Genomic DNA, 144,179 nt, shown 5'->3' with positions numbered 1-144,179 from the left:
GTCCAAAAAATCTATTATCTGATGAAAAACGACCTGTCGAACGTTCCCAAAATGGTCAATATGGATGAAATTTTAACATTTAATATTTTGACTCTAAATGACTGTTGGATGTGAATTATGACTTCTTCAACTAAAATAGGTGTGTTTAAAGTCATTTCTGTGCCTGAAATTGGTCAAAATGTAAGCTTTTGAGTCAGAAAAACTCTGTAAAAATGGCAATTTTGGTCACTGTGAGGGTTTAAAAAGTGGTTATTCAACATAAGGCACGATCCAAATTACATTTTGAATAATTTTTTGAACAGTCCAAAAAATCAATTTTCTGATGAAAAACGATGACTCCGGACCTGTCAAACTTTCCCAAAATAGTCAATATGGATGACATTTTAACGTTTAATTTTGTGACTGTAAATGACTGTTGGATGTGTATTATGACTTTTTCAACTAAAATAAGAGTGTTTAAAGTCATTTCTGTGCCTGAAATTGGTCAAAATTAGAGCTTTTGAGTAAGCAAAACTCTGTAAAAATGGCAATTTTGTTCAGCATAAGGCACGATCCAATTGGCATTTTTAATAATTTTTGGTACAGTCCAAAAAATCTATTTTCTGATGGAAAACGATGACTCCGGACCTGTCGAACGTTCCCAAAATGGTCAATATGGATGACATTTTACCATTTAATTTTTTTACTCTAAATGACTGTTGCATGTGTATTATGACTTTTTCAACTAAAATAAGAGTGTTTAAAGTCATTTCTGTGCCTGAAATTGGTCAAAATTGAAGCTTTTGAGTAAGCAAAACTCTATAAAAATGGCAATTTTGGTCACTGTGAGGGTTTAAAAAGTGGTTATTCAACATGAGGCACGATCCAATTGACATTTTGAATCATTTTTGGTTCATTCCAAAATATCAATTTTCTGATGAAAAACGATGACTCCGGTCCTGTCGAACGTTCCCAAAATGGTCAATATGGATGAAATTTTAACATTTCATTTTTTACTCTAAATGACTGTTGGGTGTGAATTATGACTTCTTCAACTAAAATAAGTGTGTTTAAAGTCATTTCTGTGCCTGAAATTGGTCAAAATTGAAGGTTTTGAGTCAGCAAAACTCTATAAAAATGGCAATTTTGGTCACTGTGAGGGTTTAAAAAGTGGTTATTCAACACGAGGCACGATCCAATTGACATTTTGAATCATTTTTGGTACAGTCCAAAAAATCAATTTTCTGATGAAAAACGATGACTCCGGACCTTTCGAACGTTCCCAAAATAGTCAATATGGATGAAATTTTAACATTTAAGTTTTTTGACTGTAAATGACTGTTGGATGTGAATTATGACTTCTTCAACTAAAATAAGTGTGTTTAAAGTCATTTCTGTGTCTGAAATTGGTCAAAATTGAAGCTTTTGAGTCAGAAAAACTCTATAAAAATGGCAATTTTGGTCACTGTGAGGGTTTAAAAAGTGGTTATTCAACATGAGGCACGATCTAATTGACATTTTGAATAATTTTTTGAACTGTCCAAAAAATCAATTTTCTGATGAAAAACGATGACTCCGGACATGTCGAACATTCCCAAAATGGTCAATATGGATGACATTTTACAATTTAATTTTTTTACTCTAAATGACTGTTGGTTGTGAATTATGACTTCTTCAACTAAAATAAGTGTGTTTAAAGTCATATCTGTGTCTGAAATTGGTCAAAATTGAAGCTTTTGAGTCAGCAAAACTCTGTAAAATTGGCAATTTTTGTCACTGTGAGGGTTTAAAAAGTGGTTATTCAACATGAGGCACGATCCAATTGACATTTTGAATAATTTTTGGTACTGTCCAAAAAATCAATTTTCTGATGGAAAACGATGACTCCTGACCTGTCGAACATTCCCAAAATGGTCAATATGGATGAAATTTTAACATTTCATTTTTTGACTCTAAATGACAGTTGGATGTGAATTATGACTCCTTCAACTAAAATAAGTGTGTTTAAAGTTATTTCTGTGCCTGAAATTGGTCAAAATTGAAGGTTTTGAGTGAGCAAAACTCTGTAAAAATGTCAATTTTGGTCACTGTGAGGGTTTAAAAAGTGGTTATTCAACATGAGGCACGATCCAATTGACATTTTGAATCATTTTTGGTACAGTCCAAAAAATCAATTTTCTGATGGAAAACGATGACTCCGGATCTGTCGAACGTTCCCAAAATGGTCAATATGGATGAAATTTTAACATTTAATCTTTTGACTCTAAATGACTGTTGGATGTGAATTATGACTTCTAAAACTAAACTAAGTGTGTTTAAAGTCATTTCTGTGCCTGAAATTGGTCAAAATTGAAGCTTTTGAGTTAGCAAAACTCTGTAAAAATGGCTATTTTTGTCACTGTGAGTGTTTAAAAAGTGGTTATTAAACATGAGGCACAATCCAATTGACATTTTGAATCCTTTTTGGTACAGTCCAAAAAATCAATTTTCTGATGAAAAACGATGACTCCGGACCTTTCGAACGTTCCCAAAATGGTCAATATGGATGACATTTTAACATTTAAGTTTTTTGACTGTAAATGACTGTTGGATGTGAATTATGACTTCTTCAACTAAAATAAGTGTGTTTAAAGTCATTTCTGTGTCTGAAATTGGTCAAAATTGAAGCTTTTGAGTCAGCAAAACTCTGTAAAAATGTCAATTTTGGTCACTGTGAGGGTTTAAAAAGTGGTTATTCAGCATGAGGCACGATCCAATTGGCATTTTTAATAATTTTTGGTACAGTCCAAAAAATCAATTTTCTGATCAAAAACGATGACTCCGGATCTGTCGAACGTTCCCAAAATGGTCAATATTGATGAAATTTTAACATTAATCTTTTGACTCTAAATGACTGTTGGATGTGTATTATGACTTTTTCAACTAAAATAAGAGTGTTTAAAGTCATTTCTGTGCCTGAAATTGGTCAAAATTGAAGCTTTTGAGTAAGCAAAACCCTGTAAAAATGGCAATTTTTGTCACTGTGAGGGTTTAAAAAGTGGTTATTAAACATGAGGCACAATCCAATTGACATTTTGAATCCTTTTTGGTACAGTCCAAAAAATCAATTTTCTGATGAAAAACGATGACTCCGGACCTTTCGAACGTTCCCAAAATGGTCAATATGGATGAAATTTTAACATTTAAGTTTTTTGACTGTAAATGACTGTTGGATGTGAATTATGACTTCTTCAACTAAAATAAGTGTGTTTAAAGTCATTTCTGTGTCTGAAATTGGTCAAAATTGAAGCTTTTGAGTCAGCAAAACTCTATAAAAATGGCAATTTTGGTCACTGTGAGGGGTTAAAAAGTGGTTATTCAGCATAAGGCACGATCCAATTGTCATTTTTTATAATTTTTTGTACAGTCCAAAAAATCTATTTTCTGATGGAAAACGATGACTCCGGACCTGTCGAACGATCCCAAAATGGTCAATATGGATGACATTTTACCATTTAATTTTTTTACTCTAAATGACTGTTGGATGTGAATAATGATTTCTTCAACTAAAGTAGGTGTGTTTAAAGTCATTTCTGTGTCTGAAATTGGTCAAAATTCAAGCTTTTGAGTCAGCAAAACTCTGTAAAAATGGCAATTTTGGTCACTGTGAGGGTTTAAAAAGTGGTTATTCAACATGAGGCACGATCCAATTGACATTTTGAATCATTTTTGGTACAGTCCAAAATATCAATTTTCTGATGAAAAATGATGACTCCGGACCTGTCGAACGTTCCCAAAATGGTCAATATGAATGAAATTTTAACATTTCATTTTTTACTCTAAATGACTGTTGGGTGTGAATTATGACTTCTTCAACTAAAATAAGTGTGTTTAAAGTTTCTGTGCCTGAAATTGGTCAAAATTGAAGGTTTGGAGTCAGAAAAACTCTATAAAAATGGCAATTTTGGTCACTGTGAGGGTTTAAAAAGTGGTTATTCAACATATGACACGATCCAATTGACATTTTGAATCATTTTTGGTACAGTCCAAAAAATCAATTTTCTGATGAAAAACGATGACTCCGGACCTTTCGAACGTTCCCAAAATAGTCAATATGGATGAAATTTTAACATTTAAGTTTTTTGACTGTAAATGACTGTTGGATGTGAATTATGACTTCTTCAACTAAAATAAGTGTGTTTAAAGTCATTTCTGTGCCTGAAATTGGTCAAAATTGAAGCTTTTGAGTCAGCAAAACTCTGTAAAAATGGCAATTTTGGTCACTGTGAGGGTTTAAAAAGTGGTTATTCAACATGAGGTATGATCTAATTGACATTTTGAATCATTTTTGGTACAGTCCAAAAAATCAATTTTCTTATGAAAAACGATGACTAAGGACCTGTTGAACGTTCCCAAAATGGTCAATATGGATGAAATTTTAACGTTTAATTTTGTGACTGTAAATGACTGTTGGATGTGTATTATGACTTTTTCAACTAAAATAAGAGTGTTTAAAGTCATTTCTGTGCCTGAAATTGGTCAAAATTGAAGCTTTTGAGTAAGCAAAACTCTATAAAAATGGCAATTTTGGTCACTGTGAGGGTTTAAAAAGTGGTTATTCAGCATGAGGCACGATCCAATTGGCATTTTTAATAATTTTCGGTACAGTCCAAAAAATCAATTTTCTGATGGAAAACGATGACTCCGGACCTGTCGAACGTTCCCAAAATGGTCAATATTGATGAAATTTTAACATTTAATCTTTTGACTCTAAATGACTGTTGGATGTGTATTATGACTTTTTCAACTAAAATAAGAGTGTTTAAAGTCATTTCTGTGCCTGAAATTGGTCAAAATTAAAGCTTTTGAGTAAGCAAAACTCTGTAAAAATGGCAATTTTTGTCACTGTGAGGGTTTAAAAAGTGGTTATTCAGCATAAGGCACGATCCAATTGGCATTTTTAATAATTTTTGGTACAGTCCAAAAAATCTATTTTCTGATGGAAAACGATGACTCCGGACCTGTCGAACGTTCCCAAAATGGTCAATATGGATGACATTTTACCATTTAATTTTTTTACTCTAAATGACTGTTGGATGTGAATAATGATTTCTTCAACTAAAATAGGTGTGTTTAAAGTCATTTCTGTGTCTGAAATTGGTCAAAATTCAAGCTTTTGAGTCAGCAAAACTCTGTAAAAATGGCAATTTTTGTCACTGTGAGGGTTTAAAAAGTGGTTATTCAACATGAGGCACGATCCAATTGACATTTTGAATAATTTTTGGTACAGTCCAAAAAATCAATCTTCTGATGAAAAACGATGACTCCGGTCCTGTCGAACGTTCCCAAAATGGTCAATATGGATGAGATTTTAACATTTCATTTTTTGACTCTAAATGACTGTTGGATGTGAATTATGACTTCTTCAACTAAAATAAGTGTGTTTAAAGTCATTTCTGTGCCTGAAATTGGTCGAAATTGAAGGTTTTGAGTCAGCAAAACTCTGTAAAAATGGCAATTTTTGTCACTGTGAGGGTTTAAAAAGTGGTTATTCAACATGAGGCACGATCCAATTGACATTTTGAATCATTTTTGGTACAGTCCAAAAAATCAATTTTCTGATGAAAAACGATGACTCCGGACCTTTCGAACGTTCCCAAAATAGTCAATATGGATGAAATTTTACCATTTAAGTTTTTTGACTGTAAATGACTGTTGGATGTGAATTATGACTTCTTCAACTAAAATAAGTGTGTTTAAAGTCATTTCTGTGTCTGAAATTGGTCAAAATTGCAGCTTTTGAGTCAGAAAAACTCTATAAAAATGGCAATTTTGGTCACTGTGAGGGGTTAAAAAGTGGTTATTCAGCATAAGGCACGATCCAATTGTCTTTTTTAATAATTTTTGGTACAGTCCAAAAAATCTATTTTCTGATGGAAAACGATGACTCCGGACCTGTCGAACGTTCCCAAAATGGTCAATATGGATAACATTTTACCATTAAAATTTTTTTACTCTAAATGACTGTTGGATGTGAATTATGATTTCTTCAACTAAAATAGGTGTGTTTAAAGTCATTTCTGTGTCTGAAATTCGTCAAAATTGAAGCTTTTGAGTCAGCAAAACTCTGTAAAAATGGCAATTTTGGTCACTGTGAGGGTATACAAATTGGTTATTCAACATGAGGCACGATCCAATTGACATTTTGAATCATTTTTGGTACAGTCCAAAAAATCAATTTTCTGATGAAAAACGATGACTCCGGACCTGTCGAACGTTCCCAAAATGGTCAATATGGATGAAATGTTAACGTTAAATTTTTTGACTGTAAATGACTGTTGGATGTATATTATGACTTTTTCAACTAAAATAAGTGTGTTTAAAGTCATTTCTGTGCCTGAAATTGGTCAAAATTGAAGCTTTTGAGTAAGCAAAACTCTGTAAAAATGGTAATTTTTGTCACTGTGAGGGTTTAAAAAGTGGATATTCAACATGAGGCACGATCCAATTGACATTTTGAATCATTTTTGGTACAGTCCAAAAAATCAATTTTCTGATGAAAAACGATGACTCCGGACCTGTCGAACGTTCCCAAAATGGTCAATATGGATGAAATTTTAACATTTAATCTTTTGACTCTAAATGACTGTTGGATGTGAATTATGACTTCTAAAACTAAAATAAGTGTGTTTAAAGTCATTTCTGTGCCTGAAATTGGTCAAAATTGAAGCTTTTGAGTCAGCAAAACTCTGTAAAAATGGCAATTTTGGTCACTGTAAGGGTTTAAAAAGTGGTTATTCAACATGAGGTACGATCTAATTGACATTTTGCATAATTTTTGGTACAGTCCAAAAAATCAATTTTCTTATGAAAAACGATGACTAAGGACCTGTTGAACGTTCCCAAAATGGTCAATATGGATGAAATTCTAACGTTTAATTTTGTGACTGTAAATGACTGTTGGATGTGTATTATGACTTTTTCAACTAAAATAAGAGTGTTTAAAGTCATTTCTGTGCCTGAAATTGGTCAAAATTGAAGCTTTTGAGTAAGCAAAACTCTGTAAAAATGGCAATTTTTGTCACTTTGAGGGTTTAAAAAGTGGTTATTAAACATTAGGCACAATCCAATTGACATTTTGAATAATTTCTGGTACAGTCCAAAAAATCAATTTTCTGATGAAAAACTATGACTCCGGACTGTCGAACATTCCCAAAATGGTCAATATGGTTGAAATTTTAGCATTGCATTTTTTGACTGTAAATGACTGTTGGATGTGTATTATGACTTTTTCAACTAAAAAAAAAGTGTGTTTAAAGTCATTTCTGTGCCTGAAATTGGTAAAAATTGAAGCTTTTGAGTAAGCAAAACTCTATAAAAATGGCACTTTTGGTCACTGTGAGGGTTTAAAAAGTGGTTATTCAGCATAAGGCACAATCCAATTGGCATTTTTAATAATTTTTGGTACAGTCCAAAAAATCAATTTTCTGATGGAAAACGATGACTCCGGACCTGTCGAACGTTCCCAAAATGGTCAATATGATGACATTTTACCATTTAATTTTTTTTTACTCTAAATGACCGTTCGATGTGAATTATGACTTCTTCAACTAAAATACGTGTGTTTAAAGTCATTTCTGTGTCTGAAATTGGTCAAAATTGAAGCTTTTGAGTCAGCAAAACTCTGTAAAAATTGGCAATTTTCGTCACTGTGAGGGTTTAAAAAGTGGTTATTCAACATGAGGCACGATCCAATTGACATTTTGAATAATTTTTGGTACAGTCCAAAAAATCAATTTTCTTATGAAAAACGATGACTAAGGACCTGTTGAACGTTCCCAAAATGGTCAATATGGATGAAATTTTAACGTTTAATTTTGTGACTGTAAATGACTGTTGGATGTGTATTATGACTTTTTCAACTAAAATAAGAGTGTTTAAAGTCATTTCTGTGCCTGAAATTGGTCAAAATTGAAACTTTTGAGTAAGCAAAACTCTGTAAAAATGGCAATTTTTGTCACTGTGAGGGTTTAAAAAGTGGTTATTAAACATGAGGCACAATCCAATTGACATTTTGAATAATTTCTGGTACTGTCCAAAAAATCAATTTTCTGATGAAAAACGATGACTCCGGACCTGTCGAACGTTCCCAAAATGGTCAATATGGTTGAAATTCTAGCATTGCATTTTTTGACTGTAAATGACTGTTGGATGTGTATTATGACCTTTTCAACTAAAAAAAAGTGTGTTTAAAGTCATTTCTGTGCCTGAAATTGGTAAAAATTGAAGCTTTTGAGTAAGCAAAACTCTATAAAAATGGCAATTTTGGTCACTGTGAGGGTTTAAAAAGTGGTTATTCAGCATTAGGCACAATCCAATTGCCATTTTTAATAATTTTTGGTACAGTCCAAAAAATCAATTTTCTGATGGAAAACGATGACTCCGGACCTGTCGAACGTTCACCAAAATGGTCAATATGGATGACATTTAAATTTTTTTACTCTAAATGACTGTTGGATGTGAATTATGACTTCTTCAACTAAAATAAGTGTGTTTAAAGTCATTTCTGTGTCTGAAATTGGTCAAAATTGAAGCTTTTGAGTCAGCAAAACTCTGTAAAAATGGCAATTTTGGTCACTGTGAGGGTTTAAAAAGTTGTTATTCAACATGAGGCACGATCCAATTGACATTTTGAATCATTTTTGGTACAGTCCAAAAAACTCAATTTTCTGATGAAAAACGATGACTCCGGACCTTTCGAACGTTCCCAAAATGGTCAATATGGATGAAATTTTAACATTTAATTTTTTTGACTGTAAATGCCTGTTGGATGTGAATTATGACTTCTTCAACTAAAATAAGTGTGTTTAAAGTCATTTCTGTGCCTGAAATTGGTCAAAATTGAAGCTTTTGAGTCAGCAAAACTCTGTAAAAATGGCAATTTTGGTCACTGTGAGGGTTTAAAAAGTGGTTATTCAACATGAGGCACGATCCAAGAGACATTTTGAATCATTTTTGGTACAGTCCAAAAAATCAATTTTCTGAAGAAAAACGATGACTCCGGACCTGTCGAACGTTCCCAAAATGGTCAATATGGATGAAATTTTGACATTTCATTTTTTGACTCTAAATGACTGTTGGATGTGAATTATGACTTCTTCAACTAAAATAAGTGTGTTTAAAGTCATTTCTGTGCCTGAAATTGGTCAAAATTGAAGGTTTTGAGTCAGCAAAACTCTGTAAAAATGGCAATTTTGGTCACTGTGAGGGTTTAAAAAGTGGTTATTCAACATGAGGCACGATCCAATTGACATTTTGAAGAATTTCTGGTAAGGTCCAAAAAATCAATTTTCTGATGAAAAACGATAACTCCGGACCTGTCGAACGTTCCCAAAATGGTCAATATGGATGAAATTTTAACATTTAATATTTTGACTCTAAATGACTGTTGGATGTGAATTATGACTTCTTCAACTTAAAATAAGTGTGTTTAAAGTCATTTCTGTGCCTGAAATTGGTCAAAATTGAAGCTTTTGAGTCAGCAAAACTCTGTAAAAATGGCAATTTTGGTCACTGTGAGGGTTTAAAAAGTGGTTATTCAGCATGAGGCACGATCCAATTGACATTTTGAATCATTTTTGGTACAGTCCAAAAAATCTATTATCTGATGAAAAACGACCTGTCGAACGTTCCCAAAATGGTCAATATGGATGAAATTTTAACATTTAATATTTTGACTCTAAATGACTGTTGGATGTGAATTATGACTTCTTCAACTAAAATAGGTGTGTTTAAAGTCATTTCTGTGCCTGAAATTGGTCAAAATGTAAGCTTTTGAGTCAGAAAAACTCTGTAAAAATGGCAATTTTGGTCACTGTGAGGGTTTAAAAAGTGGTTATTCAACATAAGGCACGATCCAAATTACATTTTGAATAATTTTTTGAACAGTCCAAAAAATCAATTTTCTGATGAAAAACGATGACTCCGGACCTGTCAAACTTTCCCAAAATAGTCAATATGGATGACATTTTAACGTTTAATTTTGTGACTGTAAATGACTGTTGGATGTGTATTATGACTTTTTCAACTAAAATAAGAGTGTTTAAAGTCATTTCTGTGCCTGAAATTGGTCAAAATTAGAGCTTTTGAGTAAGCAAAACTCTGTAAAAATGGCAATTTTGTTCAGCATAAGGCACGATCCAATTGGCATTTTTAATAATTTTTGGTACAGTCCAAAAAATCTATTTTCTGATGGAAAACGATGACTCCGGACCTGTCGAACGTTCCCAAAATGGTCAATATGGATGACATTTTACCATTTAATTTTTTTACTCTAAATGACTGTTGCATGTGTATTATGACTTTTTCAACTAAAATAAGAGTGTTTAAAGTCATTTCTGTGCCTGAAATTGGTCAAAATTGAAGCTTTTGAGTAAGCAAAACTCTATAAAAATGGCAATTTTGGTCACTGTGAGGGTTTAAAAAGTGGTTATTCAACATGAGGCACGATCCAATTGACATTTTGAATCATTTTTGGTTCATTCCAAAATATCAATTTTCTGATGAAAAACGATGACTCCGGTCCTGTCGAACGTTCCCAAAATGGTCAATATGGATGAAATTTTAACATTTCATTTTTTACTCTAAATGACTGTTGGGTGTGAATTATGACTTCTTCAACTAAAATAAGTGTGTTTAAAGTCATTTCTGTGCCTGAAATTGGTCAAAATTGAAGGTTTTGAGTCAGCAAAACTCTGTAAAAATGGCAATTTTGGTCACTGTGAGGGTTTAAAAAGTGGTTATTCAACATGAGGCACGATCCAATTGACATTTTGAAGAATTTCTGGTAAGGTCCAAAAAATCAATTTTCTGATGAAAAACGATAACTCCGGACCTGTCGAACGTTCCCAAAATGGTCAATATGGATGAAATTTTAACATTTAATATTTTGACTCTAAATGACTGTTGGATGTGAATTATGACTTCTTCAACTTAAAATAAGTGTGTTTAAAGTCATTTCTGTGCCTGAAATTGGTCAAAATTGAAGCTTTTGAGTCAGCAAAACTCTGTAAAAATGGCAATTTTGGTCACTGTGAGGGTTTAAAAAGTGGTTATTCAGCATGAGGCACGATCCAATTGACATTTTGAATCATTTTTGGTACAGTCCAAAAAATCTATTATCTGATGAAAAACGACCTGTCGAACGTTCCCAAAATGGTCAATATGGATGAAATTTTAACATTTAATCTTTTGACTCTAAATGACTGTTGGATGTGAATTATGACTTCTAAAACTAAAATAAGTGTGTTTAAAGTCATTTCTGTGCCTGAAATTGGTCAAAATTGAAGCTTTTGAGTCAGCAAAACTCTGTAAAAATGGCAATTTTGGTCACTGTAAGGGTTTAAAAAGTGGTTATTCAACATGAGGTACGATCTAATTGACATTTTGAATAATTTTTGGTACAGTCCAAAAAATCAATTTTCTTATGAAAAACGATGACTAAGGACCTGTTGAACGTTCCCAAAATGGTCAATATGGATGAAATTCTAACGTTTAATTTTGTGACTGTAAATGACTGTTGGATGTGTATTATGACTTTTTCAACTAAAATAAGAGTGTTTAAAGTCATTTCTGTGCCTGAAATTGGTCAAAATTGAAGCTTTTGAGTAAGCAAAACTCTGTAAAAATGGCAATTTTTGTCACTTTGAGGGTTTAAAAAGTGGTTATTAAACATGAGGCACAATCCAATTGACATTTTGAATAATTTCTGGTACAGTCCAAAAAATCAATTTTCTGATGAAAAACTATGACTCCGGACTGTCGAACATTCCCAAAATGGTCAATATGGTTGAAATTTTAGCATTGCATTTTTTGACTGTAAATGACTGTTGGATGTGTATTATGACTTTTTCAACTAAAAAAAAAGTGTGTTTAAAGTCATTTCTGTGCCTGAAATTGGTAAAAATTGAAGCTTTTGAGTAAGCAAAACTCTATAAAAATGGCAATTTTGGTCACTGTGAGGGTTTAAAAAGTGGTTATTCAGCATAAGGCACAATCCAATTGGCATTTTTAATAATTTTTGGTACAGTCCAAAAAATCAATTTTCTGATGGAAAACGATGACTCCGGACCTGTCGAACGTTCCCAAAATGGTCAATATGGATGACATTTTACCATTTAAATTTTTTTTACTCTAAATGACCGTTCGATGTGAATTATGACTTCTTCAACTAAAATACGTGTGTTTAAAGTCATTTCTGTGTCTGAAATTGGTCAAAATTGAAGCTTTTGAGTCAGCAAAACTCTGTAAAAATTGGCAATTTTCGTCACTGTGAGGGTTTAAAAAGTGGTTATTCAACATGAGGCACGATCCAATTGACATTTTGAATAATTTTTGGTACAGTCCAAAAAATCAATTTTCTTATGAAAAACGATGACTAAGGACCTGTTGAACGTTCCCAAAATGGTCAATATGGATGAAATTTTAACGTTTAATTTTGTGACTGTAAATGACTGTTGGATGTGTATTATGACTTTTTCAACTAAAATAAGAGTGTTTAAAGTCATTTCTGTGCCTGAAATTGGTCAAAATTGAAACTTTTGAGTAAGCAAAACTCTGTAAAAATGGCAATTTTTGTCACTGTGAGGGTTTAAAAAGTGGTTATTAAACATGAGGCACAATCCAATTGACATTTTGAATAATTTCTGGTACTGTCCAAAAAATCAATTTTCTGATGAAAAACGATGACTCCGGACCTGTCGAACGTTCCCAAAATGGTCAATATGGTTGAAATTCTAGCATTGCATTTTTTGACTGTAAATGACTGTTGGATGTGTATTATGACCTTTTCAACTAAAAAAAAAGTGTGTTTAAAGTCATTTCTGTGCCTGAAATTGGTAAAAATTGAAGCTTTTGAGTAAGCAAAACTCTATAAAAATGGCAATTTTGGTCACTGTGAGGGTTTAAAAAGTGGTTATTCAGCATTAGGCACAATCCAATTGGCATTTTTAATAATTTTTGGTACAGTCCAAAAAATCAATTTTCTGATGGAAAACGATGACTCCGGACCTGTCGAACGTTCACCAAAATGGTCAATATGGATGACATTTTACCATTTAAATTTTTTTACTCTAAATGACTGTTGGATGTGAATTATGACTTCTTCAACTAAAATAAGTGTGTTTAAAGTCATTTCTGTGTCTGAAATTGGTCAAAATTGAAGCTTTTGAGTCAGCAAAACTCTGTAAAAATGGCAATTTTGGTCACTGTGAGGGTTTAAAAAGTTGTTATTCAACATGAGGCACGATCCAATTGACATTTTGAATCATTTTTGGTACAGTCCAAAAAACTCAATTTTCTGATGAAAAACGATGACTCCGGACCTTTCGAACGTTCTCAAAATGGTCAATATGGATGAAATTTTAACATTTAATTTTTTTGACTGTAAATGCCTGTTGGATGTGAATTATGACTTCTTCAACTAAAATAAGTGTGTTTAAAGTCATTTCTGTGCCTGAAATTGGTCAAAATTGAAGCTTTTGAGTCAGCAAAACTCTGTAAAAATGGCAATTTTGGTCACTGTGAGGGTTTAAAAAGTGGTTATTCAAAATGAGGCACGATCCAAGAGACATTTTGAATCATTTTTGGTACAGTCCAAAAAATCAATTTTCTGAAGAAAAACGATGACTCCGGACCTGTCGAACGTTCCCAAAATGGTCAATATGGATGAAATTTTGACATTTCATTTTTTGACTCTAAATGACTGTTGGATGTGAATTATGACTTCTTCAACTAAAATAAGTGTGTTTAAAGTCATTTCTGTGCCTGAAATTGGTCAAAATTGAAGGTTTTGAGTCAGCAAAACTCTGTAAAAATGGCAATTTTGGTCACTGTGAGGGTTTAAAAAGTGGTTATTCAACATGAGGCACGATCCAATTGACATTTTGAAGAATTTCTGGTAAGGTCCAAAAAATCAATTTTCTGATGAAAAACGATAACTCCGGACCTGTCGAACGTTCCCAAAATGGTCAATATGGATGAAATTTTAACATTTAATATTTTGACTCTAAATGACTGTTGGATGTGAATTATGACTTCTTCAACTTAAAATAAGTGTGTTTAAAGTCATTTCTGTGCCTGAAATTGGTCAAAATTGAAGCTTTTGAGTCAGCAAAACTCTGTAAAAATGGCAATTTTGGTCACTGTGAGGGTTTAAAAAGTGGTTATTCAGCATGAGGCACGATCCAATTGACATTTTGAATCATTTTTGGTACAGTCCAAAAAATCTATTATCTGATGAAAAACGACCTGTCGAACGTTCCCAAAATGGTCAATATGGATGAAATTTTAACATTTAATATTTTGACTCTAAATGACTGTTGGATGTGAATTATGACTTCTTCAACTAAAATAGGTGTGTTTAAAGTCATTTCTGTGCCTGAAATTGGTCAAAATGTAAGCTTTTGAGTCAGAAAAACTCTGTAAAAATGGCAATTTTGGTCACTGTGAGGGTTTAAAAAGTGGTTATTCAACATAAGGCACGATCCAAATTACATTTTGAATAATTTTTTGAACAGTCCAAAAAATCAATTTTCTGATGAAAAACGATGACTCCGGACCTGTCAAACTTTCCCAAAATAGTCAATATGGATGACATTTTAACGTTTAATTTTGTGACTGTAAATGACTGTTGGATGTGTATTATGACTTTTTCAACTAAAATAAGAGTGTTTAAAGTCATTTCTGTGCCTGAAATTGGTCAAAATTAAAGCTTTTGAGTAAGCAAAACTCTGTAAAAATGGCAATTTTGTTCAGCATAAGGCACGATCCAATTGGCATTTTTAATAATTTTTGGTACAGTCCAAAAAATCTATTTTCTGATGGAAAACGATGACTCCGGACCTGTCGAACGTTCCCAAAATGGTCAATATGGATGACATTTTACCATTTAATTTTTTTACTCTAAATGACTGTTGGATGTGTATTATGACTTTTTCAACTAAAATAAGAGTGTTTAAAGTCATTTCTGTGCCTGAAATTGGTCAAAATTGAAGCTTTTGAGTAAGCAAAACTCTATAAAAATGGCAATTTTGGTCACTGTGAGGGTTTAAAAAGTGGTTATTCAACATGAGGCACGATCCAATTGACATTTTGAATCATTTTTGGTTCATTCCAAAATATCAATTTTCTGATGAAAAACGATGACTCCGGACCTTTCGAACGTTCCCAAAATGGTCAATATGGATGAAATTTTAACATTTCATTTTTTACTCTAAATGACTGTTGGGTGTGAATTATGACTTCTTCAACTAAAATAAGTGTGTTTAAAGTCATTTCTGTGTCTGAAATTGGTCAAAATTGAAGCTTTTGAGTCAGAAAAACTCTATAAAAATGGCAATTTTGGTCACTGTGAGGGTTTAAAAAGTGGTTATTCAACATGAGGCACGATCTAATTGACATTTTGAATAATTTTTTGAACTGTCCAAAAAATCAATTTTCTGATGAAAAACGATGACTCCGGACATGTCGAACATTCCCAAAATGGTCAATATGGATGACATTTTACAATTTAATTTTTTTACTCTAAATGACTGTTGGTTGTGAATTATGACTTCTTCAACTAAAATAAGTGTGTTTAAAGTCATATCTGTGTCTGAAATTGGTCAAAATTGAAGCTTTTGAGTCAGCAAAACTCTGTAAAATTGGCAATTTTGGTCACTGTGAGGGTTTAAAAAGTGGTTATTCAACATGAGGCACGATCCAATTGACATTTTGAATAATTTTTGGTACTGTCCAAAAAATCAATTTTCTGATGGAAAACGATGACTCCTGACCTGTCGAACATTCCCAAAATGGTCAATATGGATGAAATTTTAACATTTCATTTTTTGACTCTAAATGACAGTTGGATGTGAATTATGACTCCTTCAACTAAAATAAGTGTGTTTAAAGTTATTTCTGTGCCTGAAATTGGTCAAAATTGAAGGTTTTGAGTGAGCAAAACTCTGTAAAAATGTCAATTTTGGTCACTGTGAGGGTTTAAAAAGTGGTTATTCAACATGAGGCACGATCCAATTGACATTTTGAATCATTTTTGGTACAGTCCAAAAAATCAATTTTCTGATGGAAAACGATGACTCCGGATCTGTCGAACGTTCCCAAAATGGTCAATATGGATGAAATTTTAACATTTAATCTTTTGACTCTAAATGACTGTTGGATGTGAATTATGACTTCTAAAACTAAACTAAGTGTGTTTAAAGTCATTTCTGTGCCTGAAATTGGTCAAAATTGAAGCTTTTGAGTTAGCAAAACTCTGTAAAAATGGCTATTTTTGTCACTGTGAGTGTTTAAAAAGTGGTTATTAAACATGAGGCACAATCCAATTGACATTTTGAATCCTTTTTGGTACAGTCCAAAAAATCAATTTTCTGATGAAAAACGATGACTCCGGACCTATCGAACGTTCCCAAAATGGTCAATATGGATGACATTTTAACATTTAAGTTTTTTGACTGTAAATGACTGTTGGATGTGAATTATGACTTCTTCAACTAAAATAAGTGTGTTTAAAGTCATTTCTGTGTCTGAAATTGGTCAAAATTGAATCTTTTCAGTCAGCAAAACTCTATAAAAATGGCAATTTTGGTCACTGTGAGGGGTTAAAAAGTGGTTATTCAGCATAAGGCACGATCCAATTGTCATTTTAAATAATTTTTGGTACAGTCCAAAAAATCTATTTTCTGATGGAAAACGATGACTCCGGACCTGTCGAACGTTCCCAAAATGGTCAATATGGATGACATTTTACCATTTAATTTTTTTTACTCTAAATGACTGTTGGATGTGAATTATGATTTCTTCAACTAAAATAAGTGTGTTTAAAGTCATATCTGTGTCTGAAATTGGTCAAAATTGAAGCTTTTGAGTCAGCAAAACTCTATAAAAATGGCAATTTTGGTCACTGTGAGGGTTTAAAAAGTGGTTATTCAACATGAGGCACGATCCAATTGACATTTTGAATCATTTTTGGTACAGTCCAAAAAATCAATTTTCTGATGAAAAACGATGACTCCGGACCTGTCGAACGTTCCCAAAATGGTCAATATGGATGAAATTTTAACGTTTAATTTTTTGACTGTAAATGACTGTTGGATGTATATTATGACTACTTCAACTAAAATAAGTGTGTTTAAAGTCATTTCTGTGTCTGAAATTGGTCAAAATTGAAGCTTTTGAGTCAGCAAAACTCTGTAAAATTGGCAATTTTGGTCACTGTGAGGGTTTAAAAAGTGGTTATTCAACATGAGGCACGATCCAATTGACATTTTGAATAATTTTGTGTACTGTCCAAAAAATCAATTTTCTGATGGAAAACGATGACTCCTGACCTGTCGAACATTCCCAAAATGGTCAATATGGATGAAATTTTAACATTTCATTTTTTGACTCTAAATGACAGTTGGATGTGAATTATGACTTCTTCAACTAAAATAAGTGTGTTTAAAGTTATTTCTGTGCCTGAAATTGGTCAAAATTGAAGGTTTTGAGTGAGCAAAACTCTGTAAAAATGTCAATTTTGGTCACTGTGAGGGTTTAAAAAGTGGTTATTCAACATGAGGCACGATCCAATTGACATTTTGAATCATTTTTGGTACAGTCCAAAAAATCAATTTTCTGATGAAAAACGATGACTCCGGACCTTTCGAACGTTCCCAAAATGGTCAATATGGATGAAATTTTAACATTTAAGTTTTTTGACTGTAAATGACTGTTGGATGTGAATTATGACTTCTTCAACTAAAATAAGTGTGTTTAAAGTCATTTCTGTGTCTGAAATTGGTCAAAATTGAAGCTTTTGAGTCAGCAAAACTCTATAAAAATGGCAATTTTGGTCACTGTGAGGGGTTAAAAAGTGGTTATTCAGCATAAGGCACAATCCAATTGTCATTTTTAATAATTTTTGGTACAGTCCAAAAAATCTATTTTCTGATGGAAAACGATGACTCCGGACCTGTCGAACGTTCCCAAAATGGTCAATATGGATGACATTTTACCATTTAATTTTTTTACTCTAAATGACTGTTGGATGTGAATTATGATTTCTTCAACTAAAATAAGTGTGTTTAAAGTCATTTCTGTGTCTGAAATTGGTCAAAATTGAAGCTTTTGAGTCAGCAAAACTCTATAAAAATGGCAATTTTGGTCACTGTGAGGGTTTAAAAAGTGGTTATTCAACATGAGGCACGATCCAATTGACATTTTGAATAATTTTTGGTACAGTCCAAAAAATCAATTTTCTGATGAAAAACGATGACTCCGGACCTGTCGAACGTTCCCAAAATGGTCAATATGGATGAAATTTTAACGTTTAATTTTTTGACTGTAAATGACTGTTGGATGTATATTATGACTTTTTCAACTAAAATAAGTGTGTTTAAAGTCATTTCTGTGCCTGAAATTGGTCAAAATTGAAGCTTTTGAGTAAGCAAAACTCTGTAAAAATGGAAATTTTTGTCACTGTGAGGGTTTAAAAAGTGGTCATTAAACATGAGGCACAATCCATGACATTTTGAATCCTTTTTGTACAGTCCAAAAAATCAATTTTCTGATGAAAAACGATGACTCCGGACCTTTCGAACGTTCCCAAAATGGTCAATCTGGATGAAATTTTAACATTTAAGTTTTTTGACTGTAAATGACTGTTGGATGTGAATTATGACTTCTTCAACTAAAATAAGTGTGTTTAAAGTCATTTCTGTGTCTGAAATTGGTCAAAATTGAAGCTTTTGAGTCAGCAAAACTCTATAAAAATGGCAATTTTGGTCACTGTGAGGGGTTAAAAAGTGGTTATTCAGCATAAGGCACGATCCAATTGTCATTTTTAATAATTTTTGGTACAGTCCAAAAAATCTATTTTCTGATGGAAAACGATGACTCCGCACCTGTCGAACGTTCCCAAAATGGTCAATATGGATGACATTTTACCATTTAATTTTTTTACTCTAAATGACTGTTGGATGTGAATTATGATTTCTTCAACTAAAATAAGTGTGTTTAAAGTCATTTCTGTGTCTGAAATTGGTCAAAATTGAAGCTTTTGAGTCAGCAAAACTCTGTAAAAATGGCAATTTTGGTCACTGTGAGGGTATACAAATTGGTTATTCAACATGAGGCACGATCCAATTGACATTTTGAATCATTTTTGGTACAGTCCAAAAAATCAATTTTCTGATGAAAAACGATGACTACCTGTCGAACGTTCCCAAAATGGTCAATATGGATGAAATTTTAACGTTTAATTTTTTGACTGTAATTGACTGTTGGATGTATATTATGACTTTTTCAACTAAAATAAGTGTGTTTAAAGTCATTTCTGTACCTGAAATTGGTCAAAATTGAAGCATTTGAGTAAGCAAAACTCTGTAAAAATGGTAATTTTTGTCACTGTGAGGGTTTAAAAAGTGGATATTCAACATGAGGCACGATCCAATTGACATTTTGAATCATTTTTGGTACAGTCCAAAAAATCAATTTTTTGATGAAAAACGATGACTCCGGACCTGTCGAATGTTCCCAAAATGGTCAATATGGATGAAATGTTAACGTTTAATTTTTTGACTGTAAATGATTGTTGGATGTGAATTATGACTTCTTTAAGTAAAATAAGTGTGTTTAAAGTCATTTCTGTGCCTGAAATTGGTCAAAATTGAAGCTTTTGAGTAAGCAAAACTCTGTAAAAATGGTAATTTTTGTCACTGTGAGGGTTTAAAAAGTGGATATTCAACATGAGGCACGATCCAATTGGCATTTTTAATAATTTTTCGTACAGTCCAAAAAATCAATTTTCTGATGAAAACGATGACTCCGGACCTGTCGAACGTTCCCAAAATGGTCAATATGGATGAAATTTTAACATTTAATCTTTTGACTCTAAATGACTGTTGGATCTGAATTATGACTTCTAAAACTAAAATAAGTGTGTTTAAAGTCATTTCTGTGCCTGAAATTGGTCAAAATTGAAGCTTTTGAGTCAGCAAAACTCTGTAAAAATGGCAACTTTGGTCACTGTGAGGATTTAAAAAGTGGTTATTCAACATGAGGCACGATCTAATTGACATTTTGAATAATTTTTTGAACAGTCCAAAAAATCAATTTTCTGATAGAAAACGATGACTCCTGACCTGTCGAACATTCCCAAAATGGTCAATATGGATGAAATTTTAACATTTCATTTTTTGACTCTAAATGACAGTTGGATGTGAATTATGACTTCTTCAACTAAAATAAGTGTGTTTAAAGTTATTTCTGTGCCTGAAATTGGTCAAAATTGAAGGTTTTGAGTGAGCAAAACTCTGTAAAAATGTCAATTTTGGTCACTGTGAGGGTTTAAAAAGTGGTTATTCAACATGAGGCACGATCCAATTGACATTTTGAATCATTTTTGGTACAGTCCAAAAAATCAATTTTCTGATGGAAAACGATGACTAAGGACCTGTTGAACGTTCCCAAAATGGTCAATATGGATGAAATTTTAACATTTAATTTTGTGACTGTAAATGACTGTTGGATGTGTATTATGACATTTTCAACTAAAATAAGAGTGTTTAAAGTCATTTCTGTGCCTGAAATTGGTCAAATTGAAGCTTTGAGTAAGCAAAACTCTGTAAAAATGGCAATTTTTGTCACTGTGAGGGTTTAAAAAGTGGTTATTAAACATGAGGCACAATCCAATTGACATTTTGAATCCTTTTTGGTACAGTCCAAAAAATCAATTTTCTGATAAAAAACGATGACTCCGGACTTTCGAACGTTCCCAAAATGGTCAATATGGATGAAATTTTAACATTTAAGTTTTTTGACTGTAAATGACTGTTGGATGTGAATTATGACTTCTCCAACTAAAATAAGTGTGTTTAAAGTCATTTCTGTGTCTGAAATTGGTCAAAATTGAAGCTTTTGAGTCAACAAAACTCTATAAAAATGGCAATTTTGGTCACTGTGAGGGGTTAAAAAGTGGTTATTCAGCATAAGGCACGATCCAATTGTCATTTTTAATAATTTTTGGTACAGTCCAAAAAATCTATTTTCTGATGGAAAACGATGACTCCGGACCTGTCGAACGTTCCCAAAATGGTCAATATGGATGACATTTTACCATTTAATTTTTTTACTCTAAATGACTGTTGGATGTGAATTATGATTTCTTCAACTAAAATAAGTGTGTTTAAAGTCATTTCTGTGTCTGAAATTGGTCAAAATTGAAGCTTTTGAGTCAGCAAAACTCTATAAAAATGGCAATTTTGGTCACTGTGAGGGTTTAAAAAGTGGTTATTCAACATGAGGCACGATCCAATTGACATTTTGAATCATATTTGGTACAGTCCAAAAAATCAATTTTCTGATGAAAAACAATGACTCCGGACCTGTCGAACGTTCCCAAAATGGTCAATATGGATGAAATTTTAACGTTTAATTTTTTGACTGTAAATGACTGTTGGATGTATATTATGACTTTTTCAACTAAAATAAGTGTGTTTAAAGTCATTTCTGTGCCTGAAATTGGCCAAAATTGAAGCTTTTTGAGTAAGCAAAACTCTGTAAAAATGGTAATTTTTGTCACTGTGAGGGTTTAAAAAGTGGATATTCAACATGAGGCACGATCCAATTGACATTTTGAATCATTTTTGGTACAGTCCAAAAAATCAGTTTTCTGATGAAAAACGATGACTCCGGACCTGTCGAATGTTCCCAAAATGGTCAATATGGATGAAATTTTAACGTTTAATTTTTTGACTGTAAATGATTGTTGGATGTGAATTATGACTTCTTTAAGTAAAATAAGTGTGTTTAAAGTAATTTCTGTGCCTGAAATTGGTCAAAATTGAAGCTTTTGAGTCAGCAAAACTCTGTAAAAATGTCAATTTTGGTCACTGTGAGGGTTTAAAAAGTGGTTATTCAGCATGAGGCACGATCCAATTGGCATTTTTAATAATTTTTGGTACAGTCCAAAAAATCAATTTTCTGATCAAAAACGATGACTCCGGATCTGTCGAACGTTCCCAAAATGGTCAATATGGATGAAATTTTAACATTAATCTTTTGACTCTAAATGACTGTTGGATGTGTATTATGACTTTTTCAACTAAAATAAGAGTGTTTAAAGTCATTTCTGTGCCTGAAATTGGTCAAAATTGAAGCTTTTGAGTAAGCAAAACTCTGTAAAAATGGTAATTTTTGTCACTGTGAGGGTTTAAAAAGTGGATATTCAACATGAGGCACGATCCAATTGACATTTTGAATCATTTTTGGTACAGTCCAAAAAATCAATTTTTTGATGAAAAACGATGACTCCAGACCTGTCGAATGTTCCCAAAATGGTCAATATGGATGAAATGTTAACGTTTAATTTTTTGACTGTAAATGATTGTTGGATGTGAATTATGACTTCTTTAAGTAAAATAAGTGTGTTTAAAGTAATTTCTGTGCCTGAAATTGGTCAAAATTGAAGCTTTTGAGTCAGCAAAACTCTGTAAAAATGTCAATTTTGGTCACTGTGAGGGTTTAAAAAGTGGTTATTCAACATGAGGTATGATCTAATTGACATTTTGAATAATTTTTGGTACAGTCCAAAAAATCAATTTTCTGATGGAAAACGATGACTCCGGACCTGTCGAACGTTCCCAAAATGGTCAATATGGATGAAATTTTAACATTTAAGTTTTTTGACTGTAAATGACTGTTGGATGTGAATTATGACTTCTTCAACTAAAATAAGTGTGTTTAAAGTCATTTCTGTGTCTGAAATTGGTCAAAATTGAAGCTTTTGAGTCAGCAAAACTCTATAAAAATGGCAATTTTGGTCACTGTGAGGGGTTAAAAAGTGGTTATTCAGCATAAGGCACGATCCAATTGTCATTTTTAATAATTTTTGGTACAGTCCAAAAAATCTATTTTCTGATGGAAAACGATGACTCCGGACCTGTCGAACGTTCCCAAAATGGTCAATATGGATGAAATTTTAACATTTAAGTTTTTTGACTGTAAATGACTGTTGGATGTGAATTATGACTTCTTCAACTAAAATAAGTGTGTTTAAAGTCATTTCTGTGTCTGAAATTGGTCAAAATTGAAGCTTTTGAGTCAGCAAAACTCTATAAAAATGGCAATTTTGGTCACTGTGAGGGTTTAAAAAGTGGTTATTCAGCATGAGGCACGATCCAATTGGCATTTTTAATAATTTTTGGTACAGTCCAAAAAATCAATTTTCTGATGGAAAACGATGACTCCGGATCTGTCGAACGTTCCCAAAATGGTCAATATGGATGAAATTTTAACATTAATCTTTTGACTCTAAATGACTGTTGGATGTGAATTATGACTTCTAAAACTAAACTAAGTGTGTTTAAAGTCATTTCTGTGCCTGAAATTGGTCAAAATTGAAGCTTTTGAGTCAGCAAAACTGTAAAAATGGCAATTTTGGTCACTGTGAGGGTTTAAAAAGTGGTTATTCAACATGAGGTATGATCTAATTGACATTTTGAATAATTTTTGGTACAGTCCAAAAAATCAATTTTCTGATGGAAAACGATGACTCCGGACCTGTCGAACGTTCCCAAAATGGTCAATATGGATGAAATTTTAACATTTAAGTTTTTTGACTGTAAATGACTGTTGGATGTGAATTATGACTTCTTCAACTAAAATAAGTGTGTTTAAAGTCATTTCTGTGTCTGAAATTGGTCAAAATTGAAGCTTTTGAGTCAGCAAAACTCTGTAAAAATGGCAATTTTGGTCACTGTGATGGTATACAAATTGGTTATTCAACATGAGGCCCAATCCAATTGACATTTTGAATCATTTTTGGTACAGTCCAAAAAATCAATTTTCTGATGAAAAACGATGACTCCGGACCTGTCGAACGTTCCCAAAATGGTCAATATGGATGAAATTTTAACGTTTAATTTTTTGACTGTAAATGACTGTTGGATGTATATTATGACTTTTTCAACTAAAATAAGTGTGTTTAAAGTCATTTCTGTGCCTGAAATTGGTCAAAATTGAAGCTTTTGAGTAAGCAAAACTCTGTAAAAATGGTAATTTTTGTCACTGTGAGGGTTTAAAAAGTGGATATTCAACATGAGGCACGATCCAATTGACATTTAGAATCATTTTTGGTACAGTCCAAAAAATCAATTTTTTGATGAAAAACGATGACTCCGGACCTGTCGAATGTTCCCAAAATGGTCAATATGGATGAAATTTTAACGTTTAATTTTTTGACTGTAAATGATTGTTGGATGTGAATTATGACTTCTTTAAGTAAAATAAGTGTGTTTAAAGTAATTTCTGTGCCTGAAATTGGTCAAAATTGAAGCTTTTGAGTCAGCAAAACTCTGTAAAAATGTCAATTTTGGTCACTGTGAGGGTTTAAAAAGTGGTTATTCAGCATGAGGCACGATCCAATTGGCATTTTTAATAATTTTTGGTACAGTCCAAAAAATCAATTTTCTGATGGAAAACGATGACTCCGGATCTGTCGAACGTTCCCAAAATGGTCAATATGGATGAAATTTTAACATTAATCTTTTGACTCTAAATGACTGTTGGATGTGAATTATGACTTCTAAAACTAAACTAAGTGTGTTTAAAGTCATTTCTGTGCCTGAAATTGGTCAAAATTGAAGCTTTTGAGTCAGCAAAACTCTGTAAAAATGGCAATTTTGGTCACTGTGAGGGTTTAAAAAGTGGTTATTCAACATGAGGTATGATCTAATTGACATTTTGAATAATTTTTGGTACAGTCCAAAAAATCAATTTTCTGATGGAAAACGATGACTCCGGACCTGTCGAACGTTCCCAAAATGGTCAATATGGATGAAATTTTAACATTTAAGTTTTTTGACTGTAAATGACTGTTGGATGTGAATTATGACTTCTTCAACTAAAATAAGTGTGTTTAAAGTCATTTCTGTGTCTGAAATTGGTCAAAATTTAAGCTTTTGAGTCAGCAAAACTCTATAAAAATGGCAATTTTGGTCACTGTGAGGGGTTAAAAAGTGGTTATTCAGCATAAGGCACGATCCAATTGTCATTTTTAATAATTTTTGGTACAGTCCAAAAAATCTATTTTCTGATGGAAAACGATGACTCCGGACCTGTCGAACGTTCCCAAAATGGTCAATATGGATGAAATTTTAACATTTAAGTTTTTTGACTGTAAATGACTGTTGGATGTGAATTATGACTTCTTCAACTAAAATAAGTGTGTTTAAAGTCATTTCTGTGTCTGAAATTGGTCAAAATTGAAGCTTTTGAGTCAGCAAAACTCTATAAAAATGGCAATTTTGGTCACTGTGAGGGTTTAAAAAGTGGTCATTCAGCATGAGGCACGATCCAATTGGCATTTTTAATAATTTTTGGTACAGTCCAAAAAATCAATTTTCTGATGGAAAACGATGACTCCGGACCTGTCGAACGTTCCCAAAATGGTCAATATGGATGACATTTTACCATTTAATTTTTTTACTCTAAATGACTGTTGGATGTGAATTATGATTTCTTCAACTAAAATAAGTGTGTTTAAAGTCATTTCTGTGTCTGAAATTCATCAAAATTGAAGCTTTTGAGTCAGCAAAACTCTGTAAAAATGGTAATTTTTGTCACTGTGAGGGTTTAAAAAGTGGTTATTCAACATGAGGCACGATCCAATTGACATTTTGAATCATTTTTGGTACAGTCCAAAAAATCAATTTTCTGATGGAAAACGATGACTACGGACCTGTCGAACGTTCCCAAAATGGTCAATATGGATGAAATTTTAACATTTAATCTTTTGACTCTAAATGACTGTTGGATGTGAATTATGACTTCTTAAACTAAAATAAGTGTGTTTAAAGTCATTTCTGTGCCTGAAATTGGTCAAAATTGAAGCTTTTGAGTCAGCAAAACTCTGTAAAAATGGCAATTTTGGTCACTGTGAGGGTTTAAAAAGTGGTTATTCAACATGAGGTACGATCTAATTGACATTTTGAATAATTTTTGGTACAGTCCAAAAAATCAATTTTCTTATGAAAAACGATGACTAAGGACCTGTTGAACGTTCCCAAAATGGTCAATATAGATGAAATTTTAACGTTTAATTTTGTGACTGTAAATGACTGTTGGATGTGTATTATGACTTCTTAAACTAAAATAAGTGTGTTTAAAGTCATTTCTGTGCCTGAAATTGGTCAAATTGAAGCTTTTGAGTAAGCAAAACTCTGTAAAAATGGCAATTTTTGTCACTGTGAGGGTTTAAAAAGTGGTTATTAAACATGAGGCACAATCCAATTGACATTTTGAATCCTTTTTGGTACAGTCCAAAAAATCAATTTTCTGATGAAAAACGATGACTCCGGACCTTTCGAACGTTCCCAAAATGGTCAATATGGATGAAATTTTAACATTTAAGTTTTTTGACTGTAAATGACTGTTGGATGTGAATTATGACTTCTTCAACTAAAATAAGTGTGTTTAAAGTCATTTCTGTGTCTGAAATTGGTCAAAATTGAAGCTTTTGAGTCAGCAAAACTCTATAAAAATGGCAATTTTGGTCACTGTGAGGGTTTAAAAAGTGGTTATTCAACATGAGGCACGATCCAATTGACATTTTGAATCATTTTTGGTACAGTCCAAAAAATCAATTTTCTGATGGAAAACGATGACTCCGGACCTGTCGAACGTTCCCAAAATGGTCAATATGGATGAAATTTTAACATTTAAGTTTTTTGACTGTAAATGACTGTTGGATGTGAATTATGACTTCTTCAACTAAAATAAGTGTGTTTAAAGTCATTTCTGTGTCTGAAATTGGTCAAAATTGAAGCTTTTGAGTCAGCAAAACTCTGTAAAAATGGCAATTTTGGTCACTGTGAGGGTATACAAATTGGTTATTCAACATGAGGCCCAATCCAATTGACATTTTGAATCATTCTTGGTACAGTCCAAAAAATCAATTTTCTGATGAAAAACGATGACTCCGGACCTGTCGAACGTTCCCAAAATGGTCAATATGGATGAAATTTTAACGTTTAATTTTTTGACTGTAAATGACTGTTGGATGTATATTATGACTTTTTCAACTAAAATAAGTGTGTTTAAAGTCATTTCTGTGCCTGAAATTGGTCAAAATTGAAGCTTTTGAGTAAGCAAAACTCTGTAAAAATGGTAATTTTTGTCACTGTGAGGGTTTAAAAAGTGGATATTCAACATGAGGCACGATCCAATTGACATTTTGAATCATTTTTGGTACAGTCCAAAAAATCAATTTTTTGATGAAAAACGATGACTCCGGACCTGTCGAATGTTCCCAAAATGGTCAATATGGATGAAATTTTAACGTTTAATTTTTTGACTGTAAATGATTGTTGGATGTGAATTATGACTTCTTTAAGTAAAATAAGTGTGTTTAAAGTAATTTCTGTGCCTGAAATTGGTCAAAATTGAAGCTTTTGAGTCAGCAAAACTCTGTAAAAATGTCAATTTTGGTCACTGTGAGGGTTTAAAAAGTGGTTATTCAGCATGAGGCACGATCCAATTGGCATTTTTAATAATTTTTGGTACAGTCCAAAAAATCAATTTTCTGATGGAAAACGATGACTCCGGATCTGTCGAACGTTCCCAAAATGGTCAATATGGATGAAATTTTAACATTAATCTTTTGACTCTAAATGACTGTTGGATGTGAATTATGACTTCTAAAACTAAACTAAGTGTGTTTAAAGTCATTTCTGTGCCTGAAATTGGTCAAAATTGAAGCTTTTGAGTCAGCAAAACTCTGTAAAAATGGCAATTTTGGTCACTGTGAGGGTTTAAAAAGTGGTTATTCAACATGAGGTATGATCTAATTGACATTTTGAATAATTTTTCGTACAGTCCAAAAAATCAATTTTCTGATGGAAAACGATGACTCCGGACCTGTCGAACGTTCCCAAAATGGTCAATATGGATGAAATTTTAACATTTAAGTTTTTTGACTGTAAATGACTGTTGGATGTGAATTATGACTTCTTCAACTAAAATAAGTGTGTTTAAAGTCATTTCTGTGTCTGAAATTGGTCAAAATTTAAGCTTTTGAGTCAGCAAAACTCTATAAAAATGGCAATTTTGGTCACTGTGAGGGGTTAAAAAGTGGTTATTCAGCATAAGGCACGATTCAATTGTCATTTTTAATAATTTTTGGTACAGTCCAAAAAATCTATTTTCTGATGGAAAACGATGACTCCGGACCTGTCGAACGTTCCCAAAATGGTCAATATGGATGAAATTTTAACATTTAAGTTTTTTGACTGTAAATGACTGTTGGATGTGAATTATGACTTCTTCAACTAAAATAAGTGTGTTTAAAGTCATTTCTGTGTCTGAAATTGGTCAAAATTGAAGCTTTTGAGTCAGCAAAACTCTATAAAAATGGCAATTTTGGTCACTGTGAGGGTTTAAAAAGTGGTTATTCAGCATGAGGCACGATCCAATTGGCATTTTTAATAATTTTTGGTACAGTCCAAAAAATCAATTTTCTGATGGAAAACGATGACTCCGGACCTGTCGAACGTTCCCAAAATGGTCAATATGGATGACATTTTACCATTTAATTTTTTTACTCTAAATGACTGTTGGATGTGAATTATGATTTCTTCAACTAAAATAAGTGTGTTTAAAGTCATTTCTGTGTCTGAAATTCATCAAAATTGAAGCTTTTGAGTCAGCAAAACTCTGTAAAAATGGTAATTTTTGTCACTGTGAGGGTTTAAAAAGTGGTTATTCAACATGAGGCACGATCCAATTGACATTTTGAATCATTTTTGGTACAGTCCAAAAAATCAATTTTCTGATGGAAAACGATGACTACGGACCTGTCGAACGTTCCCAAAATGGTCAATATGGATGAAATTTTAACGTTTAATTTTGTGACTGTAAATGACTGTTGGATGTGTATTATGACTTTTTCAACTAAAATAAGAGTGTTTAAAGTCATTTCTGTGCCTGAAATTGGTCAAATTGAAGCTTTTGAGTAAGCAAAACTCTGTAAAAATGGCAATTTTTGTCACTGTGAGGGTTTAAAAAGTGGTTATTAAACATGAGGCACAATCCAATTGACATTTTGAATCCTTTTTGGTACAGTCCAAAAAATCAATTTTCTGATGAAAAACGATGACTCCGGACCTTTCGAACGTTCCCAAAATGGTCAATATGGATGAAATTTTAACATTTAAGTTTTTTGACTGTAAATGACTGTTGGATGTGAATTATGACTTCTTCAACTAAAATAAGTGTGTTTAAAGTCATTTCTGTGTCTGAAATTGGTCAAAATTGAAGCTTTTGAGTCAACAAAACTCTAAAAAAATGGCAATTTTGGTCACTGTGAGGGGTTAAAAAGTGGTTATTCAGCATAAGGCACGATCCAATTGTCATTTTTAATAATTTTTGGTACAGTCCAAAAAATCTATTTTCTGATGGAAAACGATGACTCCGGACCTGTCGAACGTTCCCAAAATGGTCAATATGGATGACATTTTACCATTTAATTTTTTTACTCTAAATGACTGTTGGATGTGAATTATGATTTCTTCAACTAAAATAAGTGTGTTTAAAGTCATTTCTGTGTCTGAAATTGGTCAAAATTGAAGCTTTTGAGTCAGCAAAACTCTATAAAAATGGCAATTTTGGTCACTGTGAGGGTTTAAAAAGTGGTTATTCAACATGAGGCACGATCCAATTGACATTTTGAATCATTTTTGGTACAGTCCAAAAAAATCAATTTTCTGATGAAAAACAATGACTCCGGACCTGTCGAACGTTCCCAAAATGGTCAATATGGATGAAATTTTAACGTTTAATTTTTTGACTGTAAATGACTGTTGGATGTATATTATGACTTTTTCAACTAAAATAAGTGTGTTTAAAGTCATTTCTGTGCCTGAAATTGGTCAAAATTGAAGCTTTTTGAGTAAGCAAAACTCTGTAAAAATGGTAATTTTTGTCACTGTGAGGGTTTAAAAAGTGGATATTCAACATGAGGCACGATCCAATTGACATTTTGAATCATTTTTGGTACAGTCCAAAAAATCAATTTTCTGATGAAAAACGATGACTCCGGACCTGTCGAATGTTCCCAAAATGGTCAATATGGATGAAATTTTAACGTTTAATTTTTTGACTGTAAATGATTGTTGGATGTGAATTATGACTTCTTTAAGTAAAATAAGTGTGTTTAAAGTAATTTCTGTGCCTGAAATTGGTCAAAATTGAAGCTTTTGAGTCAGCAAAACTCTGTAAAAATGTCAATTTTGGTCACTGTGAGGGTTTAAAAAGTGGTTATTCAGCATGAGGCACGATCCAATTGGCATTTTTAATAATTTTTGGTACAGTCCAAAAAATCAATTTTCTGATCAAAAACGATGACTCCGGATCTGTCGAACGTTCCCAAAATGGTCAATATGGATGAAATTTTAACATTAATCTTTTGACTCTAAATGACTGTTGGATGTGTATTATGACTTTTTCAACTAAAATAAGAGTGTTTAAAGTCATTTCTGTGCCTGAAATTGGTCAAAATTGAAGCTTTTGAGTAAGCAAAACTCTGTAAAAATGGCAATTTTTGTCACTGTGAGGGTTTAAAAAGTGGTTATTACACATGAGGCACAATCCAATTTACATTTTGAATCCCTTTTTGGTACAGTCCAAAAAATCAATTTTCTGATGGAAAACGATGACTCCGGACCTGTCGAACGTTCCCAAAATGGTCAATATGGATGACATTTTACCATTTAATTTTTTTACTCTAAATGACTGTTGGATGTGAATTATGACTTTTTCAACTAAAATAAGTGTGTTTAAAGTCATTTCTGTGTCTGAAATTGGTCAAAATTGAAGCTTTTGAGTCAGCAAAACTCTATAAAAATGGCAATTTTGGTCACTGTGAGGGGTTAAAAAGTGGTTATTCAGCATAAGGCACGATCCAATTGTCATTTTTAATAATTTTTGGTACAGTCCAAAAAATCTATTTTCTGATGGAAAACGATGACTCCGGACCTGTCGAACGTTCCCAAAATGGTCAATATGGATGACATTTTACCATTTAATTTTTTTACTCTAAATGACTGTTGGATGTGAATTATGATTTCTTCAACTAAAATAAGTGTGTTTAAAGTCATTTCTGTGTCTGAAATTGGTCAAAATTGAAGCTTTTGAGTCAGCAAAACTCTGTAAAAATGGCAATTTTGGTCACTGTGAGGGTATACAAATTGGTTATTCAACATGAGGCACAATCCAATTGACATTTTGAATCATTTTTGGTACAGTCCAAAAAATCAATTTTTTGATGAAAAACGATGACTCCGGACCTGTCGAATGTTCCCAAAATGGTCAATATGGATGAAATTTTAACGTTTAATTTTTTGACTGTAAATGATTGTTGGATGTGAATTATGACTTCTTTAAGTAAAATAAGTGTGTTTAAAGTAATTTCTGTGCCTGAAATTGGTCAAAATTGAAGCTTTTGAGTCAGCAAAACTCTGTAAAAATGTCAATTTTGGTCACTGTGAGGGTTTAAAAAGTGGTTATTCAACATGAGGTATGATCTAATTGACATTTTGAATAATTTTTGGTACAGTCCAAAAAATCAATTTTCTGATGGAAAACGATGACTCCGGACCTGTCGAACGTTCCCAAAATGGTCAATATGGATGAAATTTTAACATTTAAGTTTTTTGACTGTAAATGACTGTTGGATGTGAATTATGACTTCTTCAACTAAAATAAGTGTGTTTAAAGTCATTTCTGTGTCTGAAATTGGTCAAAATTGAAGCTTTTGAGTCAGCAAAACTCTATAAAAATGGCAATTTTGGTCACTGTGAGGGTTTAAAAAGTGGTTATTCAGCATGAGGCACGATCCAATTGGCATTTTTAATAATTTTTGGTACAGTCCAAAAAATCTATTTTCTGATGGAAAACGATGACTCCGGATCTGTCGAACGTTCCCAAAATGGTCAATATGGATGAAATTTTAACATTAATCTTTTGACTCTAAATGACTGTTGGATGTGAATTATGACTTCTAAAACTAAACTAAGTGTGTTTAAAGTCATTTCTGTGCCTGAAATTGGTCAAAATTGAAGCTTTTGAGTCAGCAAAACTCTATAAAAATGGCAATTTTGGTCACTGTGAGGGTTTAAAAAGTGGTTATTCAACATGAGGCACGATCCAATTGACATTTTGAATCATTTTTGGTACAGTCCAAAAAAATCAATTTTCTGATGAAAAACAATGACTCCGGACCTGTCGAACGTTCCCAAAATGGTCAATATGGATGAAATTTTAACGTTTAATTTTTTGACTGTAAATGACTGTTGGATGTATATTATGACTTTTTCAACTAAAATAAGTGTGTTTAAAGTCATTTCTGTGCCTGAAATTGGTCAAAATTGAAGCTTTTTGAGTAAGCAAAACTCTGTAAAAATGGTAATTTTTGTCACTGTGAGGGTTTAAAAAGTGGATATTCAACATGAGGCACGATCCAATTGACATTTTGAATCATTTTTGGTACAGTCCAAAAAATCAATTTTCTGATGAAAAACGATGACTCCGGACCTGTCGAATGTTCCCAAAATGGTCAATATGGATGAAATTTTAACGTTTAATTTTTTGACTGTAAATGATTGTTGGATGTGAATTATGACTTCTTTAAGTAAAATAAGTGTGTTTAAAGTAATTTCTGTGCCTGAAATTGGTCAAAATTGAAGCTTTTGAGTCAGCAAAACTCTGTAAAAATGTCAATTTTGGTCACTGTGAGGGTTTAAAAAGTGGTTATTCAGCATGAGGCACGATCCAATTGGCATTTTTAATAATTTTTGGTACAGTCCAAAAAATCAATTTTCTGATCAAAAACGATGACTCCGGATCTGTCGAACGTTCCCAAAATGGTCAATATGGATGAAATTTTAACATTAATCTTTTGACTCTAAATGACTGTTGGATGTGTATTATGACTTTTTCAACTAAAATAAGAGTGTTTAAAGTCATTTCTGTGCCTGAAATTGGTCAAAATTGAAGCTTTTGAGTAAGCAAAACTCTGTAAAAATGGCAATTTTTGTCACTGTGAGGGTTTAAAAAGTGGTTATTAAACATGAGGCACAATCCAATTTACATTTTGAATCCCTTTTTGGTACAGTCCAAAAAATCAATTTTCTGATGGAAAACGATGACTCCGGACCTTTCAAACGTTCCCAAAATGGTCAATATGGATGAAATTTTAACATTTAAGTTTTTTGACTGTAAATGACTGTTGGATGTGAATTATGACTTTTTCAACTAAAATAAGTGTGTTTAAAGTCATTTCTGTGTCTGAAATTGGTCAAAATTGAAGCTTTTGAGTCAGCAAAACTCTATAAAAATGGCAATTTTGGTCACTGTGAGGGGTTAAAAAGTGGTTATTCAGCATAAGGCACGATCCAATTGTCATTTTTAATAATTTTTGGTACAGTCCAAAAAATCTATTTTCTGATGGAAAACGATGACTCCGGACCTGTCGAACGTTCCCAAAATGGTCAATATGGATGACATTTTACCATTTAATTTTTTTACTCTAAATGACTGTTGGATGTGAATTATGATTTCTTCAACTAAAATAAGTGTGTTTAAAGTCATTTCTGTGTCTGAAATTGGTCAAAATTGAAGCTTTTGAGTCAGCAAAACTCTGTAAAAATGGCAATTTTGGTCACTGTGAGGGTATACAAATTGGTTATTCAACATGAGGCACAATCCAATTGACATTTTGAATCATTTTTGGTACAGTCCAAAAAATCAATTTTTTGATGAAAAACGATGACTCCGGACCTGTCGAATGTTCCCAAAATGGTCAATATGGATGAAATTTTAACGTTTAATTTTTTGACTGTAAATGATTGTTGGATGTGAATTATGACTTCTTTAAGTAAAATAAGTGTGTTTAAAGTAATTTCTGTGCCTGAAATTGGTCAAAATTGAAGCTTTTGAGTCAGCAAAACTCTGTAAAAATGTCAATTTTGGTCACTGTGAGGGTTTAAAAAGTGGTTATTCAACATGAGGTATGATCTAATTGACATTTTGAATAATTTTTGGTACAGTCCAAAAAATCAATTTTCTGATGGAAAACGATGACTCCGGACCTGTCGAACGTTCCCAAAATGGTCAATATGGATGAAATTTTAACATTTAAGTTTTTTGACTGTAAATGACTGTTGGATGTGAATTATGACTTCTTCAACTAAAATAAGTGTGTTTAAAGTCATTTCTGTGTCTGAAATTGGTCAAAATTGAAGCTTTTGAGTCAGCAAAACTCTATAAAAATGGCAATTTTGGTCACTGTGAGGGTTTAAAAAGTGGTTATTCAGCATGAGGCACGATCCAATTGGCATTTTTAATAATTTTTGGTACAGTCCAAAAAATCTATTTTCTGATGGAAAACGATGACTCCGGATCTGTCGAACGTTCCCAAAATGGTCAATATGGATGAAATTTTAACATTAATCTTTTGACTCTAAATGACTGTTGGATGTGAATTATGACTTCTAAAACTAAACTAAGTGTGTTTAAAGTCATTTCTGTGCCTGAAATTGGTCAAAATTGAAGCTTTTGAGTCAGCAAAACTGTAAAAATGGCAATTTTGGTCACTGTGAGGGTTTAAAAAGTGGTTATTCAACATGAGGTATGATCTAATTGACATTTTGAATAATTTTTGGTACAGTCCAAAAAATCAATTTTCTGATGGAAAACGATGACTCCGGACCTGTCGAACGTTCCCAAAATGGTCAATATGGATGAAATTTTAACATTTAAGTTTTTTGACTGTAAATGACTGTTGGATGTGAATTATGACTTCTTCAACTAAAATAAGTGTGTTTCAAGTCATTTCTGTGTCTGAAATTGGTCAAAATTAAAGCTTTTGAGTCAGCAAAACTCTGTAAAAATGGCAATTTTGGTCACTGTGAGGGTATACAAATTGGTTATTCAACATGAGGCACAATCCAATTGACATTTTGAATCATTTTTGGTACAGTCCAAAAAATCAATTTTCTGATGAAAAACGATGACTCCGGACCTGTCGAACGTTCCCAAAATGGTCAATATGGATGAAATTTTAACGTTTAATTTTTTGACTGTAAATGACTGTTGGATGTATATTATGACTTTTTCAACTAAAATAAGTGTGTTTAAAGTCATTTCTGTGCCTGAAATTGGTCAAAATTGAAGCTTTTGAGTAAGCAAAACTCTGTAAAAATGGTAATTTTTGTCACTGTGAGGGTTTAAAAAGTGGATATTCAACATGAGGCACGATCCAATTGACATTTTGAATCATTTTTGGTACAGTCCAAAAAATCAATTTTTTGATGAAAAACTATGACTCCGGACCTGTCGAATGTTCCCAAAATGGTCAATATGGATGAAATTTTAACGTTTAATTTTTTGACTGTAAATGATTGTTGGATGTGAATTATGACTTCTTTAAGTAAAATAAGTGTGTTTAAAGTAATTTCTGTGCCTGAAATTGGTCAAAATTGAAGCTTTTGAGTCAGCAAAACTCTGTAAAAATGTCAATTTTGGTCACTGTGAGGGTTTAAAAAGTGGTTATTCAGCATGAGGCACGATCCAATTGGCATTTTTTATAATTTTTGGTACAGTCCAAAAAATCAATTTTCTGATGGAAAACGATGACTCCGGATCTGTCGAACGTTCCCAAAATGGTCAATATGGATGAAATTTTAACATTAATCTTTTGACTCTAAATGACTGTTGGATGTGAATTATGACTTCTAAAACTAAACTAAGTGTGTTTAAAGTCATTTCTGTGTCTGAAATTGGTCAAAATTGAAGCTTTTGAGTCAACAAAACTCTATAAAAATGGCAATTTTGGTCACTGTGAGGGGTTAAAAAGTGGTTATTCAGCATAAGGCACGATCCAATTGTCATTTTTAATAATTTTTGGTACAGTCCAAAAAATCTATTTTCTGATGGAAAACGATGACTCCGGACCTGTCGAACGTTCCCAAAATGGTCAATATGGATGACATTTTACCATTTAATTTTTTTACTCTAAATGACTGTTGGATGTGAATTATGATTTCTTCAACTAAAATAAGTGTGTTTAAAGTCATTTCTGTGTCTGAAATTGGTCAAAATTGAAGCTTTTGAGTCAGCAAAACTCTATAAAAATGGCAATTTTGGTCACTGTGAGGGTTTAAAAAGTGGTTATTCAACATGAGGCACGATCCAATTGACATTTTGAATCATTTTTGGTACAGTCCAAAAAATCAATTTTCTGATGGAAAACGATGACTCCGGACCTGTCGAACGTTCCCAAAATGGTCAATATGGATGAAATTTTAACATTTAAGTTTTTTGACTGTAAATGACTGTTGGATGTGAATTATGACTTCTTCAACTAAAATAAGTGTGTTTAAAGTCATTTCTGTGTCTGAAATTGGTCAAAATTGAAGCTTTTGAGTCAGCAAAACTCTGTAAAAATGGCAATTTTGGTCACTGTGAGGGTATACAAATTGGTTATTCAACATGAGGCCCAATCCAATTGACATTTTGAATCATTCTTGGTACAGTCCAAAAAATCAATTTTCTGATGAAAAACGATGACTCCGGACCTGTCGAACGTTCCCAAAATGGTCAATATGGATGAAATTTTAACGTTTAATTTTTTGACTGTAAATGACTGTTGGATGTATATTATGACTTTTTCAACTAAAATAAGTGTGTTTAAAGTCATTTCTGTGCCTGAAATTGGTCAAAATTGAAGCTTTTGAGTAAGCAAAACTCTGTAAAAATGGTAATTTTTGTCACTGTGAGGGTTTAAAAAGTGGATATTCAACATGAGGCACGATCCAATTGACATTTTGAATCATTTTTGGTACAGTCCAAAAAATCAATTTTTTGATGAAAAACGATGACTCCGGACCTGTCGAATGTTCCCAAAATGGTCAATATGGATGAAATTTTAACGTTTAATTTTTTGACTGTAAATGATTGTTGGATGTGAATTATGACTTCTTTAAGTAAAATAAGTGTGTTTAAAGTAATTTCTGTGCCTGAAATTGGTCAAAATTGAAGCTTTTGAGTCAGCAAAACTCTGTAAAAATGTCAATTTTGGTCACTGTGAGGGTTTAAAAAGTGGTTATTCAGCATGAGGCACGATCCAATTGGCATTTTTAATAATTTTTGGTACAGTCCAAAAAATCAATTTTCTGATGGAAAACGATGACTCCGGATCTGTCGAACGTTCCCAAAATGGTCAATATGGATGAAATTTTAACATTAATCTTTTGACTCTAAATGACTGTTGGATGTGAATTATGACTTCTAAAACTAAACTAAGTGTGTTTAAAGTCATTTCTGTGCCTGAAATTGGTCAAAATTGAAGCTTTTGAGTCAGCAAAACTCTGTAAAAATGGCAATTTTGGTCACTGTGAGGGTTTAAAAAGTGGTTATTCAACATGAGGTATGATCTAATTGACATTTTGAATAATTTTTGGTACAGTCCAAAAAATCAATTTTCTGATGGAAAACGATGACTCCGGACCTGTCGAACGTTCCCAAAATGGTCAATATGGATGAAATTTTAACATTTAAGTTTTTTGACTGTAAATGACAGTTGGATGTGAATTATGACTTCTTCAACTAAAATAAGTGTGTTTAAAGTCATTTCTGTGTCTGAAATTGGTCAAAATTTAAGCTTTTGAGTCAGCAAAACTCTATAAAAATGGCAATTTTGGTCACTGTGAGGGGTTAAAAAGTGGTTATTCAGCATAAGGCACGATTCAATTGTCATTTTTAATAATTTTTGGTACAGTCCAAAAAATCTATTTTCTGATGGAAAACGATGACTCCGGACCTGTCGAACGTTCCCAAAATGGTCAATATGGATGAAATTTTAACATTTAAGTTTTTTTACTGTAAATGACTGTTGGATGTGAATTATGACTTCTTCAACTAAAATAAGTGTGTTTAAAGTCATTTCTGTGTCTGAAATTGGTCAAAATTGAAGCTTTTGAGTCAGCAAAACTCTATAAAAATGGCAATTTTGGTCACTGTGAGGGTTTAAAAAGTGGTTATTCAGCATGAGGCACGATCCAATTGGCATTTTTAATAATTTTTGGTACAGTCCAAAAAATCAATTTTCTGATGGAAAACGATGACTCCGGACCTGTCGAACGTTCCCAAAATGGTCAATATGGATGACATTTTACCATTTAATTTTTTTACTCTAAATGACTGTTGGATGTGAATTATGATTTCTTCAACTAAAATAAGTGTGTTTAAAGTCATTTCTGTGTCTGAAATTCATCAAAATTGAAGCTTTTGAGTCAGCAAAACTCTGTAAAAATGGTAATTTTTGTCACTGTGAGGGTTTAAAAAGTGGTTATTCAACATGAGGCACGATCCAATTGACATTTTGAATCATTTTTGGTACAGTCCAAAAAATCAATTTTCTGATGGAAAACGATGACTACGGACCTGTCGAACGTTCCCAAAATGGTCAATATGGATGAAATTTTAACGTTTAATTTTGTGACTGTAAATGACTGTTGGATGTGTATTATGACTTTTTCAACTAAAATAAGAGTGTTTAAAGTCATTTCTGTGCCTGAAATTGGTCAAATTGAAGCTTTTGAGTAAGCAAAACTCTGTAAAAATGGCAATTTTTGTCACTGTGAGGGTTTAAAAAGTGGTTATTAAACATGAGGCACAATCCAATTGACATTTTGAATCCTTTTTGGTACAGTCCAAAAAATCAATTTTCTGATGAAAAACGATGACTCCGGACCTTTCGAACGTTCCCAAAATGGTCAATATGGATGAAATTTTAACATTTAAGTTTTTTGACTGTAAATGACTGTTGGATGTGAATTATGACTTCTTCAACTAAAATAAGTGTGTTTAAAGTCATTTCTGTGTCTGAAATTGGTCAAAATTGAAGCTTTTGAGTCAACAAAACTCTATAAAAATGGCAATTTTGGTCACTGTGAGGGGTTAAAAAGTGGTTATTCAGCATAAGGCACGATCCAATTGTCATTTTTAATAATTTTTGGTACAGTCCAAAAAATCTATTTTCTGATGGAAAACGATGACTCCGGACCTGTCGAACGTTCCCAAAATGGTCAATATGGATGACATTTTACCATTTAATTTTTTTACTCTAAATGACTGTTGGATGTGAATTATGATTTCTTCAACTAAAATAAGTGTGTTTAAAGTCATTTCTGTGTCTGAAATTGGTCAAAATTGAAGCTTTTGAGTCAGCAAAACTCTATAAAAATGGCAATTTTGGTCACTGTGAGGGTTTAAAAAGTGGTTATTCAACATGAGGCACGATCCAATTGACATTTTGAATCATTTTTGGTACAGTCCAAAAAATCAATTTTCTGATGAAAAACAATGACTCCGGACCTGTCGAACGTTCCCAAAATGGTCAATATGGATGAAATTTTAACGATTAATTTTTTGACTGTAAATGACTGTTGGATGTATATTATGACTTTTTCAACTAAAATAAGTGTGTTTAAAGTCATTTCTGTGCCTGAAATTGGTCAAAATTGAAGCTTTTTGAGTAAGCAAAACTCTGTAAAAATGGTAATTTTTGTCACTGTGAGGGTTTAAAAAGTGGATATTCAACATGAGGCACGATCCAATTGACATTTTGAATCATTTTTGGTACAGTCCAAAAAATCAATTTTCTGATGAAAAACGATGACTCCGGACCTGTCGAATGTTCCCAAAATGGTCAATATGGATGAAATTTTAACGTTTAATTTTTTGACTGTAAATGATTGTTGGATGTGAATTATGACTTCTTTAAGTAAAATAAGTGTGTTTAAAGTAATTTCTGTGCCTGAAATTGGTCAAAATTGAAGCTTTTGAGTCAGCAAAACTCTGTAAAAATGTCAATTTTGGTCACTGTGAGGGTTTAAAAAGTGGTTATTCAGCATGAGGCACGATCCAATTGGCATTTTTAATAATTTTTGGTACAGTCCAAAAAATCAATTTTCTGATCAAAAACGATGACTCCGGATCTGTCGAACGTTCCCAAAATGGTCAATATGGATGAAATTTTAACATTAATCTTTTGACTCTAAATGACTGTTGGATGTGTATTATGACTTTTTCAACTAAAATAAGAGTGTTTAAAGTCATTTCTGTGCCTGAAATTGGTCAAAATTGAAGCTTTTGAGTAAGCAAAACTCTGTAAAAATGGCAATTTTTGTCACTGTGAGGGTTTAAAAAGTGGTTATTAAACATGAGGCACAATCCAATTTACATTTTGAATCCTTTTTGGTACAGTCCAAAAAATCAATTTTCTGATGGAAAACGATGACTCCGGACCTTTCGAACGTTCCCAAAATGGTCAATATGGATGAAATTTTAACATTTAAGTTTTTTGACTGTAAATGACTGTTGGATGTGAATTATGACTTTTTCAACTAAAATAAGTGTGTTTAAAGTCATTTCTGTGTCTGAAATTGGTCAAAATTGAAGCTTTTGAGTCAGCAAAACTCTGTAAAAATGGCAATTTTGGTCACTGTGAGGGTTTAAAAAGTGGTTATTCAACATGAGGTACGATCTAATTGACATTTTGAATAATTTTTGGTACAGTCCAAAAAATCAATTTTCTTATGAAAAACGATGACTAAGGACCTGTTGAACGTTCCCAAAATGGTCAATATGGATGAAATTTTAACGTTTAATTTTGTGACTGTAAATGACTGTTGGATGTGTATTATGACTTTTTCAACTAAAATAAGAGTGTTTAAAGTCATTTCTGTGCCTGAAATTGGTCAAATTGAAGCTTTTGAGTAAGCAAAACTCTGTAAAAATGGCAATTTTTGTCACTGTGAGGGTTTAAAAAGTGGTTATTAAACATGAGGCACAATCCAATTGACATTTTGAATCCTTTTTGGTACAGTCCAAAAAATCAATTTTCTGATGAAAAACGATGACTCCGGACCTTTCGAACGTTCCCAAAATGGTCAATATGGATGAAATTTTAACATTTAAGTTTTTTGACTGTAAATGACTGTTGGATGTGGATTATGACTTCTTCAACTAAAATAAGTGTGTTTAAAGTCATTTCTGTGTCTGAAATTGGTCAAAATTGAAGCTTTTGAGTCAACAAAACTCTATAAAAATGGCAATTTTGGTCACTGTGAGGGGTTAAAAAGTGGTTATTCAGCATAAGGCACGATCCAATTGTCATTTTTAATAATTTTTGGTACAGTCCAAAAAATCTATTTTCTGATGGAAAACGATGACTCCGGACCTGTCGAACGTTCCCAAAATGGTCAATATGGATGACATTTTACCATTTAATTTTTTTACTCTAAATGACTGTTGGATGTGAATTATGATTTCTTCAACTAAAATAAGTGTGTTTAAAGTCATTTCTGTGTCTGAAATTGGTCAAAATTGAAGCTTTTGAGTCAGCAAAACTCTATAAAAATGGCAATTTTGGTCACTGTGAGGGTTTAAAAAGTGGTTATTCAACATGAGGCACGATCCAATTTACATTTTGAATCCTTTTTGGTACAGTCCAAAAAATCAATTTTCTGATGGAAAACGATGACTCCGGACCTTTCGAACGTTCCCAAAATGGTCAATATGGATGAAATTTTAACATTTAAGTTTTTTGACTGTAAATGACTGTTGGATGTGAATTATGACTTTTTCAACTAAAATAAGTGTGTTTAAAGTCATTTCTGTGTCTGAAATTGGTCAAAATTGAAGCTTTTGAGTCAGCAAAACTCTGTAAAAATGGCAATTTTGGTCACTGTGAGGGTTTAAAAAGTGGTTATTCAACATGAGGTACGATCTAATTGACATTTTGAATAATTTTTGGTACAGTCCAAAAAATCAATTTTCTTATGAAAAACGATGACTAAGGACCTGTTGAACGTTCCCAAAATGGTCAATATGGATGAAATTTTAACGTTTAATTTTGTGACTGTAAATGACTGTTGGATGTGTATTATGACTTTTTCAACTAAAATAAGAGTGTTTAAAGTCATTTCTGTGCCTGAAATTGGTCAAATTGAAGCTTTTGAGTAAGCAAAACTCTGTAAAAATGGCAATTTTTGTCACTGTGAGGGTTTAAAAAGTGGTTATTAAACATGAGGCACAATCCAATTGACATTTTGAATCCTTTTTGGTACAGTCCAAAAAATCAATTTTCTGATGAAAAACGATGACTCCGGACCTTTCGAACGTTCCCAAAATGGTCAATATGGATGAAATTTTAACATTTAAGTTTTTTGACTGTAAATGACTGTTGGATGTGGATTATGACTTCTTCAACTAAAATAAGTGTGTTTAAAGTCATTTCTGTGTCTGAAATTGGTCAAAATTGAAGCTTTTGAGTCAACAAAACTCTATAAAAATGGCAATTTTGGTCACTGTGAGGGGTTAAAAAGTGGTTATTCAGCATAAGGCACGATCCAATTGTCATTTTTAATAATTTTTGGTACAGTCCAAAAAATCTATTTTCTGATGGAAAACGATGACTCCGGACCTGTCGAACGTTCCCAAAATGGTCAATATGGATGACATTTTACCATTTAATTTTTTTACTCTAAATGACTGTTGGATGTGAATTATGATTTCTTCAACTAAAATAAGTGTGTTTAAAGTCATTTCTGTGTCTGAAATTTGTCAAAATTGAAGCTTTTGAGTCAGCAAAACTCTATAAAAATGGCAATTTTGGTCACTGTGAGGGTTTAAAAAGTGGTTATTCAACATGAGGCACGATCCAATTGACATTTTGAATCATTTTTGGTACAGTCCAAAAAATCAATTTTCTGATGAAAAACAATGACTCCGGACCTGTCGAACGTTCCCAAAATGGTCAATATGGATGAAATTTTAACGTTTAATTTTTTGACTGTAAATGACTGTTGGATGTATATTATGACTTTTTCAACTAAAATAAGTGTGTTTAAAGTCATTTCTGTGCCTGAAATTGGTCAAAATTGAAGCTTTTTGAGTAAGCAAAACTCTGTAAAAATGGTAATTTTTGTCACTGTGAGGGTTTAAAAAGTGGATATTCAACATGAGGCACGATCCAATTGACATTTTGAATCATTTTTGGTACAGTCCAAAAAATCAATTTTCTGATGAAAAACGATGACTCCGGACCTGTCGAATGTTCCCAAAATGGTCAATATGGATGAAATTTTAACGTTTAATTTTTTGACTGTAAATGATTGTTGGATGTGAATTATGACTTCTTTAAGTAAAATAAGTGTGTTTAAAGTAATTTCTGTGCCTGAAATTGGTCAAAATTGAAGCTTTTGAGTCAGCAAAACTCTGTAAAAATGTCAATTTTGGTCACTGTGAGGGTTTAAAAAGTGGTTATTCAGCATGAGGCACGATCCAATTGGCATTTTTAATAATTTTTGGTACAGTCCAAAAAATCAATTTTCTGATCAAAAACGATGACTCCGGATCTGTCGAACGTTCCCAAAATGGTCAATATGGATGAAATTTTAACATTAATCTTTTGACTCTAAATGACTGTTGGATGTGTATTATGACTTTTTCAACTAAAATAAGAGTGTTTAAAGTCATTTCTGTGCCTGAAATTGGTCAAAATTGAAGCTTTTGAGTAAGCAAAACTCTGTAAAAATGGCAATTTTTGTCACTGTGAGGGTTTAAAAAGTGGTTATTAAACATGAGGCACAATCCAATTTACATTTTGAATCCCTTTTTGGTACAGTCCAAAAAATCAATTTTCTGATGGAAAACGATGACTCCGGACCTTTCGAACGTTCCCAAAATGGTCAATATGGATGAAATTTTAACATTTAAGTTTTTTGACTGTAAATGACTGTTGGATGTGAATTATGACTTTTTCAACTAAAATAAGTGTGTTTAAAGTCATTTCTGTGTCTGAAATTGGTCAAAATTGAAGCTTTTGAGTCAGCAAAACTCTATAAAAATGGCAATTTTGGTCACTGTGAGGGGTTAAAAAGTGGTTATTCAGCATAAGGCACGATCCAATTGTCATTTTTAATAATTTTTGGTACAGTCCAAAAAATCTATTTTCTGATGGAAAACGATGACTCCGGACCTGTCGAACGTTCCCAAAATGGTCAATATGGATGACATTTTACCATTTAATTTTTTTACTCTAAATGACTGTTGGATGTGAATTATGATTTCTTCAACTAAAATAAGTGTGTTTAAAGTCATTTCTGTGTCTGAAATTGGTCAAAATTGAAGCTTTTGAGTCAGCAAAACTCTGTAAAAATGGCAATTTTGGTCACTGTGAGGGTATACAAATTGGTTATTCAACATGAGGCACAATCCAATTGACATTTTGAATCATTTTTGGTACAGTCCAAAAAATCAATTTTTTGATGAAAAACGATGACTCCGGACCTGTCGAATGTTCCCAAAATGGTCAATATGGATGAAATTTTAACGTTTAAGTTTTTTGACTGTAAATGATTGTTGGATGTGAATTATGACTTCTTTAAGTAAAATAAGTGTGTTTAAAGTAATTTCTGTGCCTGAAATTGGTCAAAATTGAAGCTTTTGAGTCAGCAAAACTCTGTAAAAATGTCAATTTTGGTCACTGTGAGGGTTTAAAAAGTGGTTATTCAACATGAGGTATGATCTAATTGACATTTTGAATAATTTTTGGTACAGTCCAAAAAATCAATTTTCTGATGGAAAACGATGACTCCGGACCTGTCGAACGTTCCCAAAATGGTCAATATGGATGAAATTTTAACATTTAAGTTTTTTGACTGTAAATGACTGTTGGATGTGAATTATGACTTCTTCAACTAAAATAAGTGTGTTTAAAGTCATTTCTGTGTCTGAAATTGGTCAAAATTGAAGCTTTTGAGTCAGCAAAACTCTATAAAAATGGCAATTTTGGTCACTGTGAGGGTTTAAAAAGTGGTTATTCAGCATGAGGCACGATCCAATTGGCATTTTTAATAATTTTTGGTACAGTCCAAAAAATCAATTTTCTGATGGAAAACGATGACTCCGGATCTGTCGAACGTTCCCAAAATGGTCAATATGGATGAAATTTTAACATTAATCTTTTGACTCTAAATGACTGTTGGATGTGAATTATGACTTCTAAAACTAAACTAAGTGTGTTTAAAGTCATTTCTGTGCCTGAAATTGGTCAAAATTGAAGCTTTTGAGTCAGCAAAACTGTAAAAATGGCAATTTTGGTCACTGTGAGGGTTTAAAAAGTGGTTATTCAACATGAGGTATGATCTAATTGACATTTTGAATAATTTTTGGTACAGTGCAAAAAATCAATTTTCTGATGGAAAACGATGACTCCGGACCTGTCGAACGTTCCCAAAATGGTCAATATGGATGAAATTTTAACATTTAAGTTTTTTGACTGTAAATGACTGTTGGATGTGAATTATGACTTCTTCAACTAAAATAAGTGTGTTTAAAGTCATTTCTGTGTCTGAAATTGGTCAAAATTGAAGCTTTTGAGTCAGCAAAACTCTGTAAAAATGGCAATTTTGGTCACTGTGAGGGTATACAAATTGGTTATTCAACATGAGGCACAATCCAATTGACATTTTGAATCATTTTTGGTACAGTCCAAAAAATCAATTTTCTGATGAAAAACGATGACTCCGGACCTGTCGAACGTTCCCAAAATGGTCAATATGGATGAAATTTTAACGTTTAATTTTTTGACTGTAAATGACTGTTGGATGTATATTATGACTTTTTCAACTAAAATAAGTGTGTTTAAAGTCATTTCTGTGCCTGAAATTGGTCAAAATTGAAGCTTTTGAGTAAGCAAAACTCTGTAAAAATGGTAATTTTTGTCACTGTGAGGGTTTAAAAAGTGGTTATTCAACATGAGGTATGATCTAATTGACATTTTGAATAATTTTTGGTACAGTCCAAAAAATCAATTTTCTGATGGAAAACGATGACTCCGGACCTGTCGAACGTTCCCAAAATGGTCAATATGGATGAAATTTTAACATTTAAGTTTTTTGACTGTAAATGACTGTTGGATGTGAATTATGACTTCTTCAACTAAAATAAGTGTGTTTAAAGTCATTTCTGTGTCTGAAATTGGTCAAAATTGAAGCTTTTGAGTCAGCAAAACTCTATAAAAATGGCAATTTTGGTCACTGTGAGGGGTTAAAAAGTGGTTATTCAGCATAAGGCACGATCCAATTGTCATTTTTAATAATTTTTGGTACAGTCCAAAAAATCTATTTTCTGATGGAAAACGATGACTCCGGACCTGTCGAACGTTCCCAAAATGGTCAATATGGATGAAATTTTAACATTTAAGTTTTTTGCCTGTAAATGACTGTTGGATGTGAATTATGACTTCTTCAACTAAAATAAGTGTTTTTAAAGTCATTTCTGTGTCTGAAATTGGTCAAAATTGAAGCTTTTGAGTCAGCAAAACTCTATAAAAATCGCAATTTTGGTCACTGTGAGGGTTTAAAAAGTGGTTATTCAGCATGAGGCACGATCCAATTGGCATTTTTAATAATTTTTGGTACAGTCCAAAAAAATCAATTTTCTGATGGAAAACGATGACTCCCTGTCGAACGTTCCCAAAATGGTCAATATGGATGAAATTTTAACATTAATCTTTTGACTCTAAATGACTGTTGGATGTGAATTATGACTTCTAAAACTAAACTAAGTGTGTTTAAAGTCATTTCTGTGCCTGAAATTGGTCAAAATTGAAGCTTTTGAGTCAGCAAAACTCTGTAAAAATGGCAATTTTGGTCACTGTGAGGGGTTAAAAAGTGGTTATTCAGCATAAGGCACGATCCAATTGTCATTTTTAATAATTTTTGGTACAGTCCAAAAAATCTATTTTCTGATGGAAAACGATGACTCCGGACCTGTCGAACGTTCCCAAAATGGTCAATATGGATGACATTTTACCATTTAATTTTTTTACTCTAAATGACTGTTGGATGTGAATTATGATTTCTTCAACTAAAATAAGTGTGTTTAAAGTCATTTCTGTGTCTGAAATTCGTCAAAATTGAAGCTTTTGAGTCAGCAAAACTCTATAAAAATGGCAATTTTGGTCACTGTGAGGGGTTAAAAAGTGGTTATTCAGCATAAGGCACGATCCAATTGTCATTTTTAATAATTTTTGGTACAGTCCAAAAAATCTATTTTCTGATGGAAAACGATGACTCCGGACCTGTCGAACGTTCCCAAAATGGTCAATATGGATGAAATTTTAACATTTAAGTTTTTTGACTGTAAATGACTGTTGGATGTGAATTATGACTTCTTCAACTAAAATAAGTGTGTTTAAAGTCATTTCTGTGTCTGAAATTGGTCAAAATTGAAGCTTTTGAGTCAGCAAAACTCTGTAAAAATGGCAATTTTGGTCACTGTGAGGGTATACAAATTGGTTATTCAACATGAGGCACAATCCAATTGACATTTTGAATCATTTTTGGTACAGTCCAAAAAATCAATTTTCTGATGAAAAACGATGACTCCGGACCTGTCGAACGTTCCCAAAATGGTCAATATGGATGAAATTTTAACGTTTAATTTTTTGACTGTAAATGACTGTTGGATGTATATTATGACTTTTTCAACTAAAATAAGTGTGTTTAAAGTCATTTCTGTGCCTGAAATTGGTCAAAATTGAAGCTTTTGAGTAAGCAAAACTCTGTAAAAATGGTAATTTTTGTCACTGTGAGGGTTTAAAAAGTGGATATTCAACATGAGGCACGATCCAATTGACATTTTGAATCATTTTTGGTACAGTCCAAAAAATCAATTTTTTGATGAAAAACGATGACTCCGGACCTGTCGAATGTTCCCAAAATGGTCAATATGGATGAAATTTTAACGTTTAATTTTTTGACTGTAAATGATTGTTGGATGTGAATTATGACTTCTTTAAGTAAAATAAGTGTGTTTAAAGTAATTTCTGTGCCTGAAATTGGTCAAAATTGAAGCTTTTGAGTCAGCAAAACTCTGTAAAAATGTCAATTTTGGTCACTGTGAGGGTTTAAAAAGTGGTTATTCAGCATGAGGCACGATCCAATTGGCATTTTTAATAATTTTTGGTACAGTCCAAAAAAATCAATTTTCTGATGGAAAACGATGACTCCGGATCTGTCGAACGTTCCCAAAATGGTCAATATGGATGAAATTTTAACATTAATCTTTTGACTCTAAATGACTGTTGGATGTGAATTATGACTTCTAAAACTAAACTAAGTGTGTTTAAAGTCATTTCTGTGCCTGAAATTGGTCAAAATTGAAGCTTTTGAGTCAGCAAAACTCTGTAAAAATGGCAATTTTGGTCACTGTGAGGGTTTAAAAAGTGGTTATTCAACATGAGGTATGATCTAATTGACATTTTGAATAATTTTTGGTACAGTCCAAAAAATCAATTTTCTGATGGAAAACGATGACTCCGGACCTGTCGAACGTTCCCAAAATGGTCAATATGGATGAAATTTTAACATTTAAGTTTTTTGACTGTAAATGACTGTTGGATGTGAATTTTGACTTCTTCAACTAAAATAAGTGTGTTTAAAGTCATTTCTGTGCCTGAAATTGGTCAAAATTGAAGCTTTTGAGTAAGCAAAACTCTGTAAAAATGGTAATTTTTGTCACTGTGAGGGTTTAAAAAGTGGATATTCAACATGAGGCACGATCCAATTGACATTTTGAATCATTTTTGGTACAGTCCAAAAAATCAATTTTCTTATGAAAAACGATGACTCCGGACCTGTCGAACGTTCCCAAAATGGTCAATATGGATGAAATTTTAACGTTTAATTTTTTGACTGTAAATGACTGTTGGATGTATATTATGACTTTTTCAACTAAAATAAGTGTGTTTAAAGTCATTTCTGTGCCTGAAATTGGTCAAAATTGAAGCTTTTGAGTAAGCAAAACTCTGTAAAAATGGTAATTTTTGTCACTGTGAGGGTTTAAAAAGTGGATATTCAACATGAGGCACGATCCAATTGACATTTTGAATCATTTTTGGTACAGTCCAAAAAATCAATTTTCTTATGAAAAACGATGACTAAGGACCTGTTGAACGTTCCCAAAATGGTCAATATGGATGAAATTTTAACGTTTAATTTTGTGACTGTAAATGACTGTTGGATGTGTATTATGACTTTTTCAACTAAAATAAGAGTGTTTAAAGTCATTTCTGTGCCTGAAATTAATCAAATTGAAGCTTTTGAGTAAGCAAAACTCTGTAAAAATGGCAATTTTTGTCACTGTGAGGGTTTAAAAAGTGGTTATTAAACATGAGGCACAATCCAATTGACATTTTGAATCCTTTTTGGTACAGTCCAAAAAATCAATTTTCTGATGAAAAACGATGACTCCGGACCTTTCGAACGTTCCCAAAATGGTCAATATGGATGAAATTTTAACATTTAAGTTTTTTGACTGTAAATGACTGTTGGATGTGGATTATGACTTCTTCAACTAAAATAAGTGTGTTTAAAGTCATTTCTGTGCCTGAAATTGGTCAAAATTGAAGCTTTTGAGTAAGCAAAACTCTGTAAAAATGGTAATTTTTGTCACTGTGAGGGTTTAAAAAGTGGATATTCAACATGAGGCACGATCCAATTGACATTTTGAATCATTTTTGGTACAGTCCAAAAAATCAATTTTTTGATGAAAAACGATGACTCCGGACCTGTCGAATGTTCCCAAAATGGTCAATATGGATGAAATTTTAACGTTTAATTTTTTGACTGTAAATGATTGTTGGATGTGAATTATGACTTCTTTAAGTAAAATAAGTGTGTTTAAAGTAATTTCTGTGCCTGAAATTGGTCAAAATTGAAGCTTTTGAGTCAGCAAAACTCTGTAAAAATGTCAATTTTGGTCACTGTGAGGGTTTAAAAAGTTATTATTCAGCATGAGGCTCGATCCAATTGGCATTTTTAATAATTTTTGGTACAGTCCAAAAAATCAATTTTCTGATGGAAAACGATGACTCCGGATCTGTCGAACGTTCCCAAAATGGTCAATATGGATGAAATTTTAACATTAATCTTTTGACTCTAAATGACTGTTGGATGTGAATTATGACTTCTAAAACTAAACTAAGTGTGTTTAAAGTCATTTCTGTGCCTGAAATTGGTCAAAATGGAAGCTTTTGAGTCAGCAAAACTCTGTAAAAATGGCAATTTTGGTCACTGTGAGGGTTTAAAAAGTGGTTATTCAACATGAGGTATGATCTAATTGACATTTTGAATAATTTTTGGTACAGTCCAAAAAATCAATTTTCTGATGGAAAACGATGACTCCGGACCTGTCGAACGTTCCCAAAATGGTCAATATGGATGAAATTTTAACATTTAAGTTTTTTGACTGTAAATGACTGTTGGATGTGAATTATGACTTCTTCAACTAAAATAAGTGTGTTTAAAGTCATTTCTGTGTCTGAAATTGGTCAAAATTTAAGCTTTTGAGTCAGCAAAACTCTATAAAAATGGCAATTTTGGTCACTGTGAGGGGTTAAAAAGTGGTTATTCAGCATAAGGCACGATTCAATTGTCATTTTTAATAATTTTTGGTACAGTCCAAAAAATCTATTTTCTGATGGAAAACGATGACTCCGGACCTGTCGAACGTTCCCAAAATGGTCAATATGGATGAAATTTTAACATTTAAGTTTTTTTACTGTAAATGACTGTTGGATGTGAATTATGACTTCTTCAACTAAAATAAGTGTGTTTAAAGTCATTTCTGTGTCTGAAATTGGTCAAAATTGAAGCTTTTGAGTCAGCAAAACTCTATAAAAATGGCAATTTTGGTCACTGTGAGGGTTTAAAAAGTGGTTATTCAGCATGAGGCACGATCCAATTGGCATTTTTAATAATTTTTGGTACAGTCCAAAAAATCAATTTTCTGATGGAAAACGATGACTCCGGACCTGTCGAACGTTCCCAAAATGGTCAATATGGATGACATTTTACCATTTAATTTTTTTACTCTAAATGACTGTTGGATGTGAATTATGATTTCTTCAACTAAAATAAGTGTGTTTAAAGTCATTTCTGTGTCTGAAATTCATCAAAATTGAAGCTTTTGAGTCAGCAAAACTCTGTAAAAATGGTAATTTTTGTCACTGTGAGGGTTTAAAAAGTGGTTATTCAACATGAGGCACGATCCAATTGACATTTTGAATCATTTTTGGTACAGTCCAAAAAATCAATTTTCTGATGGAAAACGATGACTACGGACCTGTCGAACGTTCCCAAAATGGTCAATATGGATGAAATTTTAACGTTTAATTTTGTGACTGTAAATGACTGTTGGATGTGTATTATGACTTTTTCAACTAAAATAAGAGTGTTTAAAGTCATTTCTGTGCCTGAAATTGGTCAAATTGAAGCTTTTGAGTAAGCAAAACTCTGTAAAAATGGCAATTTTTGTCACTGTGAGGGTTTAAAAAGTGGTTATTAAACATGAGGCACAATCCAATTGACATTTTGAATCCTTTTTGGTACAGTCCAAAAAATCAATTTTCTGATGAAAAACGATGACTCCGGACCTTTCGAACGTTCCCAAAATGGTCAATATGGATGAAATTTTAACATTTAAGTTTTTTGACTGTAAATGACTGTTGGATGTGAATTATGACTTCTTCAACTAAAATAAGTGTGTTTAAAGTCATTTCTGTGTCTGAAATTGGTCAAAATTGAAGCTTTTGAGTCAACAAAACTCTATAAAAATGGCAATTTTGGTCACTGTGAGGGGTTAAAAAGTGGTTATTCAGCATAAGGCACGATCCAATTGTCATTTTTAATAATTTTTGGTACAGTCCAAAAAATCTATTTTCTGATGGAAAACGATGACTCCGGACCTGTCGAACGTTCCCAAAATGGTCAATATGGATGACATTTTACCATTTAATTTTTTTACTCTAAATGACTGTTGGATGTGAATTATGATTTCTTCAACTAAAATAAGTGTGTTTAAAGTCATTTCTGTGTCTGAAATTGGTCAAAATTGAAGCTTTTGAGTCAGCAAAACTCTATAAAAATGGCAATTTTGGTCACTGTGAGGGTTTAAAAAGTGGTTATTCAACATGAGGCACGATCCAATTGACATTTTGAATCATTTTTGGTACAGTCCAAAAAATCAATTTTCTGATGAAAAACAATGACTCCGGACCTGTCGAACGTTCCCAAAATGGTCAATATGGATGAAATTTTAACGTTTAATTTTTTGACTGTAAATGACTGTTGGATGTATATTATGACTTTTTCAACTAAAATGAGTGTGTTTAAAGTCATTTCTGTGCCTGAAATTGGTCAAAATTGAAGCTTTTTGAGTAAGCAAAACTCTGTAAAAATGGTAATTTTTGTCACTGTGAGGGTTTAAAAAGTGGATATTCAACATGAGGCACGATCCAATTGACATTTTGAATCATTTTTGGTACAGTCCAAAAAATCAATTTTCTGATGAAAAACGATGACTCCGGACCTGTCGAATGTTCCCAAAATGGTCAATATGGATGAAATTTTAACGTTTAATTTTTTGACTGTAAATGATTGTTGGATGTGAATTATGACTTCTTTAAGTAAAATAAGTGTGTTTAAAGTAATTTCTGTGCCTGAAATTGGTCAAAATTGAAGCTTTTGAGTCAGCAAAACTCTGTAAAAATGTCAATTTTGGTCACTGTGAGGGTTTAAAAAGTGGTTATTCAGCATGAGGCACGATCCAATTGGCATTTTTAATAATTTTTGGTACAGTCCAAAAAATCAATTTTCTGATCAAAAACGATGACTCCGGATCTGTCGAACGTTCCCAAAATGGTCAATATGGATGAAATTTTAACATTAATCTTTTGACTCTAAATGACTGTTGGATGTGTATTATGACTTTTTCAACTAAAATAAGAGTGTTTAAAGTCATTTCTGTGCCTGAAATTGGTCAAAATTGAAGCTTTTGAGTAAGCAAAACTCTGTAAAAATGGCAATTTTTGTCACTGTGAGGGTTTAAAAAGTGGTTATTAAACATGAGGCACAATCCAATTGACATTTTGAATCCTTTTTGGTACAGTCCAAAAAATCAATTTTCTGATGAAAAACGATGACTCCGGACCTTTCGAACGTTCCCAAAATGGTCAATATGGATGAAATTTTAACATTTAAGTTTTTTGACTGTAAATGACTGTTGGATGTGGATTATGACTTCTTCAACTAAAATAAGTGTGTTTAAAGTCATTTCTGTGTCTGAAATTGGTCAAAATTGAAGCTTTTGAGTCAACAAAACTCTATAAAAATGGCAATTTTGGTCACTGTGAGGGGTTAAAAAGTGGTTATTCAGCATAAGGCACGATCCAATTGTCATTTTTAATAATTTTTGGTACAGTCCAAAAAATCTATTTTCTGATGGAAAACGATGACTCCGGACCTGTCGAACGTTCCCAAAATGGTCAATATGGATGACATTTTACCATTTAATTTTTTTACTCTAAATGACTGTTGGATGTGAATTATGATTTCTTCAACTAAAATAAGTGTGTTTAAAGTCATTTCTGTGTCTGAAATTGGTCAAAATTGAAGCTTTTGAGTCAGCAAAACTCTATAAAAATGTCAATTTTGGTCACTGTGAGGGTTTAAAAAGTGGTTATTCAACATGAGGCACGATCCAATTGACATTTTGAATCATTTTTGGTACAGTCCAAAAAATCAATTTTCTGATGAAAAACAATGACTCCGGACCTGTCGAACGTTCCCAAAATGGTCAATATGGATGAAATTTTAACGTTTAATTTTTTGACTGTAAATGACTGTTGGATGTATATTATGACTTTTTCAACTAAAATAAGTGTGTTTAAAGTCATTTCTGTGCCTGAAATTGGTCAAAATTGAAGCTTTTTGAGTAAGCAAAACTCTGTAAAAATGGTAATTTTTGTCACTGTGAGGGTTTAAAAAGTGGATATTCAACATGAGGCACGATCCAATTGACATTTTGAATCATTTTTGGTACAGTCCAAAAAATCAATTTTCTGATGAAAAACGATGACTCCGGACCTGTCGAATGTTCCCAAAATGGTCAATATGGATGAAATTTTAACGTTTAATTTTTTGACTGTAAATGATTGTTGGATGTGAATTATGACTTCTTTAAGTAAAATAAGTGTGTTTAAAGTAATTTCTGTGCCTGAAATTGGTCAAAATTGAAGCTTTTGAGTCAGCAAAACTCTGTAAAAATGTCAATTTTGGTCACTGTGAGGGTTTAAAAAGTGGTTATTCAGCATGAGCCACGATCCAATTGGCATTTTTAATAATTTTTGGTACAGTCCAAAAAATCAATTTTCTGATCAAAAACGATGACTCCGGATCTGTCGAACGTTCCCAAAATGGTCAATATGGATGAAATTTTAACATTAATCTTTTGACTCTAAATGACTGTTGGATGTGTATTATGACTTTTTCAACTAAAATAAGAGTGTTTAAAGTCATTTCTGTGCCTGAAATTGGTCAAAATTGAAGCTTTTGAGTAAGCAAAACTCTGTAAAAATGGCAATTTTTGTCACTGTGAGGGTTTAAAAAGTGGTTATTAAACATGAGGCACAATCCAATTTACATTTTGAATCCCTTTTTGGTACAGTCCAAAAAATCAATTTTCTGATGGAAAACGATGACTCCGGACCTTTCGAACGTTCCCAAAATGGTCAATATGGATGAAATTTTAACATTTAAGTTTTTTGACTGTAAATGACTGTTGGATGTGAATTATGACTTTTTCAACTAAAATAAGTGTGTTTAAAGTCATTTCTGTGTCTGAAATTGGTCAAAATTGAAGCTTTTGAGTCAGCAAAACTCTATAAAAATGGCAATTTTGGTCACTGTGAGGGGTTAAAAAGTGGTTATTCAGCATAAGGCACGATCCAATTGTCATTTTTAATAATTTTTGGTACAGTCCAAAAAATCTATTTTCTGATGGAAACCGATGACTCCGGACCTGTCGAACGTTCCCAAAATGGTCAATATGGATGACATTTTACCATTTAATTTTTTTACTCTAAATGACTGTTGGATGTGAATTATGATTTCTTCAACTAAAATAAGTGTGTTTAAAGTCATTTCTGTGTCTGAAATTGGTCAAAATTGAAGCTTTTGAGTCAGCAAAAGTCTGTAAAAATGGCAATTTTGGTCACTGTGAGGGTATACAAATTGGTTATTCAACATGAGGCACAATCCAATTGACATTTTGAATCATTTTTGGTACAGTCCAAAAAATCAATTTTTTGATGAAAAACGATGACTCCGGACCTGTCGAATGTTCCCAAAATGGTCAATATGGATGAAATTTTAATGTTTAATTTTTTGCCTGTAAATGATTGTTGGATGTGAATTATTACTTCTTTAAGTAAAATAAGTGTGTTTAAAGTAATTTCTGTGCCTGAAATTGGTCAAAATTGAAGCTTTTGAGTCAGCAAAACTCTGTAAAAATGTCAATTTTGGTCACTGTGAGGGTTTAAAAAGTGGTTATTCAACATGAGGTATGATCTAATTGACATTTTGAATAATTTTTGGTACAGTCCAAAAAATCAATTTTCTGATGGAAAACGATGACTCCGGACCTGTCGAACGTTCCCAAAATGGTCAATATGGATGAAATTTTAACATTTAAGTTTTTTGACTGTAAATGACTGTTGGATGTGAATTATGACTTCTTCAACTAAAATAAGTGTGTTTAAAGTCATTTCTGTGTCTGAAATTGGTCAAAATTGAAGCTTTTGAGTCAGCAAAACTCTATAAAAATGGCAATTTTGGTCACTGTGAGGGGTTAAAAAGTGGTTATTCAGCATAAGGCACGATCCAATTGTCATTTTTAATAATTTTTGGTACAGTCCAAAAAATCTATTTTCTGATGGAAAACGATGACTCCGGACCTGTCGAACGTTCCCAAAATGGTCAATATGGATGAAATTTTAACATTTAAGTTTTTTGACTGTAAATGACTGTTGGATGTGAATTATGACTTCTTCAACTAAAATAAGTGTGTTTAAAGTCATTTCTGTGTCTGAAATTGGTCAAAATTGAAGCTTTTGAGTCAGCAAAACTCTATAAAAATGGCAATTTTGGTCACTGTGAGGGTTTAAAAAGTGGTTATTCAGCATGAGGCACGATCCAATTGGCATTTTTAATAATTTTTGGTACAGTCCAAAAAATCAATTTTCTGATGGAAAACGATGACTCCGGATCTGTCGAACGTTCCCAAAATGGTCAATATGGATGAAATTTTAACATTAATCTTTTGACTCTAAATGACTGTTGGATGTGAATTATGACTTCTAAAACTAAACTAAGTGTGTTTAAAGTCATTTCTGTGCCTGAAATTGGTCAAAATTGAAGCTTTTGAGTCAGCAAAACTGTAAAAATGGCAATTTTGGTCACTGTGAGGGTTTAAAAAGTGGTTATTCAACATGAGGTATGATCTAATTGACATTTTGAATAATTTTTGGTACAGTCCAAAAAATCAATTTTCTGATGGAAAACGATGACTCCGGACCTGTCGAACGTTCCCAAAATGGTCAATATGGATGAAATTTTAACATTTAAGTTTTTTGACTGTAAATGACTGTTGGATGTGAATTATGACTTCTTCAACTAAAATAAGTGTGTTTAAAGTCATTTCTGTGTCTGAAATTGGTCAAAATTGAAGCTTTTGAGTCAGCAAAACTCTGTAAAAATGGCAATTTTGGTCACTGTGAGGGTATACAAATTGGTTATTCAACATGAGGCACAATCCAATTGACATTTTGAATCATTTTTGGTACAGTCCAAAAAATCAATTTTCTGATGAAAAACGATGACTCCGGACCTGTCGAACGTTCCCAAAATGGTCAATATGGATGAAATTTTAACGTTTAATTTTTTGACTGTAAATGACTGTTGGATGTATATTATGACTTTTTCAACTAAAATAAGTGTGTTTAAAGTCATTTCTGTGCCTGAAATTGGTCAAAATTGAAGCTTTTGAGTAAGCAAAACTCTGTAAAAATGGTAATTTTTGTCACTGTGAGGGTTTAAAAAGTGGATATTCAACATGAGGCACGATCCAATTGACATTTTGAATCATTTTTGGTACAGTCCAAAAAATCAATTTTTTGATGAAAAACGATGACTCCGGACCTGTCGAATGTTCCCAAAATGGTCAATATGGATGAAATTTTAACGTTTAATTTTTTGACTGTAAATGATTGTTGGATGTGAATTATGACTTCTTTAAGTAAAATAAGTGTGTTTAAAGTAATTTCTGTGCCTGAAATTGGTCAAAATTGAAGCTTTTGAGTCAGCAAAACTCTGTAAAAATGTCAATTTTGGTCACTGTGAGGGTTTAAAAAGTGGTTATTCAGCATGAGGCACGATCCAATTGGCATTTTTAATAATTTTTGGTACAGTCCAAAAAATCAATTTTCTGATGGAAAACGATGACTCCGGATCTGTCGAACGTTCCCAAAATGGTCAATATGGATGAAATTTTAACATTAATCTTTTGACTGTAAATGACTGTTGGATGTGAATTATGACTTCTTCAACTAAAATAAGTGTGTTTAAAGTCATTTCTGTGTCTGAAATTGGTCAAAATTGAAGCTTTTGAGTCAGCAAAACTCTATAAAAATGGCAATTTTGGTCACTGTGAGGGGTTAAAAAGTGGTTATTCAGCATAAGGCACGATCCAATTGTCATTTTTAATAATTTTTGGTACAGTCCAAAAAATCTATTTTCTGATGGAAAACGATGACTCCGGACCTGTCGAACGTTCCCAAAATGGTCAATATGGATGAAATTTTAACATTTAAGTTTTTTGACTGTAAATGACTGTTGGATGTGAATTATGACTTCTTCAACTAAAATAAGTGTTTTTAAAGTCATTTCTGTGTCTGAAATTGGTCAAAATTGAAGCTTTTGAGTCAGCAAAACTCTATAAAAATCGCAATTTTGGTCACTGTGAGGGTTTAAAAAGTGGTTATTCAGCATGAGGCACGATCCACTTGGCATTTTTAATAATTTTTGGTACAGTCCAAAAAATCAATTTTCTGATGGAAAACGATGACTCCCTGTCGAACGTTCCCAAAATGGTCAATATGGATGAAATTTTAACATTAATCTTTTGACTCTAAATGACTGTTGGATGTGAATTATGACTTCTAAAACTAAACTAAGTGTGTTTAAAGTCATTTCTGTGCCTGAAATTGGTCAAAATTGAAGCTTTTGAGTCAGCAAAACTCTGTAAAAATGGCAATTTTGGTCACTGTGAGGGGTTAAAAAGTGGTTATTCAGCATAAGGCACGATCCAATTGTCATTTTTAATAATTTTTGGTACAGTCCAAAAAACCTATTTTCTGATGGAAAACGATGACTCCGGACCTGTCGAACGTTCCCAAAATGGTCAATATGGATGACATTTTACCATTTAATTTTTTTACTCTAAATGACTGTTGGATGTGAATTATGATTTCTTCAACTAAAATAAGTGTGTTTAAAGTCATTTCTGTGTCTGAAATTCGTCAAAATTGAAGCTTTTGAGTCAGCAAAACTCTATAAAAATGGCAATTTTGGTCACTGTGAGGGGTTAAAAAGTGGTTATTCAGCATAAGGCACGATCCAATTGTCATTTTTAATAATTTTTGGTACAGTCCAAAAAATCTATTTTCTGATGGAAAACGATGACTCCGGACCTGTCGAACGTTCCCAAAATGGTCAATATGGATGACATTTTACCATTTAATTTTTTTACTCTAAATGACTGTTGGATGTGAATTATGATTTCTTCAACTAAAATAAGTGTGTTTAAAGTCATTTCTGTGTCTGAAATTCGTCAAAATTGAAGCTTTTGAGTCAGCAAAACTGTAAAAATGGCAATTTTTGTCACTGTAAGGGTTTAAAAAGTGGTTATTCAACATGAGGTATGATCTAATTGACATTTTGAATAATTTTTGGTACAGTCCAAAAAATCAATTTTCTGATGGAAAACGATGACTCCGGACCTGTCGAACGTTCCCAAAATGGTCAATATGGATGAAATTTTAACATTTAAGTTTTTTGACTGTAAATGACTGTTGGATGTGAATTATGACTTCTTCAACTAAAATAAGTGTGTTTAAAGTCATTTCTGTGTCTGAAATTGGTCAAAATTGAAGCTTTTGAGTTAGCAAAACTCTGTAAAAATGGCAATTTTGGTCACTGTGAGGGTATACAAATTGGTTATTCAACATGAGGCACAATCCAATTGACATTTTGAATCATTTTTGGTACAGTCCAAAAAATCAATTTTCTGATGAAAAACGATGACTCCGGACCTGTCGAACGTTCCCAAAATGGTCAATATGGATGAAATTTTAACGTTTAATTTTTTGACTGTAAATGATTGTTGGATGTGAATTATGACTTCTAAAACTAAACTAAGTGTGTTTAAAGTCATTTCTGTGCCTGAAATTGGTCAAAATTGAAGCTTTTGAGTCAGCAAAACTCTGTAAAAATGGCAATTTTGGTCACTGTGAGGGTTTAAAAAGTGGTTATTCAACATGAGGTATGATCTAATTGACATTTTGAATAATTTTTGGTACAGTCCAAAAAATCAATTTTCTGATGGAAAACGATGACTCCGGACCTGTCGAACGTTCCCAAAATGGTCAATATGGATGAAATTTTAACATTTAAGTTTTTTGACTGTAAATGACTGTTGGATGTGAATTTTGACTTCTTCAACTAAAATAAGTGTGTTTAAAGTCATTTCTGTGTCTGAAATTCGTCAAAATTGAAGCTTTTGAGTCAGCAAAACTCTGTAAAAATGGTAATTTTTGTCACGGTGAGGGTTTAAAAAGTGGATATTCAACATGAGGCACGATCCGATTGACATTTTGAATCATTTTTGGTACAGTCCAAAAAATCAATTTTCTGATGAAAAACGATGACTCCGGACCTTTCGAACGTTCCCAAAATGGTCAATATGGATGAAATTTTAACATTTAAGTTTTTTGACTGTAAATGACTGTTGGATGTGAATTATGACTTCTTCAACTAAAATAAGTGTGTTTAAAGTCATTTCTGTGTCTGAAATTGGTCAAAATTGAAGCTTTTGAGTCAGCAAAACTCTATAAAAATGGCAATTTTGGTCACTGTGAGGGTTTAAAAAGTGGTTATTCAGCATGAGGCACGATCCAATTGGCATTTTTAATAATTTTTGGTACAGTCCAAAAAATCAATTTTCTGATGGAAAACGATGACTCCGGACCTGTCGAACGTTCCCAAAATGGTCAATATGGATGAAATTTTAACATTTAATCTTTTGACTCTAAATGACTGTTGGATGTGAATTATGAATTCTAAAACTAAAATAAGTGTGTTTAAAGTCATTTCTGTGCCTGAAATTGGTCAAAATTGAAGCTTTTGAGTCAGCAAAACTCTGTAAAAATGGCAATTTTGGTCACTGTGAGGGTTTAAAAAGTGGTTATTCAACATGAGGTACGATCTAATTGACATTTTGAATAATTTTTGGTACAGTCCAAAAAATCAATTTTCTTATGAAAAACGATGACTAAGGACCTGTTGAACGTTCCCAAAATGGTCAATATGGATGAAATTTTAACGTTTAATTTTGTGACTGTAAATGACTGTTGGATGTGTATTATGACTTTTTCAACTAAAATAAGAGTGTTTAAAGTCATTTCTGTGCCTGAAATTGGTCAAAATTGAAGCTTTTGAGTAAGCAAAACTCTGTAAAAATGGCAATTTTTGTCACTGTGAGGGTTTAAAAAGTGGTTATTAAACATGAGGCACGATCTAATTGACATTTTGAATAATTTTTTGAACAGTCCAAAAAATCAATTTTCTGATGAAAAACGATGACTCCGGACCTGTCGAACGTACCCAAAATGGTCAATATGGATGACATGTTACCATTTAATTTTTTTACTCTAAATGACGGTTGGATGTGAATTATGACTTCTTTAACTAAAATAAGTGTGTTTAAAGTCATTTCTGTGTCTGAAATTGGTCAAAATTGAAGCTTTTGAGTCAGCAAAACTCTGTAAAAATGGCAATTTTGGTCACTGTGAGGGTTTAAAAAGTGGTTATTCAACATGAGGCACGATCCAAGTGACATTTTGAATCATTTTTGGTACAGTCCAAAAAATCAATTTTCTGAAGAAAAACGATGACTCCGGACCTGTCGAACGTTCCCAAAATGGTCAATATGGATGAAATTTTGACATTTCATTTTTTGACTCTAAATGACTGTTGGATGTGAATTATGACTTCTTCAACTAAAATAAGTGTGTTTAAAGTCTTTTCTGTGTCTGAAATTGGTCAAAATTGAAGCTTTTGAGTCAGCAAAACTCTATAAAAATGGCAATTTTGGTCACTGTGAGGGGTTAAAAAGTGGTTATTCAGCATAAGGCACGATCCAATTGTCATTTTTAATAATTTTTGGTACAGTCCAAAAAATCTATTTTCTGATGGAAAACGATGACTCCGGACCTGTCGAACGTTCCCAAAATGGTCAATATGGATGACATTTTACCTTTTAATTTTTTTACTCTAAATGACTGTTGGATGTGAGTTATGATTTCTTCAACTAAAATAAGTGTGTTTAAAGTCATTTCTGTGTCTGAAATTCGTCAAAATTGAAGCTTTTGAGTCAGCAAAACTCTGTAAAAATGGTAATTTTTGTCACTGTGAGGGTTTAAAAAGTGGATATTCAACATGAGGCACGATCCAATTGACATTTTGAATCATTTTTGGTACAGTCCAAAAAATCAATTTTCTGATGAAAAACAATGACTCCGGACCTTTCGAACGTTCCCAAAATGGTCAATATGGATGAAATTTTAACATTTAAGTTTTTTGACTGTAAATGACTGTTGGATGTGAATTATGACTTCTTCAACTAAAATAAGTGTGTTTAAAGTCATTTCTGTGTCTGAAATTGGTCAAAATTGAAGCTTTTGAGTCAGCAAAACTCTATAAAAATGGCAATTTTGGTCACTGTGAGGGTTTAAAAAGTGGTTATTCAGCATGAGGCACGATCCAATTGGCATTTTTAATAATTTTTGGTACAGTCCAAAAAATCAATTTTCTGATGGAAAACGATGACTCCGGACCTGTCGAACGTTCCCAAAATGGTCAATATGGATGAAATGTTAACATTTAATCTTTTGACTCTAAATGACTGTTGGATGTGAATTATGACTTCTAAAACTAAAATAAGTGTGTTTAAAGTCATTTCTGTGCCTGAAATTGGTCAAAATTGAAGCTTTTGAGTCAGCAAAACTCTGTAAAAATGGCAATTTTGGTCACTGTGAGGGTTTAAAAAGTGGTTATTCAACATGAGGTACGATCTAATTGACATTTTGAATAATTTTTGGTACAGTCCAAAAAATCAATTTTCTTATGAAAAACGATGACTAAGGACCTGTTGAACGTTCCCAAAATGGTCAATATGGATGAAATTTTAACGTTTAATTTTGTGACTGTAAATGACTGTTGGATGTGTATTATGACTTTTTCAACTAAAATAAGAGTGTTTAAAGTCATTTCTGTGCCTGAAATTGGTCAAAATTGAAGCTTTTGAGTAAGCAAAACTCTGTAAAAATGGCAATTTTTGTCACTGTGAGGGTTTAAAAAGTGGTTATTAAACATGAGGCACAATCCAATTGACATTTTGAATAATTTCTGGTACAGTCCAAAAAATCAATTTTCTGATGAAAAACGATGACTCCGGACCTGTCGAACGTTCCCAAAATGGTCAATATGGTTGAAATTTTAGCATTGCATTTTTTGACTGTAAATGACTGTTGGATGTGTATTATGACTTTTTCAACTAAAAAAAAGTGTGTTTAAAGTCATTTCTGTGCCTGAAATTGGTAAAAATTGAAGCTTTTGAGTAAGCAAAACTCTATAAAAATGGCAATTTTGGTCACTGTGAGGGTTTAAAAAGTGGTTATTCAGCATAAGGCACAATCCAATTGGCATTTTTAATAATTTTTGGTACAGTCCAAAAAATCAATTTTCTGATGGAAAACGATGACTCCGGACCTGTCGAACGTTCCCAAAATGGTCAATATGGATGACATTTTACCATTTAATTTTTTTTACTCTAAATGACTGTTGGATGTGAATTATGACTTCTTCAACTAAAATAAGTGTGTTTAAAGTCATTTCTGTGTCTGAAATTGGTCAAAATTGAAGCTTTTGAGTCAGCAAAACTCTGTAAAAATTGGCAATTTTCGTCACTGTGAGGGTTTAAAAAGTGGTTATTCAACATGAGGCACGATCCAATTGACATTTTGAATAATTTTTGGTACAGTCCAAAAAATCAATTTTCTTATGAAAAACGATGACTAAGGACCTGTTGAACGTTCCCAAAATGGTCAATATGGATGAAATTTTAACGTTTAATTTTGTGACTGTAAATGACTGTTGGATGTGTATTATGACTTTTTCAACTAAAATAAGAGTGTTTAAAGTCATTTCTGTGCCTGAAATTGGTCAAAATTGAAGCTTTTGAGTAAGCAAAACTCTGTAAAAATGGCAATTTTTGTCACTGTGAGGGTTTAAAAAGTGGTTATTAAACATGAGGCACAATCCAATTGACATTTTGAATAATTTCTGGTACAGTCCAAAAAATCAATTTTCTGATGAAAAACGATGACTCCGGACCTGTCGAACGTTCCCAAAATGGTCAATATGGTTGAAATTTTAGCATTGCATTTTTTGACTGTAAATGACTGTTGGATGTGTATTATGACTTTTTCAACTAAAAAAAAGTGTGTTTAAAGTCATTTCTGTGCCTGAAATTGGTCAAAATTGAAGCTTTTGAGTCAGCAAAACTCTGTAAAAATGGCAATTTTGGTCACTGTGAGGTTTTAAAAAGTGGTTATTCAGCATGAGGCACGATCTAATTGACATTTTGAATAATTTTTTGAACAGTCCAAAAAATCAATTTTCTGATGAAAAACGATGACTCCGGACCTGTCGAACGTACCCAAAATGGTCAATATGGATGACATGTTACCATTTAATTTTTTTACTCTAAATGACTGTTGGATGTGAATTATGACTTCTTTAACTAAAATAAGTGTGTTTAAAGTCATTTCTGTGTCTGAAATTGGTCAAAATTGAAGGTTTTGAGTCAGCAAAACTCTGTAAAAAATGGCAATTTTGGTCACTGTGAGGGTTTAAAAAGTGGTTATTCAACATGAGGCACGATCCAATTGACATTTTGAAGAATTTCTGGTACAGTCCAAAAAATCAATTTTCTGATGGAAAACGATGACTCCGGACCTGTCGAACGTTCCCAAAATGGTCAATATGGATGAAATTTTAGCATTGCATTTTTTGACTGTAAATGACTGTTGGATGTGAATTATGACTTTTTCAACTAAAATAAGTGTGTTTAAAGTCATTTCTGTGCCTGAAATTTGTCAAAATTGCAGCTTTTGAGTAAGCAAAACTCTTGTAAAAATGGCAATTTTGGACACTGTGAGGGTTTAAAAAGTGGTTATTCAACATGAGGGACGATCCAAATGACATTTTGAATCATTTTTGGTACAGTCCAAAAAATCTATTGTCTGATGAAAAACGACCTGTCGAACGTTCCCAAAATGGTCAATATGGATGACATTTTAACATTTAATCTTTTGACTCTAATGCCTGTTGGATGTGAATTATGACTTTTTCAACTAAAATAAGTGTGTTTAAAGTCATTTCTGTGCCTGAAATTGGTCAAAATTGAAGCTTTTGAGTCAGCAAAACTCTGTAAAAATGGCAATTTTGGTCACTGTGAGGGTTTAAAAAGTGGTTATTCAACATGAGGTACGATCTAATTGACATTTTGAATAATTTTTGGTACAGTCCAAAAAATCAATTTTCTTATGAAAAACGATGACTAAGGACCTGTTGAACGTTCCCAAAATGGTCAATATGGATGAAATTTTAACGTTTAATTTTGTGACTGTAAATGACTGTTGGATGTGTATTATGACTTTTTCAACTAAAATAAGAGTGTTTAAAGTCATTTCTGTGCCTGAAATTGGTCAAAATTGAAGCTTTTGAGTAAGCAAAACTCTGTAAAAATGGCAATTTTTGTCACTGTGAGGGTTTAAAAAGTGGTTATTAAACATGAGGCACAATCCAATTGACATTTTGAATAATTTCTGGTACAGTCCAAAAAATCAATTTTCTGATGAAAAACGATGACTCCGGACCTGTCGAACGTTCCCAAAATGGTCAATATGGTTGAAATTTTAGCATTGCATTTTTTGACTGTAAATGACTGTTGGATGTGTATTATGACTTTTTCAACTAAAAAAAAGTGTGTTTAAAGTCATTTCTGTGCCTGAAATTGGTAAAAATTGAAGCTTTTGAGTAAGCAAAACTCTATAAAAATGGCAATTTTGGTCACTGTGAGGGTTTAAAAAGTGGTTATTCAGCATAAGGCACAATCCAATTGGCATTTTTAATAATTTTTGGTACAGTCCAAAAAATCAATTTTCTGATGGAAAACGATGACTCCGGACCTGTCGAACGTTCCCAAAATGGTCAATATGGATGACATTTTACCATTTAATTGTTTTTACTCTAAATGACTGTTGGATGTGAATTATGACTTCTTCAACTAAAATAAGTGTGTTTAAAGTCATTTCTGTGACTGAAATTGGTCAAAATTGAAGCTTTTGAGTCAGCAAAACTCTGTAAAAATTGGCAATTTTCGTCACTGTGAGGGTTTAAAAAGTGGTTATTCAACATGAGGCACGATCCAATTGACATTTTGAATAATTTTTGGTACAGTCCAAAAAATCAATTTTCTTATGAAAAACGATGACTAAGGACCTGTTGAACGTTCCCAAAATGGTCAATATGGATGAAATTTTAACGTTTAATTTTATGACTGTAAATGACTGTTGGATGTGTATTATGACTTTTTCAACTAAAATAAGAGTGTTTAAAGTCATTTCTGTGCCTGAAATTGGTCAAAATTGAAGCTTTTGAGTCAGCAAAACTCTGTAAAAATGGCAATTTTGGTCACTGTGAGGGTTTAAAAAGTGGTTATTCAGCATGAGGCACGATCTAATTGACATTTTGAATAATTTTTTGAACAGTCCAAAAAATCAATTTTCTGATGAAAAACGATGACTCCGGACCTGTCGAACGTACCCAAAATGGTCAATATGGATGACATGTTACCATTTAATTTTTTTACTCTAAATGACGGTTGGATGTGAATTATGACTTCTTTAACTAAAATAAGTGTGTTTAAAGTCATTTCTGTGTCTGAAATTGGTCAAAATTGAAGCTTTTGAGTCAGCAAAACTCTGTAAAAATGGCAATTTTGGTCACTGTGAGGGTTTAAAAAGTGGTTATTCAACATGAGGCACGATCCAAGTGACATTTTGAATCATTTTTGGTACAGTCCAAAAAATCAATTTTCTGAAGAAAAACGATGACTCCGGACCTGTCGAACGTTCCCAAAATGGTCAATATGGATGAAATGTTAACATTTAATCTTTTGACTCTAAATGACTGTTGGATGTGAATTATGACTTCTAAAACTAAAATAAGTGTGTTTAAAGTCATTTCTGTGCCTGAAATTGGTCAAAATTGAAGCTTTTGAGTCAGCAAAACTCTGTAAAAATGGCAATTTTGGTCACTGTGAGGGTTTAAAAAGTGGTTATTCAACATGAGGTACGATCTAATTGACATTTTGAATAATTTTTGGTACAGTCCAAAAAATCAATTTTCTTATGAAAAACGATGACTAAGGACCTGTTGAACGTTCCCAAAATGGTCAATATGGATGAAATTTTAACGTTTAATTTTGTGACTGTAAATGACTGTTGGATGTGTATTATGACTTTTTCAACTAAAATAAGAGTGTTTAAAGTCATTTCTGTGCCTGAAATTGGTCAAAATTGAAGCTTTTGAGTAAGCAAAACTCTGTAAAAATGGCAATTTTTGTCACTGTGAGGGTTTAAAAAGTGGTTATTAAACATGAGGCACAATCCAATTGACATTTTGAATAATTTCTGGTACAGTCCAAAAAATCAATTTTCTGATGAAAAACGATGACTCCGGACCTGTCGAACGTTCCCAAAATGGTCAATATGGTTGAAATTTTAGCATTGCATTTTTTGACTGTAAATGACTGTTGGATGTGTATTATGACTTTTTCAACTAAAAAAAAGTGTGTTTAAAGTCATTTCTGTGCCTGAAATTGGTAAAAATTGAAGCTTTTGAGTAAGCAAAACTCTATAAAAATGGCAATTTTGGTCACTGTGAGGGTTTAAAAAGTGGTTATTCAGCATAAGGCACAATCCAATTGGCATTTTTAATAATTTTTGGTACAGTCCAAAAAATCAATTTTCTGATGGAAAACGATGACTCCGGACCTGTCGAACGTTCCCAAAATGGTCAATATGGATGACATTTTACCATTTAATTTTTTTTACTCTAAATGACTGTTGGATGTGAATTATGACTTCTTCAACTAAAATAAGTGTGTTTAAAGTCATTTCTGTGTCTGAAATTGGTCAAAATTGAAGCTTTTGAGTCAGCAAAACTCTGTAAAAATTGGCAATTTTCGTCACTGTGAGGGTTTAAAAAGTGGTTATTCAACATGAGGCACGATCCAATTGACATTTTGAATAATTTTTGGTACAGTCCAAAAAATCAATTTTCTTATGAAAAACGATGACTAAGGACCTGTTGAACGTTCGCAAAATGGTCAATATGGATGAAATTTTAACGTTTAATTTTATGACTGTAAATGACTGTTGGATGTGTATTATGACTTTTTCAACTAAAATAAGAGTGTTTAAAGTCATTTCTGTGCCTGAAATTGGTCAAAATTGAAGCTTTTGAGTCAGCAAAACTCTGTAAAAATGGCAATTTTGGTCACTGTGAGGTTTTAAAAAGTGGTTATTCAGCATGAGGCACGATCTAATTGACATTTTGAATAATTTTTTGAACAGTCCAAAAAATCAATTTTCTGATGAAAAACGATGACTCCGGACCTGTCGAACGTACCCAAAATGGTCAATATGGATGACATGTTACCATTTAATTTTTTTACTCTAAATGACTGTTGGATGTGAATTATGACTTCTTTAACTAAAATAAGTGTGTTTAAAGTCATTTCTGTGTCTGAAATTGGTCAAAATTGAAGGTTTTGAGTCAGCAAAACTCTGTAAAAAATGGCAATTTTGGTCACTGTGAGGGTTTAAAAAGTGGTTATTCAACATGAGGCACGATCCAATTGACATTTTGAATAATTTTTGGTACAGTCCAAAAAATCAATTTTCTTATGAAAAACGATGACTAAGGACCTGTTGAACGTTCGCAAAATGGTCAATATGGATGAAATTTTAACGTTTAATTTTATGACTGTAAATGACTGTTGGATGTGTATTATGACTTTTTCAACTAAAATAAGAGTGTTTAAAGTCATTTCTGTGCCTGAAATTGGTCAAAATTGAAGCTTTTGAGTCAGCAAAACTCTGTAAAAATGGCAATTTTGGTCACTGTGAGGTTTTAAAAAGTGGTTATTCAGCATGAGGCACGATCTAATTGACATTTTGAATAATTTTTTGAACAGTCCAAAAAATCAATTTTCTGATGAAAAACGATGACTCCGGACCTGTCGAACGTACCCAAAATGGTCAATATGGATGACATGTTACCATTTAATTTTTTTACTCTAAATGACTGTTGGATGTGAATTATGACTTCTTTAACTAAAATAAGTGTGTTTAAAGTCATTTCTGTGTCTGAAATTGGTCAAAATTGAAGGTTTTGAGTCAGCAAAACTCTGTAAAAAATGGCAATTTTGGTCACTGTGAGGGTTTAAAAAGTGGTTATTCAACATGAGGCACGATCCAATTGACATTTTGAAGAATTTCTGGTACAGTCCAAAAAATCAATTTTCTGATGAAAAACGATGACTCCGGACCTGTCGAACGTTCCCAAAATGGTCAATATGGATGAAATTTTAGCATTGCATTTTTTGACTGTAAATGACTGTTGGATGTGAATTATGACTTTTTCAACTAAAATAAGTGTGTTTAAAGTCATTTCTGTGCCTGAAATTTGTCAAAATTGCAGCTTTTGAGTAAGCAAAACTCTTGTAAAAATGGCAATTTTGGACACTGTGAGGGTTTAAAAAGTGGTTATTCAACATGAGGGACGATCCAAATGACATTTTGAATCATTTTTGGTACAGTCCAAAAAATCAATTTTCTGATGAAAAACGATGACTAAGGACCTGTTGAACGTTCCCAAAATGGTCAATATGGATGAAATTTTAACGTTTAATTTTTTGACTGCAAATGACTGTTGGATGTGTATTATTACTTTTTCAACTAAAAAAAGTGTGTTTAAAGTCATTTCTGTGTCTGAAATTGGTCAAAATTGAAGCTTTTGAGTCAGCAAAACTCTATAAAAATGGCAATTTTGGTCACTGTGAGGGTTTAAAAAGTGGTTATTCAACATGAGGCACGATCCAATTTACATTTTGAATAATTTTTTGAACAGTCCAACAAATCTATTTTCTGATGAAAAACGATGACTCCGGACCTGTCGAACGTTCCCAAAATGGTCAATATGGATGAAATTTTAACATTTAATATTTTGACTCTAAATGACTGTTGGATGTGAATTATGACTTCTTCAACTAAAATAAGTGTGTTTAAAGTCATTTCTGTGCCTGAAATTTGTCAAAATTGAAGCTTTTGAGTCAGCAAAACTCTGTAAAAATGGCAATTTTTGTCACTGTGAGGGTTTAAAAAGTGGATATTCAACATGAGGCACGATCCAATTGACATTTTGAATCATTTTTGGTACAGTCCAAAAAAATCAATTTTCTGATGAAAAACGATGACTCCGGACCTGTCGAACGTTCCAAAAATGGTCAATATGGATGAAATTTTAACGTTTAATTTTTTGACTGTAAATGACTGTTGGATGTGAATTATGACTTCTTCAACTAAAATAAGTGTGTTTAAAGTCATTTCTGTGCCTGAAATTGGTCAAAATTGAAGGTTTTGAGTCAGCAAAACTCTGAAAAAATGGCAATTTTGGTCACTGTGAGGGTTTAAAAAGTGGTTATTCAACATGAGGCACGATCCAATTGACATTTTGAATAATTTCTCGTACAGTCCAAAAAATCTATTTTCTGATGAAAAACAATGACTCCGGACCTGTCGAACGTTCCCAAAATGGTCAATATGGATGAAATTTTAGCATTGCATTTTTTGACTGTAAATGACTGTTGGATGTGAATTATGACTATTTCAACTAAAATAAGTGTGTTTAAAGTCATTTCTGTGCCTGAAATTTGTCAAAATTGCAGCTTTTGAGTAAGCAAAACTCTTGTAAAAATGGCAATTTTGGACACTGTGAGGGTTTAAAAAGTGGTTATTCAACATAAGGGACGATCCAAATGACATTTGGAATCATTTTTGGTACAGTCCAAAAAATCTATTGTCTGATGAAAAACGACCTGTTGAACGTTCCCAAAATGGTCAATATGGATGAAATTTTAACGTTTAATTTTTTCACTTTAAATGACTGTTGGATGTGTATTATGACTTTTTCAACTAAAATAAGTGTGTTTAAAGTCATTTCTGTGTCTGAAATTGGTCAAAATTGAAGCTTTTGAGTAAGCAAAACTCTGTAAAAATGGCAATTTTGGACACTGTGAGGGTTTAAAAAGTGGTTATTCAGCATAAGGCACGATCCAATTGGCATTTTTAATAATTTTTGGTACAGTCCAAAAAATCAATTTTCTGAAGAAAAACGATGACTCCGGACCTGTCAAACTTTCCCAAAATGGTCAATATGGATGAAATTTTAACATTTAATCTTTTGACTCTAAATGACTGTTGGATGTGAATTATGACTTCTTCAACTAAAATAAGTGTGTTTAAAGTAATTTCTGTGCCTGAAATTGGTCAAAATTGAAGCTTTTGAGTCAGCAAAACTCTGTAAAAATGGCAATTTTGGTCACTGTGAGGGTTTAAAAAGTGGTTATTCAACATGAGGCACGATCCAATTGACATTTTGAAGAATTTCTGGTACAGTCCAAAAAATCAATTTTCTGATGAAAAACGATAACTCTGGACCTGTCGAACGTTCCCAAAATGGTCAATATGGATGAAATTTTAGCATTGCATTTTTTGACTGTAAATGACTGTTGGATGTGAATTATGACTTTTTCAACTAAAATAAGTGTGTTTAAAGTCATTTCTGTGCCTGAAATTTGTAAAAATTTCAGCTTTTGAGTAAGCAAAACTCTTGTAAAAATGGCAATTTTGGACACTGTGAGGGTTTAAAAAGTGGTTATTCAACATGAGGGACGATCCAAATGACATTTTGAATCATTTTTGGTACAGTCCAAAAAATCTATTGTCTTATGAAAAACGACCTGTCGAACGTTCCCAAAATGGTCAATATGGATGAAATTTTAACATTTAATATTTTGACTCTAAATGACTGTTGGATGTGAATTATGACTTCTTCAACTAAAATAGGTGTGTTTAAAGTCATTTCTGTGCCTGAAATTGGTCAAAATGTAAGCTTTTGAGTCAGCAAAACTCTGTAAAAATGGCAATTTTGGTCACTGTGAGGGTTTAAAAAGTGGTTATTCAACATGAGGTACGATCTAATTGACATTTTGAATAATTTTTGGTACAGTCCAAAAAATCAATTTTCTTATGAAAAACGATGACTAAGGACCTGTTGAACGTTCCCAAAATGGTCAATATGGATGAAATGTTAACGTTTAATTTTGTGACTGTAAATGACTGTTGGATGTGTATTATGACTTTTTCAACTAAAATAAGAGTGTTTAAAGTCATTTCTGTGCCTGAAATTGGTCAAAATTGAAGCTTTTGAGTAAGCAAAACTCTGTAAAAATGGCAATTTTTGTCACTGTGAGGGTTTAAAAAGTGGTTATTAAACATGAGGCACAATCCAATTGACATTTTGAATAATTTCTGGTACAGTCCAAAAAATCAATTTTCTGATGAAAAACGATGACTCCGGACCTGTCGAACGTTCCCAAAATGGTCAATATGGTTGAAATTTTAGCATTGCATTTTTTGACTGTAAATGACTGTTGGATGTGTATTATGACTTTTTCAACTAAAAAAAAGTGTGTTTAAAGTCATTTCTGTGCCTGAAATTGGTAAAAATTGAAGCTTTTGAGTAAGCAAAACTCTATAAAAATGGCAATTTTGGTCACTGTGAGGGTTTAAAAAGTGGTTATTCAGCATAAGGCACAATCCAATTGGCATTTTTAATAATTTTTGGTACAGTCCAAAAAATCAATTTTCTGATGGAAAACGATGACTCCGGACCTGTCGAACGTTCCCAAAATGGTCAATATGGATGACATTTTACCATTTAATTGTTTTTACTCTAAATGACTGTTGGATGTGAATTATGACTTCTTCAACTAAAATAAGTGTGTTTAAAGTCATTTCTGTGACTGAAATTGGTCAAAATTGAAGCTTTTGAGTCAGCAAAACTCTGTAAAAATTGGCAATTTTCGTCACTGTGAGGGTTTAAAAAGTGGTTATTCAACATGAGGCACGATCCAATTGACATTTTGAATAATTTTTGGTACAGTCCAAAAAATCAATTTTCTTATGAAAAACGATGACTAAGGACCTGTTGAACGTTCCCAAAATGGTCAATATGGATGAAATTTTAACGTTTAATTTTATGACTGTAAATGACTGTTGGATGTGTATTATGACTTTTTCAACTAAAATAAGAGTGTTTAAAGTCATTTCTGTGCCTGAAATTGGTCAAAATTGAAGCTTTTGAGTCAGCAAAACTCTGTAAAAATGGCAATTTTGGTCACTGTGAGGGTTTAAAAAGTGGTTATTCAGCATGAGGCACGATCTAATTGACATTTTGAATAATTTTTTGAACAGTCCAAAAAATCAATTTTCTGATGAAAAACGATGACTCCGGACCTGTCGAACGTACCCAAAATGGTCAATATGGATGACATGTTACCATTTAATTTTTTTACTCTAAATGACGGTTGGATGTGAATTATGACTTCTTTAACTAAAATAAGTGTGTTTAAAGTCATTTCTGTGTCTGAAATTGGTCAAAATTGAAGCTTTTGAGTCAGCAAAACTCTGTAAAAATGGCAATTTTGGTCACTGTGAGGGTTTAAAAAGTGGTTATTCAACATGAGGCACGATCCAAGTGACATTTTGAATCATTTTTGGTACAGTCCAAAAAATCAATTTTCTGAAGAAAAACGATGACTCCGGACCTGTCGAACGTTCCCAAAATGGTCAATATGGATGAAATGTTAACATTTAATCTTTTGACTCTAAATGACTGTTGGATGTGAATTATGACTTCTAAAACTAAAATAAGTGTGTTTAAAGTCATTTCTGTGCCTGAAATTGGTCAAAATTGAAGCTTTTGAGTCAGCAAAACTCTGTAAAAATGGCAATTTTGGTCACTGTGAGGGTTTAAAAAGTGGTTATTCAACATGAGGTACGATCTAATTGACATTTTGAATAATTTTTGGTACAGTCCAAAAAATCAATTTTCTTATGAAAAACGATGACTAAGGACCTGTTGAACGTTCCCAAAATGGTCAATATGGATGAAATTTTAACGTTTAATTTTGTGACTGTAAATGACTGTTGGATGTGTATTATGACTTTTTCAACTAAAATAAGAGTGTTTAAAGTCATTTCTGTGCCTGAAATTGGTCAAAATTGAAGCTTTTGAGTAAGCAAAACTCTGTAAAAATGGCAATTTTTGTCACTGTGAGGGTTTAAAAAGTGGTTATTAAACATGAGGCACAATCCAATTGACATTTTGAATAATTTCTGGTACAGTCCAAAAAATCAATTTTCTGATGAAAAACGATGACTCCGGACCTGTCGAACGTTCCCAAAATGGTCAATATGGTTGAAATTTTAGCATTGCATTTTTTGACTGTAAATGACTGTTGGATGTGTATTATGACTTTTTCAACTAAAAAAAAGTGTGTTTAAAGTCATTTCTGTGCCTGAAATTGGTAAAAATTGAAGCTTTTGAGTAAGCAAAACTCTATAAAAATGGCAATTTTGGTCACTGTGAGGGTTTAAAAAGTGGTTATTCAGCATAAGGCACAATCCAATTGGCATTTTTAATAATTTTTGGTACAGTCCAAAAAATCAATTTTCTGATGGAAAACGATGACTCCGGACCTGTCGAACGTTCCCAAAATGGTCAATATGGATGACATTTTACCATTTAATTTTTTTTACTCTAAATGACTGTTGGATGTGAATTATGACTTCTTCAACTAAAATAAGTGTGTTTAAAGTCATTTCTGTGTCTGAAATTGGTCAAAATTGAAGCTTTTGAGTCAGCAAAACTCTGTAAAAATTGGCAATTTTCGTCACTGTGAGGGTTTAAAAAGTGGTTATTCAACATGAGGCACGATCCAATTGACATTTTGAATAATTTTTGGTACAGTCCAAAAAATCAATTTTCTTATGAAAAACGATGACTAAGGACCTGTTGAACGTTCGCAAAATGGTCAATATGGATGAAATTTTAACGTTTAATTTTATGACTGTAAATGACTGTTGGATGTGTATTATGACTTTTTCAACTAAAATAAGAGTGTTTAAAGTCATTTCTGTGCCTGAAATTGGTCAAAATTGAAGCTTTTGAGTCAGCAAAACTCTGTAAAAATGGCAATTTTGGTCACTGTGAGGTTTTAAAAAGTGGTTATTCAGCATGAGGCACGATCTAATTGACATTTTGAATAATTTTTTGAACAGTCCAAAAAATCAATTTTCTGATGAAAAACGATGACTCCGGACCTGTCGAACGTACCCAAAATGGTCAATATGGATGACATGTTACCATTTAATTTTTTTACTCTAAATGACTGTTGGATGTGAATTATGACTTCTTTAACTAAAATAAGTGTGTTTAAAGTCATTTCTGTGTCTGAAATTGGTCAAAATTGAAGGTTTTGAGTCAGCAAAACTCTGTAAAAAATGGCAATTTTGGTCACTGTGAGGGTTTAAAAAGTGGTTATTCAACATGAGGCACGATCCAATTGACATTTTGAAGAATTTCTGGTACAGTCCAAAAAATCAATTTTCTGATGAAAAACGATGACTCCGGACCTGTCGAACGTTCCCAAAATGGTCAATATGGATGAAATTTTAGCATTGCATTTTTTGACTGTAAATGACTGTTGGATGTGAATTATGACTTTTTCAACTAAAATAAGTGTGTTTAAAGTCATTTCTGTGCCTGAAATTTGTCAAAATTGCAGCTTTTGAGTAAGCAAAACTCTTGTAAAAATGGCAATTTTGGACACTGTGAGGGTTTAAAAAGTGGTTATTCAACATGAGGGACGATCCAAATGACATTTTGAATCATTTTTGGTACAGTCCAAAAAATCAATTTTCTGATGAAAAACGATGACTAAGGACCTGTTGAACGTTCCCAAAATGGTCAATATGGATGAAATTTTAACGTTTAATTTTTTGACTGCAAATGACTGTTGGATGTGTATTATTACTTTTTCAACTAAAAAAAGTGTGTTTAAAGTCATTTCTGTGTCTGAAATTGGTCAAAATTGAAGCTTTTGAGTCAGCAAAACTCTATAAAAATGGCAATTTTGGTCACTGTGAGGGTTTAAAAAGTGGTTATTCAACATGAGGCACGATCCAATTTACATTTTGAATAATTTTTTGAACAGTCCAACAAATCTATTTTCTGATGAAAAACGATGACTCCGGACCTGTCGAACGTTCCCAAAATGGTCAATATGGATGAAATTTTAACATTTAATATTTTGACTCTAAATGACTGTTGGATGTGAATTATGACTTCTTCAACTAAAATAAGTGTGTTTAAAGTCATTTCTGTGCCTGAAATTTGTCAAAATTGAAGCTTTTGAGTCAGCAAAACTCTGTAAAAATGGCAATTTTTGTCACTGTGAGGGTTTAAAAAGTGGATATTCAACATGAGGCACGATCCAATTGACATTTTGAATCATTTTTGGTACAGTCCAAAAAAATCAATTTTCTGATGAAAAACGATGACTCCGGACCTGTCGAACGTTCCCAAAATGGTCAATATGGATGAAATTTTAACGTTTAATTTTTTGACTGTAAATGACTGTTGGATGTGAATTATGACTTCTTCAACTAAAATAAGTGTGTTTAAAGTCATTTCTGTGCCTGAAATTGGTCAAAATTGAAGGTTTTGAGTCAGCAAAACTCTGAAAAAATGGCAATTTTGGTCACTGTGAGGGTTTAAAAAGTGGTTATTCAACATGAGGCACGATCCAATTGACATTTTGAATAATTTCTCGTACAGTCCAAAAAATCTATTTTCTGATGAAAAACAATGACTCCGGACCTGTCGAACGTTCCCAAAATGGTCAATATGGATGAAATTTTAGCATTGCATTTTTTGACTGTAAATGACTGTTGGATGTGAATTATGACTATTTCAACTAAAATAAGTGTGTTTAAAGTCATTTCTGTGCCTGAAATTTGTCAAAATTGCAGCTTTTGAGTAAGCAAAACTCTTGTAAAAATGGCAATTTTGGACACTGTGAGGGTTTAAAAAGTGGTTATTCAACATAAGGGACGATCCAAATGACATTTGGAATCATTTTTGGTACAGTCCAAAAAATCTATTGTCTGATGAAAAACGACCTGTTGAACGTTCCCAAAATGGTCAATATGGATGAAATTTTAACGTTTAATTTTTTCACTTTAAATGACTGTTGGATGTGTATTATGACTTTTTCAACTAAAATAAGTGTGTTTAAAGTCATTTCTGTGTCTGAAATTGGTCAAAATTGAAGCTTTTGAGTAAGCAAAACTCTGTAAAAATGGCAATTTTGGACACTGTGAGGGTTTAAAAAGTGGTTATTCAGCATAAGGCACGATCCAATTGGCATTTTTAATAATTTTTGGTACAGTCCAAAAAATCAATTTTCTGAAGAAAAACGATGACTCCGGACCTGTCAAACTTTCCCAAAATGGTCAATATGGATGAAATTTTAACATTTAATCTTTTGACTCTAAATGACTGTTGGATGTGAATTATGACTTCTTCAACTAAAATAAGTGTGTTTAAAGTAATTTCTGTGCCTGAAATTGGTCAAAATTGAAGCTTTTGAGTCAGCAAAACTCTGTAAAAATGGCAATTTTGGTCACTGTGAGGGTTTAAAAAGTGGTTATTCAACATGAGGCACGATCCAATTGACATTTTGAAGAATTTCTGGTACAGTCCAAAAAATCAATTTTCTGATGAAAAACGATAACTCTGGACCTGTCGAACGTTCCCAAAATGGTCAATATGGATGAAATTTTAGCATTGCATTTTTTGACTGTAAATGACTGTTGGATGTGAATTATGACTTTTTCAACTAAAATAAGTGTGTTTAAAGTCATTTCTGTGCCTGAAATTTGTAAAAATTTCAGCTTTTGAGTAAGCAAAACTCTTGTAAAAATGGCAATTTTGGACACTGTGAGGGTTTAAAAAGTGGTTATTCAACATGAGGGACGATCCAAATGACATTTTGAATCATTTTTGGTACAGTCCAAAAAATCTATTGTCTTATGAAAAACGACCTGTCGAACGTTCCCAAAATGGTCAATATGGATGAAATTTTAACATTTAATATTTTGACTCTAAATGACTGTTGGATGTGAATTATGACTTCTTCAACTAAAATAGGTGTGTTTAAAGTCATTTCTGTGCCTGAAATTGGTCAAAATGTAAGCTTTTGAGTCAGCAAAACTCTGTAAAAATGGCAATTTTGGTCACTGTGAGGGTTTAAAAAGTGGTTATTCAACATGAGGTACGATCCAATTGACATTTTGAATCATTTTTGGTACAGTCCAAAAAATCAATTTTTTGATGAAAAACGATGACTCCGGACCTGTCGAATGTTCCCAAAATGGTCAATATGGATGAAATTTTAACGTTTAATTTTTTGACTGTAAATGATTGTTGGATGTGAATTATGACTTCTTTAAGTAAAATAAGTGTGTTTAAAGTAATTTCTGTGCCTGAAATTGGTCAAAATTGAAGCTTTTGAGTCAGCAAAACTCTGTAAAAATGTCAATTTTGATCACTGTGAGGGTTTAAAAAGTGGTTATTCAGCATGAGGCACGATCCAATTGGCATTTTTAATAATTTTTGGTACAGTCCAAAAAATCAATTTTCTGATGGAAAACGATGACTCCGGATCTGTCGAACGTTCCCAAAATGGTCAATATGGATGAAATTTTAACATTAATCTTTTGACTCTAAATGACTGTTGGATGTGAATTATGACTTCTAAAACTAAACTAAGTGTGTTTAAAGTCATTTCTGTGCCTGAAATTGGTCAAAATTGAAGCTTTTGAGTCAGCAAAACTCTGTAAAAATGGCAATTTTGGTCACTGTGAGGGTTTAAAAAGTGGTTATTCAACATGAGGTATGATCTAATTGACATTTTGAATAATTTTTGGTACAGTCCAAAAAATCAATTTTCTGATGGAAAATGATGACTCCGGACCTGTCGAACGTTCCCAAAATGGTCAATATGGATGAAATTTTAACATTTAAGTTTTTTGACTGTAAATGACTGTTGGATGTGAATTATGACTTCTTCAACTAAAATAAGTGTGTTTAAAGTCATTTCTGTGTCTGAAATTGGTCAAAATTGAAGCTTTTGAGTCAGCAAAACTCTATAAAAATGGCAATTTTGGTCACTGTGAGGGTTTAAAAAGTGGTTATTCAGCATGAGGCACGATCCAATTGGCATTTTTAATAATTTTTGGTACAGTCCAAAAAATCAATTTTCTGATGGAAAACGATGACTCCGGATCTGTCAAACGTTCCCAAAATGGTCAATATGGATGAAATGTTAACATTAATCTTTTGACTCTAAATGACTGTTGGATGTGAATTATGACTTCTAAAACTAAACTAAGTGTGTTTAAAGTCATTTCTGTGCCTGAAATTGGTCAAAATTGAAGCTTTTGAGTCAGCAAAACTCTGTAAAAATGGCAATTTTGGTCACTGTGAGGGTTTAAAAAGTGGTTATTCAACATGAGGTATGATCTAATTGACATTTTGAATAATTTTTGGTACAGTCCAAAAAATCAATTTTCTGATGGAAAACGATGACTCCGGACCTGTCGAACGTTCCCAAAATGGTCAATATAGATGAAATTTTAACATTTAAGTTTTTTGACTGTAAATGACTGTTGGATGTGAATTTTGACTTCTTCAACTAAAATAAGTGTGTTTAAAGTCATTTCTGTGTCTGAAATTGGTCAAAAGTGAAGCTTTTGAGTCAGCAAAACTCTATAAAATGGCAATTTTGGTCACTGTGAGGGGTTAAAAAGTGGTTATTCAGCATAAGGCACGATCCAATTGTCATTTTTAATAATTTTTGGTACAGTCCAAAAAATCTATTTTCTGATGGAAAACGATGACTCCGGACCTGTCGAACGTTCCCAAAATGGTCAATATGAATGACATTTTACCATTTAATTTTTTTACTCTAAATGACTGTTGGATGTGAATTATGATTTCTTCAACTAAAATAAGTGTGTTTAAAGTCATTTCTGTGTCTGAAATTCGTCAAAATTGAAGCTTTTGAGTCAGCAAAACTCTGTAAAAATGGTAATTTTTGTCACGGTGAGGGTTTAAAAAGTGGATATTCAACATGAGGCACGATCCAATTGACATTTTGAATCATTTTTGGTACAGTCCAAAAAATCAATTTTCTGATGAAAAACGATGACTCCGGACCTTTCGAACGTTCCCAAAATGGTCAATATGGATGAAATTTTAACATTTAAGTTTTTTGACTGTAAATGACTGTTGGATGTGAATTATGACTTCTTCAACTAAAATAAGTGTGTTTAAAGTCATTTCTGTGTCTGAAATTGGTCAAAATTGAAGCTTTTGAGTCAGCAAAACTCTATAAAAATGGCAATTTTGGTCACTGTGAGGGTTTAAAAAGTGGTTATTCAGCATGAGGCACGATCCAATTGGCATTTTTAATAATTTTTGGTACAGTCCAAAAAATCAATTTTCTGATGGAAAACGATGACTCCGGACCTGTCGAACGTTCCCAAAATGGTCAATATGGATGAAATTTTAACATTTAATCTTTTGACTCTAAATGACTGTTGGATGTGAATTATGAATTCTAAAACTAAAATAAGTGTGTTTAAAGTCATTTCTGTGCCTGAAATTGGTCAAAATTGAAGCTTTTGAGTCAGCAAAACTCTGTAAAAATGGCAATTTTGGTCACTGTGAGGGTTTAAAAAGTGGTTATTCAACATGAGGTACGATCTAATTGACATTTTGAATAATTTTTGGTACAGTCCAAAAAATCAATTTTCTTATGAAAAACGATGACTAAGGACCTGTTGAACGTTCCCAAAATGGTCAATATGGATGAAATTTTAACGTTTAATTTTGTGACTGTAAATGACTGTTGGATGTGTATTATGACTTTTTCAACTAAAATAAGAGTGTTTAAAGTCATTTCTGTGCCTGAAATTGGTCAAAATTGAAGCTTTTGAGTAAGCAAAACTCTGTAAAAATGGCAATTTTTGTCACTGTGAGGGTTTAAAAAGTGGTTATTAAACATGAGGCACAATCCAATTGACATTTTGAATAATTTCTGGTACAGTCCAAAAAATCAATTTTCTGATGAAAAACGATGACTCCGGACCTGTCGAACGTTCCCAAAATGGTCAATATGGTTGAAATTTTAGCATTGCATTTTTTGACTGTAAATGACTGTTGGGTGTGTATTATGACTTTTTCAACTAAAAAAAAGTGTGTTTAAAGTCATTTCTGTGCCTGAAATTGGTAAAAATTGAAGCTTTTGAGTAAGCAAAACTCTATAAAAATGGCAATTTTGGTCACTGTGAGGGTTTAAAAAGTGGTTATTCAGCATAAGGCACGATCTAATTGACATTTTGAATAATTTTTGGTACAGTCCAAAAAATCAATTTTCTGATGGAAAACGATGACTCGGACCTGTCGAACGTTCCCAAAATGGTCAATATGGATGACATTTTACCATTTAATTTTTTTTACTCTAAATGACTGTTGGATGTGAATTATGACTTCTTCAACTAAAATAAGTGTGTTTAAAGTCATTTCTGTGACTGAAATTGGTCAAAATTGAAGCTTTTGAGTCAGCAAAACTCTGTAAAAATTGGCAATTTTCGTCACTGTGAGGGTTTAAAAAGTGGTTATTCAACATGAGGCACGATCCAAGTGACATTTTGAATAATTTTTGGTACAGTCCAAAAAATCAATTTTCTGAAGAAAAACGATGACTCCGGACCTGTCGAACGTTCCCAAAATGGTCAATATGGATGAAATTTTGACATTTCATTTTTTGACTCTAAATGACTGTTGGATGTGAATTATGACTTCTTCAACTAAAATAAGTGTGTTTAAAGTCATTTCTGTGTCTGAAATTGGTCAAAATTGAAGCTTTTGAGTCAGCAAAACTCTATAAAAATGGCAATTTTGGTCACTGTGAGGGGTTAAAAAGTGGTTATTCAGCATAAGGCACGATCCAATTGTCATTTTTAATAATTTTTGGTACAGTCCAAAAAATCTATTTTCTGATGGAAAACGATGACTCCGGACCTGTCGAACGTTCCCAAAATGGTCAATATGGATGACATTTTACCATTTAATTTTTTTACTCTAAATGACTGTTGGATGTGAGTTATGATTTCTTCAACTAAAATAAGTGTGTTTAAAGTCATTTCTGTGTCTGAAATTCGTCAAAATTGAAGCTTTTGAGTCAGCAAAACTCTGTAAAAATGGTAATTTTTGTCACTGTGAGGGTTTAAAAAGTGGATATTCAACATGAGGCACGATCCAATTGACATTTTGAATCATTTTTGGTACAGTCCAAAAAATCAATTTTCTGATGAAAAACGATGACTCCGGACCTTTCGAACGTTCCCAAAATGGTCAATATGGATGAAATTTTAACATTTAAGTTTTTTGACTGTAAATGACTGTTGGATGTGAATTATGACTTCTTCAACTAAAATAAGTGTGTTTAAAGTCATTTCTGTGTCTGAAATTGGTCAAAATTGAAACTTTTGAGTCAGCAAAACTCTGTAAAAATGGCAATTTTGGTCACTGTGAGGGTTTAAAAAGTGGTTATTCAACATGAGGCACGATCCAAGTGACATTTTGAATCATTTTTGGTACAGTCCAAAAAATCAATTTTCTGAAGAAAAACGATGACTCCGGACCTGTCGAACGTTCCCAAAATGGTCAATATGGATGAAATTTTGACATTTCATTTTTTGACTCTAAATGACTGTTGGATGTGAATTATGACTTCTTCAACTAAAATAAGTGTGTTTAAAGTCATTTCTGTGTCTGAAATTGGTCAAAATTGAAGCTTTTGAGTCAGCAAAACTCTATAAAAATGGCAATTTTGGTCACTGTGAGGGGTTAAAAAGTGGTTATTCAGCATAAGGCACGATCCAATTGTCATTTTTAATAATTTTTGGTACAGTCCAAAAAATCTATTTTCTGATGGAAAACGATGACTCCGGACCTGTCGAACGTTCCCAAAATGGTCAATATGGATGACATTTTACCATTTAATTTTTTTTACTCTAAATGACTGTTGGATGTGAATTATGACTTCTTCAACTAAAATAAGTGTGTTTAAAGTCATTTCTGTGACTGAAATTGGTCAAAATTGAAGCTTTTGAGTCAGCAAAACTCTGTAAAAATTGGCAATTTTCGTCACTGTGAGGGTTTAAAAAGTGGTTATTCAACATGAGGCACGATCCAATTGACATTTTGAATAATTTTTGGTACAGTCCAAAAAATCAATTTTCTTATGAAAAACGATGACTAAGGACCTGTTGAACGTTCCCAAAATGGTCAATATGGATGAAATTTTAACGTTTAATTTTATGACTGTAAATGACTGTTGGATGTGTATTATGACTTTTTCAACTAAAATAAGAGTGTTTAAAGTCATTTCTGTGCCTGAAATTGGTCAAAATTGAAGCTTTTGAGTCAGCAAAACTCTGTAAAAATGGCAATTTTGGTCACTGTGAGGGTTTAAAAAGTGGTTATTCAGCATGAGGCACGATCTAATTGACATTTTGAATAATTTTTTGAACAGTCCAAAAAATCAATTTTCTGATGAAAAACGATGACTCCGGACCTGTCGAACGTACCCAAAATGGTCAATATGGATGACATGTTACCATTTAATTTTTTTACTCTAAATGACTGTTGGATGTGAATTATGACTTCTTTAACTAAAATAAGTGTGTTTAAAGTCATTTCTGTGTCTGAAATTGGTCAAAATTGAAGCTTTTGAGTCAGAAAAACTCTGTAAAAATGGCAATTTTGGTCACTGTGAGGGTTTAAAAAGTGGTTATTCAACATGAGGCACGATCCAAGTGACATTTTGAATCATTTTTGGTACAGTCCAAAAAATCAATTTTCTGAAGAAAAACGATGACTCCGGACCTGTCGAACGTTCCCAAAATGGTCAATATGGATGAAATTTTGACATTTCATTTTTTGACTCTAAATGACTGTTGGATGTGAATTATGACTTCTTCAACTAAAATAAGTGTGTTTAAAGTCATTTCTGTGTCTGAAATTGGTCAAAATTGAAGCTTTTGAGTCAGCAAAACTCTATAAAAATGGCAATTTTGGTCACTGTGAGGGGTTAAAAAGTGGTTATTCAGCATAAGGCACGATCCAATTGTCATTTTTAATAATTTTTGGTACAGTCCAAAAAATCAATTTTCTGAAGAAAAACGATGACTCCGGACCTGTCGAACGTTCCCAAAATGGTCAATATGGATGACATTTTACCATTTAATTTTTTTACTCTAAATGACTGTTGGATGTGAGTTATGATTTCTTCAACTAAAATAAGTGTGTTTAAAGTCATTTCTGTGTCTGAAATTCGTCAAAATTGAAGCTTTTGAGTCAGCAAAACTCTGTAAAAATGGTAATTTTTGTCACTGTGAGGGTTTAAAAAGTGGATATTCAACATGAGGCACGATCCAATTGACATTTTGAATCATTTTTGGTACAGTCCAAAAAATCAATTTTCTGATGAAAAACGATGACTCCGGACCTTTCGAACGTTCCCAAAATGGTCAATATGGATGAAATTTTAACATTTAAGTTTTTTGACTGTAAATGACTGTTGGATGTGAATTATGACTTCTTCAACTAAAATAAGTGTGTTTAAAGTCATTTCTGTGTCTGAAATTGGTCAAAATTGAAGCTTTTGAGTCAGCAAAACTCTATAAAAATGGCAATTTTGGTCACTGTGAGGGTTTAAAAAGTGGTTATTCAGCATGAGGCACGATCCAATTGGCATTTTTAATAATTTTTGGTACAGTCCAAAAAATCAATTTTCTGATGGAAAACGATGACTCCGGACCTGTCGAACGTTCCCAAAATGGTCAATATGGATGAAATTTTAACATTTAATCTTTTGACTCTAAATGACTGTTGGATGTGAATTATGACTTCTTCAACTAAAATAAGTGTGTTTAAAGTCATTTCTGTGCCTGAAATTTGTCAAAATTGAAGCTTTTGAGTCAGCAAAACTCTGTAAAAATGGCAATTTTGGTCACTGTGAGGGTTTAAAAGTGGTTATTCAACATGAGGCACGATCCAATTTACATTTTGAACAATTTTTTGAACAGTCCAAAAAATCAATTTTCTGATGAAAAACGATGACTAAGGACCTGTTGAACGTTCCCAAAATGGTCAATATGGATGAAATTTTAACGTTTAATTTTTTGACTGCAAATGACTGTTGGATGTGTATTATTACTTTTTCAACTAAAAAAAGTGTGTTTAAAGTCATTTCTGTGTCTGAAATTGGTCAAAATTGAAGCTTTTGAGTCAGCAAAACTCTATAAAAATGGCAATTTTGGTCACTGTGAGGGTTTAAAAAGTGGTTATTCAACATGAGGCACGATCCAATTTACATTTTGAATAATTTTTTGAACAGTCCAACAAATCTATTTTCTGATGAAAAACGATGACTCCGGACCTGTCGAACGTTCCCAAAATGGTCAATATGGATGAAATTTTAACATTTAAGTTTTTTGACTGTAAATGACTGTTGGATGTGAATTATGACTTCTTCAACTAAAATAAGTGTGTTTAAAGTCATTTCTGTGTCTGAAATTGGTCAAAATTGAAGCTTTTGAGTCAGCAAAACTCTGTAAAAATGGCAATTTTGGTCACTGTGAGGGTTTAAAAAGTGGTTATTCAACATGAGGCACGATCCAAGTGACATTTTGAATCATTTTTGGTACAGTCCAAAAAATCAATTTTCTGAAGAAAAACGATGACTCCGGACCTGTCGAACGTTCCCAAAATGGTCAATATGGATGAAATTTTGACATTTCATTTTTTGACTCTAAATGACTGTTGGATGTGAATTATGACTTCTTCAACTAAAATAAGTGTGTTTAAAGTCATTTCTGTGTCTGAAATTGGTCAAAATTGAAGCTTTTGAGTCAGCAAAACTCTATAAAAATGGCAATTTTGGTCACTGTGAGGGGTTAAAAAGTGGTTATTCAGCATAAGGCACGATCCAATTGTCATTTTTAATAATTTTTGGTACAGTCCAAAAAATCTATTTTCTGATGGAAAACGATGACTCCGGACCTGTCGAACGTTCCCAAAATGGTCAATATGGATGACATTTTACCATTTAATTTTTTTACTCTAAATGACTGTTGGATGTGAGTTATGATTTCTTCAACTAAAATAAGTGTGTTTAAAGTCATTTCTGTGTCTGAAATTCGTCAAAATTGAAGCTTTTGAGTCAGCAAAACTCTGTAAAAATGGTAATTTTTGTCACTGTGAGGGTTTAAAAAGTGGATATTCAACATGAGGCACGATCCAATTGACATTTTGAATCATTTTTGGTACAGTCCAAAAAATCAATTTTCTGATGAAAAACGATGACTCCGGACCTTTCGAACGTTCCCAAAATGGTCAATATGGATGAAATTTTAACATTTAAGTTTTTTGACTGTAAATGACTGTTGGATGTGAATTATGACTTCTTCAACTAAAATAAGTGTATTTAAAGTCATTTCTGTGTCTGAAATTGGTCAAAATTGAAGCTTTTGAGTCAGCAAAACTCTATAAAAATGGCAATTTTGGTCACTGTGAGGGTTTAAAAAGTGGTTATTCAGCATGAGGCACGATCCAATTGGCATTTTTAATAATTTTTGGTACAGTCCAAAAAATCAATTTTCTGATGGAAAACGATGACTCCGGACCTGTCGAACGTTCCCAAAATGGTCAATATGGATGAAATTTTAACATTTAATCTTTTGACTCTAAATGACTGTTGGATGTGAATTATGACTTCTTCAACTAAAATAAGTGTGTTTAAAGTCATTTCTGTGCCTGAAATTTGTCAAAATTGAAGCTTTTGAGTCAGCAAAACTCTGTAAAAATGGCAATTTTGGTCACTGTGAGGGTTTAAAAGTGGTTATTCAACATGAGGCACGATCCAATTTACATTTTGAACAATTTTTTGAACAGTCCAAAAAATCAATTTTCTGATGAAAAACGATGACTAAGGACCTGTTGAACGTTCCCAAAATGGTCAATATGGATGAAATTTTAACGTTTAATTTTTTGACTGCAAATGACTGTTGGATGTGTATTATTACTTTTTCAACTAAAAAAAGTGTGTTTAAAGTCATTTCTGTGTCTGAAATTGGTCAAAATTGAAGCTTTTGAGTCAGCAAAACTCTATAAAAATGGCAATTTTGGTCACTGTGAGGGTTTAAAAAGTGGTTATTCAACATGAGGCACGATCCAATTTACATTTTGAATAATTTTTTGAACAGTCCAACAAATCTATTTTCTGATGAAAAACGATGACTCCGGACCTGTCGAACGTTCCCAAAATGGTCAATATGGATGAAATTTTAACATTTAATATTTTGACTCTAAATGACTGTTGGATGTGAATTATGACTTCTTCAACTAAAATAAGTGTGTTTAAAGTCATTTCTGTGCCTGAAATTTGTCAAAATTGAAGCTTTTGAGTCAGCAAAACTCTGTAAAAATGGCAATTTTTGTCACTGTGAGGGTTTAAAAAGTGGATATTCAACATGAGGCACGATCCAATTGACATTTTGAATCATTTTTGGTACAGTCCAAAAAAATCAATTTTCTGATGAAAAACGATGACTCCGGACCTGTCGAACGTTCCCAAAATGGTCAATATGGATGAAATTTTAACGTTTAATTTTTTGACTGTAAATGACTGTTGGATGTGAATTATGACTTCTTCAACTAAAATAAGTGTGTTTAAAGTCATTTCTGTGCCTGAAATTGGTCAAAATTGAAGGTTTTGAGTCAGCAAAACTCTGAAAAAATGGCAATTTTGGTCACTGTGAGGGTTTAAAAAGTGGTTATTCAACATGAGGCACGATCCAATTGACATTTTGAATAATTTCTCGTACAGTCCAAAAAATCTATTTTCTGATGAAAAACAATGACTCCGGACCTGTCAAACTTTCCCAAAATGGTCAATATGGATGAAATTTTAACATTTAATCTTTTGACTCTAAATGACTGTTGGATGTGAATTATGACTTCTTCAACTAAAATAAGTGTGTTTAAAGTAATTTCTGTGCCTGAAATTGGTCAAAATTGAAGCTTTTGAGTCAGCAAAACTCTGTAAAAATGGCAATTTTGGTCACTGTGAGGGTTTAAAAAGTGGTTATTCAACATGAGGCACGATCCAATTGACAATTTGAAGAATTTCTGGTACAGTCCAAAAAATCAATTTTCTGATGAAAAACGATAACTCTGGACCTGTCGAACGTTCCCAAAATGGTCAATATGGATGAAATTTTAGCATTGCATTTTTTGACTGTAAATGACTGTTGGATGTGAATTATGACTTTTTCAACTAAAATAAGTGTGTTTAAAGTCATTTCTGTGCCTGAAATTTGTAAAAATTTCAGCTTTTGAGTAAGCAAAACTCTTGTAAAAATGGCAATTTTGGACACTGTGAGGGTTTAAAAAGTGGTTATTCAACATGAGGGACGATCCAAATGACATTTTGAATCATTTTTGGTACAGTCCAAAAAATCTATTGTCTTATGAAAAACGACCTGTCGAACGTTCCCAAAATGGTCAATATGGATGAAATTTTAACATTTAATATTTTGACTCTAAATGACTGTTGGATGTGAATTATGACTTCTTCAACTAAAATAGGTGTGTTTAAAGTCATTTCTGTGCCTGTAATTGGTCAAAATGTAAGCTTTTGAGTCAGCAAAACTCTGTAAAAATGGCAATTTTGGTCACTGTGAGGGTTTAAAAAGTGGTTATTCAACATGAGGTACGATCCAATTGACATTTTGAATCATTTTTGGTACAGTCCAAAAAATCAATTTTTTGATGAAAAACGATGACTCCGGACCTGTCGAATGTTCCCAAAATGGTCAATATGGATGAAATTTTAACGTTTAATTTTTTGACTGTAAATGATTGTTGGATGTGAATTATGACTTCTTTAAGTAAAATAAGTGTGTTTAAAGTAATTTCTGTGCCTGAAATTGGTCAAAATTGAAGCTTTTGAGTCAGCAAAACTCTGTAAAAATGTCAATTTTGATCACTGTGAGGGTTTAAAAAGTGGTTATTCAGCATGAGGCACGATCCAATTGGCATTTTTAATAATTTTTGGTACAGTCCAAAAAATCAATTTTCTGATGGAAAACGATGACTCCGGATCTGTCGAACGTTCCCAAAATGGTCAATATGGATGAAATTTTAACATTAATCTTTTGACTCTAAATGACTGTTGGATGTGAATTATGACTTCTAAAACTAAACTAAGTGTGTTTAAAGTCATTTCTGTGCCTGAAATTGGTCAAAATTGAAGCTTTTGAGTCAGCAAAACTCTGTAAAAATGGCAATTTTGGTCACTCTGAGGGTTTAAAAAGTGGTTATTCAACATGAGGTATGATCTAATTGACATTTTGAATAATTTTTGGTATAGTCCAAAAAATCAATTTTCTGATGGAAAACGATGACTCCGGACCTGTCGAACGTTCCCAAAATGGTCAATATGGATGAAATTTTAACATTTAAGTTTTTTGACTGTAAATGACTGTTGGATGTGAATTGTGACTTCTTCAACTAAAATAAGTGTGTTTAAAGTCATTTCTGTGTCTGAAATTGGTCAAAATTGAAGCTTTTGAGTCAGCAAAACTCTATAAAAATGGCAATTTTGGTCACTGTGAGGGGTTAAAAAGTGGTTATTCAGCATAAGGCACGATCCAATTGTCATTTTTAATAATTTTTGGTACAGTCCAAAAAATCTATTTTCTGATGGAAAACGATGACTCCGGACCTGTCGAACGTTCCCAAAATGGTCAATATGGATGAAATTTTAACATTTAAGTTTTTTGACTGTAAATGACTGTTGGATGTGAATTATGACTTCTTCAACTAAAATAAGTGTGTTTAAAGTCATTTCTGTGTCTGAAATTGGTCAAAATTGAAGCTTTTGAGTCAGCAAAACTCTATAAAAATGGCAATTTTGGTCACTGTGAGGGTTTAAAAAGTGGTTATTCAGCATGAGGCACGATCCAATTGGCATTTTTAATAATTTTTGGTACAGTCCAAAAAATCAATTTTCTGATGGAAAACGATGACTCCGGATCTGTCAAACATTCCCAAAATGGTCAATATGGATGAAATTTTAACATTAATCTTTTGACTCTAAATGACTGTTGGATGTGAATTATGACTTCTAAAACTAAACTAAGTGTGTTTAAAGTCATTTCTGTGCCTGAAATTGGTCAAAATTGAAGCTTTTGAGTCAGCAAAACTCTGTAAAAATGGCAATTTTGGTCACTGTGAGGGTTTAAAAAGTGGTTATTCAACATGAGGTATGATCTAATTGACATTTTGAATAATTTTTGGTACAGTCCAAAAAATCAATTTTCTGATGGAAAACGATGACTCCGGACCTGTCGAACGTTCCCAAAATGGTCAATATAGATGAAATTTTAACATTTAAGTTTTTTGACTGTAAATGACTGTTGGATGTGAATTTTGACTTCTTCAACTAAAATAAGTGTGTTTAAAGTCATTTCTGTGTCTGAAATTGGTCAAAAGTGAAGCTTTTGAGTCAGCAAAACTCTATAAAATGGCAATTTTGGTCACTGTGAGGGGTTAAAAAGTGGTTATTCAGCATAAGGCACGATCCAATTGTCATTTTTAATAATTTTTGGTACAGTCCAAAAAATCTATTTTCTGATGGAAAACGATGACTCCGGACCTGTCGAACGTTCCCAAAATGGTCAATATGAATGACATTTTACCATTTAATTTTTTTACTCTAAATGACTGTTGGATGTGAATTATGATTTCTTCAACTAAAATAAGTGTGTTTAAAGTCATTTCTGTGTCTGAAATTCGTCAAAATTGAAGCTTTTGAGTCAGCAAAACTCTGTAAAAATGGTAATTTTTGTCACGGTGAGGGTTTAAAAAGTGGATATTCAACATGAGGCACGATCCAATTGACATTTTGAATCATTCTTGGTACAGTCCAAAAAATCAATTTTCTGATGAAAAACGATGACTCCGGACCTTTCGAACGTTCCCAAAATGGTCAATATGGATGAAATTTTAACATTTAAGTTTTTTGACTGTAAATGACTGTTGGATGTGAATTATGACTTCTTCAACTAAAATAAGTGTGTTTAAAGTCATTTCTGTGTCTGAAATTGGTCAAAATTGAAGCTTTTGAGTCAGCAAAACTCTATAAAAATGGCAATTTTGGTCACTGTGAGGGTTTAAAAAGTGGTTATTCAGCATGAGGCACGATCCAATTGGCATTTTTAATAATTTTTGGTACAGTCCAAAAAATCAATTTTCTGATGGAAAACGATGACTCCGGACCTGTCGAACGTTCCCAAAATGGTCAATATGGATGAAATTTTAACATTTAATCTTTTGACTCTAAATGACTGTTGGATGTGAATTATGAATTCTAAAACTAAAATAAGTGTGTTTAAAGTCATTTCTGTGCCTGAAATTGGTCAAAATTGAAGCTTTTGAGTCAGCAAAACTCTGTAAAAATGGCAATTTTGGTCACTGTGAGGGTTTAAAAAGTGGTTATTCAACATGAGGTACGATCTAATTGACATTTTGAATAATTTTTGGTACAGTCCAAAAAATCAATTTTCTTATGAAAAACGATGACTAAGGACCTGTTGAACGTTCCCAAAATGGTCAATATGGATGAAATTTTAACGTTTAATTTTGTGACTGTAAATGACTGTTGGATGTGTATTATGACTTTTTCAACTAAAATAAGAGTGTTTAAAGTCATTTCTGTGCCTGAAATTGGTCAAAATTGAAGCTTTTGAGTAAGCAAAACTCTGTAAAAATGGCAATTTTTGTCACTGTGAGGGTTTAAAAAGTGGTTATTAAACATGAGGCACAATCCAATTGACATTTTGAATAATTTCTGGTACAGTCCAAAAAATCAATTTTCTGATGAAAAACGATGACTCCGGACCTGTCGAACGTTCCCAAAATGGTCAATATGGTTGAAATTTTAGCATTGCATTTTTTGACTGTAAATGACTGTTGGGTGTGTATTATGACTTTTTCAACTAAAAAAAAGTGTGTTTAAAGTCATTTCTGTGCCTGAAATTGGTAAAAATGGAAGCTTTTGAGTAAGCAAAACTCTATAAAAATGGCAATTTTGGTCACTGTGAGGGTTTAAAAAGTGGTTATTCAGCATAAGGCACGATCTAATTGACATTTTGAATAATTTTTGGTACAGTCCAAAAAATCAATTTTCTGATGGAAAACGATGACTCGGACCTGTCGAACGTTCCCAAAATGGTCAATATGGATGACATTTTACCATTTAATTTTTTTACTCTAAATGACTGTTGGGTGTGTATTATGACTTTTTCAACTAAAAAAAAGTGTGTTTAAAGTCATTTCTGTGCCTGAAATTGGTAAAAATTGAAGCTTTTGAGTAAGCAAAACTCTATAAAAATGGCAATTTTGGTCACTGTGAGGGTTTAAAAAGTGGTTATTCAGCATAAGGCACGATCTAATTGACATTTTGAATAATTTTTGGTACAGTCCAAAAAATCAATTTTCTGATGGAAAACGATGACTCGGACCTGTCGAACGTTCCCAAAATGGTCAATATGGATGACATTTTACCATTTAATTTTTTTTACTCTAAATGACTGTTGGATGTGAATTATGACTTCTTCAACTGAAATAAGTGTGTTTAAAGTCATTTCTGTGACTGAAATTGGTCAAAATTGAAGCTTTTGAGTCAGCAAAACTCTGTAAAAATTGGCAATTTTCGTCACTGTGAGGGTTTAAAAAGTGGTTATTCAACATGAGGCACGATCCAAGTGACATTTTGAATAATTTTTGGTACAGTCCAAAAAATCAATTTTCTGAAGAAAAACGATGACTCCGGACCTGTCGAACGTTCCCAAAATGGTCAATATGGATGAAATTTTGACATTTCATTTTTTGACTCTAAATGACTGTTGGATGTGAATTATGACTTCTTCAACTAAAATAAGTGTGTTTAAAGTCATTTCTGTGTCTGAAATTGGTCAAAATTGAAGCTTTTGAGTCAGCAAAACTCTATAAAAATGGCAATTTTGGTCACTGTGAGGGGTTAAAAAGTGGTTATTCAGCATAAGGCACGATCCAATTGTCATTTTTAATAATTTTTGGTACAGTCCAAAAAATCTATTTTCTGATGGAAAACGATGACTCCGGACCTGTCGAACGTTCCCAAAATGGTCAATATGGATGACATTTTACCATTTAATTTTTTTACTCTAAATGACTGTTGGATGTGAGTTATGATTTCTTCAACTAAAATAAGTGTGTTTAAAGTCATTTCTGTGTCTGAAATTCGTCAAAATTGAAGCTTTTGAGTCAGCAAAACTCTGTAAAAATGGTAATTTTTGTCACTGTGAGGGTTTAAAAAGTGGATATTCAACATGAGGCACGATCCAATTGACATTTTGAATCATTTTTGGTACAGTCCAAAAAATCAATTTTCTGATGAAAAACGATGACTCCGGACCTTTCGAACGTTCCCAAAATGGTCAATATGGATGAAATTTTAACATTTAAGTTTTTTGACTGTAAATGACTGTTGGATGTGAATTATGACTTCTTCAACTAAAATAAGTGTGTTTAAAGTCATTTCTGTGTCTGAAATTGGTCAAAATTGAAGCTTTTGAGTCAGCAAAACTCTATAAAAATGGCAATTTTGGTCACTGTGAGGGTTTAAAAAGTGGTTATGCAGCATGAGGCACGATCCAATTGGCATTTTTAATAATTTTTGGTACAGTCCAAAAAATCAATTTTCTGATGGAAAACGATGACTCCGGACCTGTCGAACGTTCCCAAAATGGTCAATATGGATGAAATTTTAACATTTAATCTTTTGACTCTAAATGACTGTTGGATGTGAATTATGACTTCTTCAACTAAAATAAGTGTGTTTAAAGTCATTTCTGTGCCTGAAATTTGTCAAAATTGAAGCTTTTGAGTCAGCAAAACTCTGTAAAAATGGCAATTTTGGTCACTGTGAGGGTTTAAAAGTGGTTATTCAACATGAGGCACGATCCAATTTACATTTTGAATAATTTTTTGAACAGTCCAAAAAATCAATTTTCTGATGAAAAACGATGACTAAGGACCTGTTGAACGTTCCCAAAATGGTCAATATGGATGAAATTTTAACGTTTAATTTTTTGACTGCAAATGACTGTTGGATGTGTATTATTAATTTTTCAACTAAAAAAAGTGTGTTTAAAGTCATTTCTGTGTCTGAAATTGGTCAAAATTGAAGCTTTTGAGTCAGCAAAACTCTATAAAAATGGCAATTTTGGTCACTGTGAGGGTTTAAAAAGTGGTTATTCAACATGAGGCACGATCCAATTTACATTTTGAATAATTTTTTGAACAGTCCAACAAATCTATTTTCTGATGAAAAACGATGACTCCGGACCTGTCGAACGTTCCCAAAATGGTCAATATGGATGAAATTTTAACATTTAATATTTTGACTCTAAATGACTGTTGGATGTGAATTATGACTTCTTCAACTAAAATAAGTGTGTTTAAAGTCATTTCTGTGCCTGAAATTTGTCAAAATTGAAGCTTTTGAGTCAGCAAAACTCTGTAAAAATGGCAATTTTTGTCACTGTGAGGGTTTAAAAAGTGGATATTCAACATGAGGCACGATCCAATTGACATTTTGAATCATTTTTGGTACAGTCCAAAAAAATCAATTTTCTGATGAAAAACGATGACTCCGGACCTGTCGAACGTTCCCAAAATGGTCAATATGGATGAAATTTTAACGTTTAATTTTTTGACTGTAAATGACTGTTGGATGTGAATTATGACTTCTTCAACTAAAATAAGTGTGTTTAAAGTCATTTCTGTGCCTGAAATTGGTCAAAATTGAAGGTTTTGAGTCAGCAAAACTCTGAAAAAATGGCAATTTTGGTCACTGTGAGGGTTTAAAAAGTGGTTATTCAACATGAGGCACGATCCAATTGACATTTTGAATAATTTCTCGTACAGTCCAAAAAATCTATTTTCTGATGAAAAACAATGACTCCGGACCTGTCAAACTTTCCCAAAATGGTCAATATGGATGAAATTTTAACATTTAATCTTTTGACTCTAAATGACTGTTGGATGTGAATTATGACTTCTTCAACTAAAATAAGTGTGTTTAAAGTAATTTCTGTGCCTGAAATTGGTCAAAATTGAAGCTTTTGAGTCAGCAAAACTCTGTAAAAATGGCAATTTTGGTCACTGTGAGGGTTTAAAAAGTGGTTATTCAACATGAGGCACGATCCAATTGACAATTTGAAGAATTTCTGGTACAGTCCAAAAAATCAATTTTCTGATGAAAAACGATAACTCTGGACCTGTCGAACGTTCCCAAAATGGTCAATATGGATGAAATTTTAGCATTGCATTTTTTGACTGTAAATGACTGTTGGATGTGAATTATGACTTTTTCAACTAAAATAAGTGTGTTTAAAGTCATTTCTGTGCCTGAAATTTGTAAAAATTTCAGCTTTTGAGTAAGCAAAACTCTTGTAAAAATGGCAATTTTGGACACTGTGAGGGTTTAAAAAGTGGTTATTCAACATGAGGGACGATCCAAATGACATTTTGAATCATTTTTGGTACAGTCCAAAAAATCTATTGTCTTATGAAAAACGACCTGTCGAACGTTCCCAAAATGGTCAATATGGATGAAATTTTAACATTTAATATTTTGACTCTAAATGACTGTTGGATGTGAATTATGACTTCTTCAACTAAAATAGGTGTGTTTAAAGTCATTTCTGTGCCTGAAATTGGTCAAAATGTAAGCTTTTGAGTCAGCAAAACTCTGTAAAAATGGCAATTTTGGTCACTGTGAGGGTTTAAAAAGTGGTTATTCAACATGAGGTACGATCCAATTGACATTTTGAATCATTTTTGGTACAGTCCAAAAAATCTATTTTTTGATGAAAAACGATGACTCCAGACCTGTCGAATGTTCCCAAAATGGTCAATATGGATGAAATTTTAACGTTTAATTTTTTGACTGTAAATGATTGTTGGATGTGAATTATGACTTCTTTAAGTAAAATAAGTGTGTTTAAAGTAATTTCTGTGCCTGAAATTGGTCAAAATTGAAGCTTTTGAGTCAGCAAAACTCTGTAAAAATGTCAATTTTGATCACTGTGAGGGTTTAAAAAGTGGTTATTCAGCATGAGGCACGATCCAATTGGCATTTTTAATAATTTTTGGTACAGTCCAAAAAATCAATTTTCTGATGGAAAACGATGACTCCGGATCTGTCGAACGTTCCCAAAATGGTCAATATGGATGAAATTTTAACATTAATCTTTTGACTCTAAATGACTGTTGGATGTGAATTATGACTTCTAAAACTAAACTAAGTGTGTTTAAAGTCATTTCTGTGCCTGAAATTGGTCAAAATTGAAGCTTTTGAGTCAGCAAAACTCTGTAAAAATGGCAATTTTGGTCACTGTGAGGGTTTAAAAAGTGGTTATTCAACATGAGGTATGATCTAATTGACATTTTGAATAATTTTTGGTATAGTCCAAAAAATCAATTTTCTGATGGAAAACGATGACTCCGGACCTGTCGAACGTTCCCAAAATGGTCAATATGGATGAAATTTTAACATTTAAGTTTTTTGACTGTAAATGACTGTTGGATGTGAATTATGACTTCTTCAACTAAAATAAGTGTGTTTAAAGTCATTTCTGTGTCTGAAATTGGTCAAAATTGAAGCTTTTGAGTCAGCAAAACTCTATAAAAATGGCAATTTTGGTCACTGTGAGGGGGTAAAAAGTGGTTATTCAGCATAAGGCACGATCCAATTGTCATTTTTAATAATTTTTGGTACAGTCCAAAAAATCTATTTTCTGATGGAAAACGATGACTCCGGACCTGTCGAACGTTCCCAAAATGGTCAATATGGATGAAATTTTAACATTTAAGTTTTTTGACTGTAAATGACTGTTGGATGTGAATTATGACTTCTTCAACTAAAATAAGTGTGTTTAAAGTCATTTCTGTGTCTGAAATTGGTCAAAATTGAAGCTTTTGAGTCAGCAAAACTCTATAAAAATGGCAATTTTGGTCACTGTGAGGGTTTAAAAAGTGGTTATTCAGCATGAGGCACGATCCAATTGGCATTTTTAATAATTTTTGGTACAGTCCAAAAAATCAATTTTCTGATGGAAAACGATGACTCCGGATCTGTCAAACATTCCCAAAATGGTCAATATGGATGAAATTTTAACATTAATCTTTTGACTCTAAATGACTGTTGGATGTGAATTATGACTTCTAAAACGAAACTAAGTGTGTTTAAAGTCATTTCTGTGCCTGAAATTGGTCAAAATTGAAGCTTTTGAGTCAGCAAAACTCTGTAAAAATGGCAATTTTGGTCACTGTGAGGGTTTAAAAAGTGGTTATTCAACATGAGGTATGATCTAATTGACATTTTGAATAATTTTTGGTACAGTCCAAAAAATCAATTTTCTGATGGAAAACGATGACTCCGGACCTGTCGAACGTTCCCAAAATGGTCAATATAGATGAAATTTTAACATTTAAGTTTTTTGACTGTAAATGACTGTTGGATGTGAATTTTGACTTCTTCAACTAAAATAAGTGTGTTTAAAGTCATTTCTGTGTCTGAAATTGGTCAAAAGTGAAGCTTTTGAGTCAGCAAAACTCTATAAAATGGCAATTTTGGTCACTGTGAGGGGTTAAAAAGTGGTTATTCAGCATAAGGCACGATCCAATTGTCATTTTTAATAATTTTTGGTACAGTCCAAAAAATCTATTTTCTGATGGAAAACGATGACTCCGGACCTGTCGAACGTTCCCAAAATGGTCAATATGAATGACATTTTACCATTTAATTTTTTTACTCTAAATGACTGTTGGATGTGAATTATGATTTCTTCAACTAAAATAAGTGTGTTTAAAGTCATTTCTGTGTCTGAAATTCGTCAAAATTGAAGCTTTTGAGTCAGCAAAACTCTGTAAAAATGGTAATTTTTGTCACGGTGAGGGTTTAAAAAGTGGATATTCAACATGAGGCACGATCCAATTGACATTTTGAATCATTTTTGGTACAGTCCAAAAAATCAATTTTCTGATGAAAAACGATGACTCCGGACCTTTCGAACGTTCCCAAAATGGTCAATATGGATGAAATTGTAACATTTAAGTTTTTTGACTGTAAATGACTGTTGGATGTGAATTATGACTTCTTCAACTAAAATAAGTGTGTTTAAAGTCATTTCTGTGTCTGAAATTGGTCAAAATTGAAGCTTTTGAGTCAGCAAAACTCTATAAAAATGGCAATTTTGGTCACTGTGAGGGTTTAAAAAGTGGTTATTCAGCATGAGGCACGATCCAATTGGCATTTTTAATAATTTTTGGTACAGTCCAAAAAATCAATTTTCTGATGGAAAACGATGACTCCGGACCTGTCGAACGTTCCCAAAATGGTCAATATGGATGAAATTTTAACATTTAATCTTTTGACTCTAAATGACTGTTGGATGTGAATTATGAATTCTAAAACTAAAATAAGTGTGTTTAAAGTCATTTCTGTGCCTGAAATTGGTCAAAATTGAAGCTTTTGAGTCAGCAAAACTCTGTAAAAATGGCAATTTTGGTCACTGTGAGGGTTTAAAAAGTGGTTATTCAACATGAGGTACGATCTAATTGACATTTTGAATAATTTTTGGTACAGTCCAAAAAATCAATTTTCTTATGAAAAACGATGACTAAGGACCTGTTGAACGTTCCCAAAATGGTCAATATGGATGAAATTTTAACGTTTAATTTTGTGACTGTAAATGACTGTTGGATGTGTATTATGACTTTTTCAACTAAAATAAGAGTGTTTAAAGTCATTTCTGTGCCTGAAATTGGTCAAAATTGAAGCTTTTGAGTAAGCAAAACTCTGTAAAAATGGCAATTTTTGTCACTGTGAGGGTTTAAAAAGTGGTTATTAAACATGAGGCACAATCCAATTGACATTTTGAATAATTTCTGGTACAGTCCAAAAAATCAATTTTCTGATGAAAAACGATGACTCCGGACCTGTCGAACGTTCCCAAAATGGTCAATATGGTTGAAATTTTAGCATTGCATTTTTTGACTGTAAATGACTGTTGGGTGTGTATTATGACTTTTTCAACTAAAAAAAAGTGTGTTTAAAGTCATTTCTGTGCCTGAAATTGGTAAAAATTGAAGCTTTTGAGTAAGCAAAACTCTATAAAAATGGCAATTTTGGTCACTGTGAGGGTTTAAAAAGTGGTTATTCAGCATAAGGCACGATCTAATTGACATTTTGAATAATTTTTGGTACAGTCCAAAAAATCAATTTTCTGATGGAAAACGATGACTCGGACCTGTCGAACGTTCCCAAAATTGTCAATATGGATGACATTTTACCATTTAATTTTTTTTACTCTAAATGACTGTTGGATGTGAATTATGACTTCTTCAACTGAAATAAGTGTGTTTAAAGTCATTTCTGTGACTGAAATTGGTCAAAATTGAAGCTTTTGAGTCAGCAAAACTCTGTAAAAATTGGCAATTTTCGTCACTGTGAGGGTTTAAAAAGTGGTTATTCAACATGAGGCACGATCCAAGTGACATTTTGAATAATTTTTGGTACAGTCCAAAAAATCAATTTTCTGAAGAAAAACGATGACTCCGGACCTGTCGAACGTTCCCAAAATGGTCAATATGGATGAAATTTTGACATTTCATTTTTTGACTCTAAATGACTGTTGGATGTGAATTATGACTTCTTCAACTAAAATAAGTGTGTTTAAAGTCATTTCTGTGTCTGAAATTGGTCAAAATTGAAGCTTTTGAGTCAGCAAAACTCTATAAAAATGGCAATTTTGGTCACTGTGAGGGGTTAAAAAGTGGTTATTCAGCATAAGGCACGATCCAATTGTCATTTTTAATAATTTTTGGTACAGTCCAAAAAATCTATTTTCTGATGGAAAACGATGACTCCGGACCTGTCGAACGTTCCCAAAATGGTCAATATGGATGACATTTTACCATTTAATTTTTTTACTCTAAATGACTGTTGGATGTGAGTTATGATTTCTTCAACTAAAATAAGTGTGTTTAAAGTCATTTCTGTGTCTGAAATTCGTCAAAATTGAAGCTTTTGAGTCAGCAAAACTCTGTAAAAATGGTAATTTTTGTCACTGTGAGGGTTTAAAAAGTGGATATTCAACATGAGGCACGATCCAATTGACATTTTGAATCATTTTTGGTACAGTCCAAAAAATCAATTTTCTGATGAAAAACGATGACTCCGGACCTTTCGAACGTTCCCAAAATGGTCAATATGGATGAAATTTTAACATTTAAGTTTTTTGACTGTAAATGACTGTTGGATGTGAATTATGACTTCTTCAACTAAAATAAGTGTGTTTAAAGTCATTTCTGTGTCTGAAATTGGTCAAAATTGAAACTTTTGAGTCAGCAAAACTCTGTAAAAATGGCAATTTTGGTCACTGTGAGGGTTTAAAAAGTGGTTATTCAACATGAGGCACGATCCAAGTGACATTTTGAATCATTTTTGGTACAGTCCAAAAAATCAATTTTCTGAAGAAAAACGATGACTCCGGACCTGTCGAACGTTCCCAAAATGGTCAATATGGATGAAATTTTGACATTTCATTTTTTGACTCTAAATGACTGTTGGATGTGAATTATGACTTCTTCAACTAAAATAAGTGTGTTTAAAGTCATTTCTGTGTCTGAAATTGGTCAAAATTGAAGCTTTTGAGTCAGCAAAACTCTATAAAAATGGCAATTTTGGTCACTGTGAGGGGTTAAAAAGTGGTTATTCAACATGAGGCACGATCCAATTGACATTTTGAATAATTTTTGGTACAGTCCAAAAAATCAATTTTCTTATGAAAAACGATGGCTAAGGACCTGTTGAACGTTCCCAAAATGGTCAATATGGATGAAATTTTAACGTTTAATTTTATGACTGTAAATGACTGTTGGATGTGTATTATGACTTTTTCAACTAAAATAAGAGTGTTTAAAGTCATTTCTGTGCCTGAAATTGGTCAAAATTGAAGCTTTTGAGTCAGCAAAACTCTGTAAAAATGGCAATTTTGGTCACTGTGAGGGTTTAAAAAGTGGTTATTCAGCATGAGGCACGATCTAATTGACATTTTGAATAATTTTTTGAACAGTCCAAAAAATCAATTTTCTGATGAAAAACGATGACTCCGGACCTGTCGAACGTACCCAAAATGGTCAATATGGATGACATGTTACCATTTAATTTTTTTACTCTAAATGACTGTTGGATGTGAATTATGACTTCTTTAACTAAAATAAGTGTGTTTAAAGTCATTTCTGTGTCTGAAATTGGTCAAAATTGAAGCTTTTGAGTCAGCAAAACTCTGTAAAAATGGCAATTTTGGTCACTGTGAGGGTTTAAAAAGTGGTTATTCAACATGAGGCACGATCCAAGTGACATTTTGAATCATTTTTGGTACAGTCCAATAAATCAATTTTCTGAAGAAAAACGATGACTCCGGACCTGTCGAACGTTCCCAAAATGGTCAATATGGATGAAATTTTGACATTTCATTTTTTGACTCAAATGACTGTTGGATGTGAATTATGACTTCTTCAACTAAAATAAGTGTGTTTAAAGTCATTTCTGTGTCTGAAATTGGTCAAAATTGAAGCTTTTGAGTCAGCAAAACTCTATAAAAATGGCAATTTTGGTCACTGTGAGGGGTTAAAAAGTGGTTATTCAGCATAAGGCACGATCCAATTGTCATTTTTAATAATTTTTGGTACAGTCCAAAAAATCTATTTTCTGATGGAAAACGATGACTCCGGACCTGTCGAACGTTCCCAAAATGGTCAATATGGATGACATTTTACCATTTAATTTTTTTACTCTAAATGACTGTTGGATGTGAGTTATGATTTCTTCAACTAAAATAAGTGTGTTTAAAGTCATTTCTGTGTCTGAAATTCGTCAAAATTGAAGCTTTTGAGTCAGCAAAACTCTGTAAAAATGGTAATTTTTGTCACTGTGAGGGTTTAAAAAGTGGATATTCAACATGAGGCACGATCCAATTGACATTTTGAATCATTTTTGGTACAGTCCAAAAAATCAATTTTCTGATGAAAAACGATGACTCCGGACCTTTCGAACGTTCCCAAAATGGTCAATATGGATGAAATTTTAACATTTAAGTTTTTTGACTGTAAATGACTGTTGGATGTGAATTATGACTTCTTCAACTAAAATAAGTGTGTTTAAAGTCATTTCTGTGTCTGAAATTGGTCAAAATTGAAGCTTTTGAGTCAGCAAAACTCTGTAAAAATGGCAATTTTGGTCACTGTGAGGGTTTAAAAAGTGGTTATTCAACATGAGGCACGATCCAAGTGACATTTTGAATCATTTTTGGTACAGTCCAAAAAATCAATTTTCTGAAGAAAAACGATGACTCCGGACCTGTCGAACGTTCCCAAAATGGTCAATATGGATGAAATTTTGACATTTCATTTTTTGACTCTAAATGACTGTTGGATGTGAATTATGACTTCTTCAACTAAAATAAGTGTGTTTAAAGTCATTTCTGTGTCTGAAATTGGTCAAAATTGAAGCTTTTGAGTCAGCAAAACTCTATAAAAATGGCAATTTTGGTCACTGTGAGGGGTTAAAAAGTGGTTATTCAGCATAAGGCACGATCCAATTGTCATTTTTAATAATTTTTGGTACAGTCCAAAAAATCTATTTTCTGATGGAAAACGATGACTCCGTACCTGTCGAACGTTCCCAAAATGGTCAATATGGATGACATTTTACCATTTAATTTTTTTACTCTAAATGACTGTTGGATGTGAGTTATGATTTCTTCAACTAAAATAAGTGTGTTTAAAGTCATTTCTGTGTCTGAAATTCGTCAAAATTGAAGCTTTTGAGTCAGCAAAACTCTGTAAAAATGGTAATTTTTGTCACTGTGAGGGTTTAAAAAGTGGATATTCAACATGAGGCACGATCCAATTGACATTTTGAATCATTTTTGGTACAGTCCAAAAAATCAATTTTCTGATGAAAAACGATGACTCCGGACCTTTCGAACGTTCCCAAAATGGTCAATATGGATGAAATTTTAACATTTAAGTTTTTTGACTGTAAATGACTGTTGGATGTGAATTATGACTTCTTCAACTAAAATAAGTGTGTTTAAAGTCATTTCTGTGTCTGAAATTGGTCAAAATTGAAGCTTTTGAGTCAGCAAAACTCTATAAAAATGGCAATTTTGGTCACTGTGAGGGTTTAAAAAGTGGTTATTCAGCATGAGGCACGATCCAATTGGCATTTTTAATAATTTTTGGTACAGTCCAAAAAATCAATTTTCTGATGGAAAACGATGACTCCGGACCTGTCGAACGTTCCCAAAATGGTCAATATGGATGAAATTTTAACATTTAATCTTTTGACTCTAAATGACTGTTGGATGTGAATTATGACTTCTAAAACTAAAATAAGTGTGTTTAAAGTCATTTCTGTGCCTGAAATTGGTCAAAATTGAAGCTTTTGAGTCAGCAAAACTCTGTAAAAATGGCAATTTTGGTCACTGTGAGGGTTTAAAAAGTGGTTATTCAACATGAGGTACGATCTAATTGACATTTTGAATAATTTTTGGTACAGTGCAAAAAATCAATTTTCTTATGAAAAACGATGACTAAGGACCTGTTGAACGTTCCCAAAATGGTCAATATGGATGAAATTTTAACGTTTAATTTTGTGACTGTAAATGACTGTTGGATGTGTATTATGACTTTTTCAACTAAAATAAGAGTGTTTAAAGTCATTTCTGTGCCTGAAATTGGTCAATATTGAAGCTTTTGAGTAAGCAAAACTCTGTAAAAATGGCAATTTTTGTCACTGTGAGGGTTTAAAAAGTGGTTATTAAACATGAGGCACAATCCAATTGACATTTTGAATAATTTCTGGTACAGTCCAAAAAATCAATTTTCTGATGAAAAACTATGACTCCGGACCTGTCGAACGTTCCCAAAATGGTCAATATGGTTGAAATTTTAGCATTGCATTTTTTGACTGTAAATGACTGTTGGATGTGTATTATGACTTTTTCAACTAAAAAAAAGTGTGTTTAAAGTCATTTCTGTGCCTGAAATTGGTAAAAATTGAAGCTTTTGAGTAAGCAAAACTCTATAAAAATGGCAATTTTGGTCACTGTGAGGGTTTAAAAAGTGGTTATTCAGCATAAGGCACAATCCAATTGGCATTTTTAATAATTTTTGGTACAGTCCAAAAAATCAATTTTCTGATGGAAAACGATGACTCCGGACCTGTCGAACGTTCCCAAAATGGTCAATATGGATGACATTTTACCATTTAATTTTTTTTACTCTAAATGACTGTTGGATGTGAATTATGACTTCTTCAACTAAAATAAGTGTGTTTAAAGTCATTTCTGTGTCTGAAATTGGTCAAAATTGAAGCTTTTGAGTCAGCAAAACTCTGTAAAAATGGCAATTTTGGTCACTGTGAGGGTTTAAAAAGAGGTTATTCAACATGAGGCACGATCTAATTGACATTTTGAATAATTTTTTGAACAGTCCAAAAAATCAATTTTCCGATGAAAAACGATGACTCCGGACCTGTCGAACGTTCCCAAAATGGTCAATATGGATGAAATTTTAACATTTAATCTTTTGACTCTAAATGACTGTTGGATGTGAATTATGACTTCTTCAACTAAAATAAGTGTGTTTAAAGTAAGGGTGGGCGGCCAGCTACGCTCCGTGCAAGGAGTGCCGTCTCCTACGCATTTTGCGTAGTGGGCGTAGCCAGGCGGCACTACGAGCACTCCGCAGACGGTGCGTAGCCGGCCGCCACCCGCCCCCCTCCCGCCCTCCCTAAATACATAAATAAAAGTATAACAAGCTTTTAAAAACACTTACCTTGTCTGCCGCGTCCCCGGGGCTCCCTCTTGCCGTCCCGCGATTCGCGCCGCCATTTCGGATCCTAATGCGCATGCGCGGGCGGCCGCGCATGCGCATTTCTCATGAGGAATGCGCATGCACGGCCGCCCGCGCATGCGCATTAGGATCCGAATCGGTGGCGGCGCGAATTGCGGGACGGCGAGAGGGAGCCCCAGGGACGCGGCAGACAAGGTAAGTGTTTTTAAAAGCTTTTTATACTTTTGTATATGTATTTAGGGAGGGCGGGAGGGAGGCGGGTGGCGCGGAGCGGGGCTACGCGGAGTGCGCGGGTGGGCGTAGTTGTGTGCCCACTTCGCGTAGCTCCGCGGAGCCCCACTCCGCACACTACGCTCAGGGTTAGTTTAAAGTCATTTCTGTGTCTGAAATTGGTCAAAATTGAAGCTTTTGAGTCAGCAAAACTCTGTAAAAATGGCAATTTTGGTCACTGTGAGGGTTTAAAAAGTGGTTATTCAACATGAGGTACGATACAATTGACATTTTGCATCATTTTTGGTACAGTCCAACAAATCTATTTTCTGATGAAAAACGATGACTCCGGACCTGTCAAACTTTCCCAAAATGGTCAATATGGATGAAATTTTAACATTTAATCTTTTGACTCTAAATGACTGTTGGATGTGAATTATGACTTCTTCAACTAAAATAAGTGTGTTTAAAGTCATTTCTGTGTCTGAAATTGGTCAAAATTGAAGCTTTTGAGTCAGCAAAACTCTGTAAAAATGGCAATTTTGGTCACTGTGAGGGTTTAAAAAGAGGTTATTCAACATGAGGCACGATCTAATTGACATTTTGAATAATTTTTTGAACAGTCCAAAAAAATCAATTTTCCGATGAAAAACGATGACTCCGGACCTGTCGAACGTTCCCAAAATGGTCAATATGGATGAAATTTTAACATTTAATCTTTTGACTCTAAATGACTGTTGGATGTGAATTATGACTTCTTCAACTAAAATAAGTGTGTTTAAAGTAAGGGTGGGCGGCCAGCTACGCTCCGTGCACGGAGTGCCGTCTCCTACGCATTTTGCGTAGTGGGCGTAGCCAGGCGGCACTACGAGCACTCCGCAGACGGTGCGTAGCTGGCCGCCACCCGCCCCCCTCCCGCCCTCCCTAAATACATAAATAAAAGTATAACAAGCTTTTAAAAACACTTACCTTGTCTGCCGCGTCCCCGGGGCTCCCTCTTGCCGTCCCGCGATTCGCGCCGCCTTTTCGGATCCTAATGCGCATGCGCGGGCGGCCGCGCATGCGCATTTCTCATGAGGAATGCGCATGCGCGGCCGCCCGCGCATGCGCATTAGGATCCGAATCGGTGGCGGCGCGAATTGCGGGACGGCGAGAGGGAGCCCCAGGGACGCGGCAGACAAGGTAAGTGTTTTTAAAAGCTTTTTATACTTTTGTATATGTATTTAGGGAGGGTGGGAGGGAGGCGGGTGGCGCGGAGTGGGGCTACGCGGAGTGCGCGGGTGGGCGTAGTTGTGTGCCCACTTCGCGTAGCTCCGCGGAGCCCCACTCCGCACACTACGCTCAGGGTTAGTTTAAAGTCATTTCTGTGTCTGAAATTGGTCAAAATTGAAGCTTTTGAGTCAGCAAAACTCTGTAAAAATGGCAATTTTGGTCACTGTGAGGGTTCAAAAAGTGGTTATTCAACATGAGGTACGATACAATTGATATTTTGCATCATTTTTGGTACAGTCCAACAAATCTATTTTCTGATGAAAAACGATGACTCCGGACCTGTCGAACGTTCCCAAAATGGTCAATATGGATGAAATTTTAACATTTAATATTTTGACTCTAAATGACTGTTGGATGTGAATTATGACTTCTTCAACTTAAAATAAGTGTGTTTAAAGTCATTTCTGTGCCTGAAATTGGTCAAAATTGAAGCTTTTGAGTCAGCAAAACTCTGTAAAAATGGCAATTTTGGTCACTGTGAGGGTTTAAAAAGTGGTTATTCAACATGAGGCACGATCTAATTGACATTTTGAATAATTTTTGGTACAGTCCAAAAAAATCTATTTTCTGATGAAAAACGATGACTAAGGACGTGATGAACGTTCCCAAAATGATCAATATGGATGAAATTTTAACGTTAAATTTTTTGACAGCAAATGACTGTTGGATGTGTATTATTACTTTTTCAACTAAAATAAGTGTGTTTAAAGTCATTTCTGTGCCTGAAATTGGTCAAAATTGAAGCTTTTGAGTAAGCAAAACTCTGTAAAAATGGCAATTTTTGTCACTGTGAGCATTTAAAAAGTGGTTATTCAACATGAGGCACAATCCAATTGACATTTTGAATCATTTTTTGGTACAGTCCAAAAAATCTATTTTCTGATGAAAAACGATGACTCCGGACCTGTCAAACTTTCCCAAATGGTCAATATGGATGACATTTTAACATTTAATCTTTTGACTCTAAATGACTGTGGGATGTGAATTATGACTTCTTCAACTAAAATAAGTGTGTTTTAAGTCATTTCTGTGCCTGAAATTGGTCAAAATTGAAGCTTTTGAGTCAGCAAAACTCTGTACAAATGGCAATTTTGGTCACTGTGAGGGTTTAAAAAGTGGTTATTCAACATGAGGCACGATCAAATTTACATTTTGAATAATTTTTTGAACAGTCCAAAAAATCAATTTTCTGATGAAAAACAATGACTCCGGACCTGTCAAACTTTCCCAAAATGGTCAATATGGATGAAATTTTAACATTTAATCTTTTGACTCTAAATGACTGTTGGATGTGAATTATGACTTCTTCAACTAAAATAAGTGTGTTTAAAGTCATTTCTGTGTCTGAAATTGGTCAAAATTGAAGCTTTTGAGTCAGCAAAACTCTGTAAAAATGGCAATTTTGGTCACTGTGAGGGTTTAAAAAGAGGTTATTCAACATGAGGCACGATCTAATTGACATTTTGAATAATTTTTTGAACAGTCCAAAAAATCAATTTTCCGATGAAAAACAATGACTCCGGACCTGTCGAACGTTCCCAAAATGGTCAATATGGATGAAATTTTAACATTTAATCTTTTGACTCTAAATGACTGTTGGATGTGAATTATGACTTCTTCAACTAAAATAAGTGTGTTTAAAGTAAGGGTGGGCGGCCAGCTATGCTCCGTGCACGGAGTGCCGTCTCCTACGCATTTTGCGTAGCGGGCGTAGCCAGGCAGCACTACGAGCACTCCGCAGACGGTGCGTAGCCGGCCGCCACCCGCCCCCCTCCCGCCCTCCCTAAATACATAAATAAAAGTATAAAAAGCTTTTAAAAACACTTACCTTGTCTGCCGCGTCCCCGGGGCTCCCTCTCGCCGTCCCGCGATTCGCGCCGCCATTTCGGATCCTAATGCGCATGCGCGGGCGGCCGCGCATGCGCATTTCTCATGAGAAATGCGCATGCGCGGCCGCCCGCGCTTGCGAATTAGGATCCGAATCGGTGGCGGCGCGAATTGCGGGACGGCGAGAGGGAGCCCCAGGGACGCGGCAGACAAGGTAAGTGTTTTTAAAAGCTTTTTATACTTTTGTATATGTATTTAGGGAGGGCGGGAGGGAGGCGGGTGGCGCGGAGTGGGGCTACGCGGAGTGCGCGGGTGGGCGTAGTTGTGTGCCCACTTCGCGTAGCTCCGCGGAGCCCCACTCGGCACACTACGCCCAGGGTTAGTTTAAAGTCATTTCTGTGTCTGAAATTGGTCAAAATTGAAGCTTTTGAGTCAGCAAAACTCTGTAAAAATGGCAATTTTGGTCACTGTGAGGGTTTAAAAAGTGGTTATTCAACATGAGGTACGATACAATTGACATTTTGCATCATTTTTGGTACAGTCCAACAAATCTATTTTCTGATGAAAAACGATGACTCCGGACCTGTCAAACTTTCCCAAAATGGTCAATATGGATGAAATTTTAACATTTAATCTTTTGACTCTAAATGACTGTTGGATGTGAATTATGACTTCTTCAACTAAAATAAGTGTGTTTAAAGTAAGGGTGGGCGGCCAGCTACGCTCCGTGCACGGAGTGCCGTCTCCTACGCATTTTGCGTAGTGGGCGTAGCCAGGCGGCACTACGAGCACTCCGCAGACGGTGCGTAGCCGGCCGCCACCCGCCCCCCTCCCGCCCTCCCTAAATACATAAATAAAAGTATAACAAGCTTTTAAAAACACTTACCTTGTCTGCCGCGTCCCCGGGGCTCCCTCTTGCCGTCCCGCGATTCGCGCCGCCATTTCGGATCCTAATGCGCATGCGCGGGCGGCCGCGCATGCGCATTTCTCATGAGGAATGCGCATGCACGGCCGCCCGCGCATGCGCATTAGGATCCGAATCGGTGGCGGCGCGAATTGCGGGACGGCGAGAGGGAGCCCCAGGGACGCGGCAGACAAGGTAAGTGTTTTTAAAAGCTTTTTATACTTTTGTATATGTATTTAGGGAGGGCGGGAGGGAGGCGGGTGGCGCGGAGTGGGGCTACGCGGAGTGCGCGGGTGGGCGTAGTTGTGTGCCCACTTCGCGTAGCTCCGCGGAGCCCCACTCCGCACACTACGCTCAGGGTTAGTTTAAAGTCATTTCTGTGTCTGAAATTGGTCAAAATTGAAGCTTTTGAGTCAGCAAAACTCTGTAAAAATGGTAATTTTGGTCACTGTGAGGGTTTAAAAAGTGGTTATTCAACATGAGGTACGATACAATTGACATTTTGCATCATTTTTGGTACAGTCCAACAAATCTATTTTCTGATGAAAAACGATGACTCCGGACCTGTCAAACTTTCCCAAAATGGTCAATATGGATGAAATTTTAACATTTAATCTTTTGACTCTAAATGACTGTTGGATGTGAATTATGACTTCTTCAACTAAAATAAGTGTGTTTAAAGTCATTTCTGTGTCTGAAATTGGTCAAAATTGAAGCTTTTGAGTCAGCAAAACTCTGTAAAAATGGCAATTTTGGTCACTGTGAGGGTTTAAAAAGAGGTTATTCAACATGAGGCACGATCTAATTGACATTTTGAATAATTTTTTGAACAGTTCAAAAAATCAATTTTCCGATGAAAAACGATGACTCCGGACCTGTCGAACGTTCCCAAAATGGTCAATATGGATGAAATTTTAACATTTAATCTTTTGACTCTAAATGACTGTTGGATGTGAATTATGACTTCTTCAACTAAAATAAGTGTGTTTAAAGTAAGGGTGGGCGGCCAGCTACGCTCCGTGCACGGAGTGCCGTCTCCTACGCATTTTGCGTAGTGGGCGTAGCCAGGCGGCACTACGAGCACTCCGCAGACGGTGCGTAGCCGGCCGCCACCCGCCCCCCTCCCGCCCTCCCTAAATACATAAATAAAAGTATAACAAGCTTTTAAAAACACTTACCTTGTCTGCCGCGTCCCCGGGGCTCCCTCTTGCCGTCCCGCGATTCGCGCCGCCATTTCGGATCCTAATGCGCATGCGCGGGCGGCCGCGCATGCGCATTTCTCATGAGGAATGCGCATGCGCGGCCGCCCGCGCATGCGCATTAGGATCCGAATCGGTGGCGGCGCGAATTGCGGGACGGCGAGAGGGAGCCCCAGGGACGCGGCAGACAAGGTAAGTGTTTTTAAAAGCTTTTTATACTTTTGTATATGTATTTAGGGAGGGCGGGAGGGAGGCGGGTGGCGCGGAGTGGGGCTACGCGGAGTGCGCGGGTGGGCGTAGTTGTGTGCCCACTTCGCGTAGCTCCGCGGAGCCCCACTCCGCACACTACGCTCAGGGTTAGTTTAAAGTCATTTCTGTGTCTGAAATTGGTCAAAATTGAAGCTTTTGAGTCAGCAAAACTCTGTAAAAATGGCAATTTTGGTCACTGTGAGGGTTTAAAAAGTGGTTATTCAACATGAGGTACGATACAATTGACATTTTGCATCATTTTTGGTACAGTCCAACAAATCTATTTTCTGATGAAAAACGATGACTCCGGACCTGTCGAACGTTCCCAAAATGGTCAATATGGATGACATTTTAACATTTAATATTTTGACTCTAAATGACTGTTGGATGTGAATTATGACTTCTTCAACTTAAAATAAGTGTGTTTAAAGTCATTTCTGTGCCTGAAATTGGTCAAAATTGAAGCTTTTGAGTCAGCAAAACTCTGTACAAATGGCAATTTTGGTCACTGTGAGGGTTTAAAAAGTGGTTATTCAACATGAGGCACGATCAAATTTACATTTTGAATAATTTTTTGAACAGTCCAAAAAATCAATTTTCTGATGAAAAACAATGACTCCGGACCTGTCAAACTTTCCCAAAATGGTCAATATGGATGAAATTTTAACATTTAATCTTTTGACTCTAAATGACTGTTGGATGTGAATTATGACTTCTTCAACTAAAATAAGTGTGTTTAAAGTCATTTCTGTGTCTGAAATTGGTCAAAATTGAAGCTTTTGAGTCAGCAAAACTCTGTAAAAATGGCAATTTTGGTCACTGTGAGGGTTTAAAAAGAGGTTATTCAACATGAGGCACGATCTAATTGACATTTTGAATAATTTTTTGAACAGTCCAAAAAATCAATTTTCCGATGAAAAACAATGACTCCGGACCTGTCGAACGTTCCCAAAATGGTCAATATGGATGAAATTTTAACATTTAATCTTTTGACTCTAAATGACTGTTGGATGTGAATTATGACTTCTTCAACTAAAATAAGTGTGTTTAAAGTAAGGGTGGGCGGCCAGCTATGCTCCGTGCACGGAGTGCCGTCTCCTACGCATTTTGCGTAGCGGGCGTAGCCAGGCAGCACTACGAGCACTCCGCAGACGGTGCGTAGCCGGCCGCCACCCGCCCCCCTCCCGCCCTCCCTAAATACATAAATAAAAGTATAAAAAGCTTTTAAAAACACTTACCTTGTCTGCCGCGTCCCCGGGGCTCCCTCTCGCCGTCCCGCGATTCGCGCCGCCATTTCGGATCCTAATGCGCATGCGCGGGCGGCCGCGCATGCGCATTTCTCATGAGAAATGCGCATGCGCGGCCGCCCGCGCTTGCGAATTAGGATCCGAATCGGTGGCGGCGCGAATTGCGGGACGGCGAGAGGGAGCCCCAGGGACGCGGCAGACAAGGTAAGTGTTTTTAAAAGCTTTTTATACTTTTGTATATGTATTTAGGGAGGGCGGGAGGGAGGCGGGTGGCGCGGAGTGGGGCTACGCGGAGTGCGCGGGTGGGCGTAGTTGTGTGCCCACTTCGCGTAGCTCCGCGGAGCCCCACTCGGCACACTACGCCCAGGGTTAGTTTAAAGTCATTTCTGTGTCTGAAATTGGTCAAAATTGAAGCTTTTGAGTCAGCAAAACTCTGTAAAAATGGCAATTTTGGTCACTGTGAGGGTTTAAAAAGTGGTTATTCAACATGAGGTACGATACAATTGACATTTTGCATCATTTTTGGTACAGTCCAACAAATCTATTTTCTGATGAAAAACGATGACTCCGGACCTGTCAAACTTTCCCAAAATGGTCAATATGGATGAAATTTTAACATTTAATCTTTTGACTCTAAATGACTGTTGGATGTGAATTATGACTTCTTCAACTAAAATAAGTGTGTTTAAAGTAAGGGTGGGCGGCCAGCTACGCTCCGTGCACGGAGTGCCGTCTCCTACGCATTTTGCGTAGTGGGCGTAGCCAGGCGGCACTACGAGCACTCCGCAGACGGTGCGTAGCCGGCCGCCACCCGCCCCCCTCCCGCCCTCCCTAAATACATAAATAAAAGTATAACAAGCTTTTAAAAACACTTACCTTGTCTGCCGCGTCCCCGGGGCTCCCTCTTGCCGTCCCGCGATTCGCGCCGCCATTTCGGATCCTAATGCGCATGCGCGGGCGGCCGCGCATGCGCATTTCTCATGAGGAATGCGCATGCACGGCCGCCCGCGCATGCGCATTAGGATCCGAATCGGTGGCGGCGCGAATTGCGGGACGGCGAGAGGGAGCCCCAGGGACGCGGCAGACAAGGTAAGTGTTTTTAAAAGCTTTTTATACTTTTGTATATGTATTTAGGGAGGGCGGGAGGGAGGCGGGTGGCGCGGAGTGGGGCTACGCGGAGTGCGCGGGTGGGCGTAGTTGTGTGCCCACTTCGCGTAGCTCCGCGGAGCCCCACTCCGCACACTACGCTCAGGGTTAGTTTAAAGTCATTTCTGTGTCTGAAATTGGTCAAAATTGAAGCTTTTGAGTCAGCAAAACTCTGTAAAAATGGTAATTTTGGTCACTGTGAGGGTTTAAAAAGTGGTTATTCAACATGAGGTACGATACAATTGACATTTTGCATCATTTTTGGTACAGTCCAACAAATCTATTTTCTGATGAAAAACGATGACTCCGGACCTGTCAAACTTTCCCAAAATGGTCAATATGGATGAAATTTTAACATTTAATCTTTTGACTCTAAATGACTGTTGGATGTGAATTATGACTTCTTCAACTAAAATAAGTGTGTTTAAAGTCATTTCTGTGTCTGAAATTGGTCAAAATTGAAGCTTTTGAGTCAGCAAAACTCTGTAAAAATGGCAATTTTGGTCACTGTGAGGGTTTAAAAAGAGGTTATTCAACATGAGGCACGATCTAATTGACATTTTGAATAATTTTTTGAACAGTTCAAAAAATCAATTTTCCGATGAAAAACGATGACTCCGGACCTGTCGAACGTTCCCAAAATGGTCAATATGGATGAAATTTTAACATTTAATCTTTTGACTCTAAATGACTGTTGGATGTGAATTATGACTTCTTCAACTAAAATAAGTGTGTTTAAAGTAAGGGTGGGCGGCCAGCTACGCTCCGTGCACGGAGTGCCGTCTCCTACGCATTTTGCGTAGTGGGCGTAGCCAGGCGGCACTACGAGCACTCCGCAGACGGTGCGTAGCCGGCCGCCACCCGCCCCCCTCCCGCCCTCCCTAAATACATAAATAAAAGTATAACAAGCTTTTAAAAACACTTACCTTGTCTGCCGCGTCCCCGGGGCTCCCTCTTGCCGTCCCGCGATTCGCGCCGCCATTTCGGATCCTAATGCGCATGCGCGGGCGGCCGCGCATGCGCATTTCTCATGAGGAATGCGCATGCGCGGCCGCCCGCGCATGCGCATTAGGATCCGAATCGGTGGCGGCGCGAATTGCGGGACGGCGAGAGGGAGCCCCAGGGACGCGGCAGACAAGGTAAGTGTTTTTAAAAGCTTTTTATACTTTTGTATATGTATTTAGGGAGGGCGGGAGGGAGGCGGGTGGCGCGGAGTGGGGCTACGCGGAGTGCGCGGGTGGGCGTAGTTGTGTGCCCACTTCGCGTAGCTCCGCGGAGCCCCACTCCGCACACTACGCTCAGGGTTAGTTTAAAGTCATTTCTGTGTCTGAAATTGGTCAAAATTGAAGCTTTTGAGTCAGCAAAACTCTGTAAAAATGGCAATTTTGGTCACTGTGAGGGTTTAAAAAGTGGTTATTCAACATGAGGTACGATACAATTGACATTTTGCATCATTTTTGGTACAGTCCAACAAATCTATTTTCTGATGAAAAACGATGACTCCGGACCTGTCGAACGTTCCCAAAATGGTCAATATGGATGACATTTTAACATTTAATATTTTGACTCTAAATGACTGTTGGATGTGAATTATGACTTCTTCAACTTAAAATAAGTGTGTTTAAAGTCATTTCTGTGCCTGAAATTGGTCAAAATTGAAGCTTTTGAGTCAGCAAAACTCTGTAAAAATGGCAATTTTGGTCACTGTGAGGGTTTAAAAAGTGGTTATTCAACATGAGGCACGATCCAATTGACATTTTGAATAATTTTTGGTACAGTCCAAAAAAATCAATTTTCTGATGAAAAACGATGACTAAGGACGTGATGAACGTTCCCAAAATGATCAATATGGATGAAATTTTAACGTTAAATTTTTTGACAGCAAATGACTGTTGGATGTGTATTATTACTTTTTCAACTAAAATAAGTGTGTTTAAAGTCATTTCTGTGCCTGAAATTGGTCAAAATTGAAGCTTTTGAGTAAGCAAAACTCTGTAAAAATGGCAATTTTTGTCACTGTGAGCATTTAAAAAGTGGTTATTCAACATGAGGCACAATCCAATTGACATTTTGAATCATTTTTTGGTACAGTCCAAAAAATCTATTTTCTGATGAAAAACGATGACTCCGGACCTGTCAAACTTTCCCAAATGGTCAATATGGATGACATTTTAACATTTAATCTTTTGACTCTAAATGACTGTGGGATGTGAATTATGACTTCTTCAACTAAAATAAGTGTGTTTTAAGTCATTTCTGTGCCTGAAATTGGTCAAAATTGAAGCTTTTGAGTCAGCAAAACTCTGTACAAATGGCAATTTTGGTCACTGTGAGGGTTTAAAAAGTGGTTATTCAACATGAGGCACGATCAAATTTACATTTTGAATAATTTTTTGAACAGTCCAAAAAATCAATTTTCTGATGAAAAACAATGACTCCGGACCTGTCAAACTTTCCCAAAATGGTCAATATGGATGAAATTTTAACATTTAATCTTTTGACTCTAAATGACTGTTGGATGTGAATTATGACTTCTTCAACTAAAATAAGTGTGTTTAAAGTCATTTCTGTGTCTGAAATTGGTCAAAATTGAAGCTTTTGAGTCAGCAAAACTCTGTAAAAATGGCAATTTTGGTCACTGTGAGGGTTTAAAAAGAGGTTATTCAACATGAGGCACGATCTAATTGACATTTTGAATAATTTTTTGAACAGTCCAAAAAATCAATTTTCCGATGAAAAACGATGACTCCGGACCTGTCGAACGTTCCCAAAATGGTCAATATGGATGAAATTTTAACATTTAATCTTTTGACTCTAAATGACTGTTGGATGTGAATTATGACTTCTTCAACTAAAATAAGTGTGTTTAAAGTAAGGGTGGGCGGCCAGCTATGCTCCGTGCACGGAGTGCCGTCTCCTACGCATTTTGCGTAGCGGGCGTAGCCAGGCGGCACTACGAGCACTCCGCAGACGGTGCGTAGCCGGCCGCCACCCGCCCCCCTCCCGCCCTCCCTAAATACATAAATAAAAGTATAAAAAGCTTTTAAAAACACTTACCTTGTCTGCCGCGTCCCCGGGGCTCCCTCTCGCCGTCCCGCGATTCGCGCCGCCATTTCGGATCCTAATGCGCATGCGCGGGCGGCCGCGCATGCGCATTTCTCATGAGAAATGCGCATGCGCGGCCGCCCGCGCTTGCGAATTAGGATCCGAATCGGTGGCGGCGCGAATTGCGGGACGGCGAGAGGGAGCCCCAGGGACGCGGCAGACAAGGTAAGTGTTTTTAAAAGCTTTTTATACTTTTGTATATGTATTTAGGGAGGGCGGGAGGGAGGCGGGTGGCGCGGAGTGGGGCTACGCGGAGTGCGCGGGTGGGCGTAGTTGTGTGCCCACTTCGCGTAGCTCCGCGGAGCCCCACTCGGCACACTACGCCCAGGGTTAGTTTAAAGTCATTTCTGTGTCTGAAATTGGTCAAAATTGAAGCTTTTGAGTCAGCAAAACTCTATAAAAATGGCAATTTTGGTCACTGTGAGAGTTTAAAAAGTGGTTATTCAGCATGAGGCATGATCCAATTGGCATTTTGAATCATTTTTGGTACAGTCCATAAAATCAATTTTCTGATGAAAAACGATGACTCCGGACCTTTCGAAAGTTCCCAAAATGGTCAATATGGATGAAATTTTAACATTTAAGTTTTTTGACTGTAAATGACTGTTGGATGTGAATTATGACTTCTTCAACTAAAATAAGTGTGTTTAAAGTCATTTCTGTGTCTGAAATTGGTCAAAATTGAAGCTTTTGAGTCAGCAAAACTCTGTAAAAATGGCAATTTTGGTCACTGTGAGGGTTTAAAAAGTGGTTATTCAACATGAGGCACGATCTAATTGACATTTTGAATAATTTTTTGAAGAGTCCAAAAAATCAATTTTCTGATGAAAAACGATTACTCCGGACCTGTTGAACGTTCCCAAAATGGTCAATATGGATGAAATTTTAACATTTTATATTTTGACTCTAAATGACTGTTGGATGTGAATTATGACTTCTTCAACTAAAATAAGTGTGTTTAAAGTCATTTCTGTGCCTGAAATTTGTCAAAATTGAAGCTTTTGAGTCAGTAAAACTCTGTAAAAATGGCAATTTTGGTCACTGTGAGGGTTTAAAAAGTGGTTATTCAACATGAGGCACGATCCAATTGACATTTTGAATCATTTTTGGTACAGTCCAAAAAATCAATTTTCTGATGAAAAACGATGACTCCGGACCTTTCGAACGTTCCCAAAATGGTCAATATGGATGAAATTTTAACAATTACGTTTTTTGACTGTAAATGACTGTTGGATGTGAATTATGACTTCTTCAACTAAAATAAGTGTGTTTAAAGTCATTTCTGTGCCTGAAATTGGTCAAAATTGAAGGTTTTGAGTCAGCAAAACTCTGAAAAAATGGCAATTTTGGTCACTGTGAGGGTTTAAAAAGTGGTTATTCAACATGAGGCACGATCCAATTGACATTTTGAATAATTTCTCGTACAGTCCAAAAAATCTATTTTCTGATGAAAAACAATGACTCCGGACCTGTCGAACGTTCCCAAAATGGTCAATATGGATGAAATTTTAGCATTGCATTTTTTGACTGTAAATGACTGTTGGATGTGAATTATGACTATTTCAACTAAAATAAGTGTGTTTAAAGTCATTTCTGTGCCTGAAATTTGTCAAAATTGCAGCTTTTGAGTAAGCAAAACTCTTGTAAAAATGGCAATTTTGGACACTGTGAGGATTTAAAAAGTGGTTATTCAACATAAGGGACGATCCAAATGACATTTGGAATCATTTTTGGTACAGTCCAAAAAATCTATTGTCTGATGAAAAACGACCTGTTGAACGTTCCCAAAATGGTCAATATGGATGAAATGTTAACGTTTAATTTTTTCACTGTAAATGACTGTTGGATGTGTATTATGACTTTTTCAACTAAATAAGTGCGTTTAAAGTCATTTCTGTGTCTGAAATTGGTCAAAATTGAAGCTTTTGAGTAAGCAAAACTCTGTAAAAATGGCAATTTTGGACACTGTGAGGGTTTAAAAAGTGGTTATTCAGCATAAGGCACGATCCAATTGGCATTTTTAATAATTTTTGGTACAGTCCAAAAAATCAATTTTCTGAAGAAAAACGATGACTCCGGACCTGTCAAACTTTCCCAAAATGGTCAATATGGATGAAATTTTAACATTTAATCTTTTGACTCTAAATGACTGTTGGATGTGAATTATGACTTCTTCAACTAAAATAAGTGTGTTTAAAGTAATTTCTGTGCCTGAAATTGGTCAAAATTGAAGCTTTTGAGTCAGCAAAACTCTGTAAAAATGGCAATTTTGGTCACTGTGAGGGTTTAAAAAGTGGTTATTCAACATGAGGCACGATCCAATTGACATTTTGAAGAATTTCTGGTACAGTCCAAAAAATCAATTTTCTGATGAAAAACGATAACTCTGGACCTGTCGAACGTTCCCAAAATGGTCAATATGGATGAAATTTTAGCATTGCATTTTTTGACTGTAAATGACTGTTGGATGTGAATTATGACTTTTTCAACTAAAATAAGTGTGTTTAAAGTCATTTCTGTGCCTGAAATTTGTAAAAATTTCAGCTTTTGAGTAAGCAAAACTCTTGTAAAAATGGCAATTTTGGACACTGTGAGGGTTTAAAAAGTGGTTATTCAACATGAGGGACGATCCAAATGACATTTTGAATCATTTTTGGTACAGTCCAAAAAATCTATTGTCTTATGAAAAACGACCTGTCGAACGTTCCCAAAATGGTCAATATGGATGAAATTTTAACATTTAATATTTTGACTCTAAATGACTGTTGGATGTGAATTATGACTTCTTCAACTAAAATAGGTGTGTTTAAAGTCATTTCTGTGCCTGAAATTGGTCAAAATGTAAGCTTTTGAGTCAGCAAAACTCTGTAAAAATGGCAATTTGGTCACTGTGAGGGTTTAAAAAGTGGTTATTCAACATGAGGTACGATCCAATTGACATTTTGAATCATTTTTGGTACAGTCCAACAAATCTATTTTCTGATGAAAAACGATGACTAAGGACGTGTTGAACGTTCCCAAAATGATCAATATGGATGAAATTTTAACGTTAAATTTTTTGACAGCAAATGACTGTTGGATGTGTATTATTACTTTTTCAACTAAAATAAGTGTGTTTAAAGTCATTTCTGTGCCTGAAATTGGTTAAAATTGAAGCTTTTGAGTCAGCAAAACTCTGTACAAATGGCAATTTTGGTCACTGTGAGGGTTTAAAAAGTGGTTATTCAACATGAGGCACGATCAAATTTACATTTTGAATAATTTTTTGAACAGTCCAAAAAATCAATTTTCTGATGAAAAACGATGACTCCGGACCTGTCAAACTTTCCCAAAATGGTCAATATGGATGACATTTTAACATTTAATCTTTTGACTCTAAATGACTGTTGGAAGTGAATTATGACTTCTTCAACTAAAATAAGTGTGTTTAAAGTCATTTCTGTGTCTGAAATTGGTCAAAATTGAAGCTTTTGAGTCAGCAAAACTCTGTAAAAATGGCAATTTTGGTCACTGTGAGGGTTTAAAAAGAGGTTATTCAACATGAGGCACGATCTAATTGACATTTTGAATAATTTTTTGAACAGTCCAAAAAATCAATTTTCTGATGAAAAACGATGACTCCGGACTAGTCGAACGTTCCCAAAATGGTCAATATGGATGAAATTTTAACATTTAATCTTTTGACTCTAAATGACTGTTGGATGTGAATTATGACTTCTTCAACTAAAATAAGTGTGTTTAAAGTAAGGGTGGGCGGCCAGCTACGCTCCGTGCACGGAGTGCACGGAGTGCCGTCTCCTACGCATTTTGCGTAGCGGGCGTAGCCAGGCGGCACTACGCGCGCTCCGCAGACGGTGCGTAGCCGGCCGCCACCCGCCCCCCTCCCGCCCCCCTCCCGCCCTCCCTAAATACATAAATAAAAGTATAAAAAGCTTTTAAAAACACTTACCTTGTCTGCCGCGTCCCAGGGGCTCCCGCTCGCCGTCCCGCGATTCGCGCCGCCATTTCGGATCCTAATGAGCATGCGCGGGCGGCCGCGCATGCGCATTTCTCATGAGGAATGCGCATGCGCGGCCGCCCGCGCATGCGCATTAGGATCCGAATCGGTGGCAGCGCGAATCGCGGGACGGCGAGAGGGAGCCCCGGGGACGCGGCAGACAAGGTAAGTGTTTTTAAAAGCTTTTTATACTTTTATATATGTATTTAGGGAGGGCGGGAGGGAGGCGGGCGGCACGGAGTGGGGCTACGCGGAGTGCGCGGGTGGGCGTAGTTGTGTGCCCACTTCGCGTAGCTCCGCAGAGCCCCACTCCGCACACTACGCCCAGGGTTAGTTTAAAGTCATTTCTGTGTCTGAAATTGGTCAAAATTGATGCTTTTGAGTAAGCAAAACTCTGTAAAAATGGCAATTTTTGTCACTGTGAGGGTTTAAAAAGTGGATATTCAACATGAGGCACGATCCAATTGACATTTTGAATCATTTTTGGTACAGTCCAAAAAATCAATTTTCTGATGAAAAACGATGACTCCGGACCTTTCGAACGTTCCCAAAATGGTCAATATGGATGAAATTTTAACATTTAAGTTTTTTGACTGTAAATGACTGTTGGATGTGAATTATGATTTCTTCAACTAAAATAAGTGTGTTTAAAGTCATTTCTGTGCCTGAAATTGGTCAAAATTGAAGCTTTTGAGTCAGCAAAACTCTGTAAAAATGGCAATTTTGGTCACTGTGAGGGTTTAAAAAGTGGTTATTCAACATGAGGCACGATCCAAGTGACATTTTGAATCATTTTTGGTACAGTCCAAAAAATCAATTTTCTGATGAAAAACGATGACTCCGGACCTTTCGAACGTTCCCAAAATGGTCAATATGGATGACATGTTACCATTTAATTTTTTTACTCTAAATGACTGTTGGATGTGAATTATGACTTCATCAACTAAAATAAGTGTGTTTAAAGTCATTTCTGTGTCTGAAATTGGTCAAAATTTAAGCTTTTGAGTCAGCAAAACTCTGTAAAAATGGCAATTTTGGTCACTGTGAGGGTTTAAAAAGTGGTTATTCAACATGAGGCACGATCCAAGTGACATTTTGAATCATTTTTGGTACAGTCCAAAAAATCAATTTTCTGATGAAAAACGATAACTCCGGACCTGTTGAACGTTCCCAAAATGGTCAATATGGATGAAATTTTAACATTTAATATTTTGACTCTAAATGACTGTTGGATGTGAATTATGACTTCTTCAACTAAAATAAGTGTGTTTAAAGTCATTTCTGTGCCTGAAATTTGTCAAAATTGAAGCTTTTGAGTCAGCAAAACTCTGTAAAAATGGCAATTTTGGTCACTGTGAGGGTTTAGAAAGTGGTTATTCAACATGAGGCACGATCCAATTTACATTTTGAATAATTTTTTGAACAGTCCAAAAAATCAATTTTCTGATGAAAAACGATGACCTGTTGAACGTTCCCAAAATGGTCAATATGGATGAAATTTTAACGTTTAATTTTTTGACTGCAAATGACTGTTGGATGTGTATTATTACTTTTTCAACTAAAAAAAGTGTGTTTAAAGTCATTTCTGTGCCTGAAATTTGTAAAAATTTCAGCTTTTGAGTAAGCAAAACTCTTGTAAAAATGGCAATTTTGGACACTGTGAGGGTTTAAAAAGTGGTTATTCAACATGAGGGACGATCCAAATGACATTTTGTATCATTTTTGGTACAGTCCAAAAAATCTATTGTCTGATGAAAAACGACCTGTCGAACGTTCCCAAAATGGTCAATATGGATGAAATTTTAGCATTGCATTTTTTGACTGTAAATGACTGTTGGATGTGAATTATGACTTTTTCAACTAAAATAAGTGTGTTTAAAGTCATTTCTGTGCCTGAAATTTGTAAAAATTTCAGCTTTTGAGTAGCAAAACTCTTGTAAAATTGGCAATTTTGGACACTGTGAGGGTTTAAAAAGTGGTTATTCAACATGAGGGACGATCCAAATGACATTTTGTATAATTTTTGGTACAGTCCAAAAAATCTATTGTCTGATGAAAAACGACCTGTCGAACGTTCCCAAAATGGTCAATATGGATGAAATTTTAACATTTAATATTTTGACTCTAAATGACTGTTGGATGTGAATTATGACTTCTTCAACTAAAATAGGTGTGTTTAAAGTCATTTCTGTGCCTGAACTTGGTCAAAATGTAAGCTTTTGAGTCAGCAAAACTCTGTAAAAATGGCAATTTTGGTCACTGTGAGGGTTTAAAAAGTGGTTATTCAACATGAGGCACGATCCAATTGACATTTTGAATAATTTTTGGTACAGTCCAAAAAATCAATTTTCTGATGAAAAACGATGACTAAGGACGTGGGGAACGTTCCCAAAATGATCAATATGGATGAAATTTTAACGTTAAATTTTTTGACAGCAAATGACTGTTGGATGTGTATTATTACTTTTTCAACTAAAATAAGTGTGTTTAAAGTCATTTCTGTGCCTGAAATTGGTCAAAATTGAAGCTTTTGAGTCAGCAAAACTCTGTAAAAATGTCAATTTTGGTCACTGTGAGGGTTTAAAAAGTGGTTATTCAACATGAGGCACGATCCAATTTACATTTTGAATAATTTTTTGAACAGTCCAACAAATCTATTTTCTGATGAAAAACGATGACTCCGGACCTGTCGAACGTTCCCAAAATGGTCAATATGGATGAAATTTTAACATTTAATATTTTGACTCTAAATGACTGTTGGATGTGAATTATGACTTCTTCAACTAAAATAAGTGTGTTTAAAGTCATTTCTGTGCCTGAAATTTGTCAAAATTGAAGCTTTTGAGTCAGCAAAACTCTGTAAAAATGGCAATTTTTTTCACTGTGAGGGTTTAAAAAGTGGATATTCAACATGAGGCACGATCCAATTGACATTTTGAATCATTTTTGGTACAGTCCATAAAATCAATTTTCTGATGAAAAACGATGACTCCGGACCTTTCGAAAGTTCCCAAAATGGTCAATATGGATGAAATTTTAACATTTAAGTTTTTTGACTGTAAATGACTGTTGGATGTGAATTATGACTTCTTCAACTAAAATAAGTGTGTTTAAAGTCATTTCTGTGCCTGAAATTTGTCAAAATTGAAGCTTTTGAGTCAGCAAAACTCTGTAAAAATGGCAATTTTGGTCACTGTGAGGGTTTAAAAAGTGGTTATTCAACATGAGGCACGATCCAATTGACATTTTGAATAATTTTTGGTACAGTCCAAAAAATCAATTTTCTTATGAAAAACGATGACTAAGGACCTGTTGAACGTTCCCAAAATGGTCAATATGGATGAAATTTTAACGTTTAATTTTGTGACTGTAAATGACTGTTGGATGTGTATTATGACTTTTTCAACTAAAATAAGAGTGTTTAAAGTCATTTCTGTGCCTGAAATTGGTCAAAATTGATGCTTTTGAGTAAGCAAAACTCTGTAAAAATGGCAATTTTTGTCACTGTGAGGGTTTAAAAAGTGGATATTCAACATGAGGCACGATCCAATTGACATTTTGAATCATTTTTGGTACAGTCCAAAAAATCAATTTTCTGATGAAAAACGATGACTCCGGACCTTTCGAACGTTCCCAAAATGGTCAATATGGATGAAATTTTAACATTTAAGTTTTTTGACTGTAAATGACTGTTGGATGTGAATTATGATTTCTTCAACTAAAATAAGTGTGTTTAAAGTCATTTCTGTGCCTGAAATTGGTCAAAATTGAAGCTTTTGAGTCAGCAAAACTCTGTAAAAATGGCAATTTTGGTCACTGTGAGGGTTTAAAAAGTGGTTATTCAACATGAGGCACGATCCAAGTGACATTTTGAATCATTTTTGGTACAGTCCAAAAAATCAATTTTCTGATGAAAAACGATGACTCCGGACCTTTCGAACGTTCCCAAAATGGTCAATATGGATGACATGTTACCATTTAATTTTTTTACTCTAAATGACTGTTGGATGTGAATTATGACTTCATCAACTAAAATAAGTGTGTTTAAAGTCATTTCTGTGTCTGAAATTGGTCAAAATTTAAGCTTTTGAGTCAGCAAAACTCTGTAAAAATGGCAATTTTGGTCACTGTGAGGGTTTAAAAAGTGGTTATTCAACATGAGGCACGATCCAAGTGACATTTTGAATCATTTTTGGTACAGTCCAAAAAATCAATTTTCTGATGAAAAACGATAACTCCGGACCTGTTGAACGTTCCCAAAATGGTCAATATGGATGAAATTTTAACATTTAATATTTTGACTCTAAATGACTGTTGGATGTGAATTATGACTTCTTCAACTAAAATAAGTGTGTTTAAAGTCATTTCTGTGCCTGAAATTTGTCAAAATTGAAGCTTTTGAGTCAGCAAAACTCTGTAAAAATGGCAATTTTGGTCACTGTGAGGGTTTAGAAAGTGGTTATTCAACATGAGGCACGATCCAATTTACATTTTGAATAATTTTTTGAACAGTCCAAAAAATCAATTTTCTGATGAAAAACGATGACCTGTTGAACGTTCCCAAAATGGTCAATATGGATGAAATTTTAACGTTTAATTTTTTGACTGCAAATGACTGTTGGATGTGTATTATTACTTTTTCAACTAAAAAAAGTGTGTTTAAAGTCATTTCTGTGCCTGAAATTTGTAAAAATTTCAGCTTTTGAGTAAGCAAAACTCTTGTAAAAATGGCAATTTTGGACACTGTGAGGGTTTAAAAAGTGGTTATTCAACATGAGGGACGATCCAAATGACATTTTGTATCATTTTTGGTACAGTCCAAAAAATCTATTGTCTGATGAAAAACGACCTGTCGAACGTTCCCAAAATGGTCAATATGGATGAAATTTTAGCATTGCATTTTTTGACTGTAAATGACTGTTGGATGTGAATTATGACTTTTTCAACTAAAATAAGTGTGTTTAAAGTCATTTCTGTGCCTGAAATTTGTAAAAATTTCAGCTTTTGAGTAGCAAAACTCTTGTAAAATTGGCAATTTTGGACACTGTGAGGGTTTAAAAAGTGGTTATTCAACATGAGGGACGATCCAAATGACATTTTGTATCATTTTTGGTACAGTCCAAAAAATCTATTGTCTGATGAAAAACGACCTGTCGAACGTTCCCAAAATGGTCAATATGGATGAAATTTTAACATTTAATATTTTGACTCTAAATGACTGTTGGATGTGAATTATGACTTCTTCAACTAAAATAGGTGTGTTTAAAGTCATTTCTGTGCCTGAACTTGGTCAAAATGTAAGCTTTTGAGTCAGCAAAACTCTGTAAAAATGGCAATTTTGGTCACTGTGAGGGTTTAAAAAGTGGTTATTCAACATGAGGCACGATCCAATTGACATTTTGAATAATTTTTGGTACAGTCCAAAAAATCAATTTTCTGATGAAAAACGATGACTAAGGACGTGGGGAACGTTCCCAAAATGATCAATATGGATGAAATTTTAACGTTAAATTTTTTGACAGCAAATGACTGTTGGATGTGTATTATTACTTTTTCAACTAAAATAAGTGTGTTTAAAGTCATTTCTGTGCCTGAAATTGGTCAAAATTGAAGCTTTTGAGTCAGCAAAACTCTGTAAAAATGTCAATTTTGGTCACTGTGAGGGTTTAAAAAGTGGTTATTCAACATGAGGCACGATCCAATTTACATTTTGAATAATTTTTTGAACAGTCCAACAAATCTATTTTCTGATGAAAAACGATGACTCCGGACCTGTCGAACGTTCCCAAAATGGTCAATATGGATGAAATTTTAACATTTAATATTTTGACTCTAAATGACTGTTGGATGTGAATTATGACTTCTTCAACTAAAATAAGTGTGTTTAAAGTCATTTCTGTGCCTGAAATTTGTCAAAATTGAAGCTTTTGAGTCAGCAAAACTCTGTAAAAATGGCAATTTTGGTCACTGTGAGGGTTTAAAAAGTGGTTATTCAACATGAGGCACGATCCAATTGACATTTTGAATAATTTTTGGTACAGTCCAAAAAATCAATTTTCTTATGAAAAACGATGACTAAGGACCTGTTGAACGTTCCCAAAATGGTCAATATGGATGAAATTTTAACATTTAAGTTTTTTGACTGTAAATGACTGTTGGATGTGAATTATGACTTCTTCAACTAAAATAAGTGTGTTTAAAGTCATTTCTGTGTCTGAAATTGGTCAAAATTGAAGCTTTTGAGTCAGCAAAACACTGTAAAAATGGCAATTTTGGTCACTGTGAGGGTTTAAAAAGTGGTTATTCAACATGAGGCACGATCCAATTTACATTTTGAATAATTTTTTGAACAGTCCAACAAATCTATTTTCTGATGAAAAACGATGACTCCGGACCTGTCGAACGTTCCCAAAATGGTCAATATGGATGAAATTGTAACATTTAATATTTTGACTCTAAATGACTGTTGGATGTGAATTATGACTTCTTCAACTAACATAAGTGTGTTTAAAGTCATTTCTGTGCCTGAAATTTGTCAAAATTGAAGCTTTTGAGTCAGCAAAACTCTGTAAAAATGGCAATTTTGGTCACTGTGAGGGTTTAAAAAGTGGTTATTCAACATGAGGCACGATCCAATTGACATTTTGAATCATTTTTGGTACAGTCCAAAAAATCAATTTTCTGATGAAAAACGATGACTCCGGACCTTTCGAATGTTCCCAAAATGGTCAATATGGATGACATGTTACCATTTAATTTTTTTACTCTAAATGACTGTTGGATGTGAATTATGACTTCATCAACTAAAATAAGTGTGTTTAAAGTCATTTCTGTGTCTGAAATTGGTCAAAATTTAAGCTTTTGAGTCAGCAAAACTCTGTAAAAATGGCAATTTTGGTCACTGTGAGGGTTTAAAAAGTGGTTATTCGACATGAGGCACGATCCAAGTGACATTTTGAATCATTTTTGGTACAGTCCAAAAAATCAATTTTCTGATGAAAAACGATAACTCCGGACCTGTTGAACGTTCCCAAAATGGTCAATATGGATGAAATTTTAACATTTAATATTTTGACTCTAAATGACTGTTGGATGTGAATTATGACTTCTTCAACTAAAATAAGTGTGTTTAAAGTCATTTCTGTGCCTGAAATTTGTCAAAATTGAAGCTTTTGAGTCAGCAAAACTCTGTAAAAATGGCAATTTTGGTCACTGTGAGGGTTTAGAAAGTGGTTATTCAACATGAGGCACGATCCAATTTACATTTTGAATAATTTTTTGAACAGTCCAAAAAATCAATTTTCTGATGAAAAACGATGACCTGTTGAACGTTCCCAAAATGGTCAATATGGATGAAATTTTAACGTTTAATTTTTTGACTGCAAATGACTGTTGGATGTGTATTATTACTTTTTCAACTAAAAAAGTGTGTTTAAAGTCATTTCTGTGCCTGAAATTGGTCAAAATTGAAGCTTTTGAGTAAGCAAAACTCTGTAAAAATGGCAATTTTTGTCACTGTGAGCGTTTAAAAAGTGGATATTCAACATGAGGCACGATCCAATTGACATTTTGAATCATTTTTGGTACAGTCCAAAAAATCAATTTTCTGATGAAAAACGATGACTCCGGACCTTTCGAACGTTCCCAAAATGGTCAATATGGATGAAATTTTAACATTTAAGTTTTTTGACTGTAAATGACTGTTGGATGTGAATTATGACTTCTTCAACTAAAATAAGTGTGTTTAAAGTCATTTCTGTGCCTGAAATTGGACAAAATTGAAGCTTTTGAGTCAGCAAAACTCTGTAAAAATGGCAATTTTCGTCACTGTGAGGGTTTAAAAAGTGGTTATTCAACATGAGGCACGATCCAATTGACATTTTGAAGAATTTTTGGTACAGTCCAAAAAATCAATTTTCTGATGAAAAACGATAACTCTGGACCTGTCGAACGTTCACAAAATGGTCAATATGGATGAAATTTTAGCATTGCATTTTTTGACTGTAAATGACTGTTGGATGTGAATTATGACTTTTTCAACTAAAATAAGTGTGTTTAAAGTCATTTCTGTGCCTGAAATTTGTAAAAATTTCAGCTTTTGAGTAAGCAAAACTCTTGTAAAAATGGCAATTTTGGACACTGTGAGGGTTTAAAAAGTGGTTATTCAACATGAGGGACGATCCAAATGACATTTTGTATCATTTTTGGTACAGTCCAAAAAATCTATTGTCTGATGAAAAACGACCTGTCGAACGTTCCCAAAATGGTCAATATGGATGAAATTTTAACATTTAATATTTTGACTCTAAATGACTGTTGGATGTGAATTATGACTTCTTCAACTAAAATAGGTGTGTTTAAAGTCATTTCTGTGCCTGAACTTGGTCAAAATGTAAGCTTTTGAGTCAGCAAAACTCTGTAAAAATGGCAATTTTGGTCACTGTGAGGGTTTAAAAAGTGGTTATTCAACATGAGGCACGATCCAATTGACATTTTGAATAATTTTTGGTACAGTCCAAAAAATCAATTTTCTGATGAAAAACGATGACTAAGGACGTGGGGAACGTTTCCAAAATGATCAATATGGATGAAATTTTAACGTTAAATTTTTTGACAGCAAATGACTGTTGGATGTGTATTATTACTTTTTCAACTAAAATAAGTGTGTTTAAAGTCATTTCTGTGCCTGAAATTGGTCAAAATTGAAGCTTTTGAGTCAGCAAAACTCTGTAAAAATGTCAATTTTGGTCACTGTGAGGGTTTAAAAAGTGGTTATTCAACATGAGGCACGATCCAATTTACATTTTGAATAATTTTTTGAACAGTCCAACAAATCTATTTTCTGATGAAAAACGATGACTCCGGACCTGTCGAACGTTCCCAAAATGGTCAATATGGATGAAATTTTAACATTTAATATTTTGACTCTAAATGACTGTTGGATGTGAATTATGACTTCTTCAACTAAAATAAGTGTGTTTAAAGTCATTTCTGTGCCTGAAATTTGTCAAAATTGAAGCTTTTGAGTCAGCAAAACTCTGTAAAAATGGCAATTTTGGTCACTGTGAGGGTTTAAAAAGTGGTTATTCAACATGAGGCACGATCCAATTGACATTTTGAAGAATTTCTGGTACAGTCCAAAAAATCAATTTTCTGATGAAAAACGATAACTCTGGACCTGTCGAACGTTCCCAAAATGGTCAATATGGATGAAATTTTAGCATTGCATTTTTTGACTGTAAATGACTGTTGGATGTGAAATATGACTTTTTCAACTAAAATAAGTGTGTTTAAAGTCATTTCTGTGCCTGAAATTTGTAAAAATTTCAGCTTTTGAGTAAGCAAAACTCTTGTAAAAATGGCAATTTTGGACACTGTGAGGGTTTAAAAAGTGGTTATTCAACATGAGGGACGATCCAAATGACATTTTGTATCATTTTTGGTACAGTCCAAAAAATCTATTGTCTGATGAAAAACGACCTGTCGAACGTTCCCAAAATGGTCAATATGGATGAAATTTTAACATTTAATATTTTGACTCTAAATGACTGTTGGATGTGAATTATGACTTCTTCAACTAAAATAGGTGTGTTTAAAGTCATTTCTGTGCCTGAACTTGGTCAAAATGTAAGCTTTTGAGTCAGCAAAACTCTGTAAAAATGGCAATTTTGGTCACTGTGAGGGTTTAAAAAGTGGTTATTCAACATGAGGCACGATCCAATTGACATTTTGAATAATTTTTGGTACAGTCCAAAAAATTAATTTTCTGATGAAAAACGATGACTAAGGACGTGGGGAACGTTCCCAAAATGATCAATATGGATGAAATTTTAACGTTAAATTTTTTGACAGCAAATGACTGTTGGATGTGTATTATTACTTTTTCAACTAAAATAAGTGTGTTTAAAGTCATTTCTGTGCCTGAAATTGGTCAAAATTGAAGCTTTTGAGTCAGCAAAACTCTGTAAAAATGTCAATTTTGGTCACTGTGAGGGTTTAAAAAGTGGTTATTCAACATGAGGCACGATCCAATTTACATTTTGAATAATTTTTTGAACAGTCCAACAAATCTATTTTCTGATGAAAAACGATGACTCCGGACCTGTCGAACGTTCCCAAAATGGTCAATATGGATGAAATTTTAACATTTAATATTTTGACTCTAAATGACTGTTGGATGTGAATTATGACTTCTTCAACTAAAATAAGTGTGTTTAAAGTCATTTCTGTGCCTGAAATTTGTCAAAATTGAAGCTTTTGAGTCAGCAAAACTCTGTAAAAATGGCAATTTTGGTCACTGTGAGGGTTTAAAAAGTGGTTATTCAACATGAGGCACGATCCAATTGACATTTTGAATAATTTTTGGTACAGTCCAAAAAATCAATTTTCTTATGAAAAACGATGACTAAGGACCTGTTGAACGTTCCCAAAATGGTCAATATGGATGAAATTTTAACATTTAAGTTTTTTGACTGTAAATGACTGTTGGATGTGAATTATGACTTCTTCAACTAAAATAAGTGTGTTTAGAGTCATTTCTGTGTCTGAAATTGGTCAAAATTGAAGCTTTTGAGTCAGCAAAACACTGTAAAAATGGCAATTTTGGTCACTGTGAGGGTTTAAAAAGTGGTTATTCAACATGAGGCACGATCCAATTTACATTTTGAATAATTTTTTGAACAGTCCAACAAATCTATTTTCTGATGAAAAACGATGACTCCGGACCTGTCGAACGTTCCCAAAATGGTCAATATGGATGAAATTGTAACATTTAATATTTTGACTCTAAATGACTGTTGGATGTGAATTATGACTTCTTCAACTAACATAAGTGTGTTTAAAGTCATTTCTGTGCCTGAAATTTGTCAAAATTGAAGCTTTTGAGTCAGCAAAACTCTGTAAAAATGGCAATTTTGGTCACTGTGAGGGTTTAAAAAGTGGTTATTCAACATGAGGCACGATCCAATTGACATTTTGAATATTTTTTGGTATAGTCCAAAAAATCCATTTTCTGATGAAAAACGATGACTCCGGACCTTTCGAACGTTCCCAAAATGGTCAATATGGATGAAATTTTAACATTTAAGTTTTTTGACTGTAAATGACTGTTGGATGTGAATTATGACTTCTTCAACTAAAATAAGTGTGTTTAAAGTCATTTCTGTCTGAAATTGGTCAAAATTGAAGCTTTTGAGTCAGCAAAACTCTATAAAAATGGCAATTTTGGTCACTGTGAGGGTTTAAAAAGTGGTTATTCAACATGAGGCACGATCCAATTGACATTTTGAAGAATTTCTGGTACAGTCCAAAAAATCAATTTTCTGATGAAAAACGATAACTCCGGACCTGTCGAACGTTCCCAAAATGGTCAATATGGATGAAATTTTAGCATTGCATTTTTTGACTGTAAATGACTGTTGGATGTGAATTATGACTTTTTCAACTAAAATAAGTGTGTTTAAAGTCATTTCTGTGCCTGAAATTTGTCAAAATTGCAGCTTTTGAGTAAGCAAAACTCTTGTAAAAATGGCAATTTTGGACACTGTGAGGGTTTAAAAAGTGGTTATTCAACATGAGGGACGATCCAAATGACATTTTGAATAATTTTTGGTACAGTCCAAAAAATCTATTGTCTGATGAAAAACGACCTGTCGAACGTTCCCAAAATGGTCAATATGGATGAAATTTTAACATTTAATATTTTGACTCTAAATGACTGTTGGATGTGAATTATGACTTCTTCAACTAAAATAAGTGTGTTTAAAGTCATTTCTGTGACTGAAATTGGTCAAAATGTAAGCTTTTGAGTCAGCAAAACTCGGTAAAAATGGCAATTTTGGTCACTGTGAGGGTTTAAAAAGTGGTTATTCAAAATGAGGCACGTTCCAATTTACATTTTAAATAATTTTTTGAACAGTCCAAAAAATCAATTTTCTGATGAAAAACGATGACTCCGGACCTGTCAAACTTTCCCAAAATGGTCAATATGGATGACATTTTAACATTTAATATTTTGACTCTAAATGACTGTTGGATGTGAATTATGACTTCTTCAACTAAAATAAGTGTGTTTAAAGTCATTTTTGTGCCTGAAATTGGTCAAAATTGAAGCTTTTGAGTCAGCAAAACTCTGTAAAAATGGCAATTTTGGTCACTGTGAGGGTTTAAAAAGTGGTTATTCAACATGAGGCACGAGCCAATTGAAATTTTGAATAATTTTTGGTACAGTCCAAAAAATCAATTTTCTGATGAAAAACGATGACTAAGGACCTGTTGAACGTTCCCAAAATGATCAATATGGATGAAATTTTAACGTTTAATTTTTTGACTGCAAATGACTGTTGGATGTGTATTATTACTTTTTCAACTAAAATAAGTGTGTTTAAAGTCATTTCTGTGCCTGAAATTGGTCAAAAGTGAAGCTTTTGAGTCAGCAACACTCTGTACAAATGGCAATTTTGGTCACTGTGAGGGTTTAAAAAGTGGTTATTCAACATGAGGCACGATCAAATTTACATTTTGAATAATTTTTTGAACAGGCCAAAAAATCAATTTTCTGAAGAAAAACGATGACTCCGGACCTGTCAAACTTTCCCATAATGGTCAATATGGATGACATTTTAACATTTAATCTTTTGACTCTAAATGACTGTTGGATGTGAATTATGACTTCTTCAACTAAAATAAGTGTGTTTAAAGTCATTTCTGTGTCTGAAATTGGTCAAAATTGAAGCTTTTGAGTCAGCAAAACTCTGTAAAAATGGCAATTTTTGTCACTGTGAGGGTTTAAAAAGTGGTTATTCAACATGAGGCACGATCCAATTGACATTTTGAATATTTTTTGGTATAGTCCAAAAAATCCATTTTCTGATGAAAAACGATGACTCCGGACCTTTCGAACGTTCCCAAAATGGTCAATATGGATGAAATTTTAACATTTAAGTTTTTTGACTGTAAATGACTGTTGGATGTGAATTATGACTTCTTCAACTAAAATAAGTGTGTTTAAAGTCATTTCTGTGTCTGAAATTGGTCAAAATTGAAGCTTTTGAGTCAGCAAAACTCTATAAAAATGGCAATTTTGGTCACTGTGAGGGTTTAAAAAGTGGTTATTCAGCATGAGGCATGATCCAATTGGCATTTTTAATATTTTTTGGTACAGTCCAAAAAATCAATTTTCTGATGGAAAACGATGACTCCGGACCTGTCGAACGTTCCCAAAATGGTCAATATGGATGAAATTTTAACATTTAATCTTTTGACTCTAAATGACTGTTGGATGTGAATTATGACTTCTAAAACTAAAATAAGTGTGTTTAAAGTCATTTCTGTGCCTGGAATTGGTCAAAATTGAAGCTTTTGAGACAGCAAAACTCTGTAAAAATGGCAATTTTGGTCACTGTGAGGGTTTAAAAAGTGGTTATTCAACATGAGGCACGATCTAATTGACATTTTGAATAATTTTTTGAACAGTCCAAAAAATCAATTTTCTGATGAAAAACGATGACCTGTTGAACGTTCCCAAAATGGTCAATATGGATGAAATTTTAACGTTTAATTTTTTGACTGCAAATGACTGTTGGATGTGTATTATTACTTTTTCAACTAAAAAAAGTGTGTTTAAAGTCATTTCTGTGCCTGAAATTGGTCAAAATTGAAGCTTTTGAGTAAGCAAAACTCTGTAAAAATGGCAATTTTTGTCACTGTGAGCGTTTAAAAAGTGGATATTCAACATGAGGCACGATCCAATTGACATTTTGAATCGTTTTTGGTACAGTCCAAAAAATCAATTTTCTGATGAAAAACGATGACTCCGGACCTTTCGAACGTTCCCAAAATGGTCAATATGGATGAAATTTTAACATTTAAGTTTTTTGACTGTAAATGACTGTTGGATGTGAATTATGACTTCTTCAACTAAAATAAGTGTGTTTAAAGTCATTTCTGTGCCTGAAATTGGTCAAAATTGAAGGTTTTGAGTCAGCAAAACTCTGTAAAAATGGCAATTTTGGTCACTGTGAGGGTTTAAAAAGTGGTTATTCAACATGAGGCACGAGCCAATTGAAATTTTGAATAATTTTTGGTACAGTCCAAAAAATCAATTTTCTGATGAAAAACGATGACTAAGGACCTGTTGAACGTTCCCAAAATGATCAATATGGATGAAATTTCAACGTTTAATTTTCTGACTGCAAATGACTGTTGGATGTGTATTATTACTTTTTCAACTAAAATAAGTGTGTTTAAAGTCATTTCTGTGCCTGAAATTGGTCAAAAGTGAAGCTTTTGAGTCAGCAACACTCTATAAAAATGGCAATTTTGGTCACTGTGAGGGTTTAAAAAGTGGTTATTCAACATGAGGCACGATCCAATTGACATTTTGAAGAATTTCTAGTACAGTCCAAAAAATCAATTTTCTGATGAAAAACGATAACTCCGGACCTGTCGAACGTTCCCAAAATGGTCAATATGGATGAAATTTTAGCATTGCATTTTTTGACTGTAAATGACTGTTGGATGTGAATTATGACTTTTTCAACTAAAATAAGTGTGTTTAAAGTCATTTCTGTGCCTGAAATTTGTCAAAATTGCAGCTTTTGAGTAAGCAAAACTCTTGTAAAAATGGCAATTTTGGACACTGTGAGGGTTTAAAAAGTGGTTATTCAACATGAGGGACGATCCAAATGACATTTTGAATCATTTTTGGTACAGTCCAAAAAATCTATTGTCTGATGAAAAACGACCTGTCGATCGTTCCCAAAATGGTCAATATGGATGAAATTTTAACATTTAATATTTTGACTCTAAATGACTGTTGGATGTGAATTATGACTTCCTCAACTAAAATAAGTGTGTTTAAAGTCATTTCTGTGCCTGAAATTGGTCAAAATGTAAGCTTTTGAGTCAGCAAAACTCTGTAAAAATGGCAATTTTGGTCACTGTGAGGGTTTAAAAAGTGGTTATTCAAAATGAGGCACGATCCAATTTACATTTTGAATAATTTTTTGAACAGTCCAAAAAAATCAATTTTCTGATGAAAAACGATGACTCCGGACCTGTCAAACTTTCCCAAAATGGTCAATATGGATGAAATTTTAACATTTAAGTTTTTTGACTGTAAATGACTGTTGGATGTGAATTATGACTTCTTCAACTAAAATAAGTGTGTTTAAAGTCATTTCTGTGTCTGAAATTGGTCAAAATTGAAGCTTTTGAGTCAGCAAAACTCTATAAAAATGGCAATTTTGGTCACTGTGAGGGTTTAAAAAGTTGTTATTCAGCATGAGGCATGATCCAATTGGCATTTTTAATATTTTTTGGTACAGTCCAAAAAATCAATTTTCTGATGGAAAACGATGACTCCGGACCTGTCGAACGTTCCCAAAATGGTCAATATGGATGAAATTTTAACATTTAATCTTTTGACTCTAAATGACTGTTGGATGTGAATTATGACTTCTAAAACTAAAATAAGTGTGTTTAAAGTAATTTCTGTGCCTGGAATTGGTCAAAATTGAAGCTTTTGAGTCAGCAAAACTCTGTAAAAATGGCAATTTTGGTCACTGTGAGGGTTTAAAAAGTGGTTATTCAACATGAGGCACGATCTAATTGACATTTTGAGTAATTTTTTGAACAGTCCAAAAAATCAATTTTCTGATGAAAAACGATGACCTGTTGAACGTTCCCAAAATGGTCAATATGGATGAAATTTTAAAGTTTAATTTTTTGACTGCAAATGACTGTTGGATGTGTATTATTACTTTTTCAACTAAAAAAAGTGTGTTTAAAGTCATTTCTGTGCCTGAAATTGGTCAAAATTGAAGGTTTTGAGTCAGCAAAACTCTGAAAAAATGGCAATTTTGTTCACTGTGAGGGTTTAAAAAGTGGTTATTCAACATGAGGCACGATCCAATTGACATTTTGAATAATTTCTCGTACAGTCCAAAAAATCAATTTTCTGATGAAAAACGATGACTCCGGACCTGTCGAACGTTCCCAAAATGGTCAATATGGATGAAATTTTAGCATTGCATTTTTTGACTGTAAATGACTGTTGGATGTGAATTATGACTATTTCAACAAAAATAAGTGTGTTTAAAGTCATTTCTGTGCCTGAAATTTGTCAAAATTGCAGCTTTTGAGTAAGCAAAACTCTTGTAAAAATGGCAATTTTGGACACTGTGAGGGTTTAAAAAGTGGTTATTCAACATAAGGGACGATCCAAATGACATTTGGAATCATTTTTGGTACAGTCCAAAAAATCTATTGTCTGATGAAAAACGACCTGTCGAACGTTCCCAAAATGGTCAATATGGATGAAATTTTAACATTTAATATTTTGACTCTAAATGACTGTTTGATGTGAATTATGACTTCTTCAACTAAAATAGGTGTGTTTAAAGTCATTTCTGTGCCTGAAATTGGTCAAAATGTAAGCTTTTGAGTCAGCAAAACTCTGTAAAAATTGCAATTTTGGTCACTGTGAGGGTTTAAAAAGGTTATTCAATATGAGGCACGATCAAATTTACATTTTGAATCATTTTTGGTACAGTCCAAAAAATCAATTTTCTGATGAAAAACGATGACTCCGGACCTGTTGAACGTTCCCAAAATGGTCAATATGAATGACATGTTACCATTTAATTTTTTTACTTTAAATGACTGTTGGATGTGAATTATGACTTCTTCAACTAAAATAAGCGTGTTTAAAGTCATTTCTGTGTCTGAAATTGGTCAAAATTGAAGCTTTTGAGTCAGCAAAACTCTGTAAAAATGGCATTTTTGGTCACTGTGAGGGTTTAAAAAGTGGTTATTCAACATGACTCATGATCCAATTTACATTTTGAATAATTTTTTGAACAGTCCAACAAATCTATTTTCTGATGAAAAACGATGACTCCGGACCTGTCGAACATTCCCAAAATGGTCAATATGGATGAAATTTTAACATTTAATATTTTGACTCTAAATGACTGTTGGATGTGTATTATGACTTTTTCAACTAAAATAAGAGTGTTTAAAGTCATTTCTGTGCCTGAAATTGGTCAAAATTGAGGCTTTTGAGTAAGCAAAACTCTGTAAAAATTGCAATTTTTGTCACTGTGAGGGTTTAAAAAGTGGATATTCAACATGAGGCACGATCCAATTGACATTTTGAATAATTTTTGGTACAGTCCAAAAAATCAATTTTCTGATGAAAAACGATGACTCCGGACCTTTCGAACGTTCCCAAAATGGTCAATATGGATGAAATTTTAACATTTAAGTTTTTTGACTGTAAATGACTGTTGGATGTGAATTATGACTTCTTCAACTAAAATAAGTGTGTTTAAAGTCATTTCTGTGCCTGAAATTGGTCAAAATTGAAGCTTTTGAGTCAGCAAAACTCTGTAAAAATGGCAATTTTGGTCACTGTGAGGGTTTAAAAAGTGGTTATTCAACATGAGGCACGATCCAAGTGACATTTTGAATCATTTTTGGTACAGTCCAAAAAATCAATTTTCTGATGAAAAACGATGACTCCGGACCTTTCGAACGTTCCCAAAACGGTCAATATGGATGACATGTTACCATTTAATTTTTTTACTCTAAATGACTGTTGGATGTGAATTATGACTTCATCAACTAAAATAAGTGTGTTTAAAGTCATTTCTGTGTCTGAAATTGGTCAAAATTGAAGCTTTTGAGTCAGCAAAACTCTGTAAAAATGGCAATTTTGGTCACTCTGAGGGTTTAAAAAGTGGTTATTCAACATGAGGCACGATCCAAGTGACATTTTGAATCATTTTTGGTACAGTCCAAAAAATCAATTTTCTGATGAAAAACGATGACTCCGGACCTTTCGAACGTTCCCAAAACGGTCAATATGGATGACATGTTACCATTTAATTTTTTTACTCTAAATGACTGTTGGATGTGAATTATGACTTCATCAACTAAAATAAGTGTGTTTAAAGTCATTTCTGTGTCTGAAATTGGTCAAAATTGAAGCTTTTGAGTCAGCAAAACTCTGTAAAAATGGCAATTTTGGTCACTCTGAGGGTTTAAAAAGTGGTTATTCAACATGAGGCACGATCCAAGTGACATTTTGAATCATTTTTGGTACAGTCCAAAAAATCAATTTTCTGATGAAAAACGATAACTCCGGACCTGTCGAACGTTCCCAAAATGGTCAATATGGATGAAATTTTAACATTTCATTTTTTGACTCTAAATGACTGTTGGATGTGAATTATGACTTCTTCAACTAAAATAAGTGTGTTTAAAGTAATTTCTGTGCCTGAAATTGGTCAAAATTGAAGGTTTTGAGTAAGCAAAACTCTTGTAAAAATGGCAATTTTGGACACTGTGAGGGTTTAAAAAGTGGTTATTCAACATGAGGGACGATCCAAATGACATTTTGAATAATTTTTGGTACAGTCCAAAAAATCTATTGTCTGATGAAAAACGACCTGTCGAACGTTCCCAAAATGGTCAATATGGATGAAATTTTAACATTTAATATTTTGACTCTAAATGACTGTTGGATGTGAATTATGACTTCTTCAACTAAAATAAGTGTGTTTAAAGTCATTTCTGTGCCTGAAATTGGTCAAAATGTAAGCTTTTGAGTCAGCAAAACTCTGTAAAAATGGCAATTTTGGTCACTGTGAGGGTTTAAAAAGTGGTTATTCAACATGAGACACGAGCCAATTGAAATTTTGAATAATTTTTGGTACAGTCCAAAAAATCAATTTTCTGATGAAAAACGATGACTAAGGACTGTTGAACGTTCCCAAAATGATCAATATGGATGAAATTTTAACGTTTAATTTTTTGACTGCAAATGACTGTTGGATGTGTATTATTACTTTTTCAACTAAAATAAGTGTGTTTAAAGTCATTTCTGTGCCTGAAATTGGTCAAAAGTGAAGCTTTTGAGTCAGCAAAACTCTGTACAAATGGCAATTTTGGTCACTGTGAGGGTTTAAAAAGTGGTTATTCAACATGAGGCACGATCAAATTTACATTTTGAATAATTTTTTGAACAGGCCAAAAAATCAATTTTCTGAAGAAAAACGATGACTCCGGACCCGTCAAACTTTCCCAAAATGGTCAATATGGATGACATTTTAACATTTAATCTTTTGACTCTAAATGACTGTTGGATGTGAATTATGACTTCTTCAACTAAAATAAGTGTGTTTAAAGTCATTTCTGTGTCTGAAATTGGTCAAAATTGAAGCTTTTGAGTCAGCAAAACTCTGTAAAAATGGCAATTTTTGTCACTGTGAGGGTTTAAAAAGTGGTTATTCAACATGAGGCACGATCCAATTGACATTTTGAATATTTTTTGGTATAGTCCAAAAAATCAATTTTCTGATGAAAAACGATGACTCCGGACCTTTCGGACGTTCCCAAAATGGTCAATATGGATGAAATTTTAACATTTAAGTTTTTTGACTGTAAATGACTGTTGGATGTGAATTATGACTTCTTTAACTAAAATAAGTGTGTTTAAAGTCATTTCTGTGTCTGAAATTGGTCAAAATTGAAGCTTTTGAGTCAGCAAAACTCTATAAAAATGGCAATTTTGGTCACTGTGAGGGTTTAAAAAGTGGTTATTCAGCATGAGGCATGATCCAATTGGCATTTTTAATATTTTTTGGTACAGTCCAAAAAATCAATTTTCTGATGGAAAACGATGACTCCGGACCTGTTGAACGTTCCCAAAATGGTCAATATGAATGACATGTTACCATTTAATTTTTTTACTTTAAATGACTGTTGGATGTGAATTATGACTTCTAAAACTAAAATAAGTGTGTTTAAAGTCATTTCTGTGCCTGGAATTGGTCAAAATTGAAGCTTTTGAGTCAGCAAAACTCTGTAAAAATGGCAATTTTGGTCACTGTGAGGGTTTAAAAAGTGGTTATTCAACATGAGGCACGATCTAATTGACATTTTGAATAATTTTTTGAACAGTCCAAAAATCAATTTTCTGATGAAAAACGATTACTCCGGACCTGTTGAACGTTCCCAAAATGGTCAATATGGATGAAATTTTAACATTTAATATTTTGACTCTAAATTACTGTTGGATGTGAATTATGACTTCTTCAACTAAAATAAGTGTGTTTAAAGTCATTTCTGTGCCTGAAATTGGTCAAAATTGAAGCTTTTGAGTAAGCAAAACTCTGTAAAAATGGCAATTTTTGTCACTGTGAGCGTTTAAAAAGTGGATATTCAACATGAGGCACGATCCAATTGACATTTTGAATCATTTTTGGTACAGTCCAAAAAATCTATTTTCTGATGAAAAACGATGACTCCGGACCTTTCGAACGTTCCCAAAATGGTCAATATGGATGAAATTTTAACATTTAAGTTTTTTGACTGTAAATGACTGTTGGATGTGAATTATGACTTCTTCAACTAAAATAAGTGTGTTTAAAGTCATTTCTGTGCCTGAAATTGGTCAAAATTGAAGGTTTTGAGTCAGCAAAACTCTGAAAAAATGGCAATTTTGTTCACTGTGAGGGTTTAAAAAGTGGTTATTCAACATGAGGCACGATCCAATTGACATTTTGAATAATTTCTCGTACAGTCCAAAAAATCAATTTTCTGATGAAAAACGATGACTCCGGACCTGTCGAACGTTCCCAAAATGGTCAATATGGATGAAATTTTAGCATTGCATTTTTTGACTGTAAATGACTGTTGGATGTGAATTATGACTATTTCAACTAAAATAAGTGTGTTTAAAGTCATTTCTGTGCCTGAAGTTTGTCAAAATTGCAGCTTTTGAGTAAGCAAAACTCTTGTAAAAATGGCAATTTTGGACACAGTGAGGGTTTAAAAAGTGGTTATTCAACATAAGGGATGATCCAAATGACATTTGGAATCATTTTTGGTACAGTCCAAAAAATCTATTGTCTGATGAAAAACGACCTGTCGAACGTTCCCAAAATGGTCAATATGGATGAAATTTTAACATTTAATATTTTGACTCTAAATGACTGTTTGATGTGAATTATGACTTCTTCAACTAAAATAGGTGTGTTTAAAGTCATTTCTGTGCCTGAAATTGGTCAAAATGTAAGCTTTTGAGTCAGCAAAACTCTGTAAAAATGGCAATTTTGGTCACTGTGAGGGTTTAAAAAGTGGTTATTCAACATGAGGCACGATCAAATTTACATTTTGAATCATTTTTGGTACAGTCCAAAAAATCAATTTTCTGATGAAAAACGATGACTCCGGACCTTTCGAACGTTCCCAAAATGGTCAATATGAATGACATGTTACCATTTAATTTTTTTACTTTAAATGACTGTTGGATGTGAATTATGACTTCTTCAACTAAAATAAGCGTGTTTAAAGTCATTTCTGTGTCTGAAATTGGTCAAAATTGAAGCTTTTGAGTCAGCAAAACTCTGTAAAAATGGCAATTTTGGTCACTGTGAGGGTTTAAAAAGTGGTTATTCAACATGAGGCACGATCCAATTTACATTTTGAATAATTTTTTGAACAGTCCAACAAATCTATTTTCTGATGAAAAACGATGACTCCGGACCTGTCGAACATTCCCAAAATGGTCAATATGGATGAAATTTTAACATTTAATATTTTGACTCTAAATGACTGTTGGATGTGAATTATGATTTCTTCAACTAAAATAAGTGTGTTTAAAGTCATTTCTGTGTCTGAAATTGGTCAAAATTGAAGCTTTTGAGTCAGCAAAACTATGTAAAAATGGCAATTTTGGTCACTGTGAGGGTTTAAAAAGTGGTTATTCAGCATGAGGCATGATCCAATTGGCATTTTTAATATTTTTTGGTACAGTCCAAAAAATCAATTTTCTGATGGAAAACGATGACTCCGGACCTGTTGAACGTTCCCAAAATGGTCAATATGAATGACATGTTACCATTTAATTTTTTTACTTTAAATGACTGTTGGATGTGAATTATGACTTCTAAAACTAAAATAAGTGTGTTTAAAGTCATTTTTGTGCCTGGAATTGGTCAAAATTGAAGCTTTTGAGTCAGCAAAACTCTGTAAAAATGGCAATTTTTGTCACTGTGAGGGTTTAAAAAGTGGTTATTCAACATGAGGCACGATCTAATTGACATTTTGAATCATTTTTGGTACAGTCCAAAAAATCAATTTTCTGATGAAAAACGATGACTCCGGACCTGTCGAACGTTCCCAAAATGGTCAATATGGATGAAATTTTAGCATTGCATTTTTTGACTGTAAATGACTGTTGGATGTGAATTATGACTATTTCAACTAAAATAAGTGTGTTTAAAGTCATTTCTGTGCCTGAAGTTTGTCAAAATTGCAGCTTTTGAGTAAGCAAAACTCTTGTAAAAATGGCAATTTTGGACACAGTGAGGGTTTAAAAAGTGGTTATTCAACATAAGGGATGATCCAAATGACATTTGGAATCATTTTTGGTACAGTCCAAAAAATCTATTGTCTGATGAAAAACAACCTGTCGAACGTTCCCAAAATGGTCAATATGGATGAAATTTTAACATTTAATATTTTGACTCTAAATGACTGTTTGATGTGAATTATGACTTCTTCAACTAAAATAGGTGTGTTTAAAGTCATTTCTGTGCCTGAAATTGGTCAAAATGTAAGCTTTTGAGTCAGCAAAACTCTGTAAAAATGGCAATTTTGGTCACTGTGAGGGTTTAAAAAGTGGTTATTCAACATGAGGCACGATCAAATTTACATTTTGAATCATTTTTGGTACAGTCCAAAAAATCAATTTTCTGATGAAAAACGATGACTCCGGACCTTTCGAACGTTCCCAAAATGGTCAATATGAATGACATGTTACCATTTAATTTTTTTACTTTAAATGACTGTTGGATGTGAATTATGACTTCTTCAACTAAAATAAGCGTGTTTAAAGTCATTTCTGTGTCTGAAATTGGTCAAAATTGAAGCTTTTGAGTCAGCAAAACTCTGTAAAAATGGCAATTTTGGTCACTGTGAGGGTTTAAAAAGTGGTTATTCAACATGAGGCACGATCCAATTTACATTTTGAATAATTTTTTGAACAGTCCAACAAATCTATTTTCTGATGAAAAACGATGACTCCGGACCTGTCGAACATTCCCAAAATGGTCAATATGGATGAAATTTTAACATTTAATATTTTGACTCTAAATGACTGTTGGATGTGTATTATGACTTTTTCAACTAAAATAAGAGTGTTTAAAGTCATTTCTGTGCCTGAAATTGGTCAAAATTGAAGCTTTTGAGTAAGCAAAACTCTGTAAAAATGGCAATTTTTGTCACTGTGAGGGTTTAAAAAGTGGATATTCAACATGAGGCACGATCCAATTGACATTTTGAATAATTTTTGGTACAGTCCAAAAAATCTATTTTCTGATGGAAAACGATGACTCCAGACCTGTCGAACGTTCCCAAAATGGTCAATATGGATGACATTTTACCATTTGATTTTTTTACTCTAAATGACTGTTGGATGTGTATTATGACTTTTTCAACTAAAATAAGAGTGTTTAAAGTCATTTCTGTGCCTGAAATTGGTCAAAATTGAAGCTTTTGAGTAAGCAAAACTCTGTAAAAATGGCAATTTTTGTCACTGTGAGGGTTTAAAAAGTGGATATTCAACATGAGGCACGATCCAATTGACATTTTGAATAATTTTTGGTACAGTCCAAAAAATCAATTTTCTGATGAAAAACGATGACTCCGGACCTTTCGAACGTTCCCAAAATGGTCAATATGGATGAAATTTTAACATTTAAGTTTTTTGACTGTAAATGACTGTTGGATGTGAATTATGACTTCTTCAACTAAAATAAGTGTGTTTAAAGTCATTTCTGTGCCTGAAATTGATCAAAATTGAAGGTTTTGAGTCAGCAAAACTCTGAAAAAATGGCAATTTTGTTCACTGTGAGGGTTTAAAAAGTGGTTATTCAACATGAGGCACGATCCAATTGACATTTTGAATAATTTCTCGTACAGTCCAAAAAATCAATTTTCTGATGAAAAACGATGACTCCGGACCTGTCGAACGTTCCCAAAATGGTCAATATGGATGAAATTTTAGCATTGCATTTTTTGACTGTAAATGACTGTTGGATGTGAATTATGACTATTTCAACTAAAATAAGTGTGTTTAAAGTCATTTCTGTGCCTGAAGTTTGTCAAAATTGCAGCTTTTGAGTAAGCAAAACTCTTGTAAAAATGGCAATTTTGGACACAGTGAGGGTTTAAAAAGTGGTTATTCAACATAAGGGATGATCCAAATGACATTTGGAATCA

The sequence above is a fragment of the Lissotriton helveticus genome, chromosome 8 (assembly GCF_964261635.1).
Source record: "Lissotriton helveticus chromosome 8, aLisHel1.1, whole genome shotgun sequence".
In the NCBI taxonomy this organism is placed as follows: domain Eukaryota; kingdom Metazoa; phylum Chordata; class Amphibia; order Caudata; family Salamandridae; genus Lissotriton; species Lissotriton helveticus.
Note: the sequence above shows the minus strand (reverse complement) of the source record.